At 36.5% G+C, this 144,179-nt stretch overlaps 3 pseudogenes; all 3 read left to right on the forward strand.

Moving 5' to 3' along the window:
- Positions 1-3,787, forward strand: part of LOC101602704 — a 7,342-nt pseudogene extending 3,555 nt beyond the window's left edge.
- Positions 3,788-5,472: 1,685 nt separating this feature from the next.
- LOC101602407 lies at positions 5,473-67,560 on the forward strand (annotated as a pseudogene).
- An 8,123-nt stretch (positions 67,561-75,683) lies between these two features.
- Positions 75,684-108,427, forward strand: LOC101602115 (annotated as a pseudogene).
- Positions 108,428-144,179: the final 35,752 nt, after the last annotated feature.

The raw sequence follows: 144,179 nt of genomic DNA on the forward strand, positions 1-144,179 counted from the left end.
CACTAATAAACCTCTCTAGCACTACATTATTTTTTTTCTTCTAGAGCCCATAAGAGTCTTACCTAAGCTGTAGACAAAAGACTGAGAGAGGAGTGGACTGCACCTAGGAAGCGTTGGATATTTTTTTTTCTGAATGAAGAGAAATTTTTTCTGCAGACTAAACTTTTTTTTTTTTCTAAAAGCTCAACCTCTATTTGAAAACACACAGACACAAAAATTTTAATTCTGGGATATATGAATTTAGAGATGTTTTGGAGACAGCACAATAGAAATTTTCAATCCTTGTTTGCCAATGTAAGACTGTCTCAGTGTACAAAGTTGCAGGAGACACAGAATTACTAAAAGAAGCATATTATTAAAGGATAGTAGAATGAGGTATGAGAGTTGCAGGGGGAATACTAGGGATGGGAAGGTTTAAGGAAGGAGAGTGGTCAAGGTGAATGGAGAAAGGAGGGATTGTAGGAAGTGTTAACACAAAACTAATGACAATATATGAAAAGGCATTAGGAAGACCTGACACACAATAAACTAATTAAAAGAACAAATTTAAGAATCCCAACACTATTGGTCCTTATGGAGTTAAAAATCCTGATGCTATTGGTCCTCAGGGAGTAGGTTAAAGCATAAATAGTACCAGGAAATCCCATGATACTAAGGCACATCGGCACCCTATTGACTGTGTCACCTTCAGCCAATGAGATACAGCTTTGTCACAATGTCATAGCTCCTGGCCCACTTGTCACCCTCTCATCTGGCCTGTGAGCTCAGTCCTCACTACTACACTTCCCCACAAACAATTTTCTTGGCAGGCTGGCTTAATGGTTTAAGCCAATCCGAGGGCGTTTGGACAAGTTCTAGTGTTCCACCAAATAGAGACTGCTTGTTCTGAACCCTTGCCTCAGTTGGATCCAATATTCGGGCTGTGGCAGTGAAGGCTCTCTCTGACACACACACACACACACACACTCTCTCCCTCTCTCTTTTCATTCTTGGTGCATCTTGCACCACCACTGTCCACTGATTCAGAGGAAGTACTCCCTGAGCTCTTTGAACATGTAGGGACACTAGTCGGGTCACCCCACCCACCAGGTTCACCAAGAAGTCTCATGGAGGAAGAGCAACCACTGGTCCTGGTCCCCTGGGGCGACCATAGCAAACACCACACCTCTGGACTTTCCAAGTAAGAAGCAGAAGAGAATCCACTGGAAGCTTCCAGGAATGCCTACGGTTATTCCCCCTGGACTTACCTGGGAACAAGAAAAAGCTTATATAGTGAAGCTGCAGATAGTATACCTGACTTGTAAACTGCACACAGGAGAACCGAGCATCACCCCTAACCCTGAGGACAGGTACCCTTCCCCTGATCCCATTTACAACAGTGAAGGGAAATGTCTTAATACTTGAGAATTCTGCACCCAAAAAACAAATCTTGAAGAGGAAAGGCACAACCTCATCACAGACATGGTTGCCCTCAACCCTGATTTGAAGCCGAGTGCAGATTACAAACCTCAAGCAATACGTGTGAGTAATAAAGATAATCTGCATATCCCAAGCTATCCAGAAATCCAATTTATAGGACTGATAACTGGACCTTGAGGAAACAACCTGACTAATATTGGAAAAAATATGCAATGCCAAGATTATGATCGGGGGAAAGGATCTTTGAAAGTAGGGAAGGTTGACAGCAAAGATGGCCAGGTATTGCCAGGGAAAGATGAGCATCTTCTAGGACTTCCGACCAAGATGGCAACCGCCTAGCTGCTCTGCAAATCCCGGGGAAAGAAAGGCAAGACATTAAGGGTTTTCTGGGTCTTCTTGTCAGTGGGAGGGCTCAGAGGGGGGAAAAACAGGGAATCATAGATCCCCTCACCCGCATGGACCACCCCTCCCACCAAATAGCCGCCATGCCCCACAGCACTGCTGCAATCGATCCCTAAGTGTGGAAACTTAAACTGCTCTTCACATTTGCCCATAGTACTGCTCCTGCTGCTGCACATTCAGCGAGTCCAGTCCCACAGCAACTGCCACACAAGCTCAGACTGTGTCTCTCACCTGTGCCAGCTCAGGTGCCATCCCTGGCCATCCTCCATTCTCCTGTGGCAAGGGAGCACAGACTGTTTCCAGGTCCCAGTGTTACCAGCCAGAGTTTTGGCTGCTTCAGAGCTTGGTACCTCAGTCCCCCTCCAAGCTCAAACACAGGCAACTTTGGCTTATTACCGCTTGGGAGAATTCAGGCAACTTTGGCGCCCTGTCAGGCAGTAGATAGGCAGCTTTGGCAAGTGGGAGCCAAAGCACAGGCTGCTTGGCAACTGCCCCAGGCTGCCTCAGATTCCCACTGTGCTTGAGCCCAGGCTGATCCACCCACCTATGTGCCCATACACTGTCATGAGTAGACCACAGCACAAAAGAAATAACATGAAAAATCAAATGCAAGAAAACCCAGTTAGATCACCCAGTCCTACAATGAATAATACATCTAACGAAAACATAGAAGAGTCATTAGGATCAGAACATCAAATTGAAACTATGAGCAATGCAACCCTGACCAACGTGCTGTTAGAACTTGTAGGAAAGCAACAAAGGACTGGCAATCGTTTGGATGCTACCGTTACTAAGCTAGAACAAATTGATAAGAAGATGGGACGAGTTCAAATAGAGTTAAGAGTTTGAGGGAGAGTGAAACAAAAAGAGTACCTTAAAAATGAGCTGGACATACTAAATGAAGACATAAAGAAATGCAAGGATGAATTCCAAGAATCATCAAGAAAATCAGAAAATGATGTGAAAAGGGAGCTTGACAGAGCAATGGAAATGATACATAGAAAAGTAGTAGAAAATGCAAACTTAATTGAACAAGTCCAAAATGCTCTAGAGGCTCTCAAGAATAGTCAGCAAAGTGGAGGATAGAAACTCCGATCTGGAAGACAAGATATAAGAAACAGTTCAAGAGTTCAAAAACTTCAGTAAGTTCAAAAGTTCCTGTGAACAGAACATGAGGGAATTGTGGGATAAACTTAAATTTCCTAATATCAGAATCATTGGAATGCCAGAAGGAGAAGAATTTCAGACCAAAGCCATGGAGAACTTATTTAACAAAATAATTGAAGAAAACGTCCCCAGTCTCTTAAAAGAAAGGCCCATCAAGATAAAAGAAGCCAACAGAACTCCAAACAGACTGGACCAAAGGAGAAACTCTCCAAGACATATTATCATTAAGACTCTAAACATTGACATCCAGGATGAATTCTAGCCCTTTAGAGTATCGGCCCTATCATGGTATGCATTGAAATGATCCTGATGGGCCTGGAGGTGTCCCCCACAGCTTATCACACACATTACCCAGCCTGTCAGGTGGGGATGGTGGACATGCCATGCAGCACAACAGAAATGGGCCTCCACCCCCTTAAATGCAGCCACCTCCACCTCCAATGAACCAGGGTTCCCACCCAGTGGATCAGTATCTGGGAAATATGCCTTTGAGCTCTGGGGTTTTTCGCCTGCATCAAGGAAAAGATATGAGTTCACAGCTTTCTCCCATTTGGCAGCCTCCACCCTCTGGCCCTCTTCCTTCTTGGCAATAATAGCAGCAGCCTTCATTTCCCACTCCACCCAGCAGCATTGTGGTCTCCAGAACCCCCTTGTCATGGCAGCAAAGATCCCTCCCAGTGGCAGCAATGGCCAGAGTCATGAGAGTGAGGACTTTCCGTGCCCACTGGTGACCTTTCAAGGCAGACAACCTGAATTATTTTTGTGGAGGCGATTGGGATATGCTGGTTCCATATTATGACATTTTTAATATTTTATCTTTTCTTTGTTATTTCCTTATCTTTTCCTTTCTTCAGCCTCCATACAAGGAGATACGCTCCTCGGTCTTCTGCTGCAATTAAAATCCTTTTCCTTGTTTTCATTCCTACTCCTTACAAAGACAGAGGGGAGCAAATGGGTTTAAGCACACATTTTGGCTATTAATACCAGGCTGGAGAAGAGTATTTTTCTAGGGGCCACAGCTACCTCCAGTGATGATATTTAAGTGTGGGGTTTACCTTTGCCAAGAGTCTTGAGTTTGCTGGGGTGGGGTTAATCTGCAGGCCTGGGATCCCACATCCTTTCTGTACTGCTGCCAGCAGAAAGTGGTACAGCACAAGTTACTGTGGGCCTGCCTGCCAGTCTGGAACCCTTTCTATGCCCCTGCCCACCAAAGCCACCTCAGTTGCCATTTGCTCCTCTCCCTTCTGGAAAGTTTCCCTGTATGTTTTATTTGAACTTCAAAGGTCTGGATGTTTGTAGCTACCACTTTGTTCTACTTCTTTGCTCCCTTCCCTCTTCATGGAGTGATTATGTTAAATCATACAATGCATATTCTTTTCACTCATTTATCTACAAAAATTTCTCAGGGCTTTTCCTGTGCAGTGTTTGATTCAACACAGTACTAAACAGGGGGTGGAGGGTGAGATGTTCCATTGAATAAAAGAGCAGTGTGGTTTTCAAAAATGAATAAATAAATTTAAATAGCACTATATTATTGAAACCTAATATTCTAACTCTATACCCATACTCTACTTGTATCCTCCAATCTTAAATATATTGATAACCTTTTTTTCCTTGGGAAAGGAGGCTATCATAGATTATCTTTGGCCATCAAATATTTGTTAATTTGGCAATGATTTTCACCACTACTTTTAATCATTTATTTATTTGAGAGAGATAAAAAGAGGCAGAGAGAGAGAATGTGTGTGCTAAGGCCTGTAGCCACTACAAACGAACTCCAGAGGCATGCACCACCTTATGGTTTATGTGGGTCCTGCAGAATCGAACCTGAGTCCTCAGGCTTCACAGGAAAATGTCTTAACTGCTAAGCCATCTCTCTACCCATTAATTTTTATTTTTAAGTGTTGTTTGTGGACCAGAAATAGAACATAAAAGATTTTAGAAATGCAGAATCTTCTTTCTATTCTAAACCAGCTGAAGCAAAATCTGCATTTGGCCAGTATCCACAGGTGATATATACATTGTTTGAGACTTTTTTTTTTTTCCAGGGAGTATTAGAGCTGACCTTGTTTGGGAACAGGACTAACCTTATTTTCCTTTTGAATGGGAGAAATTAAAAATTTAAAGTATCCAGCTAGACAAGCTAAAACCTGACAACATATTCTCTCCTTAAAGCTAATTCAGGTTGAAGTTGACAGACAGAAGAAACCAGAAAAAAATTAAAGGTGATTTTGAGGTGTCTATAAAAACGGAGTTGTGGAGGATTCTCTGTGTGCCAGTACACTTGGCTTTCTACCTTATTTTTTAAATAAAATAAATTAGTTTCATTATAAGAAAAATAATAAGCTAAAATAAACTCTTCTTTCTTAAAGTTTCTATTACTGGAATTCTGTCAGCAATGATAAGCAACAGGACCAACAGAACTATTCACTTTCTAAATGAGGAAAAATAAAAACTATTGCCCACAAACAATGACCTAGTATTATGGAAAGTTTAAGAAAGTCTTCAACTTTATACTTTCATAGCCATGAGGTGACTGGGACAAAATCTGGAATGTACTCTTTCTCCTCCATCGCCAAGGTAAGGAGGAGGTGACAGCCTCCTGTAGATCCCTATCTTGAGCAGGAATCCATCTGCTCCTCCATGTCCTCTGTATGCTGTTCTGCTATTGTGCTGATCATCAACCCTGGACTTCATTCATCCATGGCTGGATAGGTAGGTCTCCACAGGAAGGTTCTTGTTTTTGAGGTATATTGTCTTTTGTCAAAGAGAAACCAACTCTGCTCCTATGTCCATCAACTGCATTTCCACTGGCATGTTCTTTAATTTCCTTGGCATCACCTCCATTTTCAAAACATATAAAGGCAAATGATGGTCTTGTACAATAGACACAACAGCAATGGGCTCTATTTAGAGAACATTTCTCTTGGATTTCTCTCTCTTTGGTTTCTCAAGGTAGGGTCTCATCACTCTGTTCCAGGCTGACCTGGAATTAACTATGTAGTCTCAAGGTGGCCTCAGACTCACAGCGATTATCCTACCTCTGCCTCCCAAGTGCTGGGATTAAAGGAGTGTGCCACCATGCCTGGCTTGGATTTCTTTTTATAATGTACGAACTTCAACCAAAAACACTCCAAAACATCAGGTTGAGGTGAAAATTTTCCCAATTCCATGGGAAAATGAGGCTGTGCCCTCTATGAAAATTTCTACACTAAAAGCTGCTATAGGGCTAGGGAGATGGTTCAGTGGATAAAGCATTTGCAGAGGAAGTCTGAGTACCTAAATTCAGATCATCAGGTCCCACATAAAACTTTGGAAGCTGTGGCTGGCTTCTGTAATCCCAGCTAACCAATGACAAGATGGCAGGCAAAAACAGGAGAACTTCTCAGAAGGTCATGCACCAAGTAACCTGGCAAATACATCCTTGAACAGGGAGAATGACAAACCTCGTATATGACTTTGAGGGCTTTCCAGGCTGATCTGGAACTCACTCTAGTTCCAGGCTCGCCTCAAAATCGCAGTGATCTTCCTAACTGTCTCCTGAATTTTGGGATTAAAGGTGTGCACCATTTAAAGGCATGTGCCACCATGTTCAGTTTCTACCTTATATTTTAAATCTGTCTCACACTGAACCTGGAAGTCATTGCTTTGGTTAGACTAGCAAACCAGAATTTCTAAGTACTGAGATTATAGGTGTGTGCCATCTCATCCAACTTTTATGTAGGTGATAAGGATTGGAACTCAGGTCCTCTTGAAGTATGACAGGCACCTTACCAAGACTGAAGCATCTTCACAATCATAATCATAGTTTTATTTTTCTATTATCCAATCACATCTGATTCATCTCTGAAGCTAGAGTCTTATCGATTACATTGAAATTTGTTTGCTTTTGTATTCCTTCTTCTGTTGCCTTATTTTTAATTTATCCTTAATTCCATGTGAATAAGAATATAAATTGATGTAAATAAAAGTTATTCATAAAAATGGACAACTCCTAGAACTGTAATAATGTAGTATTTCATCAGTCAACTCAGAATTTGACTTGGCTTGGTGTTTGGTTTTTCAAAGGGTACAGTGGAGGGGTTGCAAGGTGATTGTGATGAGAAGTGTTCTTAACTACAAAGGTCATAAGGAAATATTTTGGACCAATGAAAGTGTTTTGAAATTGAGGATATTTCACCAGCATCACTGAAGAGAAAATCACAAGATTGTTGTTTTCTATTTTTTTTTTATCTCATTTTCTCATAAAGGAAAGCACTACCACTTGTGTTATATTAGTTTTGCATGTGTATGCATTTGTATATCTATCTTTATGTTGCCATGTAGTATTTTCAAATATCAAAATATACTCTCTGTCTCAAATAAATCAAAAATATATCACACACACACACACACACACACACACACACACACATATGCTTTGAAGATAATATCTAGCAGTCTTGGAAACTACCACATATATCTTCAAGGCCTAAAGACCTAAGACTATATCAGAAACTGTTGTCAAAGATTGTTTTTCATTTATGAAAGATATTTCAGGTTTTAATAGCTGGAAATTTTTGTATTCAAAATATTTAACCATGAGAGTTTGAAAATAACATTTACATTATTTGCAAAACATTAGCAAAGACTCTCTTTGAAAATTTAACATCTTTGATTATACAGAATAATACAAGAAATGAGAGGAAAGTTGGAGAAAGAATGGAAAGTAACATACTGAAAGGTAGGCAGTAGTCCTGATACAGATTAGGAGCAAGGTAGCTTTATTTTCCTGGTAGTTAGTTAGCCATGGACTGGCTCACAGAAGCATAGATACAACCTTGTTTGTAGAACTAGGAAGCATATCTGATTCAGTCTCATCCAAGATGGCTGCCAAAAGCAATCTCCTTATTTTCCTCAGCAACAAGAGCTTCCTGCTTCTTCCTCAGTTTCAGTGGCTTGCCCACTAGGTCGGCTTTCTGAGTCAATGTCCTTCTATGTCCCATCAGTTAGGACCCTCCCTATACATATCTGAGCCTGATGAGGTTCATTCTAACTGGACTTCAGATTCATATAAATGTACACAAGTTTCTCATGCTCATTTATATGACTGAGAAGCCACTTCTTTTCTGGAGAGAGAACTTTCACTATGTGAGAGAGAATTTCCTAGCTTCCTGCTTCTCAACTAGTGTGGAATGGGAAGAATTTCGATTGGCTTGGGAGCTATCCTGATTTGTTTTCCCTCTTATCTTAACTCTCTCTAAATTAAATTTAATAATTTACCCTTATCTTGAGTTTGGGTTTTCAATTCTTTGCTAATGTGGATAAAATACAGGGTTTGAGAAATGCTAGCATGGGAGATCTAATCTGACAGAGCTCACCCTGGCATCAATCCTATGTGCTGTTGTAATATCTAGGTCCAAAAATCCAAGAGTAGAGGGACCTTTATTTTCCCTTTCTGGGATACTGAAAAGCAGTATGATAAATGGGAGTAGGAGATAACCTCAAGAGAAGATTGAAGGACAGTGTAGTCCAACTATGTTTTCTTGTAATGCAAATTAGAAGGATAAAGAAGCCAACTCTTTCCACTCTTAGAGGTGACAGAAAGAAAAAAAAGGAAGTTTACAGATCCATAGGAGTTTTGTAGTTGTAATAAAAATGCTACTGAGGAAATCTATGCAGAACATATGCCAAGGTCATGACAGGCAAGAACTATACTGCAAGACTGCAAGATCTCACAGGATGAAGGATGCTTGTGAAGTGCCAGTCTTCATAATGTTCCACAATCTTCTTGGGATGTATATGCCAGATGAAAGAAAGAAAACCAAGGGAAAATTCTGAATTTTAAAGGTATCTTTATATATATATATATATATATTTATTTAGAATATATATATATATATTCTAAATAAAATTATTTTTATATGAGATCATATATTCTATTCTCAAAAAAAATGGAAGCAGAATACAGATACATTTTTTTCACACCTTGAATCTGTGGTTTAAGAAATTTGTATTCTTTCACAGCATTTGCAAGAGTGTATGTCTTTTAAGGGAGAGTAGCAATCTATAACTCACACTTGTTTTTTTTTTAATTTTTTAATTTATTTATTTGAGAGCAACAGACACAGAGAGAAAGACAGATAGAGGGAGAGAGAGAGAATGGGCGCGCCAGGGCTTCCAGCCTCTGTAAACGAACTCCAGATGCGTGCACCCCCTTGTGCACCTGGCTAACGTGGGACCTGGGGAACCGAGCCTCGAACCGGGGTCCTTAGGCTTCACAGGCAAGCGCTTAACCGCTATGCCATCTCTCCAGCCCACACTTGTTTTTTTTTTTTTGGCACACAATACATCCACTAAGGAATGCTTATGCCTGTTATTAGAGGAACTGAATCAACTTGAAGCTATTTTCTTTCAACCAGCTAAGGACATTCTGTTGCTTTATTGAAATGTATTTATTCATCAAAAATATTTATTGAAGGCAAACTATGGGCCAGAACTAATTTTAAGATATGGAATATTGCAGTGAATAATTACACAAGGAAGATTCTTGACAGCCTGAAGTACATGTGTCAGGTTGGACAATGTGCTAAGGTATGATTCTATAAATACTAAGGCCCTTCTTTAAGCTTGATAAATATTAATTCTATAGAAGTAATGGCAATAATACTTATTAGTCCTTTTGTATATAAGGATTAACTATTGTACTAATATAAACATTAAAGAAATTATTAATCATTGAATTTAATTCCAGCTATATTAGTGGGGGGTATTAGCCTTTGAAGGCTATTGTTACAATTTAATATTCCCAAAGATTTCTAAGTTAGCAGAGAAGGTTCACTTTTTTGGTCCAATATTACAGGATTGAGCTTACTATCATCTAATAGACCTGATTTCATCTTAATGGGACAGATCAAGTCGATGTTATTAAGAATTGGTATTACTAGCAAAATTATTGTGATACGACTTGGCACGTAAACAGAAAATTTGAACAAATAAAATAAATATACTCAGGCTGGAGAGATGGCTTAGTGGTTAAGCGCTTGCCAGTGAAGCCTAAGTACCTGGGCTCGAGGCTCGATTCCCCAGGATCCACATTAGCCAGATGTACAAGGGGTCGTACGCATCTGGAGTTCATTTGCAGTGGCTGGTGGCCCTGGCACACCCGCCCTCTCTCTCTCTCTCTCTCTCTCTCTGCCTTTCTCTCTCTGTCGATCTTAAATAAATAAGTAAAAATAAACAAAAGAGTAATAAATATACTCATATTTAGCATCTGTATGGAAGGATACATGTCAGTGTTCTCTTCTAGTGATTTTTGTGAAAGTATCTTATAGTTAATTACAAAAGTATTAACTTCAAAAAATTGCAGTATATGTCAGATTAAATAAGAAAAAAAAAAAAAAAACATACATGCAGGTGCTTGCTTGGAGCCCAGTGTAACCAATGTCATCTTTTGAACTTGAATATGACATCTTGTGTCTGGTGATTGCAGAAACATCTTATAGAAAAAGCTTAATAGATGAACATATTAGCTAAAGGAGCAGGAATTGAAGTCACTGTAAAATCAACTTATAAAGTAATATCTTAACACCCCAGCCTTCCTTTAATAGAATTTGCCAGTGTGACTGGTGTGAAGAAAAGTGGGTCTTTTCTTAGCTTTGGTTAGCCTTAGCTTAAGAATTGAAGTTCCAAACATTCAACAATCAGTAGAACTCCTCAATCCTGTGGTTCTCAAGTTCTTATCTTACAACTAGCAAAGAATTGGCAAAAGTTGACACATGGAAGTTTAACAATTAAGAAAGAATTATTTACCCAATCTGGGAAACGTCCTGAGCAGGTAACCACCTAATGACTTGGATTGGGTTCTTTTTAAGCCTGAAGATGTAAATGAGACACAAAATTAGAATGGTTTTCATTGGTTAAGTCTATATGTATGTGGAGGTTCTTAATAGGCTAGTGAACTGGGAAAGGAAATGCAGACTCAGAAAGAGCCTATCAGTGGGAAAAAAAGGCCCATGAAAAATCCCTGGCAGGAGGAAGAACCAGAGAACTGTTTCTGATTGCCATCTCGAGTCAGGTTTAAGTTCAGATTGGAATTTCTTTCTATTCTTGCCTTGTGTAGCTATTAGCTACTTTCTGGAACAAAACACCTGAGTAGAAGCAGCTTATGTGAGGAAATGGTTTATATCAGGCTTACAGTTTTTTGAAATATTTTATTTATTTGTTTATTTGACAGAGAAAGATGGAGAGAAAGGGAGAGAGAAAGAATAGGCATACCAGGGCCTCCTCTATCACAGACATCAGAGAGACAACAGTAAGTGTGAGCTGGTTTTGAAAACACAGTAGTGCTGTACTCTTCAAGCCATGATCAGTGCCTACAGCAAGTCTCCACCTCCCCAAGACTACACCAGCTGGGAACTAAATAGGGAGCACAGTGTTCAATGTCACACATCAAGGAGACACACGTGTCTGTAGTTCATTTGCAGTGGCTGAAGGTCCTGGCTCGCCCAATCTCTCTCTCTCTTTCTCTCCCTCCCTCTCTCCCTCTTCTTCTAACAAATAAAAAAAAATGGGTTACCACAACCTCTGAAAAAATGTCTGAGGCCATGGGTCCTATTTACATTCAAACCACCACATTCCAACCCTGGCTGCCATTAACCCATGATCACCTCATAATGCAAAATGCACTCAGTCCAACTTAAAAATAAATCCTCATAGTGGGCTGGAGAGATGGCTCAGCAGTTAAATGCACATTCTTGTAAAACCTATCTGCCTGGGTTTCATTTCCCAGAACACACATAAAGCCAGGTGCACAAAATAGCATCTGGAGTTCATTTGCAGTGGCTAGAGGCCCTAGCACGCCCATTCTTTCCTTCCCTCTTCTTCTCTCTCTCTCTTTCTTTATTTCTTTTTTCTTCCTTTTTAAAAGTCCTTATAGTCTTTTACCAATCCCAACTCTGTCCCAAACTCCCAGGTGTCATCTGAGATTCCATATAGTCTCTTAACTGTGAACTTGTAAAATCAAAACAAAAAAGTCAGATACTTCTAACACATAATGGCATAGAGTACACATTTCCATTGCAAAAATAAGGCATAATGAGAAACTGGACCAAGACAGGATCAATAACCAACAGGGAAGCATTAAACATCTACAATTACCTATCTGGAACCCATAATGAAGTTCTTTAGCTCCAAAAGAGTTTGCAGTGCAGACTGAAGTTCCAACCAAAGAAGTTTCCTTCGTGGTCATCCCACAGTCCTTCCATCTGCAAACTTCTAGGGTCTCCATTGCAACCCGTGGTTTATCTTCATAGCTCCATGCAATGGCCTTACAAAGATTTCAACCCTTTCTCACATTTCCACATGTCAGTGAATTCTGGAACAGTGTATACTTCATGACTCTCTTTCCTGAATTTGACATGCTTCCAGAACTAGTACCTTGTGGGTGGCATAGACAAAATCTATGGTGGAATAAAACTTTATCTTCAGTAGAAGCACTCTTACTACAAATACCCACTTTTCAAAATAATTTGTATTCTTTTTTAAAAAAAATATTTTATTTTTATTTATTTGAGAGAGAGAGGCAGATAGAAAATTGGGCATGCCAGGACATTCAGCTGCTGCAAACCAACTCCAGATGTATGCACCACCTTGTGTATCTGACTTATGTAGGTCCTGGAGAGTTGATCCTGGGTCCTTTGGCTTTGCAGGCAAGCACCTTAACTGGTAAACTATTACTCCAGCCCTAATTTCCATTCTTACTAGCATTGAGTATTCAGTGAGTTAAATTTTACCCTAAGGGCATCTTTCCCATTGCTCTAATAGAGAAGTTAGCCCAGTTTTTTGTTTGTTTGCTTGTTTGTTTTGTTTTTGAGGTAGGTTCTCACTCTAGCCTAGGCTGACCAGGAATGTACTCTGTAATCTCAGGGTGGCCTTGAACTAAAAACAATCCTCCTACCTATGCCTCCCCAGTGCTGGGATTAAAGGTGTGTACCACCACACCCAGCTATCCCAGTTTTAATGGTGAAAATCACCTTACCAATTGCAGTATAGTGGCCTAAAATCAGTCCCTGTGTCTCTAACATTAAACTTTCTTATATACTTTATGGATCAACTTTGTGTTTTTCTTATGTTTCTAATCATACTTCTTCTGCTAAACACACCATTCCATTACTTTTAAATTCAACTTTTCTCAAACTTCCAGGACATAAGCAGAACATAGTCACCCTGAATTTATACCAGTAGTCCAGTTCCAACAATATGCTTTCTTTGCTCTCTGCAATCTCATACCATGCCTTTGTAAGTCCATACTTCTCTGTGCATTTACTATTTCAAACTCTCACCATAATACTTGATAAAGCTCTGCTTACTGCATTGTAAAGTTTTTCTAGCACAAATTTATTATAAGTAGTTAAATTTTATAAATAGGCTAAGTTTTCTTCAGTAATTCCCTTTTAAATTTTGTGACATTCATCAACAGTGAGATGGATAGATACATATGTAGATATGTCCATTTTATTGTTATGTGATTTTCCATATACCATGATATATATACAAATATTATCATTAACAGATAGTTCTAAACATTCACATTTTTAAAATGTTAGTAATAATTTACATTCTCATGAAAAAATATAAAAATTCTGAAAGTTTTATATCTACACAAATCAACAGGAGTTTAAAAAACGTAATATGTATCTTGTGTTGACTATGAAGTGATGTGCTTTCAACACAGGTTTCCCATGTTATGCTTCTTTCATTAAATTTGTACTGACCATTATCTTTTGCCATTCTGTTAAATACTTTTTGGTTATATTGGGATATTTATATTTTTAATATATTTCATTTACTTATTAGAGAGTGATGAAGAGGCAGATATAGAGAAAGAGAGAGAGAGAGAGAGAGAGAGAGAGGAAGGGAAGGAGATAATGGGTGCACCATGGCCTCTAGCTAGCCACTGCAAATGAACTTGAGATGCATACACTACTTCGTGCATCAGGCTTTATGTAGGAACTGGGGAATCAAACCTGGGTCCTTTGGTTTTGCCAGCATGCACCCAAACTGCTAATCCATATCACTAGCCCAGGATTTTTATCTTTATTTCTTGATTTGTAAGTATTATTTACACCTTATGTATTAATGTGCTTACTAGATTGCATGCTTATACATCTTAATTTTACATTATATTAAATAAAATATGACTTACACTGAATGTATACTACTCATGACCCCCAATGTGAGACTGGAATTTGCACAACTTATGCCCTCATCACTGCTTGACCTGTATAGAGTCTCCTCATGATGTTAGATAATATAGCCTCTACCTAGCTAAGTTGGGATCACTAATGCAGAAACATAAGTAATATGCAAATCTAACACAAAACATCTCCTCAAAAATTACCAATACCACAGCAATAGTCCCCAGAAAATGCAATTTAGATGACAGTCAGAAAAAGAGCTCACTTCAAATTATTCAACACAAAATGAGTAAAATGAATAAATTCAAATGGGCATGCAAATAACTGAATGAAGAGAGGAAGTTATTTCAGAATGTGAAAATAGAATAAAAAAAGAGATAGAAATACTAGAAAAATCCAACATGTTGTGATTTTTCAAATAAGTAAAACAAACTGGAACTACTATATGAACCAGTTATACCACTTAGCATATATTCAAAGGAATTTATACCCTACTACAGATGTACTTATTCATCCATGTTCATTGCTACACTCTTCACAATAGCAAGGAAATGGGACTATCATAGATATTCATCAACTAATGAATGGATAATAAAAATGTGGTACATAAACACAATGGAAATTTATTCAGCTATAAAGAAATATGTAATTATTAAACTACAAGTGAACGATGGATCTGGAAAATATTAAATGAGTTAGGTAACCCAGGTCCAGAAATAAACACCATTTAAGAATGAAATTTAAAAAAAAATGTGACCATGCTCATCATCTTCATTAAATTTTTATTTCATCATTTTTATATCTAGCCTGGCTATTCTACTACTTTTATTTGAATATATAATGTTGATATTTTCCTAACTTGAGTTGTATACTTAATTTACCTTTTTTATGTTTATCTATTTACCTCTGGATATCTTTGGATCTTTAGATCTCAAGTTTTGATGTTCAATATTTTTTTTTAGTCATTTCAAACACTGATTCTGGAGCTAGCTAGATGGTTCAGTGGTTAAAGGTGCTTGCTTGCAAACAATCATTCTGAAATAAAACAATTTATTTAAAATTTTCAAGTTTCGATAACCATTGTATTTGTTTGTTCTACTCATTCTTAATACAACCATGATAAATGCTCATATTATTATTGTGTTGTATTCATCCAGGATTTTTTAAAATTTCTCCTTTATATGTTTTGAGATTTTATTAGTAACAGCATAGAAATATAATACTGTTATGTATTTCCAGTGAATTTGATAATTTATTATGAAATCACCTGAGAAAACATCTCACAATGTTGCCCAAACTCATCTTACTTCACCTGTGCTGCCCAGGCTGACTACGAATTCCTTATGGAGTCCAGGCTGGCCTTGAACTCCTAATCCTTATCTTCCCAAGTATCAGGTTTACAACAGCACCAACATATCTAGCTGTTAGACCGTTGTTGTCATCTTCATTAGCACAGGGGTAGGATGTTTCTTTACCATTTTGTAGATGATCTTTATTGCTTAAAAATATCTTTTATAACATATCTGTAAGTTTTTATCCTAGCTTATACATTGTCCTTTGATTACTATTTGATAGTTGTATGAAGTATATACTTTTAATAAAATCATACATTTTTATTGTTTGTATTGGTTGTATTACAAAATATTTCACTGTCTAGAGGTCACATAGATATTCCCTATAAGCTCTTCAAAAATGTTAAAGGCATAGATAAAATTTATTTTGTTTATCAGAAATACAACTTCATTTGTATTGACCAATCATGATCTGAGTGTATTTTATACATAGTTAACACACTATCTCTATTATGCCATATTTTGCCACTGTTTCACTTACTAATTTAAAGTTTATTTTGGAATTTTTTTATTCTAAGTCAGGGTCTCTGTTGCTCAGGTTGATCTCAAATTCAGAGGCTCAAGTAGTCTTAGTTCTTTAGAACAAAGATCAAGTAGAGCTTGTGTTTGACACTTTTTAGGATTTCTTGGTGATGGTCTCACAGTTACCAGAGAACTTGATGAAATGATATGGTGGAAGTGGGCACCAGATTGCTGGAAGTAACTAGCCTTACCCATTTAAAACTCCTTTAATTGGAATTAACACAGTTCTAGGAAAATTATCATGATCTCTTAAAAGCAGCACCTCCAATGACTTATTCACCTTTTTCAACAGCCACAAAGCTTCAAACTCATGAGTCTTTGGAGGACACACTCAGATTATATCCAAAGTGTAGCAACATACAATGTCAAAACACATGTGACTTGGCTCAGATTGTTTCTTTTCTTCCCTGATTCACTTTAGTATTACAGCTGTTCATTTGCAATGAACTTAGATTCACTACATACTGTATGTATTGTACTTACTCCTCCTTCCCTGGAAGTTGATTGACTCTACTGACATTTTTGCCTATCAATGTGTGGTGGTTTGATTCAGGTGTCCCCTATAAACTTAGGTGTTCTGGATTCTAGGTACCCCAGCTGATGGCAATTGGAAATTGAAGCCTCCTGGAGGCAGTGTGTTTTGGGGGGCAGACTTATGAGTCTCATAGCCAGTGTCCCCTTGCCAGTGTTTGGCACACTCTCCTGTTCTTGTCCACCTTATGTGGGTCAGGGGGTGATGTCCACCTTCTGTTCATGCCATCTATTTCCCCCTACCATCATGGAGCTTCCCCTTGAGCCTGTAAACCAAACTAAACCTCTTTGTCCCACAAGCTGCTCTTGGTTGGGTGGTTTCTACCAGCAATGCAAACCTGACTGCAACACCATGTACTATACATTATTATTATTACCCATTGTGTATTTAATATTTAATTTTTAAATTAAAAAATATTTTTATTATTACCCATGTATATATTATCATGGTTTTAAAAGTATGAAAACAAGCCAGGAAAAATTGGTGTCTTGTGTGTCCATGAAGTGTGAGTGTGTTTGACTGTGAGAGTGTGAGTGTGGATGTACATACCATGGCGTGCAATGAGGATGTCAGCAAACAATTCATAGGTGTCAGTCCTGACCTTCCACCAACTTTGAACTGCCTCTCTAGCTTCTGGTGTATTCTTTTTCCTTCACTTCCCTTCTGACCTATAGATGTGGTTGGGATTACAAATATTTGCCATATTTTAAGTGAGTGTTGAGTTTCTATCCAAAGAAGAATCATCACATTTATTACCCATTCTTTGTAGCAAATTCCTTCCCACTTCTCATATATAATTAATCCTATTTCTTTGTGTGCCATTTTTGTTTTTGTTAAGTACATGGGACCCTGCCAATAGTCTTATAGTTCTTTTCTTTTTTATGTAAATTAACACAATATAAATGTATACTACTTGACCTGTTTTCACAATATAAGCTGAAATATTCATTGCAAGTATTTTCCTTATTTAAAAAAAATATTTATTTATCTGGCAGCAGAAAAAGAGAGACAGACAGAGGGAAGGACGAAGGGAGAGAGAGAGAGAATGGGCACTCCAGGATCTCTAGTCACTATAAATAAACTCCAGATGCATGTGCCATCTTGGGCATCTGGCTTACGTGAGTACTGGAATATCAAACCTGGGTCATTTGACTTTGTAGGCAAGTGCCTTAACTACTGGGCAATCTCTGTAGCCCCCTCATTTTTCTATAATTGGAATGACACTTCAATAGTTACATCATAGTTCATTCAATCACTTCTTTGTAAGTAATAGGAGCATCTAAAAGTTGGAAATTAGGAAGAATGCTGAAATGTATAATTTATGCATCTATATTTTCAACTACTTGAAAGTATATTTTCAGGTAAAATTATATAGTTTGGGAATGCTGGGTCAAAGATAAGTATAAGTGAATTGTTTTTAATGTTGCTAAATTGACTTCCAGAATATTAGGCCAGTGTTCATAGTTAACAGTAATAGTTGAAAGTATTTCTCCACAGCCCCATAAACAGACTGTGTTGTTCTATTGTTCAATTATTTCCAAATTTAAGATGGGCATGGTGGCGCATGCCTTTAATCCCAGCACTCGGGAGGCAGAGGTAAGCAGATCACTGTGAGTTCAAGGCCACTCTGAGAATACAGAGTAAATTCCACATCAGCCTGAGCTAGAGTGAGATCCTACCTTGAAAAACCAAAAAAAAAATTAAAAAAGCAAAAAAGGATTTCCAATTTGTATAAAAGGAATAATATTGTAGTACTGATTCACTTTTCATTCTATAATTATGACTGAATTTGAGTATCTTTTTTTTTGTTTGTTTTTCAAGGTAGGGTCTCACTCTGGCTCAAGCTGACCTGAAATTCACTCTGTAGTCTCAGGGTGGGCTTGAACTCTCAGCGATCCTCCTACCTCTGCTTCCCGAGTGCAGGGATTAAAGGCGTGCACCACCACGCCCGGCTTGAATTTGAATATCTTTTCAAATATTTTAGAGACTTTTAAAAACATTTTGGTAAATGTTCAGTTAAAAACCTTTCTCCATCTTTTCTATTGGGTTCTGAATGTTTTTCATAAATCATTTATCATACATATTTCTTCATATATTAGGTGATGAAACATGCTTTATATACTATACTAATCCTCTGTGTTTGATATATGTAGCAAACACTGCCAGCTTGTATGTTACATGGTATGTTTTATATATGATGTTTAGTAGCCACATTTCTCAATCCTTTCTTTAATTACTTCTGGATTTTTGAAATAGAGTTAGAATAGTTTTCTAAAAATGAATTTATCCATTTTTTCTATTTGATTTATTATATCAATCGTATATATACCTAGGGTTTCAATGTTTTAATTAAGGTTCCTGACTGATTTTAAATTTATATATTAATAGTTATTTATCTAAATTGATCTTTTCAAAATGCTATCACCCTGTTCTAGTATAATTTATTAAAAGTGCTATATTTCAACAATGATTTGAGATGTAATGAATGTTGCATACTTGATTTCCATATAGTTTGATATAATCTCTCACTTGATCCAGCTTAATCTTTATGTATCACAGTTCAATAAATTTGACTATTACATGATTATTTGTAAATAAAAGTGAAAGTATCATCATCACATCAGAGGTACTCATTGTTTGCTATTTCTAGATTTGCTTTTCTCCTTATTAAAAATTAGGTTTATAGTAGTGTAAGAATTTTAAGTACACACAAATAAGACAGAGTTTAAGTTTACAATCTTCTCCCGGGGTATTAATGATATATTAGGCATTAAAATTGTAACTTTTTTCAGATGGATATTCTTATGGACTTTTTTTTTAAAAAAATAGAACAGTTTAATATAAGATTTAGTAATGGAAGCACTATAGTCTTAATACCCTAAATATATTTTATAGCATTAAAACAAAAATTAGTCACAAAAACAATGCATGTTTCACACACAAGCACACAATTAAATCATTTCTTTAGCCAAACACATAAACAAAGCTTTAGTGGTCTTAGTCTGCAACACCTTCTTAAAGCTGATGTTTACATAAAGATTCTAATGCAAATAGTTTCTCAAGGAGGTACATGAAACAATATTAGAAGAGTGTACATAGAAAAGGAAGAAAGGAAGTTGAGCTACCTTAACCAGCTAACACAGTGAGCAACTGTAATTTATTACCGTGGTTGACCTTCAGGGAAAGTATAAAGTACACACATCAAGATTATGACACTTGGGCTGGAGAGATGGCTTAGTGGGTAAGCGCTTGCCTGTGAAGCCTAAGGACCCCGGTTCGAGGCTTGGTTCCCCAGGTCCCACGTTAGCCAGATGCACAAGGGGGCGCACGCATCTGGAGTTCATTTGCAGAGGCTGGAAGCCCTGGCGCGCCCATTCTCTCTCTCTCCCTCTATCTGTCTTTCTCTCTATGTCTGTCGCTCTCAAATAAATAAATAAATTAATTAAAAAAAAAAGATTATGACACTTGAGGTGTAAATAAAACAGGGCATTTATTCACCAACTCCTGAGAGGAATAGCATTACTGGAATATAAAATTATCCAAAACTTTAGGCTTCCCATGGGCACTGAGTTATATTCCATTTTTTTAATAAACTGACATTGAAAAAATTTTTGACATTTATTTTTGCACTTATTCCAGTCATATTTCTTCTTAAGAAACAATTATACTTTTTCAGATATATCATCTTTAGCTATTTTCCACTCATAGTATATTCACTATTCACTTTGTCTCCATCTGTTAAATTTTAAAAAATTCTCATGGTTGTCTTTCTCTATATGATTAGATTAATTGGGACAGGGAATATAAATATTACTATTTTGTTGCTTATAATATTGATTTTAGGGCTGGAGAGATGGCTTAGTGGTTAAGCTCTTGCCTGTGAAGCCTAAGGACCCAGGTTTGAGTCTCTATTCCCCAGGACTCACATTAGCCAGGTGCACAGGGGGCGCACACATCTGGAATTTGTTTGCAGTGGCTAGAAGCCCTGGCACACCCATTCTCCCTCTCTCTCTCTCTCTCTCTCTCTCTCTCTCTCTCTCTCTCTCTCTCTCTCCCTCTTTCTCTATCACTCTCAAATAAATAAAAATAAACAAAAAATTAAAAAAATATTGATTTTATTCCTGCAATTTCATTCTTAGTTTCCTTTCAAATTACTAGGATCTAATCCAGTCAAATGGAAGTTCAAAAAGTGAATTGTTGGACTGAAGATATGGCTTATTGTTAAGGTGCTTGTCTGAGAAGCCTAAGGACCTAGGTCTGATTCCCCAGAACCCATGTTAGCCAGATGCTCATAATAGTGGATGTATCTGGAGTTCATTTACAGTGGCTGGAGGCCCTGATATGCCCATTCTGTCTCTCTCTGTCTCTCTTTATCTCTCTCTAATATATAAATAAAAATTTAAAAGGCAAAATAAATTAAAAAATTAAAAAGTGGATTTTTGAATTATGTTTAAAGACATCATTTGCTGTATCTTTCTTTATCCTCCTTCCAATATTTAATCTCTCTTTTTTTTCTAGTAGTTTGTTTTGTTTTCATACTACAAATAAACTTGTATCACATGTCAAAGCATGCAATCTACTAATTGGAGTCATTTGAACATCAAATTCGTATTGCAGACAGAGTAGCAAAACAACTTTTTACATAGATCTGTGCATTGCAAAACAGTGGTTTAATTCAAGAGAATTTCCATGGTATATGATTATCTAAAATACCACAGATACTGTGGAATTGGGATGAGCTATTTCCCAAAGAAAAGAGAGGTGAAGATTATTAGCAAAGAAAGGAAGGATTAAATGCTTTAGGTAGAAAATAAATTATTATATCTTGTAATATTTTGTAACAACTTTTCCATGACATAATTTGCCCTTGCCATGTTACCTATACTTTCAAGTTATATATACTAGAGATTTATAGCATTATTATGTATCTGGTATTTTGCTGGTATAAAAATTGTATATGTGAAAATTATACTACATAGAAACATTTGTTATACTTTGGGTACCCTGATAAATTCTAATCACTGTATGCCCCTGTTATGGAACACCTAAGTTGACAGGAAAAACTTTCATAGCAAGTGACTATTAATGTCTTCTTAAAAACAATCATATTTGTCAAATTTGTTGCTAGGGAAAGAACAAATTATTGATGACTGTGGAAATGAATGTAGAGAGCTTGCTGTGAAGATGAGTAACAGTGTTTTTTCATGGTGTCAAGAAACAGCATTTAAGCAATAATTAGAAATATGGTCTTTTGTTAGTACATATCCCAAGGAGGGCAAAAGAGAAACACAAACTCTCCTGCCTTTATCTTACTAAGATCTCTTCCCTTATTGTTTTTTCAAATCCTAAGAAAGCATTGGTGTGAGTTGTAGATAGATTACTTCTCAATCTAACCTCAGAAACCTAAGAATCTTCATCATATTGCAGGATTTCTAAATAATTCCTAATAGTGCACCACAACGAATTATGTTTCTCACAAAAGGGCCATAACAGCTAGGAGTAACTTTTACAAAAGCAAAAATATTTCATGTTAAATTCACAACCAAAAAGATAGGATCAGCTGGGTGTGGTGGCACACACCTTTAATCCCAATACTCAGGAGGCAGAGGTAGGAGGATCACCATGAGTTCGAGGCTACCCAGAGACTACACAGTGAATTCCAGGCCAACTTGAGCTGTAGTGAAACCCTACCTAGGAAAAATAAATAAATAAATAAATAAAAGATAGGATCAGTCAAGTGCTAAATTGTATCCTAGGGCTTTGTTTTTGTAAAACACATACAAGATTCTACTTGAAGGATGGGGGTATAGTTCAGTGGTAGTGTGCTTATGTGACATTCATAAATTGTCAGGTTGATCATTGACTTTGGAACGAAAATATAGACTGAAATATAAAGATTTTGTAAGTATAGTTACAAATTTAGCTACTTTAACAAATCTTTAAGTTTTTAATCTATAATAAACAATGAAAATAAAGTGATGGAAAAATTGATAGTGTTGTGCATTGAATTCAGAATCTTCAACATTTTAGGCAAGTGCTCTACTATTGAGCAGTACCTAGACTGGAAAATGTTAATGGCAATAAAACATTGGCTTTGAATAAAGTATCAATTATTGATATATTCAATTTATCATTTCTTTTCTGAAATGCTTGAGGCTTTTTTAATAGCATGCCAACTAAATGTTTATTTAACCAATGTGTGGTAGTTTGAATGAGATTTTTTTTCCTCATAGCCACACTCATTTTGATTTCCTCCTCCCCAGCTGGTGGCAAATGGGAAGTAGAGCTTTCTGGAGCAAATGTGTTATATAGATAGACTTATGGTTTATTTGCTCAGCTTGTAAATGCTAGGGAACTCAGTTCCCTCATTTTCTGCTAACTGCCAGCTGCTACGGCAAGACGTGATGCCCATCCTTTGCCCTGCCATGCCATGCTGATCCTTCCACTTCCTCCCTGAAACTGTTTCAGGTCAAGTGTTTTATCCCTGTAACAAGAAGGTAAATACATCATAATACACTCCTCCTTCCCTTCTTCTCAGCACTATGTTGCCTTTTGAGTCATCCCAGTGGTTATCACCATCTGAAAAGAGAAGCTTCTTTAAACAGAAGTGAGAGTAGCATTGATATATGAATATGAATATTAAGTGTAGTGCTTTCAGGGCAATTTAGTGAGAGTAATATATGCATTTATCCAGACAAGAGCAGGCTTTATACCCCTAAGTCTCATGACCTCCCCTGTCATAGGTTCTTGATTAGGTTTTCAGTATCAGGCATGTATTCTCTCCCACAGAGTAGGACTTCAGTCCAATTAGAGAGAAGTTGGTTTCCCCCAGAGCAGACATGCCACTACTGCACTTGTTCAGTCATTTGGGCTATGTGGCCAAACTTGAATTTTCCAGTGTCCACTGTTTTCACTACTGATGACTTCTGTGTCCCATAAGACTGCATACAGTATAGCTTTTTCCAGCTTTCAGATGGCTGGACCATAGGGAGAAAGTTTTCTGCTCAGTACCAACTTTATTTCACAGTGACTTTGCTGCTCAGGAATGTGAAATCTTCAGCAATAGGGTTTTACCATCTCTTTCTCATGGGGGACCAAGGGCCTTGGCAATATGCTATAATGTTTTGGAGGCAACAAGGACCTCCCTGACCAATGACTCACTAGAAGGTATCCCATTCCAGGAACTGAGTATTTTCTAGTGACAATCTATGGTTTCTGGATGTGCCATTAATTAAGAAAGTCGATTTTCATATGTCTTATTCAGAATATCTTGAATTTTGATTGGCCCTCCTCACCTGCCCTTTTTTTATACAATCTCTTCCCCTGATCTCACGTAGGCCTTTACCCTCCCAGTAATCTGTTCTTAAACTTACATATATATAATACCATACTCTTAAGATCTTCTTTCTCCTCTCTCCTTTATAGTCTTTTTCTAGCTTATGACCCTCTGCTGCTGATGGTTGGTTCCAGATCACACACAAGTGTATACATTTGTAGATAGGATCCACATATAAGAGAGAACAAGTGATGTTTAGCTTTCTGGGCCTGGGTTTCCTCACTTAGTATATTCCTTTCCAGATCCATCCATTTCCTTGTAAATTTCATAATTTCATTTTTCTTTACTGCTGAATAAAACTCCATTACATAGATGTATCACATCTTTATTATCCATTCATCTGTGGATAGAGATCTAGGCTGGTTCAATTTCCTAGCTATTGTGAATAGGGCAGCAATAAACATTGTTGTGCAAGTATCTGTAAGGTAGTGAGAAGAGTCATTAGGATAAATGCCTAGGAGTGCAGGGATAGAACCTCAAGGTAGTTTTAATTTGCATTTCCCTGATGGATAAAGATTTAGAACACTTATTTTGGATGTTGATATGCCATCTGCATTTCTTCCAGTGAGAACTCTATTTTTAGTTCCATAGCTCATTTTTTTGATTAGGTTGTTTGATTTCTTATTGTTCTGTTTTTTTTTTTGTTTGTTTTTTAGTTCTTTCTATATTCTGGATATTAATCCAATGTCAGATATGTCATTAACAAAGATTTTCTCCCGTTCTGTAGGTTGACTCTTTGCTCTATTCACAATGACCTTTGCTGTACAAAAGCTTTGTAATTTCATGAGATCCCAGTGGTTGATTAGTGGTTTTATTTGCTGAGCAATTGGGGTTTTATTCAGAAAGTCATTACCTATACCAATATGTTGAAGGGTTTCCCCTGCTGTCTCCTCTAGCAATTTCAGAGTTTCAGGTATGATATTAAGGTCCCTGATACACTTGGACATTATTCTTCTGAATGGATAAAGACAAGGATCTATTTTCATCTTTCTGCATATAAATATCCAGTTTTCCCAGCACCACATGTTGATGAGGCAGTCTATTCTCCAATCAATATTTTTGGCATTTTCATCAAAAAATCAGGTGGCTGTAGCTGCCTGGATTAACATCTGGTTCCTCTATTCTGTTCCATTGATCTACATTTCTGTTTTTGTGCCAATACCATGTTGTTTATTTGGGGGGGGGGTTGTTCGAGGTAAGGTCTCACTCTAGCCCAGGCTGACCTGGAATTCACTATGGAGTCTCAGGGTGGCCTCAAACTCATGACAATCCTCCTACCTCTGCCTCCTGAGTGATGGGATTAAAGGCTTGCGCCACCCTGCCCAGTTTACCATGCTTTTTCTGTTACTATGGGTTTGTAATATAGCTTAAAATTGGATATGGTGTACCACCAGTCTTCTTTTTTTGCACAAAATCATTTTGGCTATTCAAGTTTTTTTCTGCTTCCAAATGAAATTTAAGAGTTTTATTTATTTTTTTCTATTCTTGTGAAGAATGCCATTGGGATATTAATGAGAATTTCATTAAATGTGTAGATTACTTTTGGTAAAATTGACATTTTCACAATATTGATTCTTCCAATCCAAGATCATTGGACATATTTCCATTTCCTTGTGTCTTCAGCAATTTCTCACTTAAATGTTTTAAAATTCTCATTGTAGAGCTCTTTCGCTTCCTTAGCTAAGTTTATTCCAAGGAATTTTGTTTGTTTGTTTGTTTGTTTTTGAGGCAATTGTGATTGGGAGAGTTTCTCTGATTTCATTCTCTGCAGAAGTTTTGTTACCACATAGGAAAGCTACTTATTTTTGTGTATTTATTTTGTATCCTGCTATGTTGGTAAAAGTGTTTATCAGCTCTAACAGTTTGCTGGTAGAGGTTTTAGAGTCTTTTATGTATAGAATCATATCATCTGCAAATAGTAATTTTTTGATCTATTCCTTTCCAATTGGTATCCATTTTATGAGTGTCTCTTGCCTTATTGCAATATCTAAGACTTCAAGTACCATATTAAATAAAAGTGGGGACAGTGGACACCCTTGTTTTATTCCTGAATTTCATGGAAAAGCTTTGAGCTTTCCACCATTTAGTATTATGTTGGGTGAAAGTTTGTCATAAACAGTTTCATTATGTTGAGATATGTTCCTTATTTTCCCAGTTTCTGTAATACTTTTACCATGAAAGGATGTTGGATTTTGTTGAATGTCTTTTCTACATCTATTAAGATGATCATGTGATTTCTATCCTCCAGACCACTTATATGATGTATTTCATTAATTGACTTGTGGATGTTGAACCATCTCTGCATCCTTAGGATAAAGCCAACTTGGGGTGAATAATCTTTTTGAGATATATATATATATATATATATATGTATGTATATATATGCTTGTATTCTATTTGCCAATATTTTGTTCAGGATTTTTGCATCTATGTTCATCAGGGAGATTGGTCTGTAATTTGCTTTTTTTGTTCTGTCTTTGTCTGTTTTGGGTATGAGGGTGATGGTGGCTTCATAGAAGGGGTTGGATAGAATTCCTTCCTTTTCTATTTTATGGAAAAGTTTGAGAAGCAATGGTGTTAGTTCTTCCATGAAGGTCTGGTAAAATTCACCAGTGAATCCATCTCCATCTGGGCTTTTTTAGTTGTGAGACTTTTCATAACTGCTTGGATCTCTGTACTTGTTATAGGTCTATTTATATGTTTTATCTCATCTTGATTTCATTTTTGTTAGGTCATATGAGTCAAGAAAATCATCCATTTCTTTTAGATTTTCAAACTTAGAGGTATATATATTCTTAAAGTATATCCTTATAATTGTCTGAATTTCTTTATTATCTTTTGTAATGGTGCCTTTTTAATCTCAAATTTTACTTATTTTTGTCTCTTCTCTCTTTCTTCTGGTAAACTTTGCTAGAGCTTCATCAACCTTGTTTATCCTTTCAAATAACCAACTATTTGTTTCATTGATTCCTTGGATTGTTTTGTTGATTTCTATTTCATTAATTTCTACCCTAATCTTTATGATTTCTTCTCATCTACTGATTTTTGGATTGCCTTGTTCTTCTTTTTCCAAGGCCTTAAGGTGAAGTATTAAATTGTTTATTTGTGAACTCTCTAATTTCTTAATATAAGCACTTAGAGATATAAATTCCCCCCTTATGACTGCCTTCCTTGTGTCTCAAAGGTTTTGGTATGCTATATTATCATCATCATTTTGATTCTATGAATTTATTGATTTCCTTTTTGATTTCTTCAGTGACCCATTGATCATTCACCAGTGTACTCTTTAGTCTCCAAGAATTTTTGAATGTTCTGAAGCTTTTCTTGTTGCTGATTTGCAATTTAATCCCATTGTTTTCAGACATAGTACAAGGGATTACTTCAATTTTCCTGTATTTTGTGGAGATTTTTTTTGTGTCCTAATATATGATCTATTTTAGAGAATGTTTCATGTGATGTGGAGAAAAAATATATATTCTGTAGAATTTGGATGGAATATTCTGTAGATATCTGTAGATATCTGTCCATTTGTTCCATGACATCTTTTAATTCAGATGTCTCTCTGTTTATTTTTTGCCAGGATGACCTGGACATACATGAGTGTAGGGTATTGAAGTTTCCCACTACAATTGTGTTTGATGTCATCTGTGACCTTAAGTCTAATAGTGTTTGTTTGATGAAGCTGGGAGCCCCCATGTTAGGTACATATATGTTTAAGATTATAATGTCCTCCTACTAGAGAGTTCCTTTAATCAGTATAAAATGACCTTCTTTATCTTGCATCACTAATGATGGTTTGATGTTTATCCTGTCAGATATTAGGATGGCAACACCTGCTTGTTTCCTAGGCCAATTTGCTTGAAATACCATTTTCCATCCTTTCACCCTAAGGCAGTATCTATCTTTTATTGAGATATGAGTTTCCTACAGGCAACAAATGGCAGGATACTGCCTTTTAATCCAGTCTGCAAGCCTGTGTCTTTTGGATGGTGCATTGAGGCCATTGATATAAAGAGTTGTTATTGAAAGTATACATTTATTCTCACCATTCTTATTTTGTAGTGTTTCCTCTTTTCCCTTTACTCTTTTGTTTTATGGATTATTTGAGTGTGGTTTATTTTTTCCTATTTCCTCCAGTGTGTGTGTGTGTGTGTGTGTGTGTGTGTGTGTGTGTGTTTCTCTTCAGCATTAAGAATTGCTTCAAGTATTTTCTGTAGAGCTGGTTTAGTTGTCATCAATTCCTTTAGCCTGTTTTTGATGTGGAATGTCCTTATTTCTCCATCAATTTGGATAGCTTTGCAGGATAAAGAACTCTTGGTTGACAGCTGTTATCTTTCAGAACTTGGAATACATCATTCCAAGCCCTTCTAGCTTTAAAAGTTTGTGTTGAGTAAGCTGCAGTTATTCTGATGGGCTTGCCTTTGTATGTGACTTGCCTTTTCTCTCTAACTGCTTTCAATGTATTTCCTTTGGTTTGTGTGTTTATTAGTTTAATTATAACATGACAAGGAAAGGTTCTTTCCAGATTTTTTCTGTTTGGTGTTTTAAAAGCTTCTTGTATCTGCATTGGCATTTATTTCCCAATTTGGGAAATTTTTTTTCTATGATTTTGTTGAAAACATATGCTCAAACTCTGGATTGAAATTCTTCTCCTTCTGTTATATCCTGAATTCCTGTTTTATCTTTTCATAGTGTCTTGGGTATCTTCAAATTCCCATTCCCATTCATACCTTGCTATTACCTTGTCTTTCTCTTTGTTGGGCTGTATTATATCTGCCACCTGGTCTTCTACTTTAGATATTTTGTTGTCTTCTTCATCCATTCTACTGGTGATACTTTCCACAGAGTTTTGTATTTCATTAACTGTATTATTCAGAGCAATGATTTCAGCCTGGTTTTTCTTCAGTATTTCTATTTCCTTACTCTTGTCATGTAATGACCTATTTAGCTCATTAAGCTGGTTTCCTGTGTTCTTTTTCAGAAGTTTGTTTTCCTCTTTAATTCCTTTGTTTTCTTCTTTGATTCCCTTCATTTCTTCTCTAATTTCTTTGAGCATAGATACCATCATTTTCTTGAAAACTTTTTCATGCATTTCATCTAAAACAGTCTCATTGGTTATCCATTTGTCTTGGATTTATAGTTTTTGATGGGACTGTATTGTCTTGATTCTTTGTGTTTCTTGTATTATATTGTAGTATTCTGAATTTTGATGCTTGGGTTTTCTACTTATCTGCAGTGTTCCCAGACACGGCAATCCACCTCTATATACCCTCATCATTTGAGTTCAAGTTGCCAGGTGTAGGTCTTGTACCCCAATCTAGCACTGGAAGTAATCCTAAGTGTTGAGTTTGCTTGCTAAGAAAGTGTTCCAGTGGACTAGATGGAATAATTTACTGGCAAATTCTAAACTTCAAATGAGTAACATACACAATCAGTAAAACTCAGCACAAAGTATGCAATTTTGGGGATTAAACAGATAGTTATATAAATCCAAAATCCCCAAGGGTGTGTGTTGTTCTATGTCCTTAATCTTGTCAGGTGGGAGGTAGAGATTTCTGTTCTGAACTGCATTCCAGGTGAACCTGGATCTGGATCAGACCCTGTCCCCATGAATGACAGAAGCAAAAACAAAGACCCACTATGTATAGAAGCACAAAAGGGCAGTAAAATTGAACCCCCAATATAGGTATTTTAAAATGGTAAAGCAAACCAAGAATATATACCTCATAACCTACCCTGACAAGGAAAGAGAGATTAGGTCTTGCAAGACTGTTCACATTTTGTTTTTTACAATTAGCCTCATTACTTTTTGTGGTGGCTTCCAATTTCACCAATGCTGAGTGTCCACCTTAATTCCTCCGTGTTGTGCTGTGCAGCTGTACCTCTGATCTGCTCTGCTGACTGCGCTGCCACTGCGGACTGAAAGCTGGAGGTTCGTGGGTCTGATGGTGGGGGATGGGAGAGTTCAGACTTCTGGAGTTGCTTGCATTTTCAATAGCTTTTTAGTTGCTCTCAGCTGTCTTTCCTTCAGATTTGTTAACTTTGCAAGAAGGCTGATCGAGTTGAAAAATCTGTTGCTTGGTCTTGGTTGCTGCTGCTGCTGCCTGGCGTGCTTGGCTGGACTGTGCCGTGATCACCTCAGTGGGACTCTGGCCATTTTCCCCCTTTCTGGTGGGTCTTGGTCTCTCTGGCTTCTTTGCTATGTCTAAGAATAACTTATAATCCTTCACTTTTAAGAAGAAGAGTGTATTTTGATGGGTTTTTGCTTAAATCCCTCCTGGGCTGGTTTGGTGTGGCTCCTAAGCCACTATCTTACCCAGAAGTCCTTGATTAATTTTTTATGAATTGTATCTTTTGTAACTGTGTCTCACTCTTGATTTTAGTGTACGTTCTCACTTGCTTAGAGTAAAATTTCATATAATCACACATATGCATTATTTTTCCTATTCATTTTTAAATTGTTATACATATAAAATTAATTTACTTTAAAATTACATCCAGAATATGGTTATAAAATAACCCCCAAAAGAATTTATTCAGCATTCATTTATCTTATATGACAGATATTAAAGAAAAGCTACTGTATTTACTTGGATATTTATAATATCTTTTAGTCATCCTTTAATCATCATGTGTAAAGATTATGTATAGTTTCTTTTCTTTTTAACCTGAAGAAAAGTTCTTTGGCATTTGTGGTGGTTTGAATAGATGGCCCCCAATATATTCAGTTGTTTGTTTGCAGTTTGCATCTGCTGGCTACCTGGCTGGAGGCAATGTCACTGGGTGGATCTTAAGCTGTGGTGGTGGGTTTCAGATTTCAGTCTAAAGATATGCAAAGTGTGCCTATATGGAGTTCCCAAAGTGTGCTGTGTGGCTTTTGACCTTTAGGCTTGTACTTTTCTCTCTCTCTGCTTGGACCTGTGAAGGCAGGCCAGTTTCTTCTGCTAATATGGAACTTCCCCTGGATCTGTAAGCTTCAATAAATCCCTTCCTCCATAACTGTGCCTGGTCTGGAAGTTTATCTCAGCAAACCTAAATCTGTCTGCTACAGAATTTGGTACCAGGAGTGGAGTGAAATGAACCTAACTATGTGGATGTTGATCTTTTGGAACCTTTGTTTTGGAGGAATAAGCATGGACTTGGTGCTTGCAACTAAAGATGTCTTCTGGAGTGGTAAGCCAAGTTTTATGGACTATTCTGATGAGAGTCTAATGCTAAGTGCAGACAGCATTAAACTTAGAGGCTTGGCTTACAAGCTTTCTAAGGGGAAGAAAAGACTACAGAGGACTTTGTTAAAACTGGGCTATTGGCATAAGGGCTGGCTGTGCCCTGATGCCCAGGCCCAGAGAGTTTAATCAAGGTTAAATTTGTAATGGAATTATGTGCTTGGATAAAGATATTGGACTGAGAGATTTTAAGATTTTAAGCTGAAAAACCTCAAGCAAGTTAAAATTACAGGCACTGGGACTGGTTTTAGGTTACTAAATCTGCTATTGTCAAACACATTAGCAATCTTAAAGGAAGATGGTCCAATTGATTTACCATGGAAAGGATGCCTGAGAAAAGACTATCATAGAAATACAAACACTTTTAAAAAGAGTTGACTGGAGAAGGAACCTGCTTTTCAAGGTTATGATTTATTTTATCTGTTAATTAAGGATATGGCTGTATCCTGCACACCTGGTATTGGTTTCAAAAGCATAAAAAAGGTAAGTAATGGTTGTGAATTGCACATGCTTCCAGGAGCTGCCATGAGGTACGGCCTGACGCCCTGATAGGCTAAAAGAGCCTTTGGAAAATGTGAGGAGTGGTCATGAATTGCACATGGTTCCAGGAGCTGCTTCTGAGATGTGACATGAGACAGGGCATGATGCCCTGATAGGCTGAAAGAGCCTTTGGAAGATGGACTGTGGTTTGCATGAAGACCTCAAGATGTTTTGGATATACTGGGACTATACAAGGGCTACCATAGAGCACACTACTTGTCTGGGATGGAAGTTTTCCCTGGATACTTTGCCCTGCTGTAGGGGCAGAATTGGAAAATATGGAGACTGTCAGTCCCTGGTTGTATTGGACATGAACTACAGAAGTTTGATGTTTGTTTGATGGTAGTTGAGTTTACATTGTTTTAGTCTCTCCTTGCTATGCCTTATACCAGTTAAAAATGTTTACTCTGTGCCTTTATATGTGAGAATTGTTTAACTTGTTTGATTTTACAGGTCTGAGTATCTTATATTGGTCAAGACTGTGCAGACCTTTAAAATTAAACTAAGTACAATTTACAATGTGTGATGGTTATAAATCTATTGGGGGCCAGGGGCAAAATGTGGTGGTTTAAATAGATGGCCCCCCAATATATTCAGTTGTTTGTTTGTAGTTTGCATCTGCTGGCTACCTGGCTGGAGGCAATGTCACTAGGTAGATCTTAAGCTGTGGTGGTAGGTTTCAGATTTCTATCTAAAGATATACAAAGTGTGCTTAGCTGGAGTTCCTAAAGTGTGCTGTGTGGCTTTTGACCTTTAGGCTTGTACTTCTCTCTCTCTCTCTGCTTGGACCTGTGAAGGCAGGCCAGTTTCTTCTGCCATTATGGAACTTCCCCTGGATCTGTAAGCTTCAATAAATCCCTTCCTCCATAACTGTGCCTGGTCTGGAAGTTTATCTCAGCAAACCTAAATCTGTCTGCTATAGCATTCTTTCCAGTAATTCTAATAGAATGTTTCTTAGCTTTCCTTCATTTAAAATTTTCTTTTCTTATTTCATTTCTAAATGTTAGTTTCATTGTACTCTATTTTAGCTCATAGTTGGGATCGATCTATAGATTGTCTTTTCTTTTGAGAGTCTATCAGATTTTCCTGCTTCTTTGACCCACAATAAGCCATTGTTTGAATAAACCAAGAACTGGGAGTAAAGCTTAGTGGTACATCCTATACACACAGTCCTGTATTTGATCCCCAACAGTGAGAAAATTCTCCCTGGAGTAGATTCATTTCTTGTGGTTTCTACCAATATTATTGTTGTCATAGTATGCAATATGCCAGCTACATTCAGAGGTTAAGACTAACCCTGTCTTCTTTGTGAGGTGCTGGGGAGCTATTTCTGCTTCTAAAGCCCTTTTATTAATTTATGGGTGCTCTTTGTGTATACCACTTTGGTTTTGTCTGGACCTTTGGCAGTTTTTATTTATTTATTTATTTTTATTTATTTATTTATTCACAAGCAGAGGGAGATAGAAGAGAGAAAGATAAAGAAAGAGTGAATGGGCATGCCTGGATCTACAGCCTCTGCAAATGAGCTCCAGATGCATGTGATCACTTTGTGCATCTGGTTTTATGTGGGTACTGGGGAATTGAACCTGGGTCATTAGGCTTTGTAGGTAAGTGCCTTAGCCACTGAAAATCTCTCCAGCTCCATTGGGCAGTTTTTATATTGCTGTTGTCAAATTTTCTCCTGTCTTTTGTAAGTGTAGTCCATACAACCACAGCCTGAATGTGAGCCCAGGACTTTTCTTGGTTCATATTCAGAATCAGTTATCTGCTTCAATTTTTCCTTCTCTTAGGGATTTCTTTAACTTTCTGTACTGATAAAGGGTCCTATTTTTCCAATTTATTTTCTGGCCAGGAAGATATAATTCTCTCAAGCCTTTTCACTCCCATGATGATGCATAGGGCCATTATATGAACAAGATCATTATCACTTGGACAGTACTTGGAAACAAGTATAAGAGAATAAGAGAAACATTCAAATTATGAGGTTCCCTCCTGCAGTAGCTTTAATTGATAAATAAACAGGCTTTCTTTCCTGGTTATGGTGATCATAGCAGAGCTGTTGTGACTCAGAGATGAAGCTGTCCTTAAGGCAGGGCTGAGAGTCAAATAGCAAGTGAAAGATATGGAGAATTGTTATACTGAAAGACAGACCTTTATTTGTGTGTTTTCATTTTTTTTTTCTTTCTTACCTCATCTGCTGTGCAGTTACTGGTTTGGTCTGCACTGGAATTGAACCTGAAAGGTGAAGGAAGGGGGAAATACCAAACAAAAGAATTACAAGAATAAACACCACCTACTTGTTGCTTTCTCAAGTTTTGATTTCATGCCCCACTGGGTCTAATACTACCCATTTTGTGTTCTCTTGAGTAGTTGGGGATTGTGTATGCACTCTTAGTCATTAGGTAAAATTGCTTTAGTGCAGTAGGCTTGTTCATTGCAGGTAGAATTTGGCCCTTTTAATATTTTGAAGTAATAAATAGTCATTTTACAGATTATATCTATAGCTAATACATAAAATTATGGTAAAGGCCAAGACTTAATCATTTTTCCTATGTTAACCATTTGTGAATGAAATCAAATTCCTTTAAGCATCAGTAATCCATTCACAAATTAGTCAGTCTCCAGTACCCAAAGTTGAAGCAGAAGAAAACTACATGAACTCCACTACTCATTCAACTCTCATTTCCCTTTTGAATGAGAAAGCAGATCTTATTTTATTTCAAGCAGAATATTAACCAAAGAATGATTTATCAAATAAGATAAAACACAGTCAACAAAATAGACACAGGAAGGAAGAAGAAAAGTTCTTCTAATTTACTTCCAAGCAATGTTAGCAGTGATTCCTTAGCTGTCAGGTCATTCTCAATTTTACAAAGAAAACCATTTTTAAACAATTGTTTATGCACTGCATCCTCAATATTTTGAGGGGACAAGAAGTCACTATGCAATTTCTTTCAAGCTAGAGATTTCATAATAGAAAAGACACACCTCAGCAGGCATGGTGAAATTTCACATAATCAAATAACGGGGCATCATATTCTGATTTTCCAAATATAGTTGTGTACATTTTCTGAGCAGGTAATTTCTGAAAATGACCATATCACCAAGCCTGTGTGGTTGATATTTTTTATGATCATCAGATACAAATAAAACTTTACTTTAGTAACCTTGAAAGTGAAAAAAATGCAAGATGCTTATGTTTCTTTTCATAATAACATATAGAAATTGATGAAAGTTCCTTTTATTAGTAACATTTACTCATTAGTACACAAAGAAATGTCATGCTATGCCTAGAATTCACAATGCTGCTAGGATTGGTCTCAAACTCACAATTCTCCTACCTCTGCTAGGATTACAGGCACAAGTCACAAATCCCAGCTTAACTTCACATTTCTAAAGAAAATTGCTCATTATTTAAAATGAGAGTAATTAAACACTTTTCCAAACTTCCTTAGAAAAGTAAAATTTGTAAATTTTTACTTAAAGGGAAAGCTTAAATTTATATATGAAGAAAAAAGTCCTTGAAACAAATAACTATTTATTGGCCAATATATGAAAGATATGAAATAAAGTAAAAGGCAGGCTTTTAGCACTGTCTCTTAGAAGACACTAATGTTTTTTTTAAAACATCATTTATAGTTCTGCATTCCTAAAACAAAATTAAGAGAATAATATTGTTAAAATTCGGAAATAATGAATTCTGGGAACTGAAAATATGTAATTACAGTGTGGTCTATATTGATTCATCAGAAATAATATTCTTTTGTTCAACTTCCAATGATCTGTACAGACACTATGCTTAACAGTACTAAATGAGACATTTTCTACCAGTGTTTGCAGATATGATTTATAGCTTGTGCTGCTCTTAGGTATGACTATACTCATGACCTGTGCCATGTGTGACCATTCCCATTGACTATAATGAGGTAATCTTGTAGGCTATCCAGTGCTTGACATACAGAATTAGCATTTAGTTATTAATAATGTAGTTACAAACTATAGCTCATGAAATAAAGCCTATGATAAGGATAATTTCCTAATGTGAAAATATTGGACATTATAAAATAAACACTTTACTTACTGGCCTTCCATTTTAACACAAAACTATTATGCCCCCAAATAAGGTTCAAAATGATTGTTTAGGAGCATTTAAACAGGGTTTTCTCTCCATTGTCTCTTTTCTCCTACTGGCTTCTTTTGGTTTAGCCTCTTATTCTAAGTTATAAACTTAATCATTTATTTTTATTTCATTTACCAAACCTTTACTGAAATAGGTGCTAGGCCAAAAAAAATTTTAAATACTAAAAATAAAAACATTAATATACCTTAGAGTCTAGTCAAAGAGAAAGACAATGCAATTAAATGAAAATATCATAATAGAAATATGTAAAAGTAATTAAGGAGTATAAAAGTGAAGGAGATACCTTGTTTATGTAAACAGGGAAGGCTTCAGAAAGGAAGCCATGTTTAAGGTCAGTCTATATTAATGAAGAGTTTCCCAGCATACAAAATGGGAAATGCATTACAGATACCATGTAATTCAATTTCAGGAGTATCAGAGAAATTATTTGAAACTGAGAAATAGACAGTATGTCCACCCCTACCCAGGGAATAAACAACTTTTTTAAAATACCTTTTTCATTTTTATATATTGTGAACAGAAACACATGCTGAGAGAGAGAAAGAAGAAATCAAGGGAATTGGCATGTTGGAGTTCCTTCCCACTGCTAACCTATTCCAGATGCATGTGACACTTTGTGCATCTGGCTCTAAGTGAGTACTGGGGGAATGAACATAGGTCATCAGGCTTTGCCTTTAAATACAGAGCCATCTCTCCAACACAAGATTAGTTTCACTAAATGTAGGTATTATGCACCTTCTCTTTTGTTTGTTCTTCTCTGCCTAGCTTTTGTTATAGGAGGCTAAGCTTTGTGTATCACACCAATGTAATTTCTTATCCTCTTTTCAGCATTGAGATTGGCATGAGAAGAGTTGGCAGAAAACAAGCTGGCAGACTGAAAGATTTGAGTAGCATTTCTCTGATTCTTCCTTATATGCCTTTGTCTGATTATTTTCCTTTTCTAAAGCCCATCACCTACTTCCTGAGCCATACACCCCCATTAATCTCTAGAGTTTTCATTCAAATCCAGTAGGGAAAAGAGCTTACTTCTGTTACTAATTAAGAACACTATATCATCTTCAGTTACCTGCTTTAAGCCCAAATTGATTTTTTTTAAGATGATGAATTCCCATTTATATTTCAATTTAAGTTTAATGTTATATTGCCTCTTCCCACATTGGGCTGGTGGCATCCACTATAATCCTGGCACTCAGGTGGCTTAGGCAGGAACAATGCAAGTTCAAAGTCAGCCTGAGCAACGTAAACAAACCCTGTCTCAACAAAACAAAACAAGCAAACAACAATAACCATGACCAGTAGCAAAAATGAAATACCTTGTCCACAGATATCCAGAGATAAAAATAATTCCTTTGTTAAATGTTCTTTATTTCCTTATTTGACTGTGGCTATTCTCTACTTCAATAATCAACAATTCAAGGATTTGTTATGAGCTTTGGAGAACACAAGTTCTACAAGAAAACCAACATAATATAGGAATATAATGACATATTTGAAAATAAGTGTGAAAAGAGTCATCATAAAATGGCAATCAATGGGTCAAGAAAGACATTATCAAGTAAACGTTATTAGAGCCTCAGTGAAGAAGTGAAAATGCAAATAAATAAATTACACAGGAAATAATTTATTTTTATAAAGGAAGAAAATTTAATGGGAAATATAGCATTAAACTTAAATTTAAAAAGAAATAGGAATAAATCATCTTTTTATTTATTTGAGAGAGAAATAGAAATAGTGGAAGAGAGAATGAGTGTGCCAGGGCCTTTAAACTCCATCAATAAACTCAAGACACATGTGCTACCCTGTGCATCTGGCTTACGTGGATCCTGGGGAATTGATCCTGGGTGCTTTGGCTTTTCAGGCAATCTCCTTAAACATTAAGCCATCTCCCCAGCCCTTCTTCATTTTAAAAATCACACTTTTACCCACTCTGACAATGTGGTAGCTTGCTCTGTTGTCACACCACAGTAAATGCCTGGAACTATCTTAATTGTAAGTTAGTGACCAATTTTTATCTTCAGTTTTGCACTAGAGGAAATGAATAAATGTTCATTCTAGGAAGCATGAGTGATTTAAAAGTGTTAAACCTATCAATGCAAGGTAAAAAGTCTCACATTAAAATGCCTACAAAGACTAGCTTGTGATCATTTGAGCATCAAAACAAGAAAGTAGTAATTAGAACTAATTACACCATGTACACTGTGCAAAAGTACTGACTCTGTTAAGCCACAAATATTATCAAGCCCTCACCAATCTTGAGCTACAAGAGGGCCTACACCCATTAAATTCTCTCTAAAGTAAACCTGTGCTGACTTAACTCTCTGTCGGAGACTGTGCTTCTCTGTTTCAGAAAAAAGCAGGACCTGAGGAGAGAATCAGTCCATTGAACTTCACCAGGGCCCCAGCTGAGACTGTAGAGTAATTGGGGAAATGAGCAAGAGTGCTGCTTTCTTGGTGAATCTGATATCAGCACATGAGTGAAGGAGATAGACACAGAGGGCACTAAACTCCTACTAAACCGGAGATCCAGAGATACAGAGGCTCCTAAGAGCTCATCAGTGAAGTAGACCTAAAACAAATCTAACATGGCTCAGGGAAATTTGCAGAAGAGGGGGATGGAAAGATTGTTAGGACCACAAGTTAGGACATTATGCACAGATCCATTGCCTCTTCCCCATTACCGATGGCTAACCCCACAATGCACAACCCACAATCCTTAGGGTAAGGATGGTACCAACATGTGCTATTTATATACTGAGTATGTCCATAACTAATAAAAAATATTACAAGCCAATGTAAATGAAATTAAAGAAATATAAACGTATCAGTGAAGACAGAGAGTTATTGGTTTTTCTTTCATTTATGTATAAGCTTTTTTTAAAATTTAATTGATTAGTTTTCTTTTCAGCAAATACAGGCAGTTTGGTACCATTGTTTAGGCTGATCCATGATCTACCCCCTCCCATTGGACCCTCCTTGTTGATGTAAATGGGTCGTGCATTGTGGAGTTAGCCCACAGTTATTGGTACGGTAAATGTCTCTGTACATCATGACCCGACATGTGACTCTGACATTCTTTCTGCCCTCTTCCACAAAATTTCCCTGAGCCATGTTGGGTTCATTTGTGGTCTGCTTCAGTGCTGAGGTGTTGGGGGCCTCTGAGGCTCTGGCTCTCTGATTTGGTAGGAGTTGATTTTTCTCTGTTTTGGTCTCCTTCCCCTTTGTGCTGGTATCCGGTTCATCAGGAAAACAGCACCCTTGCTTGTTTTGCCAATTTTCTTTAGTTTCATTCAGGCCCCTTTTGAGGTATGTTGGGGAAGCTCTCTCCTTAGGATCTGCATCTATCTGAAAAAGAGAAGCAGATTCTCCAAAGGAGAGTAAGTTAGCACCCAGAAAATTGAGATAACAATTACTTTTTTGATAGTTTGATAGGTGTAGACCCTCTTGTAGCCCATGATTGATGGTAGCTTGATATTGGAGAGTGGGCTTATGTTAGGGTATGGTCCTGACTTGTTTCCCAGCTCCAGCTATGGGTCTCGTACCACTGAGGAGATCAGTTAGCCATATCAAGAGCCACTGGTTCCTCACCATGGCTGTGTGCCACTATTGCACTTGTGTGGACATCACATCAGGTTATTTGTTGCTAATTAGGTTAGACAATGAGTTGCGTGGACAGATATTGGTCATTTCCTCCAGTCGCCCATGTAGTACCTTATGGCACTAGACACGCTGACTGTCTGGGGACTGACTCTCTCCTGGCTTCCAGCCATGCCATTCCATTTTACGTGTCAGCTGCATATGGAGTCTTCAGCAATAGGGTCTTACCACTGGCCTTTGGTGGGTCATCAAGTACTCTGACAGAAGTCTGTCATTGTTTTGGGAAACCTTGTAGGTTTCTCTGATCAAAGCTCATTGTGGATGGTAGCCCCAAGCTGGTAGTGGGGGTTATAGGTCAGTGCCCACTACAAAATTGAGGAAAAACATAATTAATGTACAAGAGTTATAGAGGAGAGAGAGAGAGAGGGGAGAGGGGGAGAGGGAGGGAGGGAATATGTAGAAAATTTAGGTTAGTCTTGATGTATAAGCCTTTTAATCAAGCAAAGATATTCTATTTCTCTACAGAAGAAGAGAAGAACTTTTAAAACCTTGATTAATATGCTCATTTGCAAAATTACTGTCAAACATGACTACTAGCAATTAATAATAAAAAGTGAATGATTTCTTCATCTTCTTACTTATTTTTGTGCTTAAGACTATGCAGCTTTTAAGTATTTTTAAAAAGTTAACTGACTTGTTTTTCTGTATCAATTTCATATAATTGTATTCATTTATGTCTGTGTACATTTGCTTTTAGTTTATTTTTCTCAGTCCTGTAAGTATTTATTTATTTGTATAAGAAAAACAATCATACAGTTAAAAATATCATTTTAAAGTGTATCCAAATCACTGACTAGATTTGCTCCCAAGTGAAATGATTTGTTGGTCATGAAGGCCCCAGAGGCTCCCTAAACAGTATGGGCTACTTTAAAATATATTTTATTTATTTATTTGACAGACAGAAAGAGGAAGAGAGAGAGAGAATGAGGGAGAATGGGTGCACCAGGGCCTCCAGCCACTGCCAATGGACTCCAGACACATGCGCCCCCTTGTGCATCTGGCTAACATGGGTCCTGAAGAATTAAACTGAGATCCTTTGGCTTTTCAGACAAGCATCTTAACCATTAAGCCATCTCTCCAGCCCAATATAGACTATTTTCAAGGCTCTTGTTTCCCACCAGGATTAGATGGTAAGACACTGTTGCTGAAGATACCACATATGTAGGTTACAGGACACTCAGAAATCAAGTTGGAACTGAGGTAGAAATCTTCTTGCAGGCTAGGTGTTATACTTCTAAAAAAATGCCATGCATACTAATGAGGGAGAAATGTCATCACCAGTCTTAACCAGTGATGGAACCTCCATGTTTGCTACACAGTCAACCAGCCAGGCAAGGTGTTCCCACTGGTGCAATAGTGGCATCACTGTTATGGTGCAACCAACTGCTCTGTGATTGGATTTATGGCCCACTCCATGGGAAAGAATTCATGTCTGGTACTGAAAACATAGTAAAAATTATTTGGAATAGAAATTCACAGGCCGTAAGGCAGTAGCTGTTGCTGTTGTTTGGATAAATGGTAATGCTGTTCACATTAAATTACCCTCTAAATATATATATTTATTTTCATATATTAGTGCTGCTCTCACTTTTGATCAGAGAATCTTCATTTTGCAGATGACAATGGATATTGACAGAATAAATGGCTGTTTGAGTGCTCAGAACTGAATGAAAAATCTCTAACATGCCTCCAAAGCTCAGAGAGCATTGCAGATGATGGGGTGGAAAGAATGTGACAGCCAGAAAATTGTTTGGAAAGCTTTGGAATGTTATCTTTCATACACAAAGTGGCTACTGTATTTATGATCCCACAATTGATGTTGCTACTTGCACAAGATCTACACAATATTGAGCCCAGCAACATTTTGTCATTAATTGTGGAGGAGAACAAAAGAAATGAAAGAAATGACATAAAAACAAAAGAGGGACTAGCTGGAAAAAAGTAGTTCATTGGAGAGCATCAGGGTGCAGAGAGAACATAATGTATTCAAAGTGAATTGAGCCCAAATATATTATGGGCATGTCTGAAAGTTGTTAATAAAAAAGTTTTAAAAACAGTGAGATTTATAACACTGTAGCTGGCAAGCTATTGGGTGGCAGAGAATGAAAGATGACAGTGATCTCAAGAGATAGGAATGGATGGCTAGATCATTTTACCAATGATTAAAACACTAAAACTTATAATCCATATAGCCCTGGGACAGGTGGTAAAACAAGTTTTACTCCTGATGTAGGAAAGTTGCTCCTAGATGACTTGCTGCTCTCTGCCTTTCACACTGAAAAGAAAAGTTCAATATGATTCAAAATAACTTAATTTGATCCCATAACAAAATTCAGAAAAATTTACTGGAATAAAAAAAGATTAAATTAATCAAGGTAAAATTTACTATGTGTGTTATATAATAATAAAAAAAAAGGTGGAACATACAAATAGGAAAGGGAATACTTCCCAAGATGAGAGTACAAAACAAAATGCAAACTGCTGCCACTACATATGACTTTATTCTGACCTGAATGTGCTCATAGCTTTTTTTAAAACTGTTTATGGAAATTAATATTTTTTTGTGTTTGTTTTGAAGTTGGGTCTCACCAGCCCAGGCTGAGCTGGAATTTGGTATGTAGTCTCAGAGTAGCCCCAAACTCATGGTGATCCTACTACCTCTGCCCCCCAAGTGCTGGGATTATAGGCATGTGCCACCACACATGGCTCAATATTTTTCTTTATAATAAGGTAAATGGCCAACTTGGAATAGGTATTTTGATCATTTGATGAAGTTTGAAAGAGAAAAAAACATTTATTACTAGTTTATCTTACACTATTTCAATCTTCAATAACCATATCCATTTGTCTGAAAGTGTTATGTTATATGATTATGTATTCTATTCTAGTTTTCTTTCCTATACAATTCCTTAATTTTCTTCCTAGTTAATTTATCTTCCTAGAATACACACATACTTACATATATGTATAATTTATAAGAAAATAGGTAATATATATAATACATGTTTTATATATATAGTATATTATAACATATATACTATATATAGTATTTTAAGATTGTTCCATGGTTATCTTTATCATTAATAATACTCTATATTCTCATCCTAAACTTGATTTGATCATTTGTTTGTCTTTAATATCCTTTGAGCCCTACTCATTACATTTTTTTTGACAAACACTATATATATTTAAGGTATAAAACTTAATGTTTTTAATACATACATATTATGAGATGATCATATCCTAACTAACATATTTGTATGTAAATGTCTAGTTACCATTTGTATGTGTATCGTTGTTCTATGTGTGATGAAGTTTCAGGTTTGTACTCAGAAAAGGTCAATAGGGATGTTAAAAGCAGTGTATGGTCCTTATCTTGATGTTCTCTTTTGTGCTTGGGACTGTGGAGGTTAGTGTGGATATTTAGTCATGAAATCACAAATGTTGAGGTTTTGCCTTCTGTGGCCTTTCTTTTTGGTAGTGCTAGTGATGTAGCCACAAGGTTCATACATGCAAAGCAAGAACTGAAACACTCATCTGCAACAACCTGCCCAGGTGATTTTACAAGATGCTTTCTCCAATAGAGAAGTTCCTGTTGTTGACTATACAAGTTTTATACTGTTGCCTATTCAGCTCTTTGCTTATGAAACCTTTTGCATGTAGAGGTACACTTTTAACCATTTATCATAATTTTGAAAATGGATCTGAGGTATTTGTGGATCTTCCAAGCAGGATATTGTTATGACTTCCAGATCAAGTTTGAAAAGACTTTTTGTTAAATTCCAAAGCAGAGAACAATTATGAATTCTTAATAGTAATGCTACTAAAAGACCATTAGTTCATCTGGTACTTTAGAATATTTTATAGTAATTCTGATATACTGGTTTTAAACCACAGAAAGCAAGATACAACACAGCAATAATTCAGTGTTGAGTCTGATGACCTCATGAGCATGGGATCCAAGAACATTGATGTGTTAAAGAACATTGACACTCCATCTGTCTTTATTAGTGAATCATGAGCTAATTGCCTTTAAGATGAATTCAAATATGAAAAAGGTATCATATTTTTATTGCCAGAATTTAGCCTTCCTTTGGAACACGACCTAATTCTCTTCCTCATCACCATGGATATCTATCATATCTTCCTACTCATTTTCATGGTAACAAATTTTTCAAGGAAAGATAGAAAACTAGATCAAAAAGACTTTGTAAAGATTAACTTGAAAAATCCCTTATACATAAATTCAAGAAGGGATGTAAGTGACAGTTGTTTGAATGAATGTGAAAATGGTACAAACACAATTTTTCTTTGTCTGCATCTATTTCTGAAAGTGTGTAGCTCTTTGGCTATTTGAAAGCACAAGTATCTGTTCAATGTACAAACAAAAGTTGTTCCTCTCAATGACTCAGGCTCTGAAGTAGAGAGTAGTCATAAAGAAAAATAAGATTCAGAACCATGCTACACATCCTGGGGAAGGAAAGGCAATATGTATAGGGTTCATTGGGTCTTGTAGGGTAAGCAGACTCTAATAGACCCCCAGTGGAAAGGCATGGAGGAGCAAAATAGGGAATCTGCTGATTCCCATGCTCTCCAGGAGCCTACCAGTACCCCATCTTCTCAAGTAGCCATCCTAGCCATAGTCCCAGCCACAGGTTCCTCCTGCACTAACCACAGGCTAAGGGGACCCAGGCCAGCATGCTAGCATTACCCCAGGGGACTTCAAATAGGTAACACCACTCCACTCACTTCCACCCCGTACCCCAATGTGCCAACACATTTTCAGGCTGCAAGGCCACTGAGAAATCCTGCTGGAACTGAGCTGATAACCTCTTCCATGTAGACCAGCTGACAGAAAGTTGGAAAAAGCCACACTGCATGCAGTTCAATGGGACAGAGAGAGAAAATCACCAGTGAAGATACTCAACAGTGGACACTGCAAGCCTTATATTTTGCCAGCCAGTTCAAATGATCCAATGGGTGCAATGGTGGCACACATGTCATGGTGGAAACCAACTGTCCTCTAATTGGACTGGAGGCCCGCTCCATGGGAGGGAATATATCCCTGATACTGAAAACCTACAACAGGGGTAGTCATGATCCCTAGGGGTGTAACGTCTGCTGCTATCTGGCTAAATGTATATACTATGCTCATCAAACTGCCCAGTAAGCACTTCTGTTAATGTTCATACCCATATATTAATGTTACCCTCACTTTTGGTAGAGAACCTTCTCTTTTCAGATGGCAGTGACCTTGGGATGACTCAGAAGGCATCATGGTGCTGGGAAGAAGTGACAGGAGTGCTGCAATATCTCAATCACACCTTCCAACGATCAGGGTCCATTGTGGAAGAGGTGGTGGAAATAATGTAAGAGCCAAAGGAAGAGTAGGACTACTTATAACGTGCTCCTCCAGAAACAGAATGGCCTGGATATCTGTAACCTCACAGTGCCTGACACTACCTACACAAGACCTTCATAATAGGAGGAAAAGATCAAGACATCAAAAAAAAAGAGAGACTGATTGAGATGGGGAGGGTATAAGGTGGAGAATGGAGTTTCAAAGGGGAAAGTGGGGAAAGGGAGGACATTACCATGGGACATTGTTGACAATCATGGAAGTTGTTAATACAAAATTAATTAATTTAAAAAATAAAATATTAAGCAATTAGTTGATGATCCTTAGATCATGTACCTTTTTAAAATATTTTATTTATTTGAGAGAGAGGGAAAAAAAGGCAGAAAGAGAGAGAGAGAATGTGTATGCCAGGGTCTCCTGTCTCTGCAAGAGAACTTGAGATCCTGTACTACCTTAATTGCTAAGCCACCTCTTGAGACTCATCTTTCTTTCAATATATAACTAATTAATTCATTTGTTTATTTGTTTGCTTGTTTATTTATTTATGAGAGATAGAAAGAGAGAGACATGTACCCTTTTAATAGAGAGTATCTAGGGCCAAAGATATAGCTTAGTGGTAAACAGTAACATGTAGATTAGCATGCACAATTCACTTGTTTCAATCCCTAGCACAAAAGAACACTTCTTAAGTTATCCATCTCTCATAAGTATGTAGCAAGGATATTGTTCATGTAGTGGATTTGCAAGTAAGTTGTAAATTTTATATAGAAAAACTACATATGATACATATTTATATACAATCAAGGAACTATGAATTTTTAAATGTAATTATAACTGTTATATAAAATGCAACATGCTAAGAACTTATTATGGCCTTCTTTATGAGGAATTTGAAAGATTGGATGCTAATAAATATATATTTCACTTTAAAATTTGTATGCATTCCACTTACTAGACACACAACATTCATGACACTTATTTATAGCCATCTGTGTTATCTTTCCCTTATTTTTAAATATGCTTTTACTACTTTGCCAAGAACATTTTTCTTTTTTACATTCTAATTTTCTACCCATTTTAAATTAGTTGTACAATAAAAAATTCATTACTTATCACCATTTCTTTTGAGTACCCTAGTCATGCATTGATTAAGTAGAGCTTGTTTTGAAAAGACTCATGAATGCAATATGTTCTAAATATGTTAAATGGTTGAAACTATGTCTCATATTTGAACAATTGAATGATAGTTCGGTGAGATGCAAAATCTCTTTTATAATAGTTTCTTCTTAAAAAATATTTTATCTATTTATTTGAGAGAGATAGAGAGAGAGAAAGGTAGTTAGAGAAAGAGAGATAATAGGCATGCAAGGGTATCCAGCCATTGGAAACAAATGCCAGACATATGCATCACCTTCTGCTTCTGGCTCAAAAGGGTACTGGGGAATCAAACCTGCATCCTTAGGCTTCACAGGCAAGCACCTTAACAATTAAGCAATTTATCCAGTCCTATAATTATTGCTTAATGGTATTTTAGTTTGGTTTAAGTTTCGATACTTCATTTTGACTTGTTTTGAAATTGGCTGTGATAAAGACTTGACTTTCTTTGTTTTGTCAATTGAGTTTACTCCATCCACACAAGGACTGTAGTAGTAATCCTTACCTAAAATTTTATTAGGAAATGCCAATGTACTCTGGTATTAGAATATAGTACTAAAATATCTTTTTCATCCATGAAATCTGCATTTGATTATAATTTAAAGTGTAAACATTTCAGTATTTTGCTTCTTTTCTTCAAGAAATCAAATTAATGGCATTTTATTGGTTTATACAATTCTTTTATGTAATTTTTATATCTTCACTATCATTTTCCACCTATCATTTTATATATATCCTGCACAAGATAAATTATAAAATAAATTATATCCTTAGGTATGCAGCTATATACAATTGTGAAAAATGACCACAATCAAAATACAAATATTATCATCATAACATAAAAATTCATCATTTCCCATTGTAGTAAATCTCATTTCACAGGTGTCAACTAGTATATGATATGAAAATGCTTCCTGTTAATTTTTGCTTCTGGAGAATTTGATGCAACTTGATAAATATATGTATCAGTATTTCCCTTCAAAATACTTTGAAGATAACCCATATTGTTATGTATATCATGGTTCATTCCTTTTTGTTGTTGTCACCAGCATAATTTTATTACTTTTAAATGTTTTAGGTATTGGTAGAAATGGCAGTTATTTCTAATGTTTAAGCATTATGAATAATGAAACTGTGATTAATATAGTCTTATCTTATATACAAGTCTTTTTTTGAATGGTTATGAACGAGAGTTTGATGTTTTGCGTAGCAAATAGGCATTTAACTAACTTGATACAAAATTGCCCAGCTATTTCCTATGAGATTTTGTGGGACTTCAGTCCTCCCACCAGCTCTCTCACCTTTGTCTATTTTACATTTGTTAACCTTTTTGAGTAGCAATTTTAATGAGTATATAATTTTGTATTATCTTTTAATTTCTAATTCTCTACTGCATGTCAACTTTATTTATGTATCTTCTAGGCTAAAATATTTATTTAGATATTTTCCAATTTTAATTGGGCTATTTCTCTTCCCAACATTATCTTTTTTTTTTTTTTTTTTTTTTTTTGCTTTTTCGAGGTAGGGTCTCACTCTCAACCAGGCTGACCTGGAACTAACTATGTAGTCTCAGGGTGGCCTCAAACTCACCTTGATTCTCCTACCTCTGCCTCCCGAGTGCTGGGATTAAAGGCATGCACCACCACGCCTGGTGCAACATTTTTTTTTTAAATATATTTATTTATTCATTAGAAACAGAGAGAGAGAGAGAGACAGAGAGAGAGAATGAGAGAGAGAGATTGTGTGTGTGTGTGTGTGTGTGTGTGTGTGTGTGTGTGTTCTGGCACAATAGTGCCTTTTAGCACTGCTAAACTCCAGACACATGCTCAGCCTTGTGCATCTGGCTCTATCTAGCTGCTGGGGAATCAATCCTGAGCCATCAATCTTTGTAAACAAGTGCCATTAACCACTAAGCCCAGCATTTTCTTTATTATGTTCCATAGGCTATTTTCATTGGATGAAGAAAAGACTGTTGATAAATTTGTTTTTTCATTGAATACTCTAAAATGGCTCACTCTCTTCTGGTCCCCTACTTGCTGATGCATAGCCACTGTCAAGTGATTCACAGTTCCCTGTACATAAAGTGCTATTTTTTCAGTTGCGGCTTTCTATATTTTCTTTATTTTGGCTTTCAACTTGTCTGATTATGCTGTGCCGAGACAGAGACTGCTTAATGCTTGTTTTCCTTGGAGTTCCTTGTAACTGAAATTATGTAAACTCATACTTTTCATCAAATTTAGAAATATTATAGTCATTACTGTTTCACATTTTGTTTTATGTTCTGTTCCCTCTCTATTCTTCCTATGGGACTTTGATTATATATGCTTTAGTCAATATGATATTACTCATCAGATCACGAAGGGCCTGCTAATTTTGTTAAAGAAAAATTCTACTTATAAGTGCAGTCTGAGGTTGACAACAAAATGAAGTGAGAAACTCCCATCAACTTCTCTCTCTCCTTCTCTCCCCAACTCTCTCTCTCTCTCTCTCTCTCTCTTCCTCTTTTTATTCTTTTGTGTGATGGTGAGTCAGGTGACATACTAAGAGGAAACACAGGTAAGTCTCAGCTAATAAGGTGCATTATACTTGCAAGTCCTCATAAAGGATGCAGGACATGTCACACAGGATCATATGGGTACATACCAACATTGCCCTGGGGGGCAGAAGTAGCAGAGTAAGGGGACAACTTAGACTATATCCTTTATTGGAATTTCCACAAGAAAGTTAAAAAATATCTTGGAATTTTAGAAAGTTAAAAAATAGCTTGGGATTGATTAGGTTGAATATTTTGGTGGACTCGACCTGTAGGGGGGCAGCTCTGTATGCCTGGTTGCTTGCCCCTGGAATGATTAGAGCATATGAATACTGCCTCCTGGGTTGTACAGGAGGACATGAAGGAGGTTTTGATTGGCATCCAAAACACATTTCAGACAACTCTTTAAGGCTGTTTCTGAAAATTAGCTAATTTATGGAGGGACGTTTTCTTCTCAATCAAAATGTTTGTTTTTTTTATTTTTTTTAAACAATTTCTGTTTATTTTTATTGATATATTTGAGAGCGACAGAGAGAAAGATGCAGAGAGAGATAGAGACAGAATGGGCGCGCCAGGGCATCAGCCACTGCAAACGAACTCCAGATGTGCACGTCCCCTTGTGCATCTGGCTAACGTGGGTCTTGGGGAAACAAGCCTCGAACCGGGGTCCTTAGGCTTCACAGGCAAGCGCGCTTAACTGCTAAGCCACCACTCCAGCCCCAAAATGTTTTATAAGACATAAAAGCATCATACTATGTAGAAAATTTTTTAAATATTTTATTTATTTGTTTGCAAGGAGAGAGAGAGAAAGAAGAGAGAGAGACACATGCAGAGAGAGAGAGAGAGAGAGAGAGAGAGAGAGAGAGAGAGAGAGAGAATATGAGTATGCCAGGGACTTTTGCCACTGTAAGTGAACCCTAGATGCTGTGTCACTCTGTGCATCTGGCTTGTGTGGATCCTGGGGAATCAAACCCAGGCCTGGAGGCTTTGTAAGCAAGTGCCTTAAACAGCTGTGCCATCTCTTCAGCCTGAAAATAATTAAAGTCCTCTTTTATGACTTTATTTTAATCTACTTAGCTTTCCGAAGGCCCCACCTAATACATTCTATGAACATCATGCACCCAGGTGGTCTGCTTAGTACAATCAGTGCCTCTGCACAGACTGAACATTACCTCCTAAATTCTATAGTTTCTACCTGGGTTCAGTAGTGGAGGTGTGTATTCTATCATTTTTTTTTCAAATATATATTGACATCCATCATTATAGGATGATCCCAAATTTTGTCACTGCATTAAAAAAGGCTAAAAGGCTGGGCTGGAGAGATGGCTTAGTGATTAAGCGCTTGTCTGTGAAGCCTAACGACCCTGGTTCAAGGCTCGATTCTCAGGACCCATGTTAGCCATATGCACAAGGATGCGCACACACCTGGAGTTCGTTTGCAGTGGCTAGAGGCCCTGGCACACCCCTTTTCTCTCTCTCTTTCTCTGTCTCTCTCACATAGATAAATAAAAAATGAACAAAAATGCTATGCTACATGTATACAACCTTTCGCAAAACATAGAAGCCACTGATCCTATTCACTTTGCCTTTGCTAAAATGCCATTTAGTTGGAACCATACAGTATTGTACTCGTTATTCTACCTCCATTCTACTGTAAAGTCTGTCAGTAAAATATGGTTTTAAAAATGGCTAGCACTGTTTCTTTTAAATTTTCAAATTCCACTTGACCGTTTTACAATTTTTGTTTATATGTAGAGATGTTTCTCTTTCCATTATTCATGAATGCATACTTTTACTTTGCTGAGAATAATGACAACAGCTGTTCATATTATTTGTTTAGTAATTCCATCATTGACCAATCTTGGGGTCTGAGCCAGCTGATTTGTCTTTTCCCCCTGAAAAGGATGAATATATCCCAGCTCTTATCTCACATTTGGATTGTGTCCAGAATAAGTGTGCTAGACTTAGGCAAGTCCAAGGTCTCTTATTTACTTTGATGAGCCTTATTTCCTCTGTTTTAACAGGCAACAAAGTTGGTTGGGGTCAAACTAAAACTTCCATTTCTTGTATAATAAATAAACTCCATTTCCTGCATAACATATGATATTGTGTTTGTTGTTCAGTGAGCTGCTATCTTATTCTCCACACATATATTATTTTAGTCTTGGCCAAATATTTGGGGAGAAAGAGAATATAAAGTTTTATGCTCTTGTTCCTTAGCTTAATGGTTCCTCTTTTCCCTTTGCACTATTTATGATTGCTCCAGCCTCAGCCTTCTTATTCCTGAGGCCAGAAGGCCTCCTCCTTCTTTCCAAAGCACGAGTTATGCCAATTTTCATACTAAAAGCAGTGAAAACAGGAAGGTCACACAACAAATATGCCATTGACAGTACATGGACCCTCCAGCCAGATCCTCCTACTTCTGTTTACTGCCTTGTGACTTTGATTAATGTTTGAAGTATCGTAATTTATGGAAAATGTTCTTACTCAGTAATTCTCAGGCACTTAGTTATTCTTTTTTCCTCTTACTATATTTATTTGAATATATTCTCCTTTGAGCCCCATATAAAATAATATTCATATCTGAAACATTTTCACTTCAGTTTCCTTCCTGACTTTGATTACCTTTCCTTTTGCCTGCCTATGTGCTGGCGTTGACAATTTATGATTAGTGGTTTTACGTTATATTGGTAAACTATTCTCCCTGTGATTAAATTCTTGCTGGCATAGGTAGGTTCTTTAGTTCTTCGTATTTTGTTTTCATTTTGGGATGAATTGTATTTGTTGAAAGAACTTGATGCTTATTTTGTTTGTTTTTTTGTAGTAGCTGTATATGGATGTAGCAAAAGTTTTCTTTTTTTAGATATCTCATCTCATCTAGACCAGCAAAATTTACAGTGTGAAAGTATTTTGGTAACTTAGCATACCACTTACTTTAAGTGAATTATGAGTATTAGTATATGTGTTTTAAGTACTTTATACATTCATTCGTTGACCAAATACTGGGCAGGAAGTAACTTGAAGAAGGAAAAGGTTTAATTTTACTTAAAGTTTTGTTACAACACAGTGGTAAGACATGCAGGCAGAGAGAGGAGACAGGCTGGCCTCATTTTACATCCATTCTCAGGAATCAGAGTGAGAAAAGGAAGTGGAACCTAGCTGTAAACCTCAAGGCCCACCTACAGTGATAAACTTCCTTTAGTGATGTTCTACCTTCTAAAGCTTCAGAATATTTCCAAACAGCTCACCAGCTGGGAGCTCAAACTCATGGGCCTTTGTGGGACATTTCACATTCAAACCACAACATTCCACATCTGGCTCCCATAGTCTCATGGCCATCACATGGTACAAAATGCATTCAGTCCAACTTCGAAAGGATTTTTCATAGTTTGTTTGTTTCTTTCAGTCCTAACACTGTGAAAACCCCAAAGTCCAAAGTCTCTTGTGGGACTTATGAAAATTTATTAACAGTAGCACCCTGTAGAATAAAATGAAAAGAAATTATACACTTCTAACATAAAATGGTACAGAGTAAATTTTCTTATTCAAAAAGAGAGAAATTAGTGCATAGGAAGGAAAGATTGTGTCAAAACAAGAACAAAATCCAGCAGGGTAAACCCCAAGTCCTAGGGCTCCATGCTAGACTCTAGGACTAATAATGGAATCATCTAGTCTACAAAGGACTTCGGTAGCTCACCATTGCAGTTCTGCTTCATGACTGTGGAAGCAATGTTACCAGCCAGTGTCCTGCTCTTGCTGCCATATCTTCCTAACCATGATGGAATGCTTTCCCTGCAAACGTAAGCTAAAATAAACCCTTCCTTTCTCATGGCGCTTCTTCTCATGTATTTAGTCAGAGCAACAAATAAAGTAATTAATGCAGCATCTTTGGGTTTTGTTTATTTGGAAAGGATAATTCCTTCCTCCCTCCCTCCCTCCCTCCCTCCCTCCCTCCCTCCCTCCCTCCCTTCTTTCTTTCTTTCTTTCTTTCTTTCTTTTTGGTTGTATTGTGGAAAGGTCTCATTCTAGCCCAGGTTGATCTGGAACTCACTGTGTAGTCCCAGGCTGGACTCAAACTCACATAAATTCGCCTACCTCTGAGATTACAGGCCTATGCCACCAAGCCCTCCCATCTGTTTTGTTTTGATTTTGGCAGCATATTGCTATGTAGCCCAAGCTGTCCTGACCTTGCTACCCCTCTGCTTCAGACTCTGGGAGTGCTAAATTTACAGGTAAGTACCACCACATCCAGACTATACTGTGCTTTGAATCAGTAGTTCCTTTGGTCCAGGAATGCAGGTTTGATGTTATGATTTACTTTTGTTCTTCTTTCATTTTTTTCTCTATACCAAGTATATAAAGAGATGTATCCCTCTTCTAAATTGTATCTTTTGATGTCAGAGATATTATCTTCTAAAGACTGTTTGCTACTTCTTATTCTTTATACTTCCATATTCATTTCATATAATTCAACACTCTCCAAATTTCTGATCCAGCAGCTGTCAAATTTATGTCAGCATGTTTATTCTCAGAGATGATTTTTTTTTTTTAAATTTTGGGAGCAATATGTTTCTGGTTCTGCTTCTCGTAGTTCTGTGTTATTTTCTCCTGTACTAAATCTATTCTATCTGATTTTTGCTTTGACTTGGTACCTAGACTTTCCTGGTGGCAACAATTAATTTACATTTTCAAATGCTTGCAAATTTGAACTAATATTTACACCTTGGTTCAGTCATAGGAATGGGCTAAAAACATTTTTTCCTCTACCCATTTTTCAGTATGTTTTTAATGATATATGTAAACATTCACGTATTGGTACCTGAATTTATCCTATGAGAACATCAAAATTACTGGACTCTTCTTTTTTCATAATATGCATAAAGATGCTTAATATAAATATAAATATATATATATGTGTGTGTGTGTATTTGTATATATCTTGATATTTGTTATACTATTAAAATGATATTTCACATTAATGAATTAGAATTATTTGATAATAGAAGGATATTTTATTGTCTTCTGATAAAGAAAAATAAAGCTATTAAACTACTTATATTTAATCAAATCCTTCATAAATGTATTTACCAAACTAGGAAATATTTTAAAGTACTGAGTGCAATAATTGTCATTTCCAGGTAGAGGAGAGGAATAAGTTGCAACATTATGTTTATTATAGTATCCTTTTATAGGATAATTAAAATGCAAACTTTATAAAACAAACCACTTTTGTAATTTCTATCATCGTGTTTCACCACAAATCTGTTAAAATCACGTAATTACATATTGAAAAGAAAATAATCTACAATCTATTTTTGTTAGTGCTAGGTCTTTTATGCAACTATCTGTGTTCTGCAAGTCATAAGACCTGGAAAGGGTCTCTAAGCTCTTATAAAAAAGATTCAAATGCAAAATCTATAATCTCCTTTAACTATATTTATCATCAGTTTGTTCACTTCTGAACATTTGCACATTTTTTTGCTTAACATATTTATTCTTCATGCCTGCCTAGACTGTCCTGAAGTATATCATTAAGATAATAGTTGAAACCAATTAGGAGCCTAAATAACCAAAGACATTCTTAATAAACTTTGGAAATCTTTGTAAATGTTTCTTAAATACAATGGTTGTTGCCAACCTGAAATTTGTATTTGTTCTGTTTTACAAAAAAGAAAAACAAAATAATTCAATTAGTTTGTATGCCTTTACCTACAGGGGTCCATTTTTACTCTCTATCTTAAAAGTCTTTATTATATTTTCAGTAAAAGAAAGGTGGAAAATAATAAAACAATAACCCCAGGATGGATAAAACACTAGAATAAGCCATGATGTTCTCCTTTCTCATTAAATTATAAGGTGATAGGCTCAAAGGTCCACAAAAAGAGAAAAAGCCACCATCACCAGCACAAGCAAGCATACATGCATCAGGAACCCCAGGCAAAGCTCATGTACTCTGCTTAACTTTACTTTGGAATTCCACATCTGCCTTGAGAAACAAATACTTAGGGCTGGGCCCCAGGATCCACCCAGTGATACTTCCTCCAGCCAGGCAGCTATAGTATTAAATAATAAGCTTTAATAAACACCTGAATGTATTAGAGGACATCCAGTAAAACTACCATATTCCACCCCTGGTCCCCAATAGATTCATAGTCATCTCACATTGTAAATTGTATTCAGTCCAATTTCAAAGGTCCCTATAATCTTTATAAACTTAAATATAGTTCTAAAGTCCCGAGTCTCATCTGAGATTTAAAATAGTCTATTACTCCATACGCAGCTGACACGTAAAATGGAATGACATGGCTGGAAGCCAGGAGAGAGTCAGTCCCCAGACAGTCAGCGTGTCTAGTGCCAGAAGGCGCTACATAGGCGACTGGGGGAAGTGACCAAGATCTGTCCAAGCAACACATTGTTTAACCTAAGTAGCAACAATTAACCGGATGTGATACCCACACAAGTGCAATAGTGGTACACAGCCATGGTGAGGAATCAATTGCTCTTGATTTGGCTAACTGATCCACTCAGTGGTACTAGACCCTTAGCTGGAGCTGGGAAACAAGTCAGAACCATACCCAAACACAAGCCCACTCTACAATATCAAGCTACCATCAATCACGGGGTATAAGAGGGCCTACACCTATCAAACTGTCTATCAAAAAGTAAGTGTTATCTCAATTTTCTGGGTGCTAACTTACTCTCCGTTGGAGAATCTGCTTCTTTTTTCCAGATAGATGCAGATCCTAAGAAGAGAGCTGCCCCAACATACCTCAGAAGGGGCCCAACTGAAACTAAGGACAACTGGCGAAATAAGCAAGGGTGATGTTTTCCTGTGAACTGGATACCAGCACAAAGGGGAAGGAGATCAATGCAGAGAAAAATCAACTCCTACCAAATCAGAGAGCCAGAGCCTCAGAGGCCCCCAACACCTCAGCACTGAAGCAGACCAAAAATGAACCCAACATGGCTCAGGGAAATCTTGCGGAAGAGGGGGCGGAAAGAATGTCAGAGTTACATGTTGGGTCATGATTTTCAGAGACATTTATCATACTAATAACTGGGGGCTAACTCCACAATGCACGACCCATTTTCAATAACAAGGAGGGTCTAATGGGAGGGAGTAGATCACAGATGAGCCTAAATAATGGTACCAAACTGCCTGTATTTACTGAAAAGAAAACTAATAAATTAAATTTAAAAAAAATAAAATAAAAAAATAAAATAGTCTATTAGCTGTGAGTCCTGTTAAATCAAAACAAGTTATATGCCTTAAACATATAAAGGCACAGAATAAACATTTTTAAATATTTTTATTTTATTTTATTTTATTTAGTTGAGAGTGACAGAGAGAGAGAAAGAGGCAGATATATATATAGAGAGAATGGGCTCTCCAGGGCCTCCAGCCACTGCAAACAAACTCCAGATGCGTGCACCCCCTTGTGCATCTGGCTAACGTGGGTCCTGGGGAATTGAGCCTTGAACCGGGGTCCTTGGGCTTCACAGGCAAGTGCTTAACTGCTAAGCCATCTCTCCAGCCCCAGAATAAACATTTTTAACTGGTATAAGGAATATCAAGGAGAGATTAGAAGAATGTAAATTTACTACCTTGTGCTCCATTAAAATTAAGACCTCTTATCCAATGACAACCATTGCTGATATTTTTACCACTATAGATTTGCTTTGCTTGCCTTTAAATTTTATGTAAGGGCTGGATAGATGGCTTAGCGGTTAAACGCTTGCCTGTGAAGAGTAAGGACCCCGGTTCGAGGCTCGGTTCCCCAGGTCCCACGTTAGCCAAATGCACAAGGGGGCGCATGCATCTGGAGTTCGTTTGCAGTGGCTGGAGGCCCTGGCATGCCCATTCTCTCTCTCTCTTTCTCTCTGCCTCTTCTTTCCTGTCACTCAAATAAATACATAAAAATGAACAAAAAAATTAAAATATTTAAATTTTATGTAAATTCAATCACACATTTATGTTCCATTGTGTTTCATGTATCAGTAGTTAATTTCTTTGTGTTTCTGAGTAGTATTCAAGTGTCTGACTATTTCACAGTTTGGTTCCCTATTTCTTTCTTCATGAACATTTGGGTTATTGCTAGTTGGGGTTATCAAAAAACATTATAAAACTGTCTTCAAAATCTGTACAAATTCTTTTTGTATTTAAGTGTGTTAATTTTTGAGTAGAATTTCTGAGTAAAAGCAGTTGATTAACATTTTTGGAAACTAACATACTTAGACCAAAGTGTTTGTGATATTTTTAATATTATTGATGAGTTAAAAATTCCACTTAGTCTAAATCTAACAGTTGTTTTTCTCAGTATTTTTCAATTTGTTCTTTTGAAACAATATGTAACCCTAGAACATACTAAATGAGTATATGAAATGTGTCTTGTATATCTACAGTGACAAATTTGAAAATGACATTATTGGGCTGGAGAGATTGCTTAGCAGTTAAGGTGCTTGCCTGCAATGCCTAATGACCCAGGTTTGATTCCCCAGTACCCATGTAAAACCATATGCACAAAGTCATACATGCATCTGTAGTTTATTTGCAGTTGGAGGTCCTGGTGTGCCCATTCTCTGTCTCCTCTCTCTATCTCTTTCTGCTTTCAAATAAATAAAATTATATAAAAAAGAAAATTACATTACTTCAATACTGCTAGATAACTACATTCTCTGTTCATTTCCATTAGCATTACCACACATTCATTTGGAAGTATGTGTTTATTAATGTGGGTTGTAAAATCAAACCAAATGATATCTCACATGTGACCACTACAGCAACTAAGATACACAGTTATTTCATCATCAGAAACAACTCCTGCATACTATCATTTTCTAGTTAAACTGAACTAACTACCTTATCTGGCAACAACTACAGTGTTCTAAACTTCTATAAAATTGACTCTTGGATGCATTATAGAAATGGAATCATATATAATGTAACTTGATTTAGTTGTCTTTTTTTACTAAGCATAAAGACCTGGAGATTGGTGTACCTTGTTGCATATGTCAACAATTTGCTTCATTTCACAACTGAATAATCTTCCATGACATTGTTGCCTGAGCTGGCTTCATTGCTCAACTGCTGAAGGATCTCTGGGATGCTTCTAGTTTTTGTTTTTGATAAATAAATGTGCTATGAAAATTCGTGCACGGGTTTCTTGAGCATGTAAGCTTTCCTTTCATGGAGTAACTAGTCAAGTATGCAATTAGTTTTGCAATGTAATTACATGTATAGTTTTACAAGAAACTGACAGCCTATTTTTCTGGTGTGGCCTGCTACTTTTTTTTTTTTTTAACATTTCATTCAGCAATGTATCAGTGAACATGTTTCTGTGTACTTAAAAGCATTTGGTATAGTTTCTTGGATTTCGTTTTGTACTTCAGCTGTTCTAAGAGATTGTGTTGAACATCTTTCCTTCTGGTCATTTGCATTCTATGTATCATCTTTAGTTAAATGTCTTTGATCGTTTTGAGTTCTTATTATTGAAGTTTGAAAATCCTTTATACATTTGAAGCTAGAGTCCTTTGTTGGATAAGTGGGTTGCAGATATTTCCTCTGAGCTTGATGCTTATCTTTTCATTCTCCTTTAAAGAGTAAGCCATTTAAATTTAATGAAGTACAATTTACCATTTTTTTTCTTAATATGGATAATGCTTCCTTATAACACAGCCTTAAGTTTAAAAATATATCAAAAATTATTTTAAATATTTTTATTTATTTGCGAGAGACAGACAGACAGAGAGAGGGAGAGAGAGAGGGAGAGAGAGAGAGAGAGAGAGGGAGAGAGAGAGGGAGAGAGAGAGAGAGAGAGAGAGGGAGAAAGAGAGGCTGGGGATGAGAAGGATGATGGGCATGCCAGGGCCTCAAGCCTCTGCAAATGAACTCCAGATGCCTATGTCACCTTGTGCATCTGGCTTTACATTGGTACTGTGGAACTGAACCTGGATCCTTTGGCTTTGCCAGCAAAAGCTCTAACTGCTAAGTCATCTCTCCAGCCAAATGTAAGCATGCTTCTAAGTGTTCACTAGTCTTACTTCTCATATTTGAATCCATAGTCCATTTTGAAAAATAAAGTAAGTATAATGTGAGAACTTTATGCCAAGGTTTATGTTTTTTCTACAAATATCTAATTATTTGAGTACCATTAGATAGACTTTTTTAAAACCATTGAATTTTCTTCCAACTTTATGAAAAATAGCCGGAAGCGTAAGCATGAATCTATTTCTGGAATCTCGCTTCTATGACAAAAGTCTGCTTATCTGTCTTTTTTGATATGGTATTTTCTTGGTATTGTAAATAGATAATTTTAGCATCTTATAACTTAATTAGCTAGGTGCAAGTTTGGAAATATTTCTCCTCTAAAATTCCCTTTCTTATGATTTTCTTGAAGAAGTAGAGTTGGTTTTATTTTTCAAAATATTGAATTTATTGATTTCTTCTTTTATAGGTTGTGAAAAAATTTTGTAGTATCAGAAGACATATAGATGCATTTCTAGTAATTTTTTTTACATGTTGGGAGGCAAAGGCAAAATAATTTTTAGGATAAGTGAATCTACTTTTTTGGGGGGTGTTTTCAAGGTAGTGTCTCACTCTGGCTCAGGCTGACCTGGAATTCACTATGTATTCTCAGGGTGGCCTTGAACTCTCAGCGATCCTCCTACCTCTGCCTCCCAAATGCTGGGAATAAAGGCATGCACCACCCACGCCCCACCAAATATAATTATTTTTGTTATTGTTTTTTTGTGTGTGATTGCTTCAGAATTTTCACTATACTTTTGTAACTTTTTGAAAAATACACTTTATTTTATTTATTTATTTGACAGAGGAAGAGAGAGAGAGAGATAGAGAGAGAGAATGGGTGTGCTGGGGCTGTCAGCCACTGCAAACGAACTCCAGATACATGCACCCCCTTGTGCATTTGACTTATGTGGATCCTGGGAAATCAAACCTTGGTCCTTTGGCTTTGCAAGCAAGAGCATTTAACTTCTAAGTCATCTCTCCAACACTTCTGTGACTTTTTATAGTGTATACTTACCTCATACTTTTCTATTTCATAAATAGTATATTGGAGGAATATATCATATGGCACAATATAGTACAGGAAAATAATGCTATTTTCTCCTTGTAGCCTTTAGACAACTGTTATCATACATTTAATTTTTTCATTTCTTAATAGCTTCATAATTTGTTCTTAAAATATATTAAATAATTTTTTTTTAATTTAGTTTATTAGATATGGACGCATGGACTCTTTTATCTGTAGTTCCTAACCTGGATCAGTGTGAGTTGGTGATATATCTGAATGGCAATTTGATGTCTGGACAATAGGGAGGGTAGGGCTTGGGGGAGGGGGAGGGCAGGGGGGGACACAAAACTGAACCCAAATTGAGCTGGTACCATAGAATCCTATATCCTGGAAGACAGACTAAAAGGTTGAACATTTAAAAGGACCTTAGGGGAAGCATCTGAATAAAATGTTTTTGAAACAGATATTTAACTAAAATGTTTTTATGTACACTGACAGTTATCATTTTTCCTTCCTCTTTGTAGATTCAGATTTTTGTGTGACTTCTTTATATTTTAATTTTATTTTTTCTTGTAATGTAAGTCTGTTGCTAATAAAGTATTTACATTTTTGTATATATGGGGGGAAAGATCTGTTATTTTTGTGTATTTATGTTATGTGGTGCATGTGTGCATTGTGTATGTAGTATATGCACAAATGTGTGTTCATGCATTGCCCCATACTTTCGCCTTTGGCCAGGTGTGCTTGCCTGTGGTAGCCAGATGGGAATGTCAGGTTACTCCTTCATCACTCTTCAACCTATTCTTACTTGAGGTAGAGTCTCTTCCAGATCTGAAACTTGATTTTTTTTTCATGGGCCCTGTTGATTCTCTGCTCCCTGATCCCATCCGTACCAGAGGTTGAGACGTTTTTGGCCAGACCCAGGTGTTTATGTTGGTTCTGAGGATTGATTTTGTTATATATTTATTTTCAATGACAGAGAGAGAGAGAGAGAGAGAGAGAGAGGGAGAATGGACAAACTGTAGCACCTTGCCATTGAAAACAAATTCTAGATATATGCTATACTTTGCATATCTGGCTTTACATGGGTACTGAGGAATCAAACTCAGGTTATCAGGCTTTGCCAGCAGGTGCTTTTAACCACTGAGCAAACCCTGCAAGCCTTGGGTATTGAATTTGACTATTCCCAGAGTCCTGCTCAGCCTCACCCCAATGCGTGCACAGGAAGTGTTAACCTCTGTGCCATCTCAATAGATCTGTTATCAATTTTCAATGATATTTTTCCTTAGCAATTCATCCTAAGGTTTGGATTGTTATTTTTACTGGGTTGTGTCTCTTTGCATGCTTCTTTCAATGATTGAGCTTTAAGTAATACAGAGATATTGTTCCACAGCCCTCCTTAAAAAAAAAAAAAAAAAAAGATAGTTACTGCCAGGATTAAATTTCTTTCTTTGTTTAAATGAGATGGATTTCCTGGTGTGCTTAGAAGAGGAAGATAGAAGATTTCCTATTTCTCAACTTCAAAACTCCTTTTTTGGGCTGGAGAAATGGCTCAGCGGTTAAGCACTTGCCTGTGAAGCCTAAGGATCCCGGTTTGAGGCTTTATTACCCAGGACCTATGTTAGCCAGATGCAAAAAGGGGCGCACGCGTCTGGAGTTCCTTTGCAGTGGCTGGAGGTCCTGGCGCGCCCATTTTCTCTCTCTCTGCCTCTTTCTCTCTCTGTCTGTCGCTCTCAAATAAATAAAACAAAAAAAAAATTTAAAAAAAAACCTCCTTCTTTGTTGTTTCCATGAAGCATGAAAATAGTGTGTCATTTTTTTTTACCCAAGATACAACTGCTGTGCTCCTTTCCCACAAGGTGACCTCATCCTTTATTTACTTTTCCTGAGTTTCTATTATCTATTTAGATTAGATTATACCCTCCATAATTTCTCCTTCATGATGGGGAGCAGACAAGTGCTTAGTTTATTTTGAGGAAAAAGGATCAGATTTCATAGTAGGCTATTACAGGTTCCCTTTTGTACTCCTGAGTACACTGGACTAGTCCTCTTCTAGTGTTACATACTATATTAGTAGATAATCATAAAGCTTCCCATGCTTAAAACAGCTTTGTATTTTGAGGGAAAGTACCTGCTACCAGTGCAATTTATGACTACTTACTCTGGTTCCTACAGCCAGTAAGAATTTCTATTACCTTAGTGTTACTTCTTCCACACAATGGATAATTCCTATTCAACTAAGATATAATCTGGAATTTAATATTTTTATTTAGTGTCTTAAATTGTAATATAGAACATTTCTAAATCTTGAAAATTTTTGAAGTTCATGTTTTGTAGTATTGGTGATTAGAACTAGGCTTGTGCATGCAGCACAAGTGCTCTCCCTCAGAGCCATATCCCTAGACCACTTTTTCCTTTTTAGTTTAAGATAAGGTCTCAATAACTTGGAATCTAGTCTTGAACTTATGCTATAGTTCAAGCAGGCCTTGAAATTGTGATATTCTTCTCATCCTTCTAAATGGCTGGGGATTATAGGCCTGTACCACCAGGCCCAAACAAGGTTCTTACTCAAACCAAAACAAACAAACAAAAATTACATTTGACCTGGTACCTGGGGAAATGGTTGAGTGGAAAAATAACTTGCTGTGAAGGCATATGGATCAAAGTTTGTTTCCCAAGTACCACATGAATGCTAAGTGGGCATACTGACCCATCCACAATCCAAAGAATTAGGAGACTAAGACAGAGAATCCCTGGAACAAATTGGGTAGTCAGAGTAGCCAAATTGGCAAAGTCTGGTTCTAAATAACAGACCCTACTTCAGTAAGTAAGTTGGATAACATCAAGGATGACACTTTAAATTGATGTTTGGCCTCCACACACCACTCATGTGTATACACATGCACACTCACTCACATGTACATGTATCTACATACATACAACCTGGCATATACCTGCAAAAAAAGAGTCGTTGGCTTGACTCAGCTCCAGTGCAACTAGAAATAAGACCTAAATTATTGTTGTCAAATTAATATGCTTTCATCATCTTTGGCAAATAAAACATGCAAAATATCATAAGAGTAAGATAGATTTGTATCCTTCAAATTGTAGTAATGGGATTTCATGGGGTGGAGAAATGGCTTAGAAGGTAAAGGCACTTGCTTACAAAACTGTATGGCCTGGGTTCAGTTCTCTATTACCCATATAAAGACAGATATGCAATGTGCCACATGTGTCTGAAATTCATTTGCAGTGGCAGGACTCCTGCTTTACCTTTCTCTTAATCTCTCCAAGAAATAACAAAAATCGTTTGTGAAAAATAGGATTTCATATATAGATCCATTATTTAGAGAGCATATTTCATTGATATTATTCTATGTGCCCTTTCATTTTTGTGGTCTGCATTTCCTTCTTCTCTGTTATGAATTGATCTTGGTATCGGATAAGATTCAAACACACTGGTATTTTCCTCTGTAGGACAAAAGCAATTTTCCCATTTCTTCATAAAGTATTAATATACATTGTAGATGATTTTCTAGGACTGAGTTTTAGAAAAAACATCAGAAAAATTTCTAACAATAATACTGTTGAATATAGTTAATAAAATTGTAATAGAGGGCTGGAGAGATGGCTTCGCGGTTAAGTGCTTGCCTGTGAAGCCTAAGGACCCCGGTTCGAGGCTCGATTCCCCAGGATCCACGTTAGCCAGATGCACAATGGGGCACATGCATCTGGAATTCGTCTACAGTGGCTGGAAGCCCTGACGTGCCTATTCTCTCTCTCTCTCTCTCTCTCTCTCTCTCTCTCTCTCTCTCTCTCTCTTTCTGCCTCTTTCTCTGTCGCTCTCAAATGAATAAATAAAAATAAACCAAAAAATTTAAAAAAAATTGTGATAGAAATTATACAATCCAAGCCATTCATTTAATAGATGAATAAATCTAGGCCAAGCCTCTGGTGGTAGAATCTGGACTAGAAGGAAGTCTTTATACTCAGCCCCTGGCTATGCCAAATACATAAGGGCTGCCTCTGCCTTCATAAAAAGACATCTCCTTCAATATCATTCCCACTGCTCCACCTCTTACAACTTTGCTTCACTTACTTCATTTGAAACTTTTTAGGATCATACTCTGGCAGTTCTTCTTACTACATGTCTACCTCAGACAGTTATTAAATATAACATGAAAAAGGCCTATTCAAACTTCAGTAGAAATTTAATTTCTCATAGTCTCCTTAGTATTGATTTCACCTTTAAAACATTTTTATATGATTTCTATGAGCATATGTGCATTTATCAGAAAGCAAAGTAAATGGCAGAAAATTATATTTTTCATGTGGGAGTTAATTACTGCTGTATTATAATGGAAAATTGTAATTCTGAGATGAATATAGACTTAATCAAAATTCTCAAATGGGTTTGTGCTCACAAGAAAAAATACTGACAATTTTTAATTATTGAACGGCAAGTGATTATTGTAAGAGTTGCAAGAGCAAGGGATTTATTGTCATTTTTAACATCAATTCTTCACAATGAAAATTCCGCGATTAATTTTTCAAATTAACAAATGCAAGTTCAAGTACCTTTATTGGTAAATGCAATCAACTAGTGAACAAAATTATAGCTATCAAATTACAACTGTCAATCTAATACTAACAGACTCTCACAAAGATCTTATTTACACAGCCACTTATGGGTAGTCACTTAATCACAATTTAAGGCATTTGTGGATCAAGTGTTGTATTACTTAATATAAGATAATTTTTCAAAGGACATATTAAAACTAAAATCTTCAAAGCTGCCGTTTGTTTGTGTTTTCATGTTTTGGCATACAAGAGCTTTATTTCCTAAAAAGCAGATTGTCTCCATTTCATCACTATCCCTGGGTGAGCAATGTCAATATTATTGTGTCAACAGATAACTATTTTGAGTATGTTTCTGGATAACGGTAATAAATTATGTTTAGAAGTTCCAAAATATAAACAAATATTATAATATTGTTGGGTTGGAAAAAATTTTAAAAATTCATCTGTATTTGTTTCGTTGCCTTTTAACTAAACCTCAATCTTCTTAACCTGCCCTTAAATTAATTTCTTTTAATTTTTAAGGAAATTTTTGTTCTTGATTTCATTTATATATAAAACATATGAAGATATTACATGGCTTGGAGAGATAGCTCAATGGTTAAGGCACTTGTCTACAAAGCCTAATGACCTAGGTTTGCTTCCCCAGTACACATACGAAGTTAGATGCACAAAGTGGCACATGGATCTAGAGTTTATTACCAGGGCTTAAAGACCTGGTACACCTATTCTCTTTCTCTCTCTCTCTCTCTCTCTCTCTCTCTCTCTCTCTCTCTCTCCTCCTCGTCCTCTCTTTCTGCTTCCAAATAAATAAACAAAAATTTAAAAAGATAAAACTCAAGGCAAATTTAAAAGCATTCATGTATAAATCATATGCTGCATGCAAAAATTTATAGTCATTCTAGCATGTAGAACTTGAGCAGCAGTTTAAATTTTACAAAGGATTGTTAGTAATATTGGCATTATCTCATAATCATTAGCAATAGAGGATCACAGTGAAATGTGCTTTCAGCTCATAGTAAAGGTGGAAATTATATATATATATACATATTATATATAATATACACACACACACACACACACACATATATATATATGTATATATATATATATATATATATATATGAGAATGATATATTTTTCAGGATATAAATCCATCCATGTAAATCATCTATCATCTGAATGTAAGATTTTGGAGCCTCACAATCCATTCACACTACACTGACTAATTCCTATAACCATGTCAATTGTGAAATGTCAAACCTGATCATTTAAATGATTGAAGTATCCAATCAATTTCTTTAAATAATTGCTGTTCCCTTATCAAAGTTGACATTCTTCAGATTTCAATTTAGACCCTTCTTACTGGAAGGCATAGTTAATCCTCTCAAGCTGGATGGATTAGGTGGCCATTCTGTATCATCATATAGCATATTTCATGTACCTTAAAGGAATATTTATGGTTTCTTGACATTTGTGATTCTTCTAATATTTGCTGTTGGGTCCACTAGACTGTGTGTACCTAAAGACTAGGTAACTCATTTGTCTTGTTCATTCCGTAGCTCTAGTACCTTAACAGAATTCCCAGTACATAGCATCCATTAAAGAAAGAAAATATACTTAGTGAAAGATTATATTGAATTAAGTGGAATTAAGTAATTAGTGGAAGTAGATGGGAATAGTTGTAAGTGGTTTATACATCTAGTGTCTATTGAGAATTATTACAGTTTTGAAATGATACCACTTTTGTAATGAATAATCTGTTCTATTTCTTCTGCTACTTTAAGCCAAAGGTTTAAGATCAAGGAGAAGGGATTGAAAACATCCCACTGGCCATACAGATGTTCAATCAATACACGGCATTAGAAATTCAAGAATTAATCATTAGTGACATAATCACTTAGCTATAGGTTGATTGTATTTTCTAATGATTAATGCTCTTTTGATACGTACCAAAGGAGGAAGTCTACTTTCATTTTCTCACAAGACAAATCGTGACAGTGTACCCACAGGTAGCTGTCTTAAAGTTGGCTGAAGATTGTAGCAGATTCAGAACAAAAATTAATGCTCATCATTGAATATATATACATGCATAATATTTCTTCAAAAAAGTGACTGGTTTCCTTTTTTCTGTTTTTTGCAGAAGGAGCTATAGCTCAGATCAGGATGTAGCTCTGAAGTTAGGAGAGAAGTTCACAAATGACCATTCACAAACACAACAGTGATTACCAGAGGTCAATATTAAGTGGATTCAAATGGTCATATGCAGAATTTCCCTTCCTTCATTATAAATTAAGTATAAATATTATTTTGATCCTAAGTACTATTTCCCCATCTTATCAAAAAGACAAAAATATAAATGTTCAATATGCTGTGACATCTACTATATTAAAACTTTGTTATTGAATCTGCTTTCCTGCACATATATGGAATTAAGATTGGATTGGTGTCTGCTGGCCATCCTCCAGCATGGAGGCCGCTGCAGCTGGTCCTGCTGCCTGGAGCCCGCGCCCTTACTGCCTTCACCTCGGCCGTGTGCCCCGCACGCACACCACGAGAGCCAAGCTGTGTGCGACAGAACTGACACCCAGAAATGAACAGCAGCTGAGAAGAAAGGCACTACCTCTGAGGACTGAGAAAATGGCAGTTGACCCAGACTGGGCCAGTGTTTACCCTGTTGCAGCACCATTTAAACCCTCAACAGTGCCGCTTCCTGTCTACATGGGCTATCCTGTGAAGAAGGGTGTGCCCATTGAGAAGGAGGGAAATCTAGTACTTTTAAAGATCCTCAATGTTCTGCATTTGATACCTGCAGCAATTACAAGGCACTGTGAAGCTCTTAAAGACTTATGCACTGAGTGGCCAGCTGCCCTGGACAGTGATGAGAAATGTGAGAAGCATTTTCCCATTGAGATTGACACAACTGACTACGTTTCATCAGAACCATCTTTTCGAAATCCCAGATCATGGGCGGTAACACTGAGAGTTAAACATTCTAGCTTGAATTTAGATGATCATGCAAAGAAGAAACTTATTAAGCTTGTGCGAGAAAGACAGTGCAAGACCACGGATGAACTGACTATTAGCACAGACAGGTTCCCTTTGAGAAGACAGAACTGTGACTATGCAGTGTAACACTGACAGTGTTATTCTACTAGTCTTGGAAAACTGAAGACTGGGAGAAAAGCAAGGCACAAGCAGACATGGATAAGTACGTGTGGGAAAACAGCTCCTCGGAGAAGAGTCTGTTCAAAACCTTTGTCTGGATCACGGCCACTGAGGAGAGCAGAGAAGTGAGCGGAGAGTGCCTGCTGGGCACTGAGGAGGCTGCATGGTACAGGGAGTGCGTCAAGCGCCTCAAGAACCAGAGGGAGGATGATGCTGCGCTCTCCCGGTACAAAGACGCCATGAAGAGACTGCTGAATGTGGAGTAAGGTGGGTGGGGGGAGGCACTGTGTAAATCGTGAAGTGTGATCACTAGTTGGCCATAAAGGTGAACTTGTGTGACACTAAAAAATATAATAATAATAAAATAAAAAATAAAAAAAAGTTTGGATTGGTGTCTTTCCAGCCCTGTCCAGGAGCATTAGTTTATATTCTGTAGATTCTCTTTTCTTATTCATATACATGCAGAAAGTATGTTTTATAGAGAAATGAGAAGAATATTCTGACCATTTCAACATTTACTTTAAATATTGACACAAGATTCTTGTCTTTGAGTGTTGGAAATATGGCTCAGCTGTTAAATGTTCTTGCTTGCAAAGCCTAACTGCCCAGGTTCAATTCTCCAGTACCCATATAAAGTCAGATGAGCAAAATAGTGCATGTGCTAGAGTTCAGTTACAGCAGCTGGAGACTCTAGTGTGCCCATACTCATTTTCTCACTCACTCTTTTATTTACCAGAAAGAAATAGAGAAAGAAGGAAGCAAAGATAGAAAGAAAGGTTCAAGTCCTTCATTCGCTAAAAAGTTATGCTGACTTAAGTACATAATGGCACATGAGTATTAGATCATGAACAGAAAGGATTACTAGAAGAACCTTGCTTCTCCATTTTCTTTTAAATACGTACATTTTGGTACTGGAGAGATTGTTTAGGGGTTAAGGCACTTCCCTGCAATGCCAAAGGAAACATGTTTCATTCCCAAGTACCCACATAAGCCATATGCACAAAGTGGCATATGCCTCTGGAGTTCATTTGCAGTGGGTAGATGAGGCACTGGCATGCCCTTTCTCTATATCTGCCTCTTTATTTCCTTTCTCTCACTTAAATAAATAAATAAGTAAATAAATTGCATCTTTTGAAATGTCAGTCCACTTAACGTAGTTGTTAGGCATGACCAAATAATTTCACCATCCTTCTCTCTGCCAGCTAGGATGTAGGTCTATGCAACAGAAGTGCTAATGCTATACCTGTAGAACGTGTCTTCCTGTAGATATAAAATTTTCCTTTTTCTTCTCACTTTCTAGGTACCTCTTTTCCTTCAACAGCATTTGAAAGAAATTTCTACTGCTTTAAAGCAAAATACAAATTTTGTCTCTTATACAAATCTCATTTTTTTTCATTAATACTCGTGCTTGTCCAACACTATTTTTTTCCTTTTAGAAGGAACTGTGTGTAGCAGACAGCTTCTTGTCACTGAAATAAACTTCCAGACCAGGTATAGTTATTGAGGAAGGGATATATTGAAGGTTACAGATCAAGGGGAAGTTCCATAATGTCAGAAGAAGCTGAACCTGCTTTCACAGGCCCAAGCAGAGAAATAGAGAGAGAGAAAGAGAGGCGAGGGGGAGGCCAAATCCAAATGCCTTAAACTACAAACAAACACACTTTTCAAGGACTCCAGGCACTTTGCATATCTTTATATAGGAATTTCAAATCCACCATCACACCTTAGGGCTGGAACCTGAGACAATGGCAACACCTCCAGCCAGGTGGCTACAGATGCAAATTACAAACTAATAAAACACTGAATGTATTGGGGGCCATCTCTTCAAATTACCACGCTATGCAATCAGTTCTGCTTATTCATTATGCCTACAATAAGCATATGACAAATATTTGCAGATAACTCATCAAAGAATCATAAGAGACACTCTCCCCTTATTCCAATAATATCAAGATTTATCCCCGGATTATCTGTGGGCACTCTCATTAATTTTCTTTATTAACAAGAGTTTTATGTCAAAATTGGAAATTCTGTCCTAGTTATTTTATTTTGCAAAGGCATGTATTATTTTAATAGCAAAGGCACATAAATACATGTGCAGTGATTTCTGTAGATTAACACCCAGACATTACAGTGTGTATTTTAAAGTTTTTGATGTTTATTAAATTGGATTTACAAAGTTAAAGCATGATGTACTAAAATTTTATGCACTCACTTTATCCATAATGCACACACCCAACCACATCCACAACCACACATATACACATTAGTTACTACTTAACATAACATCAGTAGAAATCTATTTTTGGATTTGAAACACATATCTATCTTCTATGGTATCCTACTTTAAATATAAATACTACAGAGAAGAGTAAACAGCAGTAAGACAAAATGGCACAATGAAATTTGAACAAAAATGGTTGTACCTGGAACAGGTCATTCTCAGTGAACTTACCAAATCACAGAAAGATAATCGCCACATAGTCTCACTCATCTATAGCACGTAATCTGTATCTACCCAATATGCCAAAGTGCCCAGGAAGCATCTTGAGGACTAGTCAATAGGGTGGGTGGGAAGGGCGGGGAGGGTAAGGGAGGGAGTGGGTAACACAAATCTAGACTCAAATGGCAATGGGATCATAAAATTCTACAGCCTAAAAGGCAGACCAAATGGTTGAACCTTCACCAGGCCCTTAGAGGGTACACCTGAGTCACAAAGCATTGTAGAGGAGACAATGAAGTCTGACCTTAATCTTCTATATCTTCTCTCTCTCTCTTCTCTCTAACTCTTTTGTATTAGTTATATTTTTCTTCCTTCTCTTTGTGGGCACTGACCTGTAACTCTCAGTACCAGCATGTGGCTATCATTCACAATGAGCTTTTGATCAGAGAGACCTACAAGGTTTCCTAAAAGATAGATTTTTGTCAGAGTACTTGATGACCCACCAAAGGTTAGTGGTAAGACCCTACTGCTGAAGACACCATATGCAGTTGACAAGTAACATGGAATAACATGGCTTTCCCAGAGAGTCAATGTGTTTATTGCTAGAAGGTGCTACATGGACGACTGGGGGAAAATGACAAATATCTGTCCAAGCAACTCATGGTTTAACCTACTTAGCAGCAAATAACCTGTCATGATACTCAACACAAGTTCAACAGTGGCACACAGCCATGGTGGGAAACAACTGGTCTTGATTTGGCTAATTGATCCACTCAGTGGAACGGGACCCATAGCTAGATCTGGGAAACAAGTCCGATCCATATTGAAACATGAGCCTGCTCTCCATTATCAAGCTATCACCAATCATGGGCTACAAGAGGGCCTACACCTATTAAATTCTCTATAAAAAAAAATAATAAGGGTTAACCCATTATCTGGTGCTAACTTTACTCTCCATTAGAGAATCTGCTTCTCTTTTTCAGATACATGCAGATCCTAATGAGAGAGGCAAACCATCATACCTCAAAAGGGCCCAACTGAAACTAAGAATAATTGGTGAAACAAGCAAGAATATTGTTTTCTTGGTGAACCTGATACTAGCACAAGGGTGAAGGAGATCACCATATAGAACAATCAACTCCTACCAAATCTGATAGTCAGAGACACAGAGGCTCCCAACACCTCATCACTGAAGCAAACCCAAAATGAACCCGACATGGCTCAGGGCAATTTTGTGGAAGAGGGGGTGGACAGAATGTCAGAGGCACACATTGGGTCATGAAAAGCAGAGACATTTCCTGCTACCCATAACTGTGTGCTAACTTCAAAATGCATGACCCATATACCTCAACATGGAGGGGCCAAAGGAAGGGGTGTAGGACATGGATGAGGCTAACAATGGTAGCAACTTGTCTGTATTCACTGAGTACAAAACTAATTAATAAAAAAAGTAAAAGAAAAAGAAAAAGATAGCAGTGGGGGGGAAGGAAAAATATATATCACTGCCTTGTCATACTACAAGCCATACATTTTGGCATAAACCTTGCTTTTTATAGGGTTGCAAACAAGAAAAACAATTTAGCACACAAGTTGCAAGAAGAAGACACCTGGATGCTCATTTGCACTAGAATTTTTTTTCATGGTGAAACGTTAGAGTAAGCATGATTACTCAGTACTCCAATATCTTACTCATTGTATTTTAGCAGAAAATCATTTGTTTGTTAATACATAAGCTCCTGGTTTTAGAAGCATTTGTAGTTAAGGACATCTTCATTTGTCAGAATGCATCCCACAAATCCGGCTGGATGATGTTCTGGTCCCATAGGAATCAGGTTAATGAAAAATAAAAATGGAGGTCACAGCTTAGAAAACCTCCAAGAGTAATGATCCTTGGTGGTTACAAAGTCAAAATTTAAGTCATTCTCATTTCCTTTCCTCCAAATGCTAGTGCTAATCATAAAACAAGATCAAAATGTAAGCTTTATGTCCTTTTTGAAATGAATTAAACAAAATAAGTATGGACCAATCAACTTAAAGAGGTCTGCTAGTAATAACAATAACATTCATTCGTGACACTGAATCATGAAAATGGTGAAAATCCTTCCTCCTTGATGTTGTATAGGCTATGATGCAACTGCTCTGAGCATACTTTCTGACACTTGGAGACTGAGATTCTTAGCTCATGATCTCTTCTTTAGAATGCACAATCAATGCAAATTTTCCTACATGGATTTCACTGTAATCCTGACAAATTTTATAAAGAAGTAAATGACATATAGAACATGAGGGAGCAAAAACTGTTATAGACTACATATAATAGCTCCTATCTTTGAAGATAGTAGATCTTTGTTCAAACATGCACCATTGTTTCTGTCTATAAAAGTACTACAGTCTGCTCAGGATTAGAAGTTAAGAAAGTGAAAGATGTAACATTTAGAGTTCTTAACTAGGTTCAATTCTGCAGGTTTATTATTCTTCAGGGCAAATAGTTGCACATCATTGAGAGAGTAATGGTGCAAATGGAAAGTTTAAACTCATTGAAAGTCTATTATATCATTCTCAGTATAACACTGTACCCTGAGGATTTCAAAGCTAGCCTTGCTACAAATTACACTATACTCTGACTATATGCTGGGCCACTCCCCAGACTGGCAACTTCAAGAATTAAATTAACTTAAAGTCAACAGTGTCTTATAGTTACTTCCTTTTTCCCATATATGTTTCACCTTTTCCTTCATTTACAATATCTTTGGCTTGTGTTTTGGGGTATAAAGCAGATCTTGACATTCAATCAGACTGCATCAATGGGCACAGGAAGCACTTGCTTCATGAAATTTTCTTATTTTAAAATGGTTCAATTGCCTGTGGGATGTAAAACTAATGTCACCTTGTTCCTTCAACATCCTTTGGCTCTATGCTGTGATCAAACCAAATCATTCTGCCTGCTCAATAGCCATTCCCTGGGAACTATGAAAATCTAACATGTAGGTTAAAATAAATGATCTGTACACATTAGGAGAAGTCTTGTTATGCTTGAAATCCTACAGCTTCTAACTTGGAAGGAATTTAGGATTTCTCACTCAGGTGGGTAACATTGTACTATCTCCACTTAAAGAGTTTAGGAATAGGTAGGTGCTGTGGTTTCAATATACTACATGTATAACTTAATACCTCTGTGGTTTTGTTTCCTTATTTGCAAAATTGAGACCCAAAGAGTATATAGTATGTATGATTTTACTAATGGATAGAAAGTGAATATAACATGCATAAAAAGGTAAAACTTACTTATTATTAACTATTACTTATCAGTACTATTTTAGTACTACTATTAGCCATTATTACATAACTCTCTTTTTATATTAAGCCCCTGTGTTGGGAACTGCAACTATGAGGAGTGTATGAGCATTTTTAAAGTAACTGGATTTGTTGAATGAGTATATATATTACTAAAGACATTTGTAAGATCGCCTATCATGATATGGGAGGGCTAGTCACATTACTGTCTGCAGTGTGAAAAACTTGTAGTAAATAAGTTAATGAAATTGTATTCCTCAGCAGTCCCTATCCGGTGCTAAAGGTTTGGAGGATTTGAAGAGATACTGGCCATTAGCTCATGCTGGAAGGCTGAAGAAGCTGGATTCCAATGTTAGCAAAGGTCTGGAGGAACAGGGTAAATGTACTCACCATTAAGAAGTGAAGGCAGTAATTCAAAAGCAGCACAAAAATCCTCATATCTAGGCTGCCACAATGGGCTATCCACTCTGGCGGAGAGCAGTATTGCCAGTTACTCCTTCCAGGAAATCCCTGACCTGCCCAGAGGTGGTATATCTTTTACATGATTCTTGACCCAAACAAATTGACAATTAAGAATAACAAGGATAATACTTTTTTTTTTTTTGAGGTAGAGTCTCACTCTAGCCCAGGTTTATCTGGAATTCACTATGTAGTCTCAGGGTGGCCTCGAAATCTAGGTGACCTTCCTACCTCTGCCTCCAAATTGCTGGGATTAAAGGCATGCACCACTACAGCTGGCTAACAAGGATAATATTTTAAGGAGGAAATGAAATAATTATATATGATATTTGAGATAATGAATTAACTCTCAGATGAATCAGAGAAGATTTCATTGGGGACATTATTCTAAAAGTAAACATGGGAAACAGGTAGGAATTTGAGAGTGAAGGTGTGTTATGATACTGTTTTCAACAGAAAAAAAAACAACAACCAAGAAATAACAGGACATGTGATAAATTCAGGGAATGGAGAGCAGTAGCTCAGTATGGGTAATTATGAATCAGGCTGACACATACAAGGGAAAGACATTAAATCCAGGCCTGAATCATAAATTTTAGGCTTACCTGGTATGCCTAATGAGTTCAATGCTGGTCTGTGGCATAGAATGAGACCCTGTCTCAAAAAAGGCAGTCAAACAGGATTCATTTAAGGGAATGATTGTAATGTACCCACAGTATAACAACAGAAACATCTCACATTTTGACTCAGATATGTATTCTACACTCCAGTATAGGAAACATAATGAATATATTGGGTTGGTTGGTTATATAAGCTATTTATTTTGTACATTTATGGGGGAAAGTATCTGTAGAGCTACATAGTCTAAAACACATGTCTTGGGAAAGAAATCCGGAGCCCAGCAAAGAAGGTATGATGTATTCTGTTTGTTAGTAATATCTGTTGGCTACTCCTTACAGTTTGATAAACAGTGACAAGTTTTCTAGTTCAAGACCATATATTGGTGATAAAATGTTTATTTAAAGATGTTCAGGATCCTTGGATCAGTGTGCTTTGCTGATAATGGCTTCTGTCTTTTCCTTTCTAACCTCTTCCTTATTTCTTCCCTTCACCATCATACTGTAAATGGGAGCCACTAGCTTGCACATTATTTACAAAGCTGAGCCAGCAAAAGCACTTGCCTGTGAAGCCTAAGGACCCTGGTTTGAGGCTTGATTCCCCAGGACCCACGTTAGCCAGATGCACAAGGGGGTGCATGCGTCTGGAGTTCCTTTTCAGTGGCTGGAGGCCCTGGTGCACCCATTCTCTCTCTCTCTCTCTCTTTCTCTCTCTCTCTGCCTTTTCCTCTCTCTGTCTGTTGCTCTGAAATAAATAAGCAAAAATAAACAACAACAAAAAAGCTATGTCTATCTTCTTAAAGTAGCCAATAAAGCAATTAATTCGGGATACCAATTCATCATGTTGCTATCTATCAGAATTTTCACTGGACCTGTATTTAAATTCTCCCAGAATATAAAAAAAAATACTGTTGTATACAGCTCTATGTTGCTGGGATGAACTACTGAACAAGACACAATTTATGGGAAGAAGGGAATTATTTGAAGCTTACAGGTCCAGGGGAAGTCCCACTGATGGCAGAAGAATCTGGCCCCCTTTCACAGATCCAAGAAAAGGGAAAAGAAAGAGCAAAACTGGCAGCAAGACAGCAAGGAACCCAGGCATAGCTCAAGCACTTTGCATACCTTTAGGCTAGAAATAAGGTCCAATCAGTACTCAAACACATCATTGGGCTGGACCCCAGGATCCAAACTACCCCTCCAAACATCTCTTCCAGCCAGGCAGCTGGAAATCTAAGTCACAAGCTAATAAAACTCCTGAGCCTATTGGAAGACATAAGTTCAAACTACCATAAATACATTGAAATCTGGATGTAAGAGTGTAGTAATGGCATCCTATCAAAAGGAGGTTTATAATGAATAAACCAAAGAAAACTTTAAGAGTAATGAATTTACCATAGTGAAATGAAGTCTACCCCAAGTGGTTCACAAAGAGCAACTTGAAAACTTAAGGAAATTATTACTAAGAAGTTTGATTAATTATATATCTTTGATTTTACCCTTGTCTTCCAACCATAGTGCAGATCTGTATAGTATGAGAAGAGTGAATACTGTTGCTATCTTAGCTTTGTAAGTAATGTTAAATCCAGTTTCTATTCCTAATACCTTGGTGAAGGTAAGAAGGAAGGAAGGAAGGGAAGAAGGAAGGAAGGGAGGGAGGGAGGGAGGGAGGGAGGGAGGAGAGAGGGGGGAGGGAGGGAGGAGGGAAGGAAGGAGGAAGGGAGGGAAGGAGGGAGGAAGGGAGGGGGGAGGGAGGAGGGAAGGAAGGAGGAAGGGAGGGAAGGAGGGAGGAAGGGAGGGGGGAGGGAGGAGGGAAGGATGGAGGAAGGGAGGGAAGGAGGGAGGAAGAAAAGGCTGAAAGCTTTTAGCTAAAAGAGTCATACTTTAATGCAAACAAGCATAATGTACTAATATAGGAATAGGGTACATGCAGATATATGGCGTTAGTATCAGAGTATACATGGTCAATGGAACAGATTTAAAGGTCTTGAAAGAAATGTTTGTTTTTTTATGAATTGATATTTGACAAGGAAATCCAATGAAAAAAGAATACTCATTCCATAAATGATCTAAGACAACTGCATATCCATATGTAAACAAAGACAAATTTAACTTTACTTCACATATTATGAAAAACATAGCTCCATATGGATGATAGACCTGAATTTAGGCACTGAAACTTTAAGCACTGGAAAAAAAAAAAACATGACAAAAGGCTTTGTGACCTTAAGTTGTGAGTAAAATGTTTTACACATGATACTCAAAGTATAATCCATAGGAGAAAAATCATAAATTGGACTTCACTAAAATTTAAAACTTCTGGCCTTTAAGTCTCCCACATCAGCTCAACCACTCTAGCTACAACCCTTCTGGAAGGTGAAAGTCTATTCACAAAGGGATGAATAAAATATTTATTTAGTGATTTGTTCTCAAAGTATAGCCCTGCATGTGGGATGTAAGATTAAACAAACATGTTTAAGTCTATGTGCTCTTCCGCTAATGACACTACTGTGAGATTTTGGCACATTTCAGATCAGTCCCCATTTGGGCATATTTGTCAAAATGTGAAAATTAAAAATTGCAGCTGACATTCAAAGTAAGTGACAAAAAAAATCTCTGCAGTACTGCTTCCATCACTCCTTTTTTATGTGCTCTACAATTTCTCCATAAATTAAATAAAATGAGAACAGTAGATTTGAGTAAACTTTTGTTATTCTTGAATTAGGTGACTTAATATGGATTAGATTGATTGAGGATTAACATGCCAACCCAAGCATAAGTGTCTGGATTTCCAGTCACCTACATACCAGTGGATATTAACACAGATTTGTTGTACAGGTTAGGGATTATCTCTAGAATTTCACCATCATTTGATGTTATTAAAATTGTTCATGGGTTTTTTTTTTTTTCCTAGAGGAAGTGGGAGTATTCAAGGTAGGCTATTACAATGGGGTTTTGTATTAGAAAGGACAAGCTGGGCTCAATTCCCTATCCTTATTCATTTTTAGCATGGACTTTAAAGGAAGTTATTTAAAAGGTGCTTTATTTATTTTTTGCTGTACTATTAATTTGTTTGTGTTGAAGGAATTATCTTTTCATTTTCTTTTTCCATGCTGGAGATTAAGCTCAAGGTCTGTTGGGTAAGTACTCTACCACTTAGCAACACTCTCAAATACCTCGAAGAATAGATTTAGTGGTACACTTTGAATATGAAGTGTACACATTACAAGGAATGACATCTTTACTAACTAATAAAAAGAATTAATTGCTGTGAGCCAAGCAAGTAATAAGGCACTTACTTCCTTTCAGTACATAGAAGTTCTGCCTTAGAGAATTTTTTTTTTCATTACCAGTTAAAAAAGTAGGATGCTATTTAAATTTGGAAAGCAGAAACTGCTCTTCTTGTGAACTTTTAGTCAAAATTTACTAAATCTTCTGTCATAGTATACATTAATGTTTGGGATAGGATATTTTAAGTGCCTAAATAAACTCCTTAATATTTTTTGTTGCCTGTATCTTCCTTAAAAAGGAAGGGGAATATGGAAAATTTTGTGTTTGTTTGCCTCTGATTTTTGGCTGTGGAGGAAACTTCAGGTAATACTTCAGTGAAAAGAGTTAATAATATGAAATCTTGGCTTTCTTTTAGGAGGAAGCAATGAAAACATCAAAATGATTTCTGTGTTCCTGGTACATACCATGTTACAGACACATCAAAGGTGCCTACAACAAGATTGAATGAGAACTGATACTAATTATTCAATTTGGATCTTATTTCTTGATTTTTAACTAGGAGCACATGAAAGAGATTGCAGAACAAATTATGATAGCATTCTCCCATTTCTTCAAAGTATGTATTTTTCACCAATTGGTTTCATAATAGGAAATAATTTTTAAAGCATCTGCACAAATTGATTTCTTAGATTTTATGCATTTCTGGGAGAGATAAAGGTTTGATGCCTGGTATGACAAAACATAAATTTATTGAAATTCTGACTAGGAAGTCTCTATGCTCTGTTCTTACTTTATATTTCCCTTTGTAAAATGCAATTAGCTGGTAGGAGACAGCCTTCTATTTTCTGACGGGAACTCCATGGGCAGAGTATACTCACTGTGACTTAGTTTTATTTTACAATTGCTTCTGGAACTTCCACCAAATTCCTTTGCTAAGGCAAGAATCATTGTGACTTAGCGTTGAATAGAAGAAAGTATGTCAGTTAAGCATAGATTCCCTAGCTTCTCCAGCTGACAAATATTTTCCATCCTTGAAATTAACTTCCTCTCTCAGGTTTACAATGCTTAACTAGTTTAAGATTCTCCTGATGTGTTTGCGTTTTATGCGTCATATATGACCTTTCTCTACATATAGAATAAAATTAAGTCAGTTTAGAGTTCAAATAATACAAACATTACAGTCCACAATGATTTTTCTCTGAAACAATCTAGTTTACACTTTGAATCCCCATTTTTTTTTCTGCTGTTAAATAATTTATCCTAAGTGACTCAAATTAAATTCAGTAAATATAAATTTTCTTAGATTGTTTTCTTCATATAACTTAAATTCTTCTAAGAGTTACATTAAATCTCTAAGGATCTTTCATTATTGAGAAGAGATATCTGCTCTTTGGTCCTTGGCAGGTGTTCTTGATAGCATCTGGTGAAATGCACTATGGGTTCTAGTTTATTATCTCTGCAGGGCACTCTATCTTCCTAGTCCTGTCATTTTTAGGTTTGTCATCCCTTTCTTAGCAACTGTTTTCTACTCATTGGAGACAAGTAGTATTTTAAAACTTTATCTTTTCTCCCTTAGGCTTCAGGAAATTAATGGAATAGTTGTATGCTCTCTATCTTAGATCCACCACAATTAGACACACCATTTCTATGCAATTGTAGCTTAACTATATTGACACTAGAAAAAAAATTCAAGTTCTATGACCACTTTGAAGTTCATTTGCACATTTAAACATCAGTTCTTTCTATTCTGTCAGACCTACTAATTTATGTACAGTTTCTATTATCCCAATTCAAACCCAAGGACATGGTTGGGTAGAGGAATTTGCAGAATCATGTTTCAAAAGTAACAATAGGTGTTCTCTGTCTTGTTTCTCCTTATCTTCTCCCTCTTCCTGCAGTTCCCAGAATCTCTTAATACCTTTGGTGATGGAGACAAGACTTATTCCTCATTGTACTTTCTTCTAATCACAATTCTTGGCTTTGGACTCTTATTGCTCCTGGAAGTCTTCCTTTGCAACTGTTCTCTGCCACTATGCCTAAAATAGATTTCAAATTGATTACTTCCTCCCTATTTCCTCCATTTGCCCTTATGTTTCTAAGTAATGACTGTCAAGAATTACCTTAAAGTGGAGAGAGCTTTGAGGTAAAAGACTTAGGAAATTAGCATATTAATGCTTCTAAATGTTATAGTGCATAATAAAAATTGCAAACAGTGCTGTAATTCAACTGTGGGGGTATGCCATAGGAATGTCAATTGGAACTTCAAATAACCCCAAAAATATAAACAATATTTTTTGCAACCATTCCAACTACACGTGTTCTCCTAAATCATTCGCCTATCAACATTGCTCTTTTCTGTACACCTAAAAGAGAAAAGATGCACTCCAGAGAGAAGGGGGCCAAATATTAGAAAAGATTCCCTTTCTATGTGTTAGTAGTTTGCTTCTAGTATATGAATGGAAGAAAAACTGAATGAGTATGCAAGTATGCTAACCTTAGAAATTCAAATCCTTGAGAGAAGATAGTCTTTGATTGAAAATTGGGAATCTAGAAATTGTATCTGAACTTCTTTCAAATTTCTTTGATATTTAAGATTTTCTGCCTTTGTTCATTTCGTGGTTAACTTTAAATATGATATATATATACAGGCAATGTAGGGAGAGATAGGTGAGCCAGGGCCCTTTGAAAGTGCAGTGAACTCCAGATGCATATACCATTTGGTGAATCTGGCTGTACATGGGAATTGGGGAATTAGACCTGGGCTGGCATATTTGGCAAGCAAACACCTTTAACTACTGAGCAATCTCTCCAGCCCCCAGAGTCAATTGTTAAGCCACTCACATAAAGCCAGACATAAAAATAATGCATATGTCTGATATTCATTTGTGGTTAAGAGAGCCTGGCAAGCACATACATACATACACACACATGAAAATATATAAAAGTATTTTTAAAGTTTAAAAATGTTAATTCTATAGATCTGCTTCCCTAATGTCATTAGAATCTACTCTCTTTTGATTTGAAAACCTTAGTCTCATTGATCAGTGAAATCTTTGCAGAAGCATTTGGCCTCTGATATTTTTATGTAGCTATCCTACTTTAAAGGTTATAATTGATAAAAAAAAATCTTTGAATCATAGACAAACATTTTCAGATGTGTTCCTACATAAATTTGCAGGTGCTACCAGTCTTAGTGACCTAACCTTACTATTTTGAAGGCTATTTTATGTAAGCAATGCAGCATCTTGAAATAATTATTGAAGCAAATGGAAAGGTAGAAGACTATCTATCCTGTATTATAAAATAATGGTGGTAACATATTCTGTCTCAGTCTTCTTGGATACAAAAGGGATAAAGGTTTGCCTGTTTTCATTATTAAATAAATCAGTTGAAAATATGTAAATAGTCATTTTGTGTTTGCTGCACTGGTGAAATCCAGCTGTCAAACCCAGTAAAACACCTGCTGAAAATTTTTTGAAAGGCATATTATAATTTGCCATGACCAATGATGCATCTGATGACTTTAACATCACTCAAAATATCACAAAGTGATGTTTCTCTATGAATCATCCATATAAAGATAGAACAAAACTGATATATTCATAATGTACAATTTTGTTTAGCCAGGCAAAAAATTTCAAGTTTCTAAATTGCTTTCTCATTTGGACTTAAAAGTACTTACTATAGACATATTCATGCACCTATAAATAAAATCTAAACCATCAGCTTCAGAAGGAAAATTTAAAGTTAAACAATGCATCTCAAATGAAAGTGCAAACTAGGTTTGTTTGCCTGTATATCCTCTCTGTTTTCTCCTCTATCTTTTTCACTTTCAAATGTTCAGTATCCTCATGGTCTTTTTGATCATATCTTTAGTAATGAGTAGTCTGATGTTATTAATCAGGGTTGCTAGAATAACAAAACTGATAGGATTAGCTCACAAGATATGGGATGAACAGTATAATAATAGCCGTGTGCAAACTGGAGTATCTGAGAACCCAGGAGCTACTTAGACCACTAGACTGCATGCAGCCTGGAGAGTCTGCGAATCTAGTAGCTTCTCAGCTCATAAGGCTTTGTATCTCAACAGTCAAATTTTGGCTCTGAAGGCCTGTCAGATTCCTGAAGTGTTATTCGTCTTTACTCCACTATGCTCCAATGTCCATGAATCTGAATTTCTTTCAAATTTCTTTGATATTTAAGATTTTCTGCCTTTGTTCATTTCGTGGTTAACTTTAAATATGATATCACCAACAGGGCAGTTGCACTCACCATCAATCAGAGTGGACAGCCAGATGAAAGGCTCTGTTTTGTCAACACTTCTTTATATAAGGTCCACCACCATAAGGACGCCAATTCTGGAGGAAGGACTTGTTCCTTCAGTTAATCCTTCATGAAAACATCCTCATAGACCCACACAAGAGGCATGTCTGTCATTTGATTTCTAATCTGATCAAGTTAACAACAGAAACTAAAGACACATTTGATAAACATTTTTTCTCTGAAGACTCATTGATTGTTTCTCAAAGAAAACTTATAGCTGAAGAGAATTACTGGATAGACAATGGCTAAACCCAATGGAATGAAGATTACTGGAGCCATAAAAACATTAAAGGAAGATACTTGGAGTCAGGGACATAATACTCATATCATTTATACCAGAAAATCTTTTACTATCATTCGAAGGTTATCTTGTTCATTTGTTTACGTTTGTACTTGATTTTATTTATTTTCTATGTGCTATATTTATCTGGACTCAAATTTGTATTAGTAAATTTGAGTTACCCAAAGGAATAAACATAGGTGAGTCCATGGGTACATGGCAGACATTTTAATGCTAAATCTAATTTCCTTTATTTCACTTGCAAGCCCTACCACATATGAGTTACTCACTTTTTCCATAATAAATCCACATGAAAAGGTCAAAATGTATATGGAGTAAATGATAAAAGATAAAATACGAAGAGGATTATTTAGATGATGGTGGAGTTCTATAAAAAGAGCATCACTAGAGCTGGGGAGACAACTTAGTTGGTAAAGTGCTTCCCTCTCCAACATGAGGACATGAGTTAAATCCCCAGAACTCACCTGAATTTTTTTAATTCCTAGTGTGATGGCAGATACTTATAATTCCAGCATTGCAGAGGTGAACTGAGGAGGATACCAAGAGCTCACTGTCCAGCCAATCTAGCCTAATTGGTAAACTACAGGACAATGGTAGACAAAAAGAAGTATATGGCATTCCTGAGAATGACAATGTCCTATATGTGTTCCACACACATGCACATATGTACAATCACCACACACACATACCTAAAAATCAGAAAATTCTTATGTAAAAATGTCCAAGGAAATCACTATATAAAAATTTTTATACTTTAGAGGGAAAAGGGACTTATGCTTTTCCAAAATTTCACCAATGCTAATAAATACAACATTGTATTCATCCTGCTATTTGTTTGAAACTTTTTAATTTTCTCACTGCCTTAACCAGACCTGAGGGGTACCAGCTGTGTTTCAAGACCTATAAAGAAGTTGATTAAAGAGACAAATTATACAAAAGCAAGTTATGGAACAAAGAAATTTAAGTAGAAAGCTACAAGAAAGGTAATATTTGGCAAAAATAAATTTCACACAAAAAAATCTATGCACAACTGTCTTCTGTTAGCCCTGTGACCATGAAACTAGAATCCAGCCCCTACTTCCTGCAAAGGGAATAATCTTTAGGCAAATATTTTTAAGCATTGGTTTTAATTCACATACAGAGATGTTATTTCCCCAGGGGAAATATGGCCACTCAACCTTCTGTCTCTTTCTTATCCTTTATTCACAAAGTTATATGGAGGTAGGTAGAATGGTAGATGGTAGGTACAACTAAAAGCCAGATTGGTAATTATTACTGTGTGCTTAATGACAGTTAAAGAGTGCACTTACTCTAAATCAATGCTGCCAACTTGAGAATAAACAAGAGATTTGAAGGCAATCATAATAACTCTTATTTCACTAAGGGGAATGATGCTATCGTCATGGAAACCATTGGAGAGAACCCAAAGTGTCTTGTAAATACCATTACATTTTGTGTTGCTCATTTGTTTGTTTGCAAATAGTTCCTTAATGCGTCCAATAATTTCAATTAAATAAAACAAATGTATTAAATATTATAGGTCTCAAAATATCTTATAATCAGTATTTTATGAATAAAATCAAATGCAAATGTTGCAGTAGCTTAGCTGTACATTCAGAAGGTCAGAAATTATCCTAATAGATACCATTTCTTTCAACTTAGACTTTCTTAACTTCAAGGTTATTTCTAAACTGGAAATTAGAGTGTCTCTTGCAGAAAGTACAGGATTTGCTTTGGTTTCCATATACGAATGTAATAATATGTCCTACTATCATTTAATAGCATCTTTCCCTTTTTTTTGTTCAGGGTCTGGTGTGCTTGAGATAGAGTTGAAGCATTGTACATGCTAGGAAAGTACTCTAGCTCAAAGCTTCACCTCACTACTAATTACATTTGTAACATTTCCTTTCAGTGGCTTCATTTTTTTTTCCTATTTCTAAACAGAATGAACAGTCCCAAAATAAGTTTTTACTCATTAGTAATTTAAATTAATTTCACATGCATTGAATCATCCCAACATTTTAGTATTAGATGATAAAACAGTAGCATTCTTATTTCATTGGATTAAACACAGCAAAGGTTATATTGTAACATACAGATAATACAGAACAAATAACTTGTGATGGATGAGTCTATTTTAAGAGTCCTACAATTAATCAATTTTTTTCCAAATATCCAAATTTAGACTTATGAATCCAGAACCTAACAAAGCTATTTTTCTCTTTTGGGTTACCTCAGTGTTAATTTATAAACAGATAGATGAAAACACAATATAGGTGTCTTATTTTTTCCCTAAGATGGTACATGTTACAATTGTAAGGGTGCTATTTGATATTTTGATTAGGACAAAATAAAGCCTACACTTAGTATTTCTTCCTAACTTTGGTTGCAAATAATATCTATTCCCATTTTACAGAGTCAGTATTGATTCACTTAGCACTAAGACCTCAAAATCTAACATAATTGTAAAATAGCCTCTCCATCACTTCAACACAGTAGAAAGAAAAGGCTTCAAACTCAGTCCACGAACACTTTCAGGAACTCTATAAAATCATTTTATAGACAATTTTGGAACTACAATTTTATGACTTTTGAAAAATATCTGGACATTTCAAACACATATACTTTAAAAGCATTATTTTTCTTACCCATGTGCTATGTCTGATGGAAAATGTGACTTCTGGCTTTTTCAAACAATAGATTCAAAATCTAATAAGAAGGGCAGTGCGTTTTACTTCTAGGATTTCTATCTCTAAAGGATTTCCACTACTTTTCTGTGGTTTGTTCCATAAATCCTCACACCAGCTATCCAGGGTCAGCAGGAGGTAAGACTATCACCCTTGCTCTATAAACAGAGAAAATGATCTGCTGACAGATTAAGTGATTTGCTTGCAATCAGACTGTGGCCCAGAAATGGATAGGCATAGAAACCTGATATGACAGAGAACACTAAGGACAGGAAACAATAATGTAGGAGACCTGTTGTGCTTGTTAAGCCTTTGAATTCAATTTAACTTAAATTGCTTTTCTTGTTTGTTCTTTGTTTGTTTTTGTTTTTTTTTTTGTTTTGTTTTGTTTTTTTTTTTTTGAGGTAGAGTCTCACTGTCTAGCCCAGGCTGTCCTGGAATTCACTATATAGTCTCATAGTGGCCTCGAGTTCATGGCAATCCTCCTACCTTTGTGTCCCAAGTACTGGGATTAAAGGCATGTGCCACCATGCCTGGCTTAGTCTAAATTTTCTAACCAACCCCGGATTAAAAAAAAAGTCATATTTGATGGAGAAGCAGAGCAAGACCATGATCTCTACATTATGAATTTTCAAAATTAAGGGATACTAATTTCAAACCATAATGAACATACAAAGAAGACAGGACATGTTGCTTTCCCTAAGCTACAAATCAATACCTAGTGTTTTTTCCACAGTGTCTTAGAAAGCTACTTAGGAAATATTTCAGAGAGTGTAACAGTTCCATTGCCATGTAAAGAATGATCTCATAGAGAATCAAGGACCTTTAGACTTCTTAGGTCCCAAACTGAAACTTGTTCTGTGTCTTTTCTTTCATTTCTACCTTGCTTGTTTTGACATTTCCATTGTCACCTTAGCAGGGCTTTTCTTAATCCATTTGTTTGTTGTGATAAATGCAAAAAATAAAATAGACTCAGTAATTTATTATTTAAAAATGTTTTACGTTTTAAGAATGCTGACATCTGAGAAATTAAGGTTGAGTGGCAGTATCATGTGAGAGCCAATCCCTTTATATTAAGTTAATCCATTGAATGAATTAATCCATGACTAACTCATAATCCAATAACCTTCCCCAAAGTCCCACTTCTCAAATTCATGCAGTGATTTTAGGACAGAGATTCTTGCCAATGCATACATCATTAGGCAATTTCATCATTGTGTAACCATACACTGTTCATACACAACCCTGAGTACTATAGCCCAATTGTCCTAGTCAACAAGCCTATGCAGCCAATTACTATACTAGTACAGCAGATAATTTGAGCACAGAGGAATTTGTGTATCAAAAATATACAAACAGGGTTGGAGAGATGGCTTAGCAGTTAAGCGCTTGCCTGTGAAGCCTAAGGACCCCGGTTCGAGGCTCATTTCCCCAGGACCCACATTAGCCATATGCACAAAGGGGCGCACACGTCTGGGGTTCGTTTGCAGTGGCTGGAGGCCCTGGCATACCGATTCTCTCTATTTCTCTCTATCTGCCTCTTTCTCTGTTGCTGTCTAATAAATAAATAAATAATTTTTCCAAAAAATATACAGACAGTTTAGTTTATATACCAGCATTACCACAAATGTGTAAATAATTCATTACTCTATGATGTAATGTTATAACATCATGAACTCATATAAATTTTCAGTTCCATTATAATCTTTTGGGATCAGCATTGTATAAGGGGTCCAGAATTCATTAAAATAAAGGTAACATTAAGATATGACTTTTGGGGCTGGAGAGATGGCTTAGCGGTTAAGCGCTCGCCTGTGAAGCCTAAGGACCCCGGTTCGAGGCTCGGTTCCCCAGGTCCCACGTTAGCCAGATGCACAAGGGGGCGCACGCGTCTGGAGTTCGTTTGCAGAGGCTGGAAGCCCTGGCGCGCCCATTCTCTCTCTCTCCCTCTATCTGTCTTTCTCTCTGTGTCTGTCGCTCTCAAATAAAAAAATAAAAAAATAAATTTTAAAAAAAAGATATGACTTTTGGAGATGGCTATAGTTACAGCTCTGAAATACAGCAATTGACTAGTATGAACAATCACCACTACAGAAAAAAATAAAGAAAAAACTAGACAAACTAAATAAAACATGTTTTTTTGCATAACATGAAATTTGAGGTGATGAATTCAAACTATAGCATGACTTAAATAACTTTGTAGTTAGAAAAAAATGTCATAAAAACCACTTACCCTAGTTTTTCTTAGTTTCTTAATTCAGTAAGATACTCCTCAAAGGAAAGTGTTTTGATAGGTTTTTCAAGGTACACTCAAACATAGTAGGTGCTCTAAAGTGTTACCCTGCAAATGAACTTTTTCATTCAGTTTTTATTTTTCTGGTCAAGATTTTTCAACATTAGTTGGCTATATGACACCATTTTGTGGAAAGTATGTCATACCTATAACACCTGCACAATAAATCTGGGAACAAAGATGAAGTGTAACCTATTCATTTTGCACCTTACAGTGTTCAGAGTGAGATAGAAATATGTCCCACAGTCACAGAGCTAATAAGTACTGAGTCAAAAATGAGAGGTAAGTCTCTGAAATCCTATTCTTATGTTCTTTCCATTCTGTCTCTTTCCTCATTGTCAATATATAAATTGGATATAATAATTTATTCTATCATGATTATACTTTCTGAATAAAATTTCATTTTCCATTCATAATATTAAGTCATTACTCATATAGTTATCAAAATTGAGAAATTATTATAATAACTTGAGGAGACTGTTAGAAGGAAATATACCTGGGATCCAGAAGCAAGTACTCTACCTCTGAGCTATAGTCCTAGGACCCTGCTCTTTATGTTTTTCAATATTGAAACAATCTCATCAAATTACTCAGGTTGACCTTGAACTGCCTATGTAGCCCAGGCAGGCCTTGAACTCATGATTCTCCTGCCTTAGCCTCTTCAATAACTAGGATTACAGGTATACACCACTAGGTGAAATATGAAGTGGAGTTATAATAAACATTTAGCATTTCACTTAGGTATTCTTGATTTAATTAATCTTTGTCTCACAACAGACTTGCACATTCTTCTTTGCCCATTTCCTTATACATGGCACCTGTGCGATGTAATTAGTAAGTTAGTTAATTAATTTCATTGCTAAACATTTAATCTGGGGCATACAGCATGCTAGCAAGGTTTCTAACTGTAAGCTATACCCTTAGCACACAAGATTTAGTTTTATCAAATATAGATAGTATGTCTCTGCTTAAAAGCATTGAATAAATAATGATTGTTTTAACAATACAATCAAGTCCTGTCTTTCCAGAATGACTGCAACCTCCAAAATCAACAACCTACACCGTTACCTTAACAAATGTGTGTAGTTACCACACATGTCTTGCATCCCCAGGTATACATTTTTGCTCTCTAAAAGATAACTGAAAGTTTAGTGGAGAGCAAATTTGAGATCAACATTGGTGGAGAAGTAAAAAAGGAGTACTACACACAGAGAGGGAAAAATCTGTGAGATAGTCCCAACTAAGACCTCTGCTTAATTCTATTAAGAATATTGGAACTGGACAGGAGATTCATTTCTCTTAAATAAAATCAAATTTCTAATGTTAAGCATTTTGGGGAAAAGACAAATCATCTTATAGGAACCTAAAACTTCAATTGTGTTAAACAACAGGGAAACTATTGTTCTTCTTAAATATTCTGTGCATTTGATTCCTTGCCAAACTGAGGACTTTTCCAGCTAATAGTGATCATACAGAGGCATTTTTGGAGCTTGGTTTGAATCTAGACAGGGATAAATGGCCACATGAAAATGGATATCTTGGCTTTGTGTAGTTAATTTGCTCTTTGAGGTCCATACATATTTATTCATCATATAAAAATAAAATCCATGTTTCAACTGCATGGCAGAAAATTAAGATAAATTCTTTGTTATCTAGCACCTGTCCTACCATGGTGATAGAAGTAAAGTGACCTCTCCATTAACCACCAATACTTGGTGGCCAGCTTGGAGAAGACAATGTGAAATAGTAACATTCTCAAGAGAAAAAAATGTGTCTGAGGGAACCTTTTCTTTGTGTGCAAGTTTATTTCAGTATTCTCTCAGAAGTGCTAGCTTTTAATTTATTAAGGACACTGGCTAGTTTGCAATCCCTTGGTCTACTAATTACTCTCTAGTGGTGTACCTTTCTCTATTTGAGGCATAACTCAAATACTGATTTTCATATTTGCATTTTTGCCTTTCCAGGTACTTAACAGAATTTCAGGAAAATCATACTGAAATTGAAATGTGAAATATAGGTTGTATTCCCCTGTTGTGAATTTGGATGAGCATGAATATCAGTGAGCCTCTAAAGTGTGGGTCTATTTTGGATGCTTTCTAAGATATCTTCAAGCATTGATGTCATCTAATAGCCTTTGCTAATTTGACAACTGCTGCAAACAAATGAATCATATAAGACAGGCCTAATGGACTTCATTTAATACTTGCAGGTATCTAGGCATATGTTACCTAAACATATTCCTAAGGTTGTAAGTTGAATTTTGAATAGACATGGGAGAAAAAAATGGGATTTGTATTTTAAAATACTATCCCCATTAAAGAATATAGCTAAGGTGTGGCTGATTAGATGGCTTCATGGGTAAACAACAAACACATTCTACCTCAAACAAAAGCAGAAGGCAAGGATCTACAACAAAAATTGTCATCTGACCTCCAAATGTGTACAGTGGTACATGTATACCCACGTGCACACATGTGCACAGTGGCATGTGTACACACAGAGAAAAAAAGAGAGAGAAATTTAAAAAAAAAATAAAAAGAATGTGGCAGGGGGCTGGAAATATGGCTTAGCAGTTAAGGTCCTTGTTAACAAAGTCTACAGACCCACCCAGGTTCGATTCCCCAGAACCTACATAAGCCAGATGCACATGATGGCTCAGGCATCTGGAATTTACAGTGGCTACAGGCACTGGCATCCCCATTCTCTCTCTCTCTTCCTCTCTCCTCACAAATAACTTAATTAATTGAATTAAAAAAGAATGCAGCAAAGATGATTTTGAGCAGTAAAAGGAATGAGATATATAATTTCTGTTTGGGACTCAAGACATGAAGGACAGTGTCTCAAAACATAGAGAGAAATAAAATGCAAAAGCAAAAAATTTGACTGTATAATATGGGCCAGATGTATGGTTTTTCTGCATGCAACGAGATCCAACAGGCAGCGAGCATGGGAGAGACTTATAATCTAAATCACTACATCTCTCAGCATAGTGCAGGTTGTTGCTCCTACCTTTATACTTAATTTTCTTTCTCACTCACCAATCTTCTCACCCAAATTAAAGGTGTTAAAGTTAGGGATGGATTCCATTCATTAGCAGTGACATAAATACAGCCCACTCTCTCAAGGGAAAAGCTTATATTTTTTTTTTCCTCTAAGGTCCTTAAATAAGCCATTGAAATGTAATCTTTCAGGAGCTTGTTCCTATAACCTACAAGATTTGGAAGAGTTATGTGATATTACAAGACCTCAGAGGGCACTTCCAAAGTACAAAATGTTGTGAAACTGAAAAGAATTTCTAAAATAATAATTACTATTATCATTTGAACAAAGCTTGTTGCTGTGGTTATAATACATTCTGCATAATGACTATGTCTGCACAAGAGTTTTCCCTCATCTATGTCCCTGTAACAATTCCTCTCTATAATGAATGAACTAGACTATATTGTGCACTGAAAAGAAAGCTGAACTCAACTAAATTATTAGCAATTCTTTTGTTCTATATTCAAAAAGGAATTATTCTTAAATTATTTGAGCCAGCCTCCTTCCTCATCACCTGCATATGAAAGTAGAAAACGAATGCCAACCAAAGTCCATAAATGCATATCTCCAGGGTACAATACCCCAAACCAAAGATACCTTATAACTTTAACAATATATAATGTGTGTATTTTTATGGCCACAGATACTATCTTAAAATCTAAAACTACATAATACATAAACATTTGTGTGTGTTTCACATTTTTACTGCTTTATTGCCAACTTAGCAGTTTTCTGATGAATGGATTTCTGACAATTGCCTTGATGAGTTAGGTGCCCTTCACACAGTAGGAGCAGAAACACAGACTTCTAATGAGTGAAACAATCCATGTTAATTGAGTATTCAGGAAAAAAAAAACTGAGGAAAGTCAATCAACTGAGTTGGTAAATTGGTTGCTATGGAAACATTTTTCCTGATTTGAAATGAACCATAGCAGGACAAGAGCAGATTTTACACAAGCTATAAGCTAGCAGTAAGGGAAAAGGAAAAAGCAGCCTGATGCTTTCTTCATTTATTTCTGGTTTGGACATTAATAGGTAGATAGAGATGGCAATGTATTCTTTATTTGAAGTTTAGGAGGGGAGAGCTACCTCTTTCTTAGTTGAATCCAGCAATTTTAATGGAAAGCTTTTTTTTTTTTTTTTTTTTTTTTTTTTTTGGCTGAGTTCTTCCATTAGTAATAAAGGATCCAGAATAAATGGATCCAATAAATGGGTGCAGAAAGAAAAAAAAATCTGTGAGGTTTAGTGCTAACGTTGTGCAGAATTTGCTGAAGGCAGTGGACAGGCAAAGGACAAAATATCATTGTTTTAAGTCACTCATATTAAGAAAAATTATATTATTTTAGTTGGTGCGCTTGGTTTTTCACAGCTCAATTTCATTTTGTTGCATTTCATGACTGCAGAACAAAGACCCAAATATTAGGCTAAATGTATAAACAGATAAATTTAGGTTCACTAAAATTATAGAGCTTATTTGAGCAAATTGTGATTCATGAGTTAGGCAGCTTTCCATTGTAGGCAGTTTGGGGCTCCAATGGGGGAATTCAATACTGAAAAAAAAAAAAATCCACATTTATAAGGTACTCACAGAAACATGGAAAAAAAAGTTGGTGCTATAGTTAGGATCTAAAATGTTGCCCAAAGGCCTCTCTATATAAGGTTTAGTACATAGTTCACAGCACTATGGGTGGTCATGGAACCTTTTGGAGTTGGGTTCTATAATCTAGGTCAGTAGGGTTTGTGTTTCTTCCAGTCTCTATACTTCCTTGGCACCAGAAAGTGAGCAGTTTCCTCTGCCATGCATTCCTACTATCAGCCTCTGAAACTACCAACCAAAGTAAACCTTTTTTCTTTTACCTCAAATACCTTGTCACAGGAATGGAAATCTGACTACCATCATGGCAAGTCTGTTGTTTGAGGTTTGAGAGTTTAGATTAATAAAGTATATGTGTGTACATTGGTTGGAAGTTACAAAAGTTGCTCTAAGTTGAGCTTTCTGTAGCTTAATTACTTCTCATTTAGACATTTTTAATCAGAGTGAACTAATAAGTGCTGAGTTAATGCCAGAATTGCACAAGGATACCACTTTGTAATTACTTAACGCATAGTTATTATTTCTGGAATTGAGTAATGTTACAGATGTATCATTTATCAGTTGAGTGACCATGTAAGTTCTTTGGACATCAGATTCTATAAATGTCTCAGGAAAAGTTAGGGCTGATATTGGCTTCACAGTGTATCTGATTAGTGGTTATGAGAATTTAATATATTTTTGTTCATTAACTATAAAATAATGTATAAGCCAATTGGCTTTATATTGTGGGCATGTTTACAAGTATCTCATACTTGACTTAATGTTATATCATAAACATCTTGAAATAACTACCATTTTTTAAAAAAAATTCTATTTATTTATTTGACAGAAACAGAGAGAAAGAGAGGGAGAGAGAAAGAGAGGGAGAGAGAGAGAGAGAGAGAGAGAGAGAGAGAGAGAGAGAGAGAGAGAGAAAGAGAGAGCGAGCGAGCATGGGTGTGCTAGGGCTCCGCTCCAGCCATTATAAAAAACTGCAGACACATGCACCCCCTTGTGCTTACATGGGCCCAGAGGAATGGAGCCTGAATCCTTTGGGTTTGCAGACAAATATCTTTACTGCTAAGCCATCCCTCCAGCCCTCCTACCATTTTTAGTAAGATTTCATCATCTTTACTTTACTGAAAATACCACAAATTTTGTATTTATTCCTAAATATAATATGTTATTGGAAAGCAGTAGCCCCATAAAGAGTAAGTAGTATTTGTGGATAGTGGTTAAAAATCTTTAGAGCATTCTCCTATTGTTTTTTTCTTTCAAATAGAACTTAATAGAAAATACTAATGAATGAAGCTCTATAGACATTCTTTTTTTGCAAATTGTTGTTAAGGATGTCAAGGAAGTCATTTAGGTCAAGGTTGAGTTGATGTTAAATAATATTAAATTAAACAGTAATTATGACACATTATGTCAAAGAGAAATAATTGTGGATCTCAACGTGTACCAAGTTATATCTGACCTTGTTTAAATCATTTCAAAGGGAATAGTTTTGAGTACATTTTTGTAGATATAGGAGGAAGGAAAGACATCAAGCCAGATATAATAGTAACAGGAGGCTATGTGGGAATCATACACCCCTAGACTTCCTGCTATTTTCATGAACTCAATTATAAGATAGGAATATTTTGTGATAGCAGTGTCTTAAGGTACAATTCATCATGGCTTTCTTCTTAAGTTCTACAAAAACATTTATTATAAATGACACCATTTTAGATAGCTATTGTCTTCACAGAAAAATACGGAGAATGAAAAATGTGTTTTGCCCCTATATGTAGCCTCATTATGTGATATCTTCATGTGAGAATTTACACAAATACAGAATGATCAGGTAGTTTATGCAGTTAAACATCAATTTCTTAGCTATTTTTTGCCTGAGTAATGAGAAATTTTTAATATAGATGGACTCACTTTGTACACTTCACAATACATACTCTCCACACAAAATTCACTTTTCAAACAGCTGAATAAAAAGTGAAAAGTGTAAATAAGTTATCTTTATTTTCATGCTGTTTTTTCAGCTGTCTTTTTTAATGCTGCTATGATTTAAATCTAGAATGTCTCTCACAGGCTGATGTTTTGATTGGTTGGTCTCCACTTTGTGAGGCTATTTTATTAAGACTTAAGGAAAGTGAGTCCAAGCTAGTGTATATAAGTCACTAGTATTTGAAAGTTCTACTTGATTCTTACTTCTGGCTATTTTCTCTGTCTCCTGGTCCAACAAGATGTAAGCAGTATTTGTCATGTTTCTGCTACCATGAATTTGGCCATACCTTCCCAGCATGATGGATGGGAATTTCTCTTAAATCATAAGCCAACAGAAGGATTCCCTTCCTTTAGTCATTTCTGTCAGGGATATTTTGTCACAGTGATGAGAAAAGTAACTAATAAAATGTAAATTAATATTGACACTGATGAAATCCTTTAAGGTACTAGGATCACTGTGAGTTTGAGGCCATCCTGGTTCACATAGTGAGTTTAAGAACAGCTAGGGCTACATAATGAGTGAAACCTTGTCTCAAATTTTAAAAAGGCAGGAAAAAGAAAAAAGAAAGAGAAAAAAAAGGAAATAGAATAATCTATTCATTGGGGACTTGTGAGTCTCTCTTGAGACCTTTTATGCCTTTTATCCCTCTAGCTTTGGATTCAAGATATTCCAAATAGAAATACTCTGCCTAGGATTGAATACTCTAAGTAGCAAAGCTGTTTCATTTTGTTCTCTTTCTTAGCTCCAGATTTTAGACTTGATTGAGTTATGTAATACCTGTGGCTTAATCTTACTATTTTGGGAATCTAAATGAAAGCTAAATCAAATTTGCCCACTAGATGTTTATCTGGAGTGATAAAACTAATGTGTTTCTCGAAGGATATTACATAATCATTAAGATTAGAAATCATCTTTTCTTTCCAATGTATGTCTTTCTTATTGAAGAACATCATCTTCCTGAAGCTGGTTTGTGATTTAGCTCTGAAAGACAAACTCAAGACATCAAATCTCCTTAAAAATACTTCTTATATGCCAGGATGTAAAGATTTCTTTCAAATATGTTTCTGTTTAGTTTTTACCTAAACATTATTATGCTTAGGTTTTGGAATCTAGAAATATTATATACCAAAAGTGTTAGAATATTTAAGATTTAAGATTTCATAACAGCTGCTCAAGTTTTAAAAAGAAGGAATGAAATTGGATAGCTAGTATTTCTTCTTCCAATGAACTACTTTGGAAGTCACAATGGGTATTTATGTCTTCATCAAAAGTTGTTTCTAACTTTGTGCATCTTATACTTGTAGAATTCTAAAAATTTTGAAAGAACCTTCTTTCTGAAATTCACTGTGTTTCTCAGGAACAAATCTTCTAGGCCATGCTGTTTTCTTTCAGAGGCTAACCTTTCTGCCAGAGTCTAAAATAGACAAAGTAGTTCTAATGTCTTCTCAGGGTCCAGAAATACTCTGTATCCTCCTCTGGCTATCAGATTGCAATTAAGGGTCCAGTGTAGACCTTTATTTTTTCCTTCCTATGGTAGCATTTTCCTTTTCAGAAGCTACTCAAAATAGTCTACAGACTGGTGATATTTCAGTGCTGGACTAGATAAGCATTGAAATTTAGCATTTTGAAAACAGTGCAGTCATGTATGAAATAATAGAAAAACTCATTCTTTAACATGTAAATAGTTTGCAAATGATGGTTTTATTGTCCTACTCTGATAAACTGAATTTTGATCATAAGTATCCGGATAAATCTGTTAATGCTCTAAGAAAACTTAGGTCTTCCTGAATAGGAATGTGTTGGGAGCCCAAAGGAATAGTGGTAAAACAAGTGTTGATACCTGGAGTGTAATTCACTCAAAGCATGGTGCATAATGGCGATATGGTTTTCTAAAATATGAAACAAACCTGATGCAGTGGAAACCAGCTACTTGGGAGGCTGAGATGGGAAGGTAATATGAGCCCAGGATTTAGATCCCAGAATAGGCAAAATAGTGGGATTCCAATATCAAAATATATAAAAGAAAAGAAAAGAAAAGAATGAAAGGGACAAACTATAGTATATTACCTGATAAAAACAATTTAAGAAGCCACAAGGTTAATTATATATCAAGCAGTCTTAGGTGAACTATTCTTCCTGTTACAAACATGCATGTATACAAATGTGTGTGTGTTTTTATGCATATAAGTCAATGGTATTACATTTTTAAACCAAAATTGTACCAAAGCTAGTTATCCTCACATTATAATTAACTTTTAATGTTTGTATTTCTATAAATATTGGGATGTGAGACTAAGCATGGGCTATTAGTGAACACAGGAGATCACAAGAGAGAAACAAGAGGTGATGAGAAGGGAGAAAAGGATATAAGGAAACATGTGGTATGACAGCAAAAAGGAGGCTAAGTTTAGCAGAAAGGAATAAGCCGAAGGGGGCAATGGAAGAAGGAAAAAAAATTGCTTGAAAACAGCATAATGAAACCTAATTTTTATATTCTAATACAAAGAAAGAAGGAACAACAACAGCAAAATAAAAGTCAAGAGCCCAGCTGTGGTAAAGAGTGAAATATAAATTTTATTTTAATTGATTTACTTGACATATAAAGAGGGTGGGAGAGAGAGAGAGAGAGAATATGGGTGCTCCAGGGCCTCCAGCCACTGCAAACAAACTCCAGGCGCATACGCCCCCTTGTGCATCTGGCTAACGTGGGTCCTGGGGAATCAAACCTGGGTCCTTTGGCTTTGCAGTCAGACTCCTTAACTACTAAGCCATCCCTCTAGCCCTTGAAATATAATTTTTTTCATTGGAGCCAAGTGCCCATCTGACTGTCATGAATCAGATCCCCTAAAAATGAAAGGCCATTTCAAGAAAAATTCTAAACATTTTTCTTTATTTTAAGACAAGATCATTTAAGGTTAGTTAAACTGTGTTAGCTGAGTACTTACTAAAATTCTAGTGAGGTGTTGGAAAAATTCATTTTTACTTTTAAAAGTTATGTTAAAGTACTTTTAAAAACTTATGTTAAGGGCTGGAGAGATGGCTTAGCGGTTAAGCGCTTGCCTGTGAAGCCTAAGGACCCCGGTGCGAGGCTTGGTTCCCCAGGTCCCACCTTAGCCAGATGCACAAGGGGGCGCACGCGTCTGGAGTTCGTTTGCAGAGGCTGGAAGCCCTGGCGCGCCCATTCTCTCTCTCTCTCTCCCTCTATCTGTCTTTCTCTCTGTGTCTGTCGCTCTCAAATAAATAAATAAAAAATTAAAAAAAAAACTTATGTTAAATTACTATTATTGGATTTATCCAATTTGGGGAAAGTAAAGTAAATATTTTTCTACTGTAGTAATCTCCTAGAAGGTAGATGGGGAGTGTGATGCTCGTTTTTATCCCATGCCTTCCTTTCTGAATGTTGTTTACTTTGTTTTGTTTTTGTCCCTTTTGCCTGAAAAAGAATAGGCAGGATAGATTAAAGATAAATGAAGATGACTAGGTGCTGGAATATTACTTAAGAAAACTCATGTCATCTTCCAACCAATCATTTCAGCCACTCTGTTTTGAAATTATTCCTAGAAAGTCTGCCTTTGTATAAGAATCAAGTCAGTACAGCAGCAAAGCCATCTGGTGTGTTATGAACTTGTTAGGGCTGTGTTCTAGTGGAAGTATCTCCAAATATGCCAATTGCAGAATAATAATCAAGGAGGTCATAAATGAACTGACCTACATTTGAGTTGAGTTCAGAAACAGACAGCCCTGAAAGTTATTTGAACTACAAGCAAGATCACTTGCACAAACATGAAGCTTGTATCCATTTTGATACCCAATCTTGTTTTGCTGTAAAAATATAGAAGGCCTTTAAAAACCCTCATAGCTGTTGTTTTCAATGCTATTATATTATAGAACATGGTTCTTCACAAGAATCTTAAGTAGGAAGAGAAGGTTATTTTCAACATGAACAAAGCCTAACCCTGGAGATTCTCTTTCCCCATCAAGCAAACTTTTTAAAAGAAATGAAGTAAAGATTCTAAAACCTCCAAATCATATATCAGTACTATGTAGGGAACTCTCCTTGGAAGAATGAAGTACAGAATCTCCCAGGTATGTAAAGTTTTAAGGCTCTAACAGTTTGGGGCCATGTCTAGGAATAGCCAAGTTTAGAAAGTCGGCCAACTTGACTCTCTTATCTGACTTTATTATTTTCTCAATGTTCTACTTTTATCTGCTATTATTACTTCCTTGGCTTTGATCCTTTGTTATGTTTATCTTAATAACTTATCTTTGTGTGATACATGACCTTTGGCTACTTGTTTGGGTATTAATACATCATTTTCTTGACTTGTGGCTTTAAGTCATAATCTGTGGCTAGTGTAGTCTCCTTATGTGTTCTTCCTCCTTTCTCTTAAACTTTCTCTTGCATTGACTCATGGGTCTTCTCTTACTAATTTTCACCCATGAACTTGCATTGTAGCTAAAGAATGAGGTGTCTTGGTGCTGTATTATATTTTGCTAGGCAGTACTGGCAAGATAGAGTGTGGGCTAATAATTATCATTTTCAGTTGGCTTTGTGCTGCTTGGGATATTCTGGTTTGAATCATATTGTATTTTTTTATTTTTTTGGGGGGGGTTGTTGAGGTAAGGTCTTGCTCTAGTCCAGGCTGATCTGGAATTCACTATATAGTCTCGGGGTGGGCTTGAACTCACGGCGATCCTCCCACCACTGCCTCCCAAGTGCTGGGATTAAACGTGTGTGCCACCAAGGGTGGCTTATATTGTATCTCAACATTCAATAGTCTTTTATAACATCAGAACTTTATTTTTAACTTTTCATTTATTTGTGTGTGTGGTACATGTATACACATGCACACAAATTCACATGTGCCCACATGTGTATGTGCATATGTGTACAGGCATGTCACGGCCTCTTACTGCTACAGGTGAACATAAGACTCTTGTGCTACTTTTTGCATATGGCTTATGTGGATGGCTTGGAAATTTAACTCATGCTGGAGGACTTTTCAAGAAAGCACCTTTAGTCAATGAGCCATCTTGCTATACCTTTTAAATAGGGCTTTCAATCTACAAATTATTGAATTATTTTTCACAGAGCTTATCTTTTCAAATATACAAACCAGTTTTAATTAGACTTTGTTAACTTCCATTATTATGCATTCCTGAGGGAAGTCAGAAAACATCTGTGTAAGACTTAAATTATAAGCATTAAACTCACTCATAAGGACTGCCCTATCTTCAATCCTGATATACTAACTGTCAGAAATATTCACCTTATATAGAGCACTTATTGTCTATATGATTAAGCTTATGCATTCTTGACACTGCTGTTATTTCCCTATGTGAATGACATTTCTTCCCTTTCACAATCTGAGCTTCATCCTATCTCAGAATTCCTGACATTCAGCAGGCAGCTTTGACTATGCTAGAAGCTAAGTTGATTGACATATAATACATAATGAACACTGGAGATAAAAGCAAAGTTTTGGTGTGTCCCTTTCAGATGTCATTCATATGGATTCTAGTATACATTCATCAGGGATACACTCCAGAAAAGTAGAGCAAAATAAATGCTCTAGTTGGTATTTCTTCTCTTATATACATGAAATGAGGAGATTCACCAAAAAGTTAATTATGATAAAAATGTTTTCTGCCTAATTTAAAACCTTAAGTCTTTCTGAACAAAGTTTGACAAACTCATGACATATTTATGCTAATTCATATTCTTAAAGATTATGTCACATGTGTTGGGCTCCTTTACTTTATAAACTAGTGTATTCAATATTTGGTGCAAAATCATGGTGACTTTATGTTTGTGCTTAATACTTTTTCCTTTTTTCTAAGCAGACTATTAGTATTAATATTACAGTTGAGCATAAACTTCATCTTGCTTTTTCTTCTATTTGGAGATAAGTGGTCAAAGGAATATACTGGTTGTTACAAGCATAAACTCATTTTATTTCTGCTTTATTTTTGCATTTCATGGTACATCAACAGAGGGCTCAATGTGTGGATTTTATATATACTATATTCAAAAGTTGCCATGTGGGATTCATTATGTTACATTGCTTGCACCTCAGTTTTCAAGATAAGATTATTTTAGATAGATTTGTAAATGTGATGCCAACCAGAGTGAAGTTCAACAGGTTCTAGGTAAGAGAACCAATCTTAAGATATTTAAAAGAGCTATTTTTACAAATAATGTGATTAGAAGAGCACCAATTAAAGAGATTTTACCAAAAATACTCAGAAGAGACTTTGGAGCCAGATAGAACAGAATTTGCTAACCATTTTTTCAATGTCTTTATTGCATGCTTTTAGCTGTGTCACCTGGGATGATGAGGCAGACCTATAATACAAGCCACTCAGGAAACTAAGGCAGAAGGATAGCAGTGCAAAAAGGCCTACCCTTGCTATGTGGTGAGTTCAAAGTTAAACCAAGCAAATTTGTGAGACTCCATCTCAAAATAAAATGTTCTAAAAGGGCGCTGGAATGAAATACAGTCAAAGAGTACTTGCCTACCATGTATAGGGCCTTGTTTCAATCCTAAGTACTGCACGAACCCAAACAAGCAACCAACTAAACAAAAAACGTATCTTCTCTTTAGTACTCTTATCTCTGAAATAGAAGAGAATGAACATATATATGCTCGAATATTAACTAAAATAGCAACAAATAGTCAGAAATTATTAGTCTCCTATCCATTCTCTCCTGTCCTTTTATAACATCTAAAATTCATTAGTTATATATTCATCTAATCATTGAAGTGGCAATGTGGAAGAAATCACATTTACGAGTGCAATGCCCTTCAGAAGGGCAACACATTAAACAACTATATTTCAGCACTTTAGACATTAATCTGTGGAGCCTGGAGGGAAAGGACCATATACTTCTACTGAGGATCAAATGGCTGGCAAGATTGAGCATAGGAATTGCTTCTAGGGGTGGATAGAACCAAGGACATTGCAATGATGGGAAATAGACAGGACACAGGATGTCTAAAGATAGAGGCAAGAGTGTTCATTAAGGAAGAATGAGAAACCAAAAGGTAAATGAAATGACTTCTAAATTTTCCCAAGATGAGGCATGGGTAGAAGGTAATGCTTTCAAAGTAAAATATTATAATTGCTCATTTAGGTAATTAAAATATTAAAAATAACCAAATATAATTATGCTTCAAGTACATTTTTATGCACTTCACTTCATTTGTTGTTAGAAACTACTCTCTTAAGTAAGAGGTACAGCCATGTTCATTTCACAAATGAGCAAACAAGGCACAGCACAATTTACTTCCAAAACACAGAACTAATAAATGAAGATGCTCAAATTGAAATCCAAGCAGTCAAGTTTTAGAATGCATGCATTTCAACATGGAGCAACAGTCAGCTTTGTGATTACCAAGGGAAGACTTAACACCTTTACTTCTGTATGTTAAGGAGAAATAATAAGTATTTTATTTTAAAAAATCAACCAACTGGGAAGTAGATATCTGGGTTTTATCATGAGTTCTGTGAGCTGCAGAAGCTATGGTTAGGTCATTTTTGTCCTCTAGACTTCATTTGCTTGATTGGTCAGCTGATGTGATTGAGCCAAATAATTTTACCACTCCTTTCTGTTCTGGCTCGACAAAGCATTATAATACATTGGGACTTTTAAAATTATTCTGAATTTTATTATACATTTACATTGAAAATGTTTCATGTAATCTGAGTAACAATTCATCCTAATCCTCTTTCTTTCACAGCTACAGAATTTCAGTGGGAGTTGTAACTTTATTTCAGCTTTGGAATATATAATTATGATAGGCACATGCTGTTGATCTTGATTACCATAGAAACACATTGAAGTTTCTCTCACAGCCCTCTTGATTTTTGAATCTTTTCTGACTGCTCTCAAAGAGAAAAACCATCATTGTCTTCTTATTTATTTTTATTTTTAAATGGTTCATTGACCAAGAAGAACTGTTGCCAACAATATTGGAAAATGCAGGATAAACCCCTCTGTGCCCCACAAAAGAAAATATGAATGGTCTGCTACACATTTAATTAAATACATTTTTTTCTCCAGTAGCAGCTTAACTTAAATGGAATTTTTGGCATCATAAATTTCATGAAACAGCAGTAATTTCAGCTTCGTTTCCATTCTCTTGGCAGATTTTCTTGTACACTTGGCCTAGAAGAGGTATGACTATGTTCTATTTAGATTGATGGAGGATTAGGGACATTTGATTGAATGGCTGAACTAATGCAACCACATTTCCATTTGACACAGACATATAACTCGCCTTGTTTATTAGCTGCAGTACCAAGATTTGACCTCTTGTTTTCAAAGTTTAGTTCTTAAAATGTGGCTGCAAACTTTTCCTAATTTCACCTCTCTTTTCTACACACTAGCACTTTTCTCTCTCTCTGTTAAAGTTTGTTATATACATGCTTACCTTCTCTATTAATCTAATGTAGTAGTTACCTTCTTGTTTCTGGGACAAAACAACCAACCAGAAGCAGCATGTGGAAGGAAAGCAATGGGTATTGCTGCAGTCAGCTTAACATTGCTGGTAGAAATCACCCAACCAAGAGCAGCTTCTGGGAAAAAGAGGTTTATTTTGGCTGAGGGGCTCAAGGGGAAGCTCCATGATGGCAGGGGAAAACAATGGCATGAGCAGAGGGTGGACTTCACCCCCTGGTCAACATGAGGTGGACAATAGCAACAGGAGAGTGTGTCAAACACTGGCATGGGGAAACTGGCTATAATACCCATAAGCCTGTTCCCAACAATACATTGCATCCATGAGGCCTTAATTCCCAAATCTCCATCAGCTAGGAGCCTAGCATTCGGAATACCTAAGTTTATGGGGGACACCTGACTCAAACCACCACATTTTGACCCTAACCCCCTATAAACTGATATCCATACATGATTTAAAATGCAATGCATTCATCCAACTTTAAAAGTCCCCATAGTTTTTATCAATTCCAATGACGTTCTTACATCCCCATAATTCAAGATCTTTCATCTGAGCCATAATACCAAAATAATCCCCCCAAACCCATAATGGCATAGAATAAACATTCCCACTGCAAAAGATGTCATTGCATAACAAAGAAATATTCAAGCAATACAAGATTTAAAACAATCAGGGCATACATGAAACTTTGTAGTTTTAAGTGAAACAACTCTAGTCAGTGACAAATCTCCAAGTTTGATAATTCTAACCAGCAACCAGTCTCTGGCATTCCAATTCTGCCCCTCCAGCTAGGCTACTCACAATACTGGGAAACTGCACTGGGGCCAGCAGTTTTCCTTAGCAGCCGTCTCATGGTCCTTGCATCTCCACTGGGTCTCCACTGCAACTCATGGTTCATCCTCATGGCCCCATGGAGTCTCCATGCAGGCAACCAGCAAACCTGCTTCACACTGCCCATGGCCATTTCCAAAACACAAGACCGTGTTGCAAACTCAATGACCCTCTCCTGTATTTCTTATATTCCACAATTCCAGGTAGGGTGCCAATTTGTTAATTCATGGGGAAATAAAGCAGACTTTGAAGAATCGGACACTTCTTGAGCACTCAGGCCCTTCCAAAAGAGTTTACATTCTTCTTGTTGCCCCAGTGCAGGCCAGCTATCCCAGTCTCAAAGGTTGTAATCTCTCAATTGCAGCTGAATGGGCAACAGTTCACCCAAAGTTGTTTTTTTTTTTTTTTTCTGTGTCATATCCCTCTGCTCACACCAGTTCATTTCTACACAAAGCAACAACCCTGCACAACTTCTCAGGACATAGGCATAACAGCAAGCCTCACACAAACTGGTAGCCCAGTCCAAACAAAGCTTCTTCTCATCCTCATAAGCCAAACCTCACAGTCCATAGTTGTTGTTGCATTCAGGTCTTTCAACTCTGACAAGAATAGTCCATCAAGCTGTACTTACAGCACTGCAAGTCATCTCTTAAGCCAAGGTTTCAACTCCTTCCACATCCCTCTTGAAAATCAGCTCCAAAAGGCCAAAGCCACACAGTCAGGTGTCTGGCAGCAATCCCAAACCTTGGTACCATTTTACTGTTGCAGTTAGGTTCACATTGCTGATAGAAATCACCTGACCAAAAGCAGCTTCTGGGAGAAAGATGTTTATTTTGCTTACAGGCTCAAGAGGAAGCTCCACAGTGGCAAGGTAAAATGATGGCATGAGCAGAGGGTGGACATCATTCCCTGGTCAACACAAGGTGGCCAATAACAACAGGAGAGTCTGATAAACACTGGCATGGGGAAACTGGCTATAACACCCATAAGCCTACCCCCTACAATACACTGCCTCCATGAGGCCTTAATTCCCAAATCTCCATCAAACTTAGCATTCAGAACACCTAATTTTATGGGGAACAGCTGACTCAAACCACCACAGGTATTTTTTGACTTAGAATTTCAAGGGGATGCTTCATCATGGGAGGGAATGCATGGTAGAAGTAGATAGCTTTGCATCACATCTTCAAGTCAACAGGCAAAAAGTAGAAAGATAAACTTGAGCTTGGCAAGAGTGGCTGGGCTATAACACAAAAAGGCCCAACCCCAGCAACAAATTTCCCAAACAGTACCAGATTGAGATGAATTATGAGGTTTAATATCTTACACACACACACACACACACACACACACACACGGTTATCAAGGACATTTCATATTGAAACAACCATATGTAACTAATCTAATTTCCTTGTGGATGGGAACCACATCCCTTAGTGAGTATTCTCATGAACTCTAGAATATAGTTGAACATAAAATAGGTGTCCAGTGCAAAATAGCTGAAGAATATAATTTTGCCAAATTTATGAAGCTGCTCATAATACATCTTTCTTCAAAAGCAATGTACCTAATGAAAGATTTTTTTTTTTTTGGTTTTTCAAGGTAGAGTCTCACTCTAGCCCAGGCTGACCTGGAATTCACTATGGAGTCTCAGGGTGGCCTTGAACTCACCGAAATCCTCTTACTTCTGCCTCCCAAGTGCTGGGATTAAAGGCGTGAGCCAAAACACCCAGCAGAAAAAACAATTTTAAGACATTAATTTTCTTCAAATTATAGAATAATATTGCAGTCATCTTCAAATTGCTGGCATAAAAACAACTCAACACAAAGCAGATTGTAGGAGGATAGGGTTAATTGTGGTTTACAGACTTGAGAGGAAGCTTCCTGGTGGCAGGGAAAAACGATGGCATGAGCACAGGGTGTATATCACCTTCTGGCCAACATTAGGTGGACAATAGCAGAAGGAGAGTGCATCAAACACTGGAAAGTGGAAGCTGATTACAACACCCATAAACATGCTTCCAATAATATATCACCATCAAGAAGCTCCAATTCCCAAATTACCACCACCTGGGGACCTAGTATTAAGAACACATAAGTTTATAGGAGACATCTGTATCAAACCAGTACAGATAGTACACTCCCCAAGACACTAAATATAACATTAGACCCTAATGTATTTGATGTACAATTTACCTTCATGCTGTCACATAGGAGTTTGCCAATTTATGAAAATATGTTGCATGTAGAAGAAATACTGATCTACCTCTAGGATATATTGGGTCTCCTGTTTTCTCATTATGAATGAAGGGAACATGGAATGTTCCAATTTTAAGATAGCCAACTGTATCAGTAACCTTAGAAAATGCCAAAATTGAAGGGAGAAGACTATGAAAAATGGGAGAAACTTTCTAATAGCAGTAAAATCCATCATTCTATTCAGGAAATCTATCTGACAGGTAAAATACAATTAAAATAAGTTTGAGATTTCTCAACAATAACTCTTTGTAATTCTGTGGGTCACTATTTAGGGCAGCATAATTGTGATTATCTCATATTATTTGCTGAGTTGAATTTTGTCCTCTGCACAAATGTGTAAGACCCCTCTGCCTGCAATACTTCCAATTATAACCTTATTTTGAGCTGATATCTTTATAGAGGCAATCAAATTAAAGTGATATGATTTTGGTGGGTACTAATTACCATTTGACTGGCCTCTTTATATAAAAATTGACACAGAGGTATACACGCATAGAGGAAATGAAATGTGAAAACCCTTAGAGGAAAGATAGCTATTTACAAGACCTGGAGATGGATCTGTAATGGATTCTTCCCTTGGGAACCTCAAAAGGAACAAACCCTACTAACACTTTAATTTCTACACATCAATTCTCCATAGTTATGAGATACTAATGTTAGTCACTTAGACCATTCAGTCAAAGGTACTTTGCCAAACATTTCTATTACACTAATACCCTCTTACACTACAGAAATCAATGAAAAATTAGGACTCATCTAAGCACTTACCAAAACCAACTCAAAATGTAGTAAAACCATAAATGTAAGACCTAAAACTATGAATAACTAGAAAATATAGAAGAAAAACCTCAAAACAATGGAATGGACAAAGATGTTTTGATAAGACCACCAACAGGTATATGAAAAATTACTTAATATTAGCAATCATCGAAAAAAGCCAACAGAAACCACAATAAGAAATCACTCTACTCCAGTTAGAATGATTATATTAAAATAAATACCACAAGAGCATTGGCTAAGGTAAGAAAAAAAGAACCCATTAATATTATTAGGGGGATAAAAATGCAGTAGACAGTTTCAGGTCCTTGAGATGAACTTCTAGACCCAGCACAGTTATGGTGGAAGCGATTTATTGAAGCTTACAGATCCAGGGGAAGTTTCATAATGTCAAAAGAAGCTGTCCCTGCTTTCACAGGTCCAGGAAGAGAGAGAGAACCCACAAGCCAAAAATCCAAAAGCCACACAGCACACTCCAGGTAGAACTAGGCACTTTGATATTTTCAGATTGGAATTTCAAACCCACCATCACACCTTAAAATCCACCCAGTGACACCTCCTTAAGTGAAGAGGCTACAGTTCCAAACTACAAACTAATAAAACACTGACAATATGAGGGACCATTTATTCAAACTCCCACAATAAATCAGTTATAGTCATTGTGGAAAATGGTATAGAGGATATTCAAAAAGTTAAAAATAAAACTAACAAACACATGATCCCACAGTCCCATGAGTTTGTGTATATCAAAATATACTGGAATTAATATGTAGAAGAGACAATTGCATGTTCATTGCAATACAATCCAAAATAGATAAGAAATTGAAACAACTTAAGCATCCATCAACTGGTAACTATATAAAGAAAATATGGTACAGATTTCTGAACAAATAATATTCATTGATAAGATGAATGATGTCATTTTGCAGCAACACTGGCTGACCTAGAAATTATCATGTTAAGTGAAGGACATCAGGCATGGAAAAAGAAATACCATATAAACTCACTAATATTTGGAATCAAAAACATTGGTCTCATAAAATTTGAGAAATAGATTAGTTACAAAGAGTTATTGAAGTGAGTGAAGAAACAGTATTCACTGGTTACTAAGGTATAGTGAGTTATGATAGTTGTAGCCACAATAGAATGACTATAGATAATGATATATTGTGTATTTCAAAACACTAGAAGAAAGGATTTTGATGCTCTCATCATAAAGAAATGACAAATGTTTGAAGAATATTCATGCATACTCTGACTTCTTCAACATTAGACAGTTGTGAACTTCATAATCAACTACCCAACCATGTCATATATGCTCTTGCAAGAGAATACTCCCATGAAGATTAATTATGAGTATATAACTTTGAGGTGTGTTGGCATCAGAAGACAGAAAGAAAAAAAATGAACAAACTTATTTGTTTATGTGAGAGCACCTTTTCAACACTGGAAGAGTGAGAATATCTTGTAAAGTGGATGGCTGTCTTGTCATCCTGGTGTATGGAGCTCAGGACATGGATTAGTCCACTTTCAACCAGTAACCACTTGTTAAATAGTATTTCCTGAGTTGACTATTTGGAATGTGATTTGAAGTAGACCGAATTACTCCTCCTGGTTGCATTTCTTTAGTTAACATTACTGAACCATATCTGGGACCACCTTTCACCCACCAAAAGTCACCACAGATGACGGTATATTATGGGAAGAATTATTGTGAAAATGGCTGTGATAATTGCATTGAGATAATAAAATATGTGTTCAGCTTTTAGAGAGTCCCCACTTATCAAAACGATGGGCTGGGGAACAGATGAAGGGTTTCTATTGCTCACTGACCTGATTTGCTTGCAGTTTCCCAGCCATGTCATTCAGTTGGGTTTGCCAATGGTAACTACATTGTCCAACCTCACCCCAGAGTATGTGGATGGCATGCACAGCTTGTATACAAAGTCCAAACCCAAAAGAGATACAAGCATTTTCAAATTCCAGAATTTGGAGACAATTTGGAATTTATTAATGTAGAGAAAAACTCAAGCCCACTTTTCTTCACTGGACATAAGTTGATATGTGTGCACTCAGAGATTTCATGTGGCAAAAAGATGCAAGAACTAGGGAATTCTATAATAGAATTTTCTGAAATCTGGCAGTCTTAGATTACATTAGCCAGCTGGTACCTCCACTTCCAATGGCACTTAGCCCTTTACATGGTCTGACACCCTATCATGTCCCTTTCAGTACAGTTGCACTCAGTATTATCTATTCTGATGTCATTCCCACCCATATACTACACAGTGAATGCTAGATGGCTTGGCCTTTGCAAGATTGTGGATGACATGAGAGGACATACAAGGTGGACCATCCTTCTGGCCCAGAACCCAATATGTGACTGTTTGGGCCTGGCATCTGTAGAGGCACTACCATGGAGAAGCAGCTAAACAATATCCTCATACTTCTGACCCCAGCAGAGATAAGAACTGTCAACTGTCCTGCGGGAAGGAAACAGCCTCCAATGAGCAGACAGTTGACAGAAAGTATAAAACTGTAATCTATCTTAATGTAAGGAATTGCTCCTTCAAACCCATGCTGACCAAAAAGTGGTCCTTTTTCTTAGGAAGGAAAACAATAAATAAGGCTCGCAGTGCCAAGTATAATGACAGCCATCCTGCAAAAACACGATGAAACATATCCAAATAATTTACTAGAAATACAAGCATCAACTATTTTGAGTTTCCCTATGTGCTAAATGGATATTATTTACAAGTACTAATTCTTGCATTGTTATCCTCAAAAATTTCTTCTTTATCCTCTTAATAATTTTAGCCACTATACTTGAAATTATCTCCATTTATTTTCTCACATATTTGAAAAATTATATCAGTGAAGATAATTTACAAGATATAGCTTTTGTGGCATTTATACTGCAAAACTTCCCAGTAACATGAACCACTTCCCTGCCTCTATACCACTATAGTAACTTGCTCTTTGTGGCTGTTTTTTCTTTTTTTTCCCTTGTGTATATACCTTATGGTACATTTTCCAAACTGAATACAATCTTTTTACTCTTGGTTTTGTATCTCTGCTTTGCAGGATTCTTTTTTCTGTTTAGTGAAGGTCATGTCAAGTTTTAGCACTGTCTTTTGTTAATGGCATTGAGGCAATTGAATATTCATTTATCTCATTAGTGTATTCTTGTTTCTTAAGTCAATTAAATCACTGATTTATTAACTATGTGTTGATTGAAAGAAGCATTTTTCATTGATTTAAACAACCTATAATCACATCCAGGATATACACACACTGAAAAGTAGGACATATTGTGTGATGCAAATATCCAAAATGATATATTCCTCTTCCTAGAACAGTGTAGTTAACATTATAGAGGTAATACCTAATTTATAATTGACATTAATTTTAGAAATTCATTTAAAAGTAAGTTAATTTGAGATAAGAATGAAATTTCTGATAGCAATAATGTTATGAATAATGGTCAGATCGCATATCAGCACAAAAAATTAATCCATATTGTTGCAGTTCTATATTCTTAATTACATTTTAGACATAACAAGCTTGTTAAATGAATACATTTTAGGAAAATAGATCATTGCTGTGAGGTTCATATTGCTGGCGGAATTCACCCCACCAAGAGCAGCATATGGGAAAAAGGGTTTGTTTTGGTTTACAAGCTCAAGAGGAAGCTCCACGATGGCAGGGAAAAATGATGGCATGAGCAGAGGGTGGACATCACTTCCTGGCTAAAATCAGGTGGACAACAAGAACAGGAGAGTGTGCCAAACACTAGCAAGAAAAAGTGGGTTATAATCATATAATGCCCATAAGCCCATCTCCAACAATACATTGCCTCCCGGAAGCATTGATTCCTAAATATCTGCTAGCTGGAAACCTAGCATTCAGGACATGTAAGTTTGAATCAAATGACATGTCGCCCCTGATCCCCATAAACTGATAACCATACATGATATAAAATATAATACATTCAGTCCAACTTTAAAAGTCCCCATAGTTTTATCAATCCCAATGATGTACAAACATCCCCATAATCCAGGGCCTTTTAACTGAGCCATAATACCAAAAAATCCTCCTAAAACACATGATGGCACAGAATAAATATTAATACTGCAAAAGATAGCATTGAGCATAGCAAAGAAGTAGTCAACCAGTATAAGATTTAAAATAACCAGAAAAACATAAAACTCTGTAGCTCCAAATCCAACAATTCTCGCCAGTGACAAACCTCCAAGTCCAATAATTCTAACAAGAAACAAGTCTCTAGAGTTTCAATTCCATGCCTGCAGCTAAGCTACTCACAGTTCTGGAAAAATTCATCCAGGGTGGCAGCTCTCCTTAACCACCATATTCTGGTGTGGCATCTCCAATGCAACCCACAGTTCATCCTCAAGGTTCTGTCAGGTCTCCATGTAGACAATCATGCAAACCTGCTAAACATTGCCCTTGGCCCTTCCCAAAACACAAGACCATGTTGAATATTCAATGACCCTCTCTATTGTGCATTTCATATACTCCATAATACCAGGTAAATGAACTCCAGATGCATGTGCACTTAAGTTTATGGGGGACACCTGAATCAAACCACCACACAGATTAAGAGCTATAATTTAGGACTGATGGGCCATGTCTCATGTTTCTGTATTCACATCTGCATTGAACAACTCTAGAACTTAATAGGAAGTTGTTGCTACTGCTTTAGAGATAAGATCACCAAATCTCACCTTCCAACTTTGTCATAGTGATTCAAAGGGGAAGCTCATTAGCTGATGGTAGTGTTAATAGCTTTGTTCTAGATGTGGTGGCAATAAATAAAGGCTTTGTAACAAGATATTTCACTCAGCTTCTTGATGCTGAAAACCCTAAACTGAAAAGTCTTATGGGAGGAAAGGTTATTTTATTTTATTTTATTTTATTAATATTTTTTTGTTCATTTTTTATTTATTTATTTGAGAGCGACAGACACAGAGAGAGAGACAGATAGAGGGAGAGAGAGAGAATGGGCGCGCCAGGGCTTCCAGCCACTACAAACGAACTCCAGACGCATGAGCCCCCTTGTGCATCTGGCTAACGTGGGACCTGGGGAACCGAGCCTCGAACCGAGGTCCATAGGCTTCACAGGCGAGCGCTTAAGCTCTAAGCCATCTCTCCAGCCTGGAAAGGTTATTTTATGATTACAAATTTTAGGGAAACACCACCAATGGCAGAAGAAGCTGGCTCAATTACATACATATAAGTAGAGAGACATCACCAAACAGCTAGCAAAAACCAAGAACAGTCAGAGCTCCAAACTGGTCTCCATATTAGGGCTGGACTTAAGATCTATCTTCAGTGATATACTTATTCCTGAGCAGGGCTTCAACACTGGAGACTCAAGTTGCAAGCCAGAGTAAATGGGCCATATATTCTAACCAACAGATTCTGTCTTGGGTCTCCATAGACACATGATCATGTCACAGTGCAAATTTCATTTAGTCCAACTTTACCATTGTTCAAAAGTCCCAGGTGACTTCTGAGATTTAAGACTGTCTCGTAACAATTAGTTCTGTGAGATCACAAGTTAGGGGATGTAGAGATGGCTTAGCAGTTAAGGCACATCCTGAAAAGCCAAAAAGCCCAGGTTCAATTCCCCAGGACCCACATCCATATGAAGAAAGTGGAACACACATCTCAAGTACGTTTACAGTGGCTGAAGGCCCTACCATGACCATTCTCTCTCTGTCTCTATTTGCCTCTCTCTCTCTCTCTCTCCAATGAATAAATAAATAAATAAATAAATAAATAAAATATTTTTTGAAAAATACAAGTTATTCCAGGCATGATGGAACAAATTTTAATCCCAAAGTTTAGGAACCAGAAGTAGGAGGATTGCTGTGAGTTTATGGCCAGCCTGGGACTACACAGTTCCAGGTCAGCCTGGGCTAGAATGAGACCCTATCTCTAAAAATAAATCACAAGTTATATTTTTCTAATACATAATGACACAGAGTAAACATTCACATAACAAAAAGGTGTAAGGAGAGACTAGACCAAACAAATAATAACCAGAAGGTAAACATAAAGCTTCTGCAATTCAAGTTAAGCATTCATAACCAGCAACAAAGGTCTCAAGATTCCAATTCCATCTCTCCAACTGGAAGCCATTTCACCATCTTTATATATCTAAAACATCTTTGGGTCTGCACTGCAAACCACAGCCCATCTTCATAGCCCCATGTAAAGGCCTTACTTGGTCCCCAATATATGAATTTCAACCTTGCTCCCCATACCACATTTCACCCTCATCCAGGTTTAGCTTCATACAAGTCTTTTAGATTAGGGATTTCAACCCTGTTTCTCAGCAGCAGCTTCTGGAACTGTGTACACTTCATGACCTGCTTCCATGTATTTTTCATGTTTCCAATGGTAATACCAGGTGTGCAGCATAGCCAAATTTGTAAATCTGGTGATGAGTGGGGGTGGGGTTAAATCTTGACCTTGATAAGAAGGCTACTATTTTAGACTACTTCCCTTTAAATTTTCTCCTTGCAAAAGAATTTGTAACTTTCTCATTTGAACCTTTCCTGGGTGAAATTCATCCTCAGACATCTTTCCCATTGGTCCAATGCAAAGCAGTTGGCCCACTGTTAATGGTGGTAATCAACTTAACAATGGCCACTTCAGTAGCCTAAAACCAGTCTCTATGTCTGTAACTTCAAACTTCACATTTGCTTTGTTTATTCCTCTTTTAAACCATACCCTCTTTCATCAGGCACTACTGTCCATTAATTTAAAATTCAACCTTGCTCAATTTCTTATTAATTTTGAAGAATAAAACCAATCTTAACAAAAGTACACAAATTTTGACAAGGTTGTCTGCTTCCCCTTTGAAAGTTCATAAGGAAACACACTTCTCTTGGCATATAGCATTTTCAAACGATCACCAGAATAGCCCATAAAACTTTGCTTAACATGCTGTGTGTATTCTCTAGTCCCATGAACCAAGTCCTTCCACATCCCTACAGCACACAAGTTCCAAAAGGACAAAGCCCACATGGTCAGATTCACCACTGCAATAACCCCACTTCTCTGGTACCAATTTTATGGTTCAGTCAACTTCTTGATATTGGACAAACACCCAACCAGAAACAAGCTATGGGAGGAAAGGGTTCATTTCAAGCTTACAAATTCCAGGGAAACACTATCAATGGTGGAAGAAGCAGTTGCATTTCCATAACTCTAAGCAAAGAGAGATAAATAAATAGCCAAAAAAAAAAAAAACCCAGCAAACATAAATAGCAGAGAAAAACAAATTACTCTTCACACACTTTAGGGCTTAAGATCTACTCCCAGTGACATACCTCTTCCCAAGCAGGGCTCCACATGCTGGAAACTCAAATTGAAAGCCTGAGTCTCTGGGGCCATACATTCAAACCAACCCACAGGCATTTCTCCAACATTGCTAACAATGGTAGTGATAATCAAGAAGATGGCAATAGTAGTGGCATAGAAGAGATATCAATATATCCAGTTAATTTGTGGACTCTTTTCCTATGTATGACTAACTTGTAAAGGTCAGGCCACAGATATCTATAACATATGCATAATTTTGAATAAGTAATTTGATCCCTTTTTGTATTAGTCTATACATTTTTTTAAAAAGATTTTATTTACTTGCAAGAAGAGAGAGAATGTTTGTGCCAGGGCCTTCAACCACTGCAAACGAATTCCAGACACATGTGCGACCTTGCACATTTGGTTTATGTGGGTGCTGGAGAATTTAACCTGGGTCCCTTGGCTTCACAGGCAAGTGTCTTAACGACTAAGCCATCTCTCCAGTCCTAATCTATACATTTTTAAATACATATAGTATTGCTTTTAGAGAATTGTGTTGTCATAGTTACATGATAGTGCCTTGTTTGTGTGCATTGCTTAGGAAATGTTAAATTAATGCCTCCAAGCAAAGTCTGCATTTGATAATTTGAGAATATCATGTGGGAAATGATCAACATCTTTGCATTAATTAAGTTGACTAAATGAATATTTCCTTTTTTTAATAAGGCCCATTGAGCTATTAAGCCATTGTTAGAAGAAATTAAGCTGCACTGACTTAGCCTTTTAAAATTTATATCAAGTGATATGTGTGATTCTATGTTCATATATGTTTTATAACTGGCCATCAATTCGTTTTGAAATATATATTCATATTTAAAAATATGTTTAGATACTAGTATTCAATTTGAAGGGTAATCAGTTTTACTTTACTTAAGTGTGTACATATTCATTCTTCCATAATCCTGAAGAATATTGCCTTCACCATTATTTCTTAAAACATGAAGAGTATCTCTCTCATACTTGAAAATCTTTTATAGGACCAAGTAACTTGTACAGGCTCTATAAATTGGCCTCCTTTAGAGAAATGGTCAAAAAATCTCATCTTCCAAGATTTCCCTGTCAATGCAATAGGAACTTTCATAGAGCTCACTGTGCAGAGTATCTCTAAGATTATTGTTACCTATCTTTATTTTAGGTCATCTCTCTGCATTAGAACCTTTAAACTCTCCTCTCTTTGAGCTGACTCTTAAAGGCCAACATTTCTGTTTCTGATTTTTTATTATTTATTTACATGCTGAGACAGAGAGAGAGAGAGGAGACAGAGAGAGAATAAGTATTCCAAAGCCTCTTTCCACTGTAAATGAACTCCAGATGCATGCACACACAAATTTGTGCATCTGGCTTTGTGTGAGTACTTAAGAAACCAATTCAAGCCATCAGACTTTGAACGTAAGTGACTTTAACCATAAAACGATCTCTCCAGCCACCCAAAATATTCTATTATTGGGGGGGGGTTGGTTTTTTGAGGTAAGGTCTCATTCTGGTCCAGGCTGACCTGGAATTAACTCTGTAGTCTCAGGGTGGCCTTGAACTCACAACGATCCTCATACCTCTGCCTCCCAAGTGCTGGGATTAAAGGCGTGCGCCACCACGCCCTGCTCACCCAAAATATTCTTGAACCACTTCTTTCCCTACTATATTTGAAGTATAATTTAGGAGCACCACACATTCCAGCTTTGTTTTGCTAATGTAGTTCATATACAACTATTATTTCCTAGAAAGTGTGAATTTAGTGCTCCCATGATCAATATCTCACAAAAAATCAGTATCAAATATATGAACTTGTAGTGACATTTGATGGTATACATAGAGTGAAAGGTACTGATCATGTTTATTTTTTTTTTAATTTCTTGAGTGTTCTAATACTAGACTGCTACAGAGAATGTTTTCAAAGAAATTACTATAGTCTTCTTGTTATGCCATTTTCCTATTTTTGAATTTCCAGGGATTTTGGTTCATTATGTTTTCTTTTTGTTGAATTTTACTCTTATTTTTCTGAATAGAATTATCTTCTCATTTTTGCTTAAATATACTACTTTGCTGTGAGCTTGGACTGAATATCCAACAACAGCCTTAGACTCATAGTATTTTTCTTCCTCAAAAAGTTAGTCCATATGGATAAAATTAGGATAAAAAAGCCTTAATAACTAGAGGTCTCTTATTTTATTTTCACATGTAACCCATCTATTAACTAGAGAATTTGTTTTCAGTGTTAAACTATATTCCCTCCATATTCAAAATCAAATAAAGTTCTGAAGTCAAATTTGGGAAAGTTCTAGAGGATGGCTTTATTTTCATTTTCTATTCTTGTTATAAATAGTTGGAGAATTCATAGTTAATAAATATTCTGGTCATAGTAATTGCTATAGCACAATATATTAACTTGATCATTTTTTCCAAACTATACCCTCTACAATCAGACATTGTATTCTTGCCATTAATCTGTTATAGTCTCAGCTTTATTTTCTTTTCTACTCACAATTTGTTTAAGAATAGAGTCAAGTTGAATATTTTGAGAAACTAAAGCAACTTTATTATTAAATAGATAAAATACAAAACTAATTAATAAAGTACAGAACATTTTTTTCATAACTTATGTGTATTCAACTGACTGTGAAATTTAGGGAAAGTTGTAGAGGCTCAGCCTGAGGGCGCAGGTTTGATTCTCCCAGCCCCATGTAAGCCATATGCACACGCTGGTGCATGAGTCTGGAGTTTGTTTGAAGTGCCTAGAGGCCCTGGTGTGCCCAATCTCTCCCTATCTCTGTGTCTCACATAAAAATAAATAAATTTTAAAGATAAAATAATCATGCTTTAAAAATGTTAAGGTAATTACATTTACAGGAATAGAGAATTGGCTGCTGAAGAGGAGTCAGTACACAAGAACTAATATATAGTATACAATGCCAGATATTTCTTTCTCTTTTAAAAAAATTGAATCCTTTAGCTAGAATTGGGAGTATTTTACATTACCTAACTGAGTAGATTACAGTCATACCTATTTGCCCAATCATACCAATTTACACCATCTATTCAACATATGGACTTTTGTCTTTTCAAAATTAATGATCCTAATCTTAATTTGGATTGTCATGGATTTTATATAAGTATATTTTTTATCTAAGTTCAATTCATTGGCCTTGATGATCACTTACATTAATAAATAACTTCTATCCACTATGTTTATTTTTCTTTATACATTGACTTTTAGAAAACTGACATTAACATCAGACAAAATTGGAAGAAAGTAAAATTAATGTAACATAAAGAAAACAATGTCTTTGTGCTTTATACTAGAATCTTGGCAAACAAATCTAATATATTTGAAAAGTTTCTGGATATAAATGGAAAGTGGATAGTTCAAATTTGCTATTATTGTTGAAGGAATTCAAGTCCGCTACTTTCATTTCCATTAGAACAAAATTGTTATCCAAATGATGTTCCTCAGACTTAAAAATAGCAGTACTATTTATTACAAGGAATACCATATTAGCTACTTTCTCGTTGCTGTAACCATATACCTGACAAAAAGCAACTTTAAGAAGGGTGGGTTAGTTTTGGCTTACAATTCACGGTTACAGATCATGTTGAGAAAGCATGGCTATAGGAACTTAAGCCAGTTGATCATATTGCATTCATATTCAAGAAGTAGAGAGCAATGTATGGTTTTATTCAGTTAGTATTCTTTTTTATCCAGGCAAGGACCTTAGAAGGAATGATGCCTGCTACCCACAGTTGAGGTAACTCTTCCACTTTCAATTTAGCCTACTCTATACAATCATTCTCACATGCCCAGGGGTTCATTTTCTAGGTTACTATTGGTCCTTCCAAGTGGCATGTCAATATAAACATCACAGAAAATGATAAAAAAAAACCCATGATAAACACCTGAGATAAAAGGGAAAATGTTTATTTTGACTCACACTTAAAACATTTCAATTCCATGGTGCGTTGCCCCTGTTGCTTCTGTGGCAAGAGAGCACATCATGATAGGGAGCGTACATGACAAAAGATACTGTTCATCTCATAAAATCTAAGAATCAAACAGAGAAAGGAGCTCGGATCCTAATGTACCATTCAAGGCACAACCCCAATGACCTTTCAATAGTGCCACAGGTTGGCAACCAAGTGTTTAACACATAAGCCTTTGGAGACATTTGAGATCCAGACTACAGCACTTAGTGAATATCTAATTTCCATAATCACAAAAAGTGACATTGCAAAAATCACTGGACATTTAATCTTGACATTAAGTAACTATATAACTTTGGAAGAATCATTTTAGATCTTTATGCCTTTGTAAAATTAACTTCATTATTACTTAGTCTACCTCATCATGTGTTGTATTGTCAATTTAGTGACAATACAAGGAAGTGCTATGAACAGATCCATTCCCATGTTAATGCAAGGCATTAGTTCTACATTGTGGGTAACAAACACTGGCAGATGTTACCTAAGTCTTGACCAAGAATTATAAAGGAAGGCTTAATAAAGCAAATGCACGATGACTGGTAATTTACACGAACATACTTGTGCTCACTTGTGACTATGACACCCTCTCTGTAAGTGTTGCTTTGCTCTGAAATTCTATATTGGAATTTTTACTTCAGTAAACCTACGCTTATGTGAACTTTTTTATATGTAATAGTCTCAAAGGCAATGAGTTATGGAGAAACAATCTTATCAACTACAGAGTCTAGTGAGCTTTCAAAAATTTGGGATATTTTAAAATAACTACTTGAGGCTGAAGAAATGGTGCAGCAATTGAGGTACTTGCTTGCAAAGCCTAACAGCCTAGGTTCAATTTCCTAGTACCTACATAAGGCCAGAGCACAAAGTGGCACATGTGACTCATTTGTTTGCAGTGCGAAGAGGCCCTGGTGTGCCCATTCTCTCTTTCTCTCCCTCTCTCTGTCTTTCTCTCTCCCTACTTTCCTCCATTTCTCCTCTTAGTCTCTATTTTTCTCTCTCCTTGCAAATAAATAAATAAAAATAAATAATTGCTGGATCTTCAGAGAATGACCTCAAGAAGAAAAAATGATTTTGAAATGTGTACATGAGTATTAGCTTTAGAGTATAAAAATAATGTATGTAAAAAATAAAATTATAAGAGACTTGGGCCGGAGAGATGGCTTAGCTGTTAAGTGCTTGCCTGTGAAGCCTAAGGACCCTGGTTTGAGGCTCGGTTCCCCAGGTCCCACGTTAGCCAGATGCACAAGGGGACGCACGCGTCTGGAGTTCATTTGCAGAGGCTGGAAGCCCTGGCGCGCCCATTCTCTCTCTCTCCCTCTATCTGTCTTTCTCTCTGTGTCTGTCGCTCTCAAATAAATAAATAAATAACTTAAAAAAATTATAAGAGACTTACTGGTAAACCCACATTTGGAAGAGATTGAAAGTATAATTGCTTTCTCTATAGTAAACCTATTCCAGGCTTACCCAAATTTTCATTTGTATGTGGTGTGTGCATGCATTCATGTACATTCTTATGTGAATGGGTGTACGTGTGTGTGAGGTTGCATGTCATTGTATGTACATATGCCTGTGAGGGCCAGAGGATAGCAAAGGGTGCCTACTTTAACTGTGTCTCTCCTAATTTATTGAGACACAGTTTCTCAACAATACCAGACCTGACTAGTTCAGTTGTCTCTGTCTCACCAGAAGTGGAATTACTAGCCAACACAGTTAGCTTTCACATGTGTGTTGAGGGTTCAAACTTGTATTGTCATGCTCGCATGGCAAGCACTTTACAGACTGAAACATCTCACTACCACTGTCCCCATTTAACCTGTTTTAATGAAATTTCATTCTTTTTTTTTTTTTTTCTTTTCAGAACCTTAAAAATAAGGTTTGGAATAGTGGGAAGAACTTAGTTTTACATAAGAATGATTACACACACACACACACACACACACACAAACACACACACACACACACACACACACACACACACATATATATATATATATATATATACACATACATACATACATACATACATATATATAAATTAGTAATAACAATACCTAAAGAATACCTATCTGTTGCTGTATGATCTTGAAAACTCAGTTGTTTCTCACTGATAACATGAATTATATATACATGTACACTTAAATGTACTTGGATTCTCTCAATTGAAAATTTTCTCAGTAAGATGATTGTGTTACTTTTCTTCAATTAAAAAAATGACAAAGACTAATGAAAATTTATTCCACAATCTGTCTCTTCACAGAATTCAGAATTAAGAAATTTCTTGGCTGCAGTGATGGCATAGAAGGTAAAGTGCTTGCCACACAAACATGAGTTTGGATTCCCAGTATCAATGTAAAAACTTGGTGGGTGTGTTAGTGCATGCCTATAATCCCACCTCTGGGGAAGTGTCTCCAAACAATAAGGTTGAAAGTTTGTGGGAAAGATAGTCAACCTCTGGCCTTCACACACACACACACACACACACACACACAAATGTCCACACATATTCAAATACATAAAAAGAAGTAATTGCTCTTTATATTTTGAGAAGTTGGATCTTAGCAAGTGAAATGTGAAAAGGTTACTGCTGGGGATATATATGTGTGATAATATAAAGCATATTCAAGCTAATAAAATTGAGGCCTTCATATGTTTTTCTACTGCTTACACTGAGAAATAAGTTAGCCAGCTGTGTCTGAGTATGGGAGAGGGCAAATGAGCTCAGATACAACTGGCATTATTGGTCATCTAGACGAATGTGTGAATTTTGGAACATTAATGCTTTTATTTAAATAGGCAATCAAAACTTAGCAATTTAGAGGTCATCAAAGCTCTCTTTACCCTGAAAAGTTTCTCAAGCATTCCATAAACAGGCACAGGTTACCTCCAAGTTAGAAAATGAGCATGTCACATTCTCGGAAATTTCATTTTATCCTAACAGTTGGAAGAAAGTTGGATGGAAATTGTATCAAAACAGTCAAACTAGAGGCTGATGAGGTGAATCATTGGTTAGAGATTGCTTTCAAAGCCAGCTAGCCAAGATTCAAGTCTCCATTACCCATGAAAAATCAGACACAAAAAGTGGCACAGGAGCCGGGCGTAGTGGCGCACACCTTTAATCCCAGCACTCAGGAGGCAGAGGTAGGAGGATCACTGTGAGTTCGAGGCCACCCTGAGACTACATAGTGAATTCCAGGTAAGCCTGGACTACAGTGAAACCCTACCTCGAAAAACCAAAAAAAAAAAAAAAGTGGCACAGGCATTTGACATTTGTTGGCAGTGGTAATAGGACCTGGTGTGATCAGACAGCTATATACGTATGCACACACTTGCCAAACAATATGTTTTATAAACAGTAAATCTTAAGAACATTATTTAAAAATAAATGAATAAAATATTATGGATATTTAAATTAATAAGATACATATATCATTTGTGAACTTGAGCATTAATATTCCAACTTGCCATACCAAAAAGAAAGTGACTCTCTGATCCTCCAAAAAGAACTTTCTTTTTTTTTTTAATAATTTTTTTAAATTTTTTATGTATTTGAGAGTGACAGACACAGAGAGAAAGACAGGTAGAGGGAGAGAGAGAGAATGGGCGCGCCAGGGCTTCCAGCCTCTGCAAACGAACTCCAGACGCATGCGCCCCTTGTACATCTGGCTAACGTGGGACCTGGGGCTTCACAGGCAAGCGTTTAACCACTAAGCCATCTCTCCAGCCCCAAAAAGAACTTTCTATGAGAGAATCTCAAAATAAAATAATCATGAGGCTGGAAATAAATAAATGGACAAGGAAACACTAAACAAGTATAAGAAATAAAATAGTTCAATTAGCAGTATTAAAGGCAGATAGTGAAATTTAAGTTGAAATACATTAAACAGAATGAAAAGTAGAATTATCACATTATAATTCAGTTTACTATATAGGTTTTCATTTTATATGAAACACTCATGAGGCATTATGATTAACTCAGGAACAACAGTAATAAAGAAAGTATAATAGTTACAAACAATTTGACAGAAAAAAATAAATAAAACAACACAATGTAGTACCCATGGAAAAATGTATAAAACCATAATTTCAGGAGCTGAAGAAATGGCTCAGTGATTAAGTGCACTTCTTGTGCAAGCATGAGTGGGCCTGAAGGGACCTAAAACCAACCAAATTAGAATCTCCAGAAAGCACATTAACAGCTGGACATCGTCAAAAACACCTGTAACACCAGTCTTATTAAGAACACAGACCAGCAAATTGCTGAGCTCACAAATAGCAAGGTCTGCAATCAGTAAGAGATTCTCTGTTACAATGAAAAACAAGCAAATGAGTAAAGGGGGGGCTACTCAATACTTTCCTCCAGCTGCTACAGGGGAGTACATGAGGTGCCACATTAGCACATACTCACACATACACCATAATCACCACACATATCACACACAACCACACTTCACATACTATGCACAGGCAAGAAAATTCAGTTACAGTGAAAGACACTAGTATAAATATTTTAATGTTTGATATAGTAGGTAAATAAAAAGTAAGAAATATACATAATCTTATACTAATCACAATAAGCTTGTTATAAACGGAGAACTAGTATAACAATAAAATATAGCCAGGTGTGGTGGTGCATACCTTTAATCCCAGGACTTGTAAGGCAGAGGGAGGTGAATCACCATGAGTTATAGGCCATCCTGAGGCTACATAGTTCATTCTAGATCAGCCTCCGCTAGAGCAAGACTCTAACTCAAAAAAATAAGAAGTAAAATAGACATGAAATACTGAAGGAACTTGATAATGTACTTGGATATGAAGCTGTTGCTAATAAATAAAGTGCAAATAAATAGCAAAGAACAAAATAGTAAATTATTCTACTTATAATAAACTTTTAAATATCATATCACTTCATTCTTCTGAGCCAAATATAGTTCATTAATTTATAATTCAACAATAACAAGACACATTTCCAAACCAAAGCACTAAAAGAGACTTTGTTACATAGGACCCAAATTAAAGTAAAAATAAAACATAAATACTAAATTATCTACAGAACAATAAAAGTAGAGACATCATATCAGTCTTTGGCACACATAGCTATAGTATAGGAGCATATTTAGTTTTGCTACTTTATTTAAAACAAAGACTGAATATGATGAACTAAATTTGACATATATATATATATTGAGAGACAGGAAGATGGCAAGAGGACCATAGCCATCCAACATAAAAGTGCCCACACGAAAACCTGGTGAGGTGGTATATGTTTATAATCTGAGCAATCTAAGCACTGAGAAGGCAGAGACAGAAGGCTACCTGAGGCTTACTGGCAAGCCAGTCTAGCCTAATTGCTGAGTTCCAGTGCAGTAAATGAACCTGTCTCAAAAGGAGATGGGTGGTATTCCTGAAGATGGTCCCCAAGGTTGTCCTCTGGCCTCCATAAACACACTGAACCCACACACATATGAGCCTACATACATGTGTATCTATACATTGCAAACACATATACACAGCAAAGTAAATAAGTGGAGTGAAAAATAATGGCAGAATAAGCAGATGAATGAAAAGAAAGTAGGAAGAAAAATATAAACCCCGAGATTAAAAATAAAATATAATTAGAGCACAACAGTCATATGGACAAATAATGCAAAAATATGCCTTTTGACAAGTGAATATGATGACATTTAACAAAAATATGTTTTCTTGTTCAATATAATCAAAATTTGTAATGGATAGCATATTTAGAAGCTGTGACATTTATAAATTCCCTAAGTCAGAGTCCATGTACTGTTTCACTTAAAACATATTTTCTTTCATTCCTGCCACTAGTCAGTTTGATATCCTGACTCCAGGTGGCCATTTTCCTCTTTAGGTAGTGTGAAAGTGGAACACAGTTTTCATTTCAGAAACAAAAATCCAATTTCCGACACAGAGGCGCACCATCGCAAATAAACAGCTGCCTGCATCTCACTTCAATAGCCTAGGTTCCATGGGATAAGTTTTGTTTGAGCTGCTTTTAAACTTTGACCCACTACATCCCTCATTTTCTCCTCTGCTAAGAAAATATAATTGGGTCAATAGGCTGAGACCTCCAAAACCATTCCAAAGGCCATGTGACATTGGGAAGGTAAACTTTAGGAAAAAGATTTTATTAAAAAATAATAATTTTTAAACTCTCATTTTGGCTTCATCATTTTGCACTTTAATGAACATGAGGTTAGATTTTTTTCCACTTTGTATACAGTTGGCAACTGCAAGTGAGGGATAACTTCCTCTGTGTTTTATGAAGGTTTGGTAATTAAGTCTCAAGTAAACTAGCAGCAGGCAGATTAGCCAGAGGAAAACTACATTTAATTATATATGTATCAGGGGAGTCCCACAAAATAGAGTCAAAAAGGTTGAAGTGATTAATGTGAATACAGTAGCTTGAGCTACATTAAAAAGAATAAAGGCAGACTTTCTGAGAAGGGGGCAGCAACATAAAGTCTGGGAAAGCAGAGGCAGGGAATGCATGGTGAATCAAAATTCTCTTCAAGGCAGATGAAAAAAAGTTTCTCAAGTAGCAACCAGCAGAATAGGCGACAGCATGTGACTTAGTGTGTCTGAGCAGAAGTCTCCTCTCTTGTATAGTTGATCTTCTCTGATTGATGGTATTCCCTTGGAAAGCATTTGAGACAATTCCATTTTTTTTCTAGAGAATCTGTCTTCAGACAAATTAGGGAAGTTCAAAGGAAGCCCCAGCCTGTGTGAACTGATTCCCAGGGTCCTTGGTTTAAAGTTGCCAGCATTCCACAACTGTCTATTTGGGGTGATATTTCTGTATTCCTTCAGTACAGTGCACAGGCCATTTACAGTACTTAATTTTTCAATAATATTTATTTTAGTTTCATTCACAGGATCACAAACATGAATAGATTTTATAATGTGAAAACAATGCATTTTTCTAGAACTTCATAGCCAAATGTTGTACCATCCTAACTGGTGATTATTTTAAATCTTCAACTTTATATTTGAACCTCTATCATCTCCTCTACCATCTTTAAATCTTCCTAGGAAGAGAAATTCTGCTTTCTGCCACATCCTTGAGGGAGGAAATAGGAGAAAGTCGGTAAGAAAAGATCAAATATAACTGCTTGCTTCTGAGACCCTTTTCTTCACTTTAATGTATTCAAAGTTCCCAGGTCCATTTGGGAAAAACAGTTCCTTCTTGAAGCCTCAGAGCCAGAAACCACTATCCTTTACGTTAGCCATGAGTATCTTCTAGTCAAAGTAATGTATACTTCAAAACTGATCAACATGAATAAACAGAAAACATTAAAATGGCTAGAGCCTTCAGTGCTTAGCCATTTCTTCACTATTTTGAATAGTGTATTTTCCTACCTATAAGAGCTCTGCATCTACTTTTATTGTGTACATCTCTCCATGTTCTCTTCTATTTTAATCTTGTGTCAGGCTGGTTTTATAACAGGTACTTGGAGACTGCTTTTCGCTGAAAGGATTGACTTCTCACTTGAGCCTCACAGAGCAGGATGAAAGCCTGGCTACACTGCCTTCATAGTGTGTCTGTCTCCTTTGTCTTAAACTTTGTGACTGACTGCTGCTTATGCATGTAGGAAAGTTAATCATTCAACAAGTTGTTGTATAAAAGTAGGATATATCCAAACTACCTTATTCCTTTTCTTTGTTGAATACATGAATGGCACAGAATTTGAAGCATTTTAATATCAGCTCTTACAAATCTTGTTACATGTCCCTGGTATTGTCTAATTATTGGACTGATCCTGCATTGATCTGGTCTCCAGGAACAATAGGTCATGACAGATTAACCCATCATGAGATTATGCCAGACTAGCAGGATCAAATCATCTCATGAGAACTGGACCATCTCCTCTGGCAGTGCAGACTTCTCCAAACCACATTGCAGAACCAGAACTGAGATCATCGTCAATTCTTCATTATTATAAATACTGTATGTTTCTCCCTAAAAGTCCTCATCCATTTTTAATGTGGACTTCCTCCACATTTCTCCCAAATTAATCTTAGAATTAACTCATTTTAGTAACATAGATCATATATATCTATATATGAGAAAAGATATGTATAACAAGTTTCATATATCTTCTACATTATGCCTTTGTTGTCTTATCTGAAATCTTTTCACAGAAATTGGAAGAACTGGGGAGTTGAGAGGAGTCTACAGTGACATGGGGATAGGTGGCAGAGCTAAATCCATTGGCATTACTGAAGCTGGGACATTTGCCCTAAAATGCCATGAGCTTTTTGTTTAATGATCAAAATATGGTCTATTTATCCTATACACCTGAAACAATTGAAAAGGAATGAAAATTCCCATTTGGTATGAATCAGCATGCTCAGAGATGCTTTAGCAGTAGTAAAGTGCACCAAAGAAGCATTTCCTCTTCCAAGGGGAGAAAAATCCTCAAAACTGGGTATTCATCATTCATTCCATATTTTCCCAATGCTTCTACTTTCAAAGGAAAATATTGAAAGAATGGCAATTATTGTTAGCCAAAACATTGGGTCACCAGTCCTACCTACCCTAAGCTTGTGAACATAAATTTAGAAAAAGGTAGCATTGGATAATTTTTTTTTTACCATATCATCCAAATGTTAGGTATTCTTATCATTCTAACACTGTGGCTATTAGCCCATCTGTTCAATGGATCCTTGCCCAGTGCAAAAAAATGTTGTGAGAATAAATTTGCCCTTTTGATGAATCTGATTAATCATTACTACTCTAATCTTTGGCTTGATATTACAAGAGCCCTGGAGAAATATATAATTATTGTTACAAACCTGATGCTTTCCATTTCCTGAATTGAAGCAAAAGCCATTGAATTTGCCAAGAATGTCCCTGAAGCAAAAAAGTAACAGCTGGGATCTCTTTGGTAATGGATCTGTAGCACTGAAAAACAAAATCCAGCATTGAAATTGGAAAGAAGAGTGACTAATAGGGCTTGATGTCTCACAGAGTACAGGAGTCATCCATCAATAGTGACTTTTCTTAATCATAATGAGAGTAGGATGTGAGACTCGAGTGTGCTGCTTCAGAAAATGTGCCTCTTATGTTCATTCAAGAAGTAAGGAAGTTTGTGTAAGAAATGAGTCAGACATGCAGCCTCTTTTGGAAAGACTATACTTACATCACTTACAAAAGTAACTTTCCAGGTATTTTAGCATTCTTTTATGAATATAAGTTACAAAAGCCATGTTAATTTTTACAAACTTACTGATTTACTTTGTTATTAGATTCTACAACTTGCACATATATTAAAACTACTTAGATGTGCTGGAGTGTTAAACATAGATCACTAGCACTCAACTGAGTGTCTGACTTAATGAGTCTGGAGTGGGACTGGAGATGTGTTTCTCGAATAGGTTACCAAGTGCTGAGGCTGCTACTGCTGGATTAAACAATTACAAAGTGAATGGATTCAATGAAAGCCTCTTGGATAGAAATGGACAATAATTACAACTCATGGTTATCTAACACAGCACCATACCTGAAAGAGTTCACAGTAACATACATCTTCTCAGATATCTCTTTGAATTATCTTTCTGATAAGATCTAAAAGGAATCAACTCATTCTAAAGATGAGAATATTGAAAGTTGGCTTATTTCATTATTTGGGAAAGAGGGAATTCCATAATATTATAGTTTCTCTTGTCCATGCATTTAGCTATTGTCATTAACAGTAATAATAATAATAATAATAATAATAATAATAATAATAATAATAATAAAAAGCAAACAACAACCATAAATAGCAGCAACAAGGAAATATACTTCTGGAAATTAATAATAATTTTTTATTAAAAAGAACTATTACAAGAGAGGTGATGGGACTGTTGCTCTCAAAAGCCATGCAAGCAAGCAAAGCAGGGATGCTTAATGCTTAATAGGCTATTGTGGAAAGAACAAGCATGAAGTAATGCTAAAAACTACTAGGAGAACCTTAACTTTGTGCTTAAGGAGCAAAAGCAATGGAAGAGAAAAATCTGAGCAGTATGTTAAAGGGTTCTTGACCTGAAATGGACCAAAGAAATTACAGTAAAAGAAATTCACTTTCATTTTCAATTTAAATATCCTTGTCACAATACTCTAAAATTATGTCAAGCATGTAGTTTAACCAACTTGTCACCCATAGCTTACTTGAATAACCATACAAATAAAACTTACATAAGTTTTTCTTTTAATAAGGAAACTTATTGCTGTCTGAGAATAAGGAGCTTTCTTCACAGAATCCAGAGAGAACAATGTCACATTGGGAATTTGTTGTAATTTGTTTCCTCTTGAATAAAGACAGTTTTAAAGTAAAAGTAAAATCTACTAATTGGGAATCAGGAAACCCAAGTCTCCCCTAAAACTTTCTATAATAACCTTCTTACTTGGGCTTAGTGGTGCCTGCAGTCCCAGCACTTGAGGGGGTAAGGCAAGAGGATGGCAAACACAAGGCTAACCTAGGCAGTATAGTGAGACCTAGTGTGGATTGTTTTAAAAAAGTGGGAAAGAAAGAGGTTTAACCAGGTCAAACCATGTATTTAGCTAAGATTATCAGACCTACATTTCAGTAACTAACTATTAGCAATTATGACAGAAAGCTTTCAGGAGAGTATTCTTACATACATAATTAGATATATTTAAATAGATAGTTTTATGAGAATTTACATGGATTTTTCTAATATGTCTTGAGCTAGAGAAATTATCATGATAGACCTGAAATAATAGCTAAATTCTCCAGAGCTCCTGAAAACCAGTAAACATCCATGACCTTTAGACGACCCAAATCCTGATGATGACCTCAGATTGGAAGTTTTCCTGATGGGTCTGGCCATGGTCATCAACATCCATCATGTCAGCAAGCTAAAGGAACATACCAGTAATATCACAGTCTGACTCATGTGCTATCTAGAGACCCAGTTTAAAAGCAGACACAAGGCATATGCTATACCTATTCTTCAGTCTCTTGTGATATTGTCAAAAAAGGATGACAAAATAAAAGAAACGGAGAAAAGCAACTAATACTTCAGGTAATTCTGAAATGATGAGAACTATTTTCTTTGGGTTTGTTTTACTTATATTCTAGCACTAATGTCTTCCTTATGCTTAATTAAAATTTATGTATTAAATGAATATGACACATGGTCTTCCACAACAACTGATAACAAGCACTAGAGTAGAGATGTAGTATTACAGATGAATAATATTTTATGCTAAAATATTATGCCCATAATCTGAATGTTCCTGTGGCTCAATTAAATATGTTTTGTCATAAACATCAGCAGATATACTGAATATTTATGTCTATAAATTATTAGAATAGATATAGATGATATAAAGTATTATATGATAGGCACATATCTTTAATATAATACCATACTTATAATACAGATTTTAAGACTTTACAAATTATCTCATAAATACATAATGAATTCCATGTTATCAATACAGATAATAAATGCTCTCAGAATTCTTAGATTCAGGGTGTTAACTGTGTTAATGGAATGCTTTTAGCAGAAAGTACAACACATTTTTAAAATGCATGGGACTATATGTAAGTTGATATTAAGTAGTAAGTGAAACATGTCAGAGTAGTATAAAAAGACTACATCAGGTATGTTAAGCCAACTTCATTCAAGAGTGTAAACTTAAAAGTACCAAATGATAAAATTAAAATGTTAGTTTTCATTGTTCCATGCTTCTTTCTATCCAAAAATACTGCCCCAATTCTAGTCCTAGTAGATCTTCACATCATAGTACTCCAGTGTTGGAACTCAAGACACAACACTACAATGATTTGACTGGAGATGTCAAGAATGTTCCTCTTCAACATGTACTTCCATGACATGTTTCTAGCTGCTGAATTTGAGAAACTATAGACACAGTAGAGGCTCTAAAGAGCTGTCCTTTAGTAAAAAGGAACACATATTTGAATGAACCTATGTTAGTAAAAGGATCTGCTTCAAGAAAAATGGCTGTTTTTAGACACATTTTATTAACCTCTGAGATTTTTGTCCATACAATACAGGGCATTCACAGTATATTCATTTTCTCCCCTCACTCTTCATAATGGAATGCAACCACAGTCCCCCACCTCAAAAAACCTAGGGCTCTTCCTGTAACTCAAGATGTCAACATGCTTCAATCATCTAACCATTCTTTGAGTGTCATATTTTTGTGTAATGCTGGTGCATATGTACATAAGTAAATGTGATTTTATCCTGCTAATGTTTTTTGTCACTTATAAATCATAGCTAAGCAAATGAGCTTAGAAAAGTGAAAGGAAGTCCTATTCCTCTCCCCTTCACCAGAGGATAGCACATGCCCTACAGTTAAAATCTTGGTTTTCTACTAATAGACGAGTGACATGATCTCTCTTGATCAAAATTTCTGAAATTAACTCCTTTCTCGTTTTGTCTTTCCTTCTTACACACACACACACAGAAAGAGAGAGAGACTGCACAAGAGAATAATAGCACATTCCTGGGACTATTGTAAGGGTTAATGATAAGTAGACAAATAAATAGGCAGCCTAAACAATGTTGTTAACTTTGACCAAATGCTATACTTGGCTTGACATTTTCTTCAGAGTAGATACAGGTGAGAGTCAATGAAAACAAAAACAAATGCAAATACCATGTTTTCTACATATATAGTGAATTGCAACCAAAACTGATGTGTAAACTGACCATAACCTACTCTGGTTTCAAGTGTCTGAGTCACAGCCACTCATATATGGTCAAATATTCAAATTAATTCAAATAAGGCAGTTGTGAAGTATAATCAATTAGGCTGTGTTTACCTAACTTTCATTTTCTGTATGAAACTTTCTTTTTTCTGGCTATGTAGTGGTGTGGACTACTCTGAAACATTTTTGGTTAGAATTACTGCTAAACTCTAGAATGTCAAAGTCAATTAAGATTTGAAAAACTGTATCATTGTTAAAAGACCTGTCTTTTAAAATTTTTGACAACCAGTGGAAGTATTGCATGTTTTCATACTGTTGATTCCATGGCCTTATGATCACAAAAATTTAGGCACAGAGATGATAAGGAAGGAATAAAGCAAAGGACTTTTATTGAGAGAAAGGTGGAAAGGCCCCAAAATGTCAGTGTAAACATGGTCAGGATTCCAGCTGGCATCCAAAGGAGAAAAAAAAAAAAAAAAGGATAAGTTATAGCCTTTTTAGTTAGGCCTCTAAAAAGAAAGGGCTGCAGGGCATGGTGGTGTATGTCTTTAATCCCAACACTCAGGAGGTAGAGGTAGGAGGATTGCCATAAATTCAAAGCCACCCTGGGACTACAGAGTGAATTCCAGGTCACCTGAGCTAGAGTGAGACCCTACTTCAGAAAACCCAAAAAGAAAGGGCTAAAATGATGGCTCAATAGTTAAAGGCACTTGCTTGCAAATCCTGATAGCTTATATTATATTCAACAGTACCCACATAAAGCCAGATGCACAAAGTAGTGATGTATCTGGAGTTTAGTTTGTAGTGGCAGGAGACCCTAGTGGGCTCATCCTAACTCTCTCTGTTTCTTTATATTTCTCTTTGTCTCTAACTCTCTCTCTTTTTTTCTCAAAAAAAAATTAAATTAAAGGAATCAAGAAAAACAGATAGGCTCAGTAGTAAGGGTTTGCAACTAAATTCACTAAGGGAAGAACTTGTGGAGGTATTTCATTAAGGGGATAAGAATTATTTCTATCCCTTACTTGAGAAGTGGTCTCTTGACCAAATGAGTAATTGATATGCTCCTTTTGGTTAACTCTTAATGAAGGATTCCATAGCTTTGATACCTCCACCCTTCTCCCTTCATAAAACAGAGACCAGAAATGGAGCTCCTCTCTTGATGACCTCCAAGCCTGTTATTTCCTGCCTACCTACAATGAAGGGACTTCATATACTATAAACAACTACCTCAAACCTCTTGAGGAGCATAGAAAAGAAGGTGCAACTGACCTTGTTTAGGTCTAATGTTTTCCTGACAGTGCCCTGAAGCTTATAAGTTGTGGATAAATTTCTCTCCAAGTAGTCTTTTATATTTTGTTAAATCACAATTTTCTGTCTTTTTTTTCTATCTTCTTTTAAAAAGTTTCAAATGCGGAGTTAGTTTGTACTGACAGGGCATATGACCTTTAGAGAGTGTGACAGAAACAGTGCTGGATCCTATAGGGAGGTTGCAATCTATGTCAAACAAAATTGTACTTAGACACTTGTTTCAAGAGTAGATAACAATCTGTTTATATATCAGGTTACGATATAGTTCACTATGTGAGGAAAATCCGTTAAACAAAACTTGAAATGAATGCAGGCAGCTTTACGCCAAAGTTTTTATAATTCAGTGTTTTAGCAAGTACATTAGCCTTATAAAACATAACTAGACTATAATTGCCATAGCAGAAAAATTTTAATATTTACTCCCAAGGCATATTAAGAAAGAAGGGAGCAGGCCAAATAAAGTGGTGCATTTCTTTAATCCCAGCACTCAGGAGGTTGAGGAAGGAGGATCACTGTGTGTTTCAGGCCAGCCTGAGACTTCATAGTGAATTCCAGGTGAGCCTGGGCTTTAGTGAGACCCTCAAAAACCAAAATGATATAAAGAAGGGACCATAAACCACACAAAAAATAAAATAAACAAATAACATACATACACTGAAATGGCATGGATATGTTTCTTAATATGTTTTTTTCTCCCCTTTATTCATTTGAGAGAGAAGAAGGAGGAGGAGGAGGAGGAGAAGGAGGAGAAAGAGGCAGATAGAGAGAGAATGGGCATGACAGGGCCTCCAGTCATTGCAAAGGAACTCCAGGTTCATGCACCACTTGTTTGTCTGGCTTACAGGGGTACTGGGGAATCGGCTTTGCAGGCAAGTACATTAACCACTAAACCATCTTTCCAGGCCCTGAATATGTTTTTTTTTTTTTTTAATTACTGTCTGGCTGCATAAAAAGGATAAATTAATAAAAACTGGCTCCTTCAATGAGTCTCTGAACAAAGCCTATGAAAATCTTAAGTAATATGCTAAGGATTTAATGAAAGAGGGTTGGACTGAACTCTGAAATATCCTCAATTTTTACAGGGTTTACTTGAATCTTTCTTGTGCTGTTCCTTCCTTCTTTTTGCCTGCTGCCACTCTCTAGTCCTTGCTGGTGAAGGGATGCCCTTTCCTCAGATTCCAGTTACCAAAGTACAATAGAACAAAGTCCTTTCTGCCGTTTCTGCCAGAGAAAAAAGAGAGAAGCAGATTACAGGATGAGGAAAGCCACATCTAGCTCATGGACTTCCTGCCTATTGCTTGTCTATATTCCCTTTTATCTCTTATAAAAGCTCTTTGTACCTTGAAACCCACAGAGATAATAATTTGAGCTGGAGAATCTCTGCCTATTTCAGAGCCAGCTTTGAATAAACTCATTTCCTTCCCACAATTTCTGTCCCTTTCATCCATTTTAATTTTTTATGTCTTTCAATGTTTTTCCTCAATTACTTTTTTGATAAAAAGAGATTGAAAGATGGTAAGAAACACTTTTAATTGAATTCTTACTTTCTAAGATTTTTCTGGAAAAAAAAAATAGAAAGGCCTGTCATTCAGTCTTACAGACCAAAGAATGATGAGGGACTTTTGATTCCTGTGCAGTACAGTTACCCATGGTATTCAGCTGTAGTAATGGTGCATTTGATTACTGAAAATAAAAGATGCGTTTAGAGATGAGTTAAATAGCCAGGGAATTGGTTCACTGGATGTAAAAGAGAATAAATTTAATTAGAGGAATGCAAACAATACAATTTATCAGTTATTGTATCTATAATAACACAAAATTTAAAAGGAGATCTGAGTTGGGCCTAAATGCTGTACTATTGTAGATAGACATTAGCAAGCTTTTAGGTCATTGGAGGATAGATCCTACCTCCATTTTCTCTGATATGAAAGGGAAGAGGCATGCCAATCCCTCAGCTGGTCAAGACACCAACACTCACCTAAAAATATGCTAAAGAGGTGGGAAGAATGGTTGTCTCCTTAATGAAATAGTGTAAGAGACCTCAGGAAACACTTCCTAGACAAAGTTGCTCACAAATATTTTCTGTTGAGCCTGCTCACTTCTTTGAGCTCTAACTCAGAAACAGTATTTTCCCCTAGTTTTCCTTTCCTTTTACTTGTCAGCTAATCACAAATCAAACAGCTCTCTCCTAAAAAAAAAAAAAAAAAAAAAAAGAGAGAGAGAGAGAGAGAGAGTTTACTTTGTAGCATAATATGAGTGACCATGGCCCAGAAATACAGATTTGTTACCTCAAATTTCATGATTCAATGCATTAACAATTTCATGAAACTTTTATAGATACAGAACAGAAGAAAGTCATAAACCTAGGAACTTTTCTAATCAATTAGTGGAAACATTAGTTAAGTGGCTTACAGCAAAGCAGAGGACTCTCTTGTATAGGCTTCAGATGCTATCTAATGGCATTCTTAGCATTTGCATAGATGGAAGTTTGTGGTCTGTTAGTGCATTTCAAAAAGCATTCTGAGCCAGGCATGGTGGCATATGCCTTTAATCCCAGCACTTGGGAGACAGAGGTAGGAGGATCTCGGAGAGTTTGAGGCCACCCTGAGACTACATAGTGAATTCCAGGTCAGCCTGAACTAGAGTGAGATCCTGCCTCAAAAAAACAAAACAAAAAAAAAAGTATTCTGAAGCCAGGTGTGGTGGCACATGCCCTTAAACCCAACACTCAGGTGTAGAGGTAGGAGTATTGCTGAGTTCGAGGCCACCCTGAGACTACATAGTGAATTTCGGGTCAGCCTGGGCTAGAGTAAGATTCTACCTCAAAAAAAAAAAACAAAAAAAAAAAAAAGACAAAGAAAGAGTATTCTGCTCGGCCAGATACTGGTGGAAAATAAGTGGCTCTTGAGAGGCAAAAGTATCCCAACGCATTTTAGCTCTGATCCTGCAACATCTCATTTCTCATAATCAGAGAAGTTCTATTCATCCTTGTTTAAAGTATACAGAGTACTTTTCAGGAATGTGAATCCACCCTATTCTTTGGACACAGGCCCGAATCCTAAACATGTTTGCCATGACACTTTGGGGCCTCTCCACCTTTTCAGCAATAAATCTTCATTGCCTTACTCATCACTCCTGTGCCTAATTTTTCATGAATATAAGACAAAGTACTCAATAGTATAAAAAGCTGAAACAACAACAAATATGGATTTAAATCCATCTGATCATTAGCCATCAACTTTAAAGTTGCCTTGGAAAATACTATGCAGAGACTGTTAATGGAGTTAATGCCAGAGACTAAACTGTGGCACACCTAGCAGGTTAGCCTCCACCACCATCCTCAGTAAGCCAATTAAAGGAGCTAAGTTAATTCTGTAGAGCAGAAAAGGAGATTTATTTGATCTGGCCACTCTGAGAAGAGGTACAATGAGATCCAGTGACTTGACCTCCCTGTTTTATCCCTTTTTATGGTCCTAGCATGAGGTTTGGGTTTAAATAGAAAGAAAGAGGTATAGGAAGCAAGCATAGTCCTAGTTAAGATCTGGTCCTGCCCAGCCCATTGTCTCTACTCCAGCCACAGGGTCCTCAAATATATAATGAAGGCAAGTTCTATCTATGATTGGCACTAGGGCTTTAGCATTTTTCTTTTGCCCAGCATGCAATTACTGAGAGAATTCCAATTTCTTAGGGTCCATTGTTTTAATAGCCTGACAGACAAAAGGAAGGGTAAACGATCCTATCTTCCTTGCTGCCTAGACTGATACAGGACAATGGAAAATACCTCTAAGATATATGAGTACTAAGAAAATAGTCAATGTGATAACTGTGGGCTAACTCAACAATGCATGACCCATATACAAGGAGGGGCCAAGGGGCCAAGGGGAGACGGTAGGTCATGGATGAGCCTAATAATGGTACCAAACTGACTGTATTTGCTGAATACAAAACTAATTAATAGAAAAAGTAACATTTATAATACTAAAAAAAAGAAAAGAAAATAGTCAATGTGGGTAAAGGTGAAGCCCAAGAAGCTGTTAGAACTCCAGAGCATAAAGTAAAGGAATTATTTCATTTTGTAAGTTGGTATCATTAGCTTTCTCAATAGTGTTTAATAAAACCATTTTGAGTTACTTATTTAAGAGCAGTGTCTTCAGCTTTTATTTCTGCAGAGTAGAAGATCATGTTTGGATTGATGCAGAACTCACAGCTCTCTATAGAACATTCACAGATGGCCGTGAGAGATCCAGACACACAAGAGGTTATTCCTGATAGAACAGACTGTCTGGTGGAATAGATAAAAGCTACAGAAAGTAAAGTTCTTTCTTTCTTTTTTTATTCTGAGAAGGTGTCTGACATCCTATAAATGTCATGTGGAACATTCTAGGTTAAGCATTTAATATGCTTCCTAGGTATGCCATGTGGGGTGGCTTTATCATAGCCAGGATACACCCTTACTAAAAATGAAAATAGCCTAGATCATTTATTTTGCCTGGAGTGTTTAAGAAGACCCTTTTGCATAAACTTTGCATGGAAATTCATTGTTGCACAATTGAACTATAGTCAGAAAAGTCTTAAGGAATGTGTTCTCTCAGCTTCAGCTCATTGTTTTCACAGATGTTAATGAAACTATCAAACTCATTAAGAAGATATTGGGGAAAGGTAAAAGGCTGAGGGAAAGGACTACTCCACAAAAGATGGGAGTTTTAAATAGTTATTAAGAAATTACTTAGATAAGTGGCTAGGAGCATGGGTTATCAGTTAAAGGTGCTTTTTATAAAGCCTACCTGCCCCAGGTTCATTTCCCCACCCACCCATGTTTGCTTGATGCAAAATGTGGAACAAGTTTTTCTGATATTTGTTCCTAGGGGCATGAGGCCCTGGTGTGCACACCCACACCACACATGTGGATAAGCACACATGCACACACATACACACATTCACATATGCACACAACAATAAATATTATAATTAAGCTAAATAAGGCATTTATATAATTGAGTTAAAGTTCTTTAGGAACAACAGAATGATGTAGGTGTTAGATTTCAAGACTACTGTTCCCTTTTTTTCCCATTCACACAGCTATACTCAGACCAGTTCTGGGGTTTTGGCATTCTTACTGTTACACACATTGACCAAGTCTCACAGCTTCAGAGCTATAGTGAGGAATTTTGTCTTCTACCCGATACTACCTGTAGTCCTAGGTGGAGAAAACAATCCAAACCTCACTTTCCCAAATGAGTTTCAAAAGTAGAACAGATAAACATATCAAATAGGTTTGAGTTACAGGTGCTCAATTCTCCTCAAGTTACATCCCCTATGTCCCATGAAAGGTCCTTCCCTCCTAGGGATGGATTGCAGCTCGGCTTTGCAAAAAGTCTTGAACAACACCTACACTTATTAGGGGTCTGAAGCCTTTTTTTCTTTTTGCTTTAGATCCTGTCATTCTCTTATCTGGCTGGAAAGAAAATTTTGGGTCCAAGAAACAGTTGGCTACATGTCTTCTCTTCTGGAACCTTAACCTTGCATATGGAAAGGTTGAGTGGAAAAAAGAGCATACTTATTAGTCCAGCAACATTGAAGAGCTCCAAACAGGATTCCTATATTTACTTCAGTTAAAAGAAATTTAAGTCAAAAATCAGAAATGATAATGAATAACTTAACAATTGCTTAAGACAATAGAACAATCAAGAACATGCTAGATTGGGAGGTAGAGGAAAGGAGAGGATGAGGGAGTAAACAAAAATAAATATTTTATGAAAAAGCCATATGAAAACCTATTTGTTTGTTAGCTAATTAAAAGGTATAATATAAAAAAGAATGTGGGCAAAACCAGCATGTAGAGGTGGAAATTGCAATTCTATGAAGCCATAGATTTGTACAGGAGTATTCCAGTGCCATGGGTGGGATACCTCCCAGGGATTTGCTGGTCAGGGTAGACCTGTAGGTCCCTGAAGTAATACAGGTCATTTCTTACTCAACAGAACTAGATAGTAAGACCCTATTACTGAAGATATCACATGCTTAGGTTGCCAGGCAGTGAGACATTAATCTGGAACCAAATTGGAAGCTGCCTCCATGCTTGCTACCTGTCAAAGTACTGGAAAGTGATGTGAAGGCTGCTGGTGGAGAAAAGACATTTATAGTCTTAACAAACAGTAGAATATGTTAACTAAATAACTAGTTAGACAGGCAAGATGTACCAACTGATGCAATAATGTCATAGAAGTGACCTACTATCTCTAATTGGATCTTAAACCTGCTCTATGGGAGGGAATTCATGGTTGGTACTGAAAAAGCAGCCAAAAGCATATGTCTTGGAAAGTTATAGCCCTAGGGGTAAAGCCACTACTATTGTTCAGTAAACGATATGTTGTGCCCATAAAATCACTCTCTAAATACTCCTGTTTATGCGCATAGGTTAGTGTTGCTCTCATCTTTGGTCAGAAAAACATCTTTATAAAAATGTCAGTGAGTATTAGAGATAATCAAAATGCATTTAAGTGTTAAGAAGAAGAGACAGTTCAGTGTTCAGTGCTACATGAGACATCTCTATAACACCATCCAAGGCTCTAGTAACATTATAGAAGATTGGGTGGAAAGAATGTAAGAACCACAGGGTGGTTTGGAACAGTGTTTTCCAGACCCGAAGAAGACATTGCATGCAGTATTTCACAGCAACTGTCGTTACCTGAGCAATATCTGGTTCATCAACATTTTGTGATGGATGGTTAAGGAGGGGGAAAAAACATGCAATCAAAATATAATAGTGTTGTAGTTACTTTCTCATTGCTGGACAAACATTTAACTATAAGGAGCTTATGGAAGGGAAGGATTTATTTCAGGCTTACATAAACCAGTGGAAACACCATCAATGCTGTAAGAAGTTGGCTCACTTTCATACATCAAGGAGAGAGATATCTCAACAGCCAGGAAACAAACAGCTATAGTCAGAGTTCAAACTTTCTCGATTCATACCTTAAGGCTGGACTACATGATCAGCTCCTAGTGATTTACCACTTCTCAAGCAGGGCTCTACTTTGAAAAGACTCAAGTTGCATGCTCAATCCTAATAAAAAAGAAATCCTGAGTCTATGGGTCCATAAATTCATACCACCACACTCTGCCCCTGGATTCCATAGACCTATTATCATTTCACAAATAAAACTGCATTCAGTCCAATATCAAAGGTTTCCATAAAAGTTACCAACTTAAACACCACTGAAAAATCTGAAATTGGGCTTGGAAGATAGCTTAGCCGTTAAGGCACTTGCCTGTGAAGCCTAAGGACCCATGATAGAATCTTCAGATCACATGAAGCCAGATGCTCAAGGTGATGCAAGCACACAAGGTTTCACAAGGTGGCACATGTATCTGGAGTTTTATGCAGTGGTTGGAGGCCCTGGTGCACAAACTCTCTCCTTTTCTCACTCTCCTGTATTAAAAAAAGTTCAATCTGTCTGGATTTCCTCAAAAGAAAAAAAGAAATGTTTGCAGTCCCATCTGAGATTTGAAACTGTCTCTTAACTTTGAGTCATATATAAAGTAAATATAAGTAACATGCTTCCAACACATAATGGCACAGAGTAAACATTTCCATTGTAAAAAGGCATAACAAGGACAGACTGGGCCAATGCAAATAACAACTAGCAGGTATACATTAAACATCTGCAATTCAAGACAAATATCCATAGCCATTGATGAAAGTCTGGATTCCAACTCCACCCCTCCACTGGACTGAGCAGCGCTCTATAGCAGCCATTTCACAGTGCTGGTACATACAAAACATCCTTGCGTCTTCTTTGTAAGCCATGGCTCATCTTCACTACTCCATATAATGTTCTTACTTGGACTCACACAGGGATTTTATACACTGATTCAACTTGACCATTAGCCATTTCCAAAAAGAAGAAGGAGGAGGTAGAGGAGAAGGAGGATGAGAAGAAGAAGACCTGCATTGTATTAAATGATCCAGTTCTCTATATTTTTCATACTTCCAAAACCAGCACCACCTAACAGGAATAGCCAAATTTATAAATTCAGGGAGAATAAAATCTTCACCTTGAAAAGCAGCACACTCTTTCATCAGTCCTTCTTTAAGACACCTCCTTTCAAAATAATTTGTATACTTAATAGTTGAGCCATCCATGGTTCACCTCAGGTATCTTTTCCATTCTTTGGATGCAAAACAGCCTACCGTTGATGGTGATAATCAAATTAAAAGTTGCAACTTCAGTGACCTAAAACCAGTCTCTGCCTATAATTTTACACTTAGCTTAAATTTTTCTTGTGATAAACCATACATCTTTTATGGCTTTCCATTCTATACCTTCTGCCAAGCATGTTAGTCCATCCTTTTGTTTGTTTGTTTGTTTGTTTGTAGTTTGTTTGTTTTTTCTTTCTTTTTCTTTTTTTTTGTTTGGGAGTCATTCTAGCTCAGGCTGACCTGGAATCCACTATATAGTCTCAGAGTAGCCTCAAACTCATGGCGATTCTCCTTTCTCTACCTCCCAAGTGCTGAAATTAAAAGCATGTACCTCTATGCCTGACTTTAGTCCATTGTGTTAAAATTCAGCCTTGAGCAAACTCTCTAGATATGGGTGGAAGAATGTAGCCAATTTTTATGGCAATATCCCAGTTACAACATAATTCCCTCTTTACATATGAAAAGTTGGTAAGTCAAGCTTTTACACTCTATACTTTCCTCAGCATTTAGAACTTTCAAACTCTCAGCACAGCAAGGCTTTTACAATCAATCCAAAGTACCAAATCCTTCCACACTCTACAAGCATACAAATTCCAAAATACCAAAACTCACATGGTTAGATTCATTACACCAATGACTGCACACTTGGTACGAAATTTACTGTTGCATTTAGTTTCTTGTTGATGGATAAACACTTGACCAGAAACAGCTTCTGGGAAGAAAGGATTTATTGGGGCTTACAGGATCCAGGAGAAACACCATCAGTGGTGGAAAAATTTGGCTAACTTCCACCACCAAAATCCAGTAAGAATAGTCATAGCCCGAGCTCAAGCTGGTTCTTTATACACCTTAGGGCTGGTGTACAAGAACTGTTCACAGTGATACACCTGTTCCCCAACAGAGCTTTCTCCAGTAGAGACTCAAGTTGCAAGCTCAATCTAAATACAAAATGTATCAGTCTATGGGGCTATACACTTAAACCACCACAAAGGGGTCTGGATTGGTTAGAAAGAAGAAAAGGTTCAGTGAAAGATGATGGAGTAGATGGTGGCAAAAGAAGGTAATGGGAGTGAATTATGATCAAATCATTATGCTTCCATATGAAAACAGTAAAGTAAAAATTACATGGATCTATTGACTTTACTCTTTGATGGATTTGATAAATACCTTTAGATAAATTTGTTATGGTTTAAAAGCTCTTTTTTACTAACCTAAATTCTGAACATATCACTGATTATATTCTCTTTGGCTTAAACATAGTTCCATGCATTTTAAGTTTATCCTTAAATAGTAAATCACAATTGAGCTTGATATGTAAATATATCATATCTTATTCCAATTACAAGGAACCAAGTCTCTGCCTATCAAAAACAGCTATCTGTTTAAATTATGTTCAAGTGCAGCAAACATGTACTTGATAAGTTACATGATATCTATATATCACTTCCATTTTCCATATGGCATCCTGTTTAGACAGCTACAGGTTGCTAAGATTAATATCCAAGCTAGACACAGGTTACAGGAGTGAGAAATTTACCTCAAGCTTACAGATCCAGGGGGAAATTCCATTAGTGGTAGAAGAAGCAACTTCCATACATTCAAGCAGAGAGAAGCAACCAAATAGCCAGCAAAATCAAAAAGCATGAGGCACAAATAAGCACCTAGCAACAGGGACACCTACAGAGCTCACACTGTTCTCTTACACCTTTGGCTTGAAATGCAATACACACTCAAACATAAGTTTGTGGTGGACCCCAGTATTTGTCCCCAGTGACCCAAGTTACAAGATTAAATAAAATCTTGAGTCTATGGGGGACATATAATCAAGCTTCCCCATTCTGTCCCTGGATGCAACAGACTCATGACAATCTCACATACCAAATTCCATTTAGTCCAAATTCATAGGTTCCTATAAGATTTGCCATCATTAAGATTCTTCTAAAGTCCAAATTCACATCTAATATTTAAGTCTGTTAACTATTAATCTTGTAAATTCAAAACAAGTTAGAGATTTCTTACATATAATGGCCCAGAGTAAACATTTATATTATTATAAGGTATAAGAAGGAGAGACTGCATCAATGCAAAATCAATAATCATTGGGGAAACATCAAACATCTGCAGTACAAGTCCAATATCTATAACCAGTGATAACAATCTCTGCATGGTGGATTGATTCAGGTATCTCCATAAACTTAGGTGTTCTGAATTCTAGGTTCCCAGCTGATAGAGATTGGAAAATAGCTCTTGGAGGCAGTGTATAGGTGGGGTAGGTTTGTGGGTATTATAGCCAGTTTCCCCTTACCAGTGTTTGGCACACTCTCCTGTTCCTGTTGTCAGTCTTATGTTAGCCAAGGGGTGATGTCCACCCGCTCTTCATACAATCATTTTCCCCTGCTATCATGGAGATTACCCTTGGAGCCTATAAGGCAAAATAAACAATAATTCCCCCCCCCCAAAAAAAAAGCTGCTCTTGGTTGGATGATTTCTGCCAGCAATACAGACATGACTGCAACACTCTGGAGTTTCCATTTTCTATCCTTATGGCTGGACTGAGTATCCAGGGAGAGCTCAAATTCCTAGCAAACAGTCCTCTATTGTGTAGCCAAAACATCTTTAGGTTTCCACTGCCAGCCATGATCCATCTTACAATTGCCTCACTGTTCTCTCCAACAAGGACATCACCACACTTATCCATTTGTTGTGTCTCAGCAGCAGCTCCTGGAACAATGTGCACTTCATGACCCACTCACTACCTACCATGCATTGTTCATGCTGAAAAACCAATATCAGATGTGTAGCCATAGAGCCATTTTAATTCAGAGGGAGATAAATCTTGCACTTGAAAAGCAGGTTTTTTTTTTTCCTTTCTTCATATCATCTTCTTTCAAAAGAGTTTACATTGCTACTATTCAGTCTTTCTGAGTAGAATAGCCACGGGCATCCTTTCCACTGTCTCAATGTGAATTAGTTGAAGCATCTTTAAAGGTCATAATCTCCTTAACAATAGAAGATTTATCAACCAGTTTTTGTGCCAGTAATCTTGTACTTCCTTATTTTTCCCAACTTTAAATCATATGTCTCTCAGTTCAATATCTTCCACCAATCACATCAGTTAATTACTTTCAAATTCACTCTTTTTTTTTTTTTTTTTTTTTTTTTGGTTTTTCGAGGTAGGGTCTCACTCTGGTCCAGGCTGACCTGGAATTAACTCTGTAGTCTCAGGGTGGCCTTGAACTCACGGCAATCCTCCTACCTCTGCCTCCCGAGTGCTGGGATTAAAGGCATGCGCCACCACGCCTGGCTTTCAAATTCACTCTTGATCACTCTTGATCATTGTGCTTCAGCCAAACTCAGCCAGGCTTCTTATGTTGGTAGCCTACTTCCAACAAAGTTCTCTGTTTTTCTTCCTTCCCCTTTGGAAGTTCTGTTTTTTTTTTTTTTAAATTTTTTATTTATTTATTTGAGAGCAACAGACACAGAGAGAAAGACAGATAGAGGGAGAGAGAGAGAATGGGTGCGCCAGGGCTTCCAGCCTGTGCAAACGAACTCTAGACTCGTGCGCCCCCATGTGCATCTGGCAAACTTGGGACCTGGGGAACCGAGCCTCGAACCGGGGTCCTTAGGCTTCACAGGCAAGTGCTTAACCGCTAAGCCATCTCTCCAGCCCCCCTTTGGAAGTTCTAAAGCCAACACAATTTTCTTTGTACTTAGCATTTTCAAACTCTTCCTAGAATAGCCCATAAAACTTGATTTACCACTCTAGAAGGTATTTGCATTCACAAGTAAGAATTTTATCCACATTCCTCCTTCTGCACACAAATTACAGAAGACCAAAACACACATGGTCAGATTCATCTGAGCAACACCCCAGTTCTCTGGTATCAAGTTTCTGCTGTAGATAGCTCCACATAGTTGGGATGAACATCCAAGCTAGGCACAATTTAGGGGATGAAGGGATTATATTTGAAGATTTAAGATACTGGGGAAGTCCTATAGTGGTAGAAGAAGCTTCTTTTATATATCCAAACAGAGAAAAACAACCAAACAGCCAGCAGCACAAATCAGCAAGAACAAATCAGCAGCATGCAACATGGACACTGGCAGACCTAAAACTGTACTCTTACATCATTGGGGTGGAATCAGATCCACCTCCAAATGCACCTTTGGAATATACCACAGGATCTGTCCCCAGTGACTTCTCCTCTGGTAACTCTAATTTAGACTCAATTTACAAGCTTAATAAACACCTGAGTCTATGGCAGAAATACATTAAAGTACTGCACATGTCCTTTTATTGCTTGCTATACATATAATGTGTCTATGTGGTGGAGCAGAGTATTTGGGGCAATTTTAGTTTAGAAGTGCTGCATGGTTCTAAGATCACTAATAAAACCAGTTAGCATGTGAAAACTAAGTTGAGTATAGAGGGACATGCCTATAATCCCAGCACTCAGAAGGCAGAAGCAGGAAGATCAGAACAAGTTCAAGACCAGCATGGTCTCCATTTTTTTTTATTAAGTAGAATCATTGAGTGTTTACGTCATGTGTTGGTACCATTGTATCCCTCCTCCCACCTTTCACTCCATTTGGAGAAGCCAGTGGGATTGCTGGTATTCACCATGGTGTTTTGGGTTATAGTTGTTGAACAACAGCCTGCCATTGTAGGAGCAGTCATTGCCTCTGGATACTACTTCCCACCCTGTGGC

The sequence above is a fragment of the Jaculus jaculus genome, chromosome X, assembly GCF_020740685.1.
Source record: "Jaculus jaculus isolate mJacJac1 chromosome X, mJacJac1.mat.Y.cur, whole genome shotgun sequence".
Classification (NCBI taxonomy): Eukaryota; Metazoa; Chordata; class Mammalia; order Rodentia; family Dipodidae; genus Jaculus; species Jaculus jaculus.